The sequence below is a fragment of the Salmo salar genome, chromosome ssa22 (assembly GCF_905237065.1).
Source record: "Salmo salar chromosome ssa22, Ssal_v3.1, whole genome shotgun sequence".
Classification (NCBI taxonomy): domain Eukaryota; kingdom Metazoa; phylum Chordata; class Actinopteri; order Salmoniformes; family Salmonidae; genus Salmo; species Salmo salar.
The window spans coordinates 47,283,688-47,390,222 of NC_059463.1; the positions used below are offsets into that span (position 1 = coordinate 47,283,688).

Consider the following 106,535-nt stretch of genomic DNA (forward strand, 5'->3'; position numbering starts at 1 on the left):
AATATATCTCATTATTACATCATAGAGGAGGAGCTGAAACCAGAATATATCTCATTATTACATCATAGAGGAGGAGCTGAAACCAGAATATATCTCATTATTACATCATAGAGGAGGAGCTGAAACCAGAATATATCTCATTATTACATCCTAGAGGAGGAGCTGAAACCAGAATATATCTCATTACTACAGGTAAGAAGCAATAGCTCTGTGACAACGAGATATTATTTGAGATACATTTACTGATGAACTGATTTCACCTCATGATTTATTATTGGTCTTCAGTGAAATTTGTAAGTCGCTCTGGATAAGAGCGTCTGCTAAATGACTTAAATGTAAATGTAAAAGGCCACAGTGAAAAGGTAAGCTTCTTGTATCCCTCTCTTCTTGCTGGTTCTTAACCTAGGGTGCTAAGATTATTCTTAACCCAACCCCACAGTAGAACTGATTCCTGAATATTCTTCCAGTGCACACTGTCGGATCCAGAGGGTTTCAGGAGCACTGAGCCATGTGGCCAAGCACCTTGACAACCTGCATATATTTTGTGGGAAGATGCAGGAAATTGGTTAAGTGTTTGCTGATTAAGCAAGCAGCATACCACCCTTCATCCCACTGCTGGCTTGCTTCTGAAGCTAAAGCAGGGTTGGTCCAGGTTGGTTCCTAGATGGGAGACCAGATGCTGCTGGAAGTGGTGTTGGAGGGCCAGAAGGAGGCACTCTTTCCTCAGGTCTAAAGAATATCCCAATACCCCAGGGAGGACACTGGAAGAAGCCACTGCTGTCCAAAAAAACATTGCTGCATGTCTGAAGTTTGTAAAGGTGCGCCTGGATGTGCTACTGGTAAAATATTCTGTGGACAGATGGAACTACAGTTGAGTTGTTTGGAAGGAACACACAACACTATGTGTGGAGAAAAAAAAGGCACACCAACCTCATCCCAACTGTAAAGTATGATGGATGGAGCATCATGGTTTGGGGCTGCCTCAGGGCCTGGACAGCTTGCTCTCATTGATGTAAAAATGAATTCCCAAGTTTATCAAGACATTTTGCAGAAGAATGTTAGGCTATCTTTCCGCCAATTGAAGCTCAACAGAAGTTAGGTGATGCAACAGGACAATGACCCAAAACACTGAAGTAAATCAACAATAGAATGGCTTCAACAAAAATATTATGCCTTCTGGAGTGGCCCAGTCAGAGTCCTGATCTCAACCCGATTTGAGATGCTGTGGCATGACCTCAAGACAGCATTAAAAATGAAAAGCTGAAATGAGTCAATAAGTATTCAACCCCTTTGTTATGTCAAGCCTAAATAAGTTCAGGAGTAAAAATGTGTTTAACAAGTCACATAATAATTTGTATGGACTCACTCTGTGTGCAATAATAGTGTTTAATATGATTTTTGAATGACTACCTCATCTCTGTACCCCACACATACAATTATCTTTAAGGTCCCTCAGTCGACCAGGGGGACACAGATTCAATCACAAAGAACAGTGAGGTTTTCCAATGCAGGAAGGTCACTTATTCGTAGAAATGTAAAAATAGAAAAGCAGACATTGAATACCCATTTCAGCATGGTGAAGTTATGAATTGCACTTTGGATGGTGTATCAATACAAAGATACAGGTGTCTTTCCTAACTCGGTTGCCGGAGAGGAAGGAAATTGCTCAGGGATTTCACAATGAGGCCAATGGTGACTTTAAAACAGTTACAGAGTTTAATGGCTGTGATAGGAGAAAAGTGAGGATGGATCAACAACATTGTACTTACTTCACAATACTAATCTAATTGACAGAGTGGTGAAGACAGGGTTAAGGTGGCGAAGACAGGGTTCATCGAGCCATCCAACAGCCCTTAGTAGTCATTGTCAAGAAGAAGGACGGCTCATGGCGCTTCTTGGCGGACTACAGACAGCTGACCTATGTGGGGCAAGGTGGTTCAGTTCCCTCGACCTCCGCAGCAGTTATTGGCAATTGGAGCTTGCCCCTGATGGACTGTGGCAGTTCACCATGATGCCTTTTGGGGTCTGCAACGCTCTGCCAACCTTAGAGCGTCTTATGGAGCAACGTTGGCAACTGTTCGGTGCTGGTTGGAGACCGGCCAGCAACCTGCCTGGAACAGAGTCTCACCCCTGTGCCCCAAAGCCAAGGCCTACTACTCCCAGTGGAACAACCTTGCCATTCACAATGGGGTGCTGTTTCGAAGATGGAGGGAACCAACACACAACCCAGTGGCAGCGGCTGGCGCCTCGTTCCATGTGTGCCCATGGAACGAGCTGTCCATGGGTCGGTGGGGGCAGACCACCAGGGTACCACAGCCAATGCCATCAAGCTGGTGGAAGAACTCCAGAGCGATCAGGGGAGAAATGTTGATGCTAAGGTGTTCAACAAAGTCTGTGAGAAGCTGGGTGTGTGCAATAAAGGGACCACCCCCCTGCATCCCCCAAAGCAATGGGCTCATCAAACGGTTTAGTCAGACTTTGACGATACATCTGGCCACTCTCACCTCCAACCACCAGAAGGACTGGGACTGACATCTGCCATTGGGCTTGTGGGCCTATTGGTCAGCAGTGCAGGAGTTCACAGTCTGCACCCCAGCAGCGCTGATATTTGGCCGAGAACTATGAACTCCAGTGGACTTGTCCTTTGGAAGACCTCCGGAGCCCGAGGTTCCAGGAGCCGCAGGCTTGGAGTACCTCCACCACTTTCAGCAACACCTGGACACAGCCCACGACTTTGCACGGCATCGCTTGATGGAAGCAGGGGTAAAGAAGAGGGCACATTACACCCGCTGTCAAGGTCAGCCTTTCCAGCCTGGCCAAGAAGTGTGGATGTACAGAGCCCGGTGCAAGCATGGTCTGAGGCCGAAACTAACGAGTCACTGGGAAAGCCCATGAATGGTTATTGAACGACTTTCAGACGAGTTTTGGTCCTCCATCAAGATCAGCTGGCGCCTTACCAACCTCATATATCTTGTTACTCCTCCTCACAGCCCTGGACCATCGGACAATGCCACCAGGGCACCACTGACGCAGGCTCACATCTCGAGGTCAGGATTGCACCCTTTCACAGCAATCACGCCGCCGATTACCCCCGTCCAGGTTTCAGGGCTTTGTGTTGGATTTAGGGGTTGTCGGTGACAACTGACCCCTCAGGTGGGGGCTATGTAGCGGCAGCAGCCTATTAGAGGATCTGGAGGTGTGGCTTGTTGGAGGCGTGGCCTTAGGTTAGCTCTGTTGTGAAAACCGTGGGTGAAAGTGTCAGTTTAGTTAATCTATTATGTTGTAAATGTCAAGCTTGTACACTTCCAGTTCTGCATTCTTAATGAGACTGAAATAATTGCATGTGATACCAAAGTGCCTATGAGTGTTCCATTGTTAAGACAGTCACCATTTTGTTACAATATGATTATTGTATAGTAGTCAGAATAATATGACTTTGATTTAAACGTCTACATGCTTTGCAATTACAATGATTTTCCTGACATCTGAAATCCGGTTACCTGATGGGATTTTGATAATGCACAAAATTGCCAATCAAAATAAACATTCTACCACACAGGCCATGTTATTTTGGGGTAGACTATTTGATTTTGAGTTCAGACATATAAAGTGTGTATGTGTAAACTTTGCATACTTTCAGTTTTTTCGAACTCACTTCACTCGTGCATAAGTATAAAGAGAGGCCTGCGCTGCGGGCACATGCGCAGATCATTTACATTACATTTACATTTAAGTCATTTAGCAGACGCTCTTATCCAGAGCGACTTACAAAATGGTGCATTCACCTTATGATATCCAGTGGAGGTAGGGGGGCCAGCAGGCCAGTGGTGGATGAACGCAGTGCCCTTGTTTGGCTGTAGGGCCTGATCAGAGCCTGAAGGTATGGAGGTGCCGTTCCCTTCACAGCTCCGTAGGCAATCACCATGGTCTTGTAGCGGATGCGAGCTTCAACTGGAAGCCAGTGGAGAGAGCGGAGGAGCGGGGTGACGTGAGAGAACTTGGGAAGGTTGAACACCAGACGGGCTGCGGCGTTCTGGATGAGTTGTAGGGGTTTAATGGCACAGGCAGGGAGCCCAGCCAACAGCGAGTTGCAGTAATCCAGACGGGAGATGACAAGTGCCTGGATTAGGACCTGCGCCGCTTCCTGTGTGAGGCAGGGTCGTACTCTGCGAATGTTGTAGAGCATGAACCTACAGGATCGGGTCACCGCCTTGATGTTAGTGGAGAACGACAGGGTGTTGTCCAGGGTCACGACAAGGTTCTTAGCACTCTGGGAGGAGGACACAATGGAGTTGTCAACCGTGATGGCGAGATCATGGAACGGGCAGTCCTTCCCCGGGAGGAAGAGCAGCTCCGTCTTGCCGAGGTTCAGCTTGAGCTGGTGATCCGTCATCCACACTGATATGTCTGACAGACATGCAGAGATGCGATTCACCGCCTGGTTATCAGAAGGGGGAAAGGAGAAGATTAATTGTGTGTCGTCTGCATAGCAATGATAGGAGAGACCACATACACTGCCTGTAGTTGACGTAGCTTCTCAACTCAATCGCAGAATGTGACGATAGAACTGAAGCAAATCGTACAATCTGTCCAGGTTGACATCAAGATTTTAATTTGGTAACATCGCACAGTATGACGTATCATCGTAAAAGACTGAATCGATATTGCTTGTCCATCTGCTGCTAAATCTAGCAGGTTTGCAACTGCGCGTGCATGTCGCATGTGGCTAGTCGAAGGCCGAACTCTTCATTGAGGCAATGTTGAAACATCAATCCATTGGCAAGTCAGTGTCACATTTTCATTTTTGCCAAAATCAACATGAAATAAAAGTTATCTTGCAAATTCAGCAGACTATGACGTGAATTAGGCTTGTTGAAGTGCCGTACATTACGCCCTATCGTTAAGGCCGTCTTTGATGTGCTTTGGTGGGCTTATCAATATACACAGCACTTTTTCCACACTCCTATGATAATGTCTTACAAATTTTTACTGTGCATGAGCTTTCAAATGCATCATGTTATTACTAAATGTATGTGATAGGTATTTTAAAATGACTGTTTTTATTACACAAAAAAAACATTTGATTAATAAAATATTTAATCGGTCATCTTCCTCAAATGAAGGGGATGATAATGCAATCTTTGCTAGAGGGAGGGAATCTGTTTGAATTGGTCCTCAACTCATGGCTCAGACTCTTCATTCAGGATAAATGGAGTTAGCAATGAGTTAGCGTGCCCCGGAGCAGGTTCCCACTGGGCAAAAACTAACGTTGAGTCAACGTAGGCAAAAAGTAATCAACGTATTAAAGGGCTTTTTGTCTTTTTTTTATTCAACTTTTAACCTTAATACAATGATTTCACATTGAATTCAAGTTGGTTGACAACTCAACAAAATGTAAATCGAAATTAGATGTTGAACTGACGTCTGTGCCCAGTGGATTAGTTCTTAAGCATCCGTTGACATTTTTACATACAAGGATTTACCATGACATTACAAATGATTCATTTAATAAAACAACAAACTTTTCTATGTAGTTTTTATGACTTGCGTCCCATAAAAAGCTGGTAGCTGACCGGTAGCCTTCATGTGTGTAGCTTGTTGTTTATGTTGGCCAATCAAAGCGGCAAACAGGCTCAATGTCTAGCAAGTGGAGTGAGAGTTCACTAATGCAATGCAAAATGGAACAAAGTTACAGAATTAAAAGTTAGCGAAATGAGAAGGAGTAGGCTACAACAAGCAACCAACAGGTAGGCTGATGTTTTATCTAAATGGGGTTGGGGACAAAGCGCAGCATGTTGCCTCAATTAGCCTAGCTAGCTTCTCGAGGCTACTCCAGTCAAGACAGGCACTGTTATATGGGATTATAAATAACATTGTGGCTGTTACAAGTTAGCTAGTCTTGGCTCTAGCCAAGTTTCTCTCTCTCTACCTCCGATCGCTCCTATCTGATCACACACCGTGTCACGCCCTGACCTTAGAGAGACGTTTATTTTCTTCTAGTTTAGTTAGGTCAGTGTGTGATGTGGGGTGGGCAATCTAGTTTGTCTATTTCTTTGTGTTGAGCCGAGTATGGTTCCTAATCAGAGGCAGCTGTCTATCGTTGTCTCTGATTAGGAATCATACTTAGGCAGCCCTTTTTCCCACCTTTAGTTGTGGGATCTTGTTTTTGTGTAGCTGCCTTTGAGCAGCCCCAGAACGTCACGTTTGCCTCCTGTTTGTTGTTTTGGTGAGTTTCATTTTCATTAGAAAGATGTGGAATTCCATGCGCGCTGCGCCTTGGTTTATTTATAATTGGGAGTTCGAAGATAGCGAGCGTGACAGAAGATCCCACCACAAGAAAGCCAAGCAGCGTGCGCTTACTGGGAAGACAAGCTGGACCGGGGAGAACCAACATCAACGGAAGCACAAGAGGCAGCCCCCCCAAAAAATTGGTGGGGGGGGGCACACGGAGAGATTGGCAGAGTCAGGGTGGAGACCTGAGCCAACTCCCCGTGCTTACCGTGGGGAGCGAGTGACTGAGCAAGCACCATGTTATGCGGGGATGTGCACTGTGTCGCCAGTGCACAGCTACAGCCCGGTGCGCTCAGTGCAAGCTTCCCACAGTTGCCATGCTAGAGTTGGCATTCAGCCAGGAAGAATTGTGCCGGCTCAGCGTTCCTGGTCTCCAGTGCGTCTCTTCGGCCCAGGTTATCCTGCGCCAGCTCTACGAACGGTACCCCCCGTTCACCAGCACAAACCAGTGCGGCCTGTTCCAACTCCCTGCGCTTGCCGGGCTAAGGGCGGGATCCAGCCAGGACGGGTTGTGCCAGCCATACGCCCCAGACCTCCAGTGTGCCTCCACGGCCCAGTATATCCTGTGCCAGTTCTACGCACTGTGTCGCCAGTGCACCTGCACAGCCCAGTTCGTCCTGTGCCAGTGCTCCGCCCTTGCCGGGCTAAAGTAAGCATCCAGCCAGGACGGGTTGTGCCAGCCCTAAGCTCCAGACCTCCAGTGCGCCTCCACGGCCCAGTATACCCTGTGCCAGCTCTGCGCACCCGGTCTCCAGTGTGTCTCCCCAGTCCGGTGAGACGTTTCCAGCTCCACGTAAGAAGCCACCAGTGATGATCCATGGTCTGACGCCTCCAGTGATGATCCATAGCACGAAGCCTGTAGAGATGATCCATGGCACGAAGCCTCCAGTGATAATCCATGGCCCGGAGCCTCCAGTGATGATCCATGGCGCGGAGCCTGCAGTGATAATCCATGGCATGGAGCCTGCAGCGACGGTCCCCAGTCCGGAACCTCCTGAGACGGCCTACGGTCCGGAACCTCCTGAGACGGCCTACGGTCCGGAGCCTCCTGAGACGGCCTACGGTCCGGAGCCTCCTGAGACGGCCTACGGTCCGGAGCCTCCTGAGACGGCCTACGGTCCGGAGCCTCCTGAGACGGCCTACGGTCCGGAGCCTCCTGAGACGGCCTACGGTCCGGAGCCTCCTGAGACGGCCTACGGTCCGGAGCCTCCTGAGACGTTCCCAAGTCCGGAGCCTCCAGCGACGGTCTGCAGTGCAGAGCCTCCAGCGGCGGCCTGCAGTCCAGAGTCTTCAGCGGCGGTCGGCAGTTCAGAGCCTCCGGCGATGATCCACGGTCTGGTTCCTCCGGCAACACAGAAGTGGGGGGATCAGTGGGCAGTGTGGGGGCTACGCCCCAAACCAGAGCCGCCGCCAAGAGTAGATGCCCACCTGGACCCTCCCCTATAGGTTCAGGTTTGCGGCCGGGAGTCCGCACCTTTTGGGGGGTTTGGTTAGGTCAGTGTGTGATGTGGGGTGGGCAATCTAGTTAGTCTATTTCTTTGTGCTGAGCCGAGTATGGTTCCTAATCAGAGGCAGCTGTCTATCGTTGTCTCTGATTAGGAATCATACTTAGGCAGCCCTTTTTTCCACCTTTAGTTGTGGGATCTTGTTTTTGTGTAGCTGCCTGTGAGCAGCCCCAGAACGTCACGTTTTCGTTTTTCTCCTGTTTGTTGTTTTGGTGAGTTTCATTTTCATTAAAAAGATGTGGAATTCCATGCACGCTGCGCCTTGGTTTATTTATGATCGGGACTTTGAAGATAGCGATCGTGACACACCGGCCCCTCCACAGCTGCAGCAATAGAGCACCAGTCTCTCTCCCGTGTGCAGCAGTCCTCAGGTTAAAACGTACGTTTAAAAAAATATATATCCAGATATCCAACAAAAATGTTTGATACTATTTGAATAGTGAAGTTATTTAAAATTTCCATCCCTAATCAATGTGTAGTTCATACATGCAGAATTACTGTTTTACCCCAATTAGCCACAAAATCCCTAGTTTGAAAGCGACTGTTTTTCTAGAAGTGGTGCTGTGCCATTTTCCTTGCATTTTCCCCCACTTGGGCCAGCCCCCTAACAATTCGAGTTATATCCAATGAGCTATCTGAGTGATAGCTAGCAAGATGCACACACAGCAGAACGAGAGAGAGCAATGATGTGGTGCACATATCTGCACATATGTGACGTAGTACCACTTTTGGCTTGTGAGCCGCTATTTTCTGAACTACTGGCTAAAATGTATACAAGAGTACAGGAGAATCTCTTTAAGGATGTTTTCCCTGAAAAGACAGATATATCCATATATAGATACCTAAGTAAATGTGTCATGTGGCCATGTTTTCGCAGACCAATGCATGTCTACATATTGGTGCTTATAGGGGTATACAGATCTTTAATTCATACAGTTCATTAATGTAATATCATTCCCCTCTCCTGAGGTTTTGATGATGTCCAATGCAAGACAGAGATTGTACTGTAGCATCCCAATTTTGTATGATTGATAAACCTAGAGTTAAGACTCAACATACAGAGCTATATATTTTCATACTCATTTATTTGAATAGGGACAGATACAATTAAAACGCTGACACACATAAACATAAGATGCATAACACCATAATGCTTTTGTAGTAATTCCCAGAGCCAGACCCTACATGAAAATGACTTTGAAAATAAATTGATGGTACCCTAGATGGGATTTAAAATATTTTTATTTAACCTTTATTTAAACAGGGAGTCACATTGAGATGAAAATCTTTTTTTCAAGAGAGCACTGACCACATGACAATAAAAACATAATATTAAAACATACACATGTGTATAAAACAATAAAATTGAGCACCACAAAACAATGTTTTTAATAAAAGCAATCACATTCAACTACATACACAATCAATAATTTAAACTGCCTAAGTGGCACCAGCACATCTAATTGCAGTGAATTTTGCAGATTGTTCCACAGATTTGGGGCAGAAGAAGAAAACAAAACAGCATGATATCAAATGGTTCACAGGGGCACATATGCTTGCCATTCTTTAAAACCAGTTTTTTTTCCCACTTTCTGTGAAAAATGTATCTAACTCTCGTAGAAGTTTGAAGTGATCTGGAAGTGATTTCCAGAAACAGACTCGATTTATATTTCCTTTCACACGTGTCCCAGCATTAGCCCCACCCACTCAACTCTGGCCAGCTAGAGCTTATTTCGTCACTCCATGCCACGTTTGGTTACTCCCTACCAACCAGCTTAACGGCCAACCTGGCTACTGGGTATTTGAGGACACAAAATGGCTGTGCCAGAAAATATGTCTGACTGAGGTGTCATGGAGCTAAATAAATCCCCATTAACAGAAAAGCTTGATCCTGAGCTGGTGCCAGTTTGAAGGCGACCCAAGCCTCAGGACAAGGATCAACTCTCCACTACACACTTTCCAAGGCTTCTAAGATAAATGTATTAACACACTCACTCAATGCCAGATCCAGTATTTCTAAAGTTTAGGATGAGATTAAAAATAATGAATTAATAGATAAGTCTAAACATGTTGCCTACATGTAGGCCTAGCAGGTTGGCGTTGCACGTCGCATACGGTCAATTATATCTATGGATGAAGTGATTCCATTTTATGATTTGAATTGACGTGATGCCCCTTCACTTTAAACCACACAGATGTCGGGCTGAGATTGTGGAATCGAATTGAATTTGTTATGTTGCAGAAAATGGCCCAGGTTCCAGATGCAAGTGGAACCTTCGGTCAGTGGTGCCGAAGCAGCAGGGGGGACATAGAGCCCCCAGCATTGTGCTGATGATCAATGCTATCTGGGGTCCTTGGGACGTGCCTGCCCTTAAACCCTTACCCTAACCTTAACCAAAACCCATACCTAACCCTAACCTTAACCCTTACCTTAATCATTTTACATTTCAACTTCAATGGATTAGTAATGTCCCTAGGATAGCACGGACCTTGTGCTGATGGTTGGATCGATCCTGAGATAAGTGGGAAGGTGATGAGGCTGCAATATATCTGATGGGTGTTGGAGAAACACAATATGGCACAAGTAGATTTGAAAGAAGATATCACTGCATTTGGTCCTCTTTGGAGTACATGGTGTATATTGCATTAATAAACACACAATATGAAGACACTATCTTATTTGATTAGGTGAATAGGTCATCAAAATAGACCCCAGAATAAAAATATTAACCAGTTTGATTAGGCCATGGAAGCTTCAATGTATTACTGTATTGTTACATTGACCAGACATTTAAATGTAATCACATTTCATTGAAAGTCACAATTCCCAACATTTCTTAAATATGTAGCCCACTATTCCTTAACAAATCATACCTTCTAGTAGCACCTATTCCGTGCCCTGCCTTTAATTCCGTTGACTTTGTAGGGACTAGGGAGTTCAGATTCGAAGGGTATGTATGGGCCGATGGGGCCCCTCTCTCCTTTCTTTATGTCGCATTTGCTGTGTTTACACAGTCGACACACCCCAGACCTTCAACCGAACCCGCTTCCCACAATCCTGTCACACACAACGTGTATGTCACTGACACAATAAATCAATAAACTCTACAATCAATCATGACGATGCAGGTGAACCGAACTGAAACCACCTAAAAATATAAATTGCAGGATTTTAGTCCTTACCCTCCTTCCGTGGGTATCCTGGTTTGTCCGAAAGGAGAGGGAGAGAATATCAAGGTAAACTATAGTTTGAAGCATTTACATAACAATCTTGGCATCAAAGCATGTTTCTGCTACTTTAGGCAGCTGACACGATATCCGCAGCACACTGCAGACACACCCCTCTCTTGCTCTCATGCGCACACGCTTCTGCATACGCACAATGCTGAGTAAGATTAAAATAATAATACAATCACAGAGACAATGAAATGATCGGTGTCATGTATCCCTACACTACTATGTTCAATTCCTAGCCTGTAACGCAATACTTTATTACGATGCTGCCACCTCAAAAAACCTCTGGCCACGTAACAAAGGATAGTGCATAGCACATATTTGTGGCAGATAATCATATCGTTTCCTTTTCAGTGCATATATTATCATATTGTTGCAATGTTATAGTAGCATAATAGCGGATCAGTGCTTGCGGTGAAACAATGTCGCTTTAAAGCTCACGCGGTCAAAGTTGTTTACCTCTTCGTTACCTCTGACGTCATGACACACCCCTGTGTTTGGGGGAAGGGGACTAGCTCGCACACGTTACGAACATTTGGCTCGACCAAGCATAGCAGGGCTGGTGTAAAATGCCACCAACCAAAACACGGGATTAACGCAGATTGTACCTTTGATTGGCTATTGGAGAGGTTTATGGAACATATTATATACTGTGGACGTCCAGGGGCGGGGCATAACAAAAAGTAATGGCCATTTATGTAGGGTCTGGCAAGACAGTGGATTTCAGTTATTCTATAGAATTCGCCTTTTGTAGAGCATGACAAAAAAGGTAAATACCGTAACCTTTATTACTAGGCGTTTTCGTTCATAGCAGTCGCGTTCGGTCTGAATACAATTGATACATCGCCTGAACTCGATTGCGCGATTAGGGTTAACCAGCCAGCTACACGGTAACGATCAGTATCAGCTCTCCGAGCCAGCGTTCAGAGCCTTCGTTTGGGCGTGATAGTTCTGACATTTCGAGTCGATCACATACGGGTCTTTGTAATACGCAGTTATTACACAGTATCGAACATATTTACTACAGGTCAACATGGAGAGGATTTTTTTTCTCTAGATATTGACGACGAAAAACGGATTAAGGGCAACTTGGTCTCGGGAAAAGTTGGACACAGGTATGAAACTCGCATGCAGAGAAAGAATGTGAAAGCTAAAACTATTCTGCTGCTCGAGCTCCAAATTAACGCAGTGTTACAAGGATGTCAGTGTACCAAAATAATCTTTACAATCCAACCACGCATGTTGCTCAAATAATTGTCTTACATTTTCTTTACAGAGATACAAATTGTATTATTCAAGCAACCAAACTGTCTGAAACAAAGTCATTTTCTACTTTTTCAGGATTAGAGATATATTAATGGTTAAGAGAGTTGTCAAGTCTTTATCCGCCATCTACAAACAAGGGCATGCCAAAATCTCAGGTAAGGTACTTTGATCTGATTTAAATCCATGCATTCATATACATTCATGCAATACATCAATCCATTCATGCAATACATCTATCCATTCATGCAATACATCTATCCATTCATGCAATTAAGCTCAGCTCGACATTCCGGAAATATTTATTATCTGTCAAAGCTTTAAAAGAAATGAGCTAGATAAGCTCTTTAAAAGCTTGAGTGTATTGCAGACACCCTTGCCCCAAATTGCCAGACTACTACTATATGACATAACGTGAGTTACATTTTAGGCTTCTGTTACTAGACCTTCAAAATGGGCCTCTCGTGTCTCACACTGGCAACTTTTTTCTCTGATTTAACGTCTACCATGTTCTTAATGGGTTCAATATGTAGGTTAAATCAAGTCCACTGGGGTCCAGAATTATTGAATCCCTAGATAGAGATGATCAAATACTGTATAAAATAAATAATACAAATACTGAGCTATATTGTGTGCTCCAAAAGAGAAAACAATGATATTATTTTATACTAATACAATTGTGCTGAAAAATAGGTGTTGTTTAACAATTAATACAAAAAAACCCTCAGAAGGTAGGGGTCAAAATTATTGGATCCCCTGTTTCCACGGTCCGCTTGCGAGGATAACAACATTGAGCCTTTTTCTAAAATGTTTTATGAGATTGGAGAACACTTTGGGAGGGATCTTAGACCATTCCTCCATACAGAATCTTTCCAGATCCTTGATATCATTTGTCTGCGCTTATGGACGGCCCTCTTCAATTCAAACCACAGGTTTTCAATGGGGTTCAAGTCCAGAGACTGAGATGACAATTGCAAAATGGAACGAAACAGGGATAAACCTACCTGAATTTGTCCAATAGAAACTCTCATTTGCAACTGTTTGGACATCCTACATCAGCTAGATGCAGGCAAGAGTGTTCAAGGCAATATTGAATGTGTCACTATCTGTCACCTTGATTAATCCAATTTGTCTCTCGATTTGTTTCTACCTTAAAAACCTTCATTCGTAGGCTAGGTTGTAGCAACCTCATGATGGGTATAGGGAAACATTGAGTATCATGTAGTAGCCTAAACCTATTGATGTTACATTGAACTGGGTGAATGGAATATGAATGACAGTCATTCAATATGCTTTAATAGAAATAAGGCCATGCTGATTAAAAAAAAAACTTTTCCTCCCAGATTAGAATATGCACATTCTGACTGAGAGACAGCAAACTTGGCTGCCTGCTGCAAGTTGAAAGCACACAGACCCACCCCTCTGCACGCTGCTCCAAATCTGCAGGTTTTTTTGCAGTGAGAATGTGCAGTGAGTTATTTTGCCAACATCTAGTTAGGCATATTAAAACACTTATGTGTCATCCGATTATCAACTGTCAACTTGCGGATACGAGTATGGCCATGTCGGCAGACCCAGAGGTTGAATCCTAAGCGCCTGCCTACACATAGTCTGAAGTACAATACCAACATAGCTACTGTAGTAAGTCATCGCTGTGTGCTGGAAAACCTTGGTACAGCATGGGTGGAATAGTTATTGTGGTGCTCGTGAATTTCCTTTTTCGACCAATGCCTGCTTCTCACTTTAAATATATATTTTTGTTTTTAATAGTGTTTATGTTTTATACAGCAGTACTGTGTGTCCAAGACAATTTCTCCCTCGGGGACAATAACGTTTTATCCTATCCTATGTAACCCATTTTGGAGGTGGAAATTGCCATAATGTAATGGTTCTTCTGCCAGTGCCATCGGCTGCCATCACTATCACCTCATAATGCACTCGAGAGCATTTCTAAGTGCATGATAACGCACTGACAAGAAGCACCGTACACTGCGGCACGCCCCTAATTAAGTCGGTGGCACACAGCAACACTTGGAACCGCCACTGTTGTTGTAGAACGTGCAGTTCCTGGTTGCTCTGTACAATTTGTCAAATATGCCAAATTTCTCCCCAACACACTCCCTCTCACTCCCTCGCTCAGTCACATTTCCCCTGCCAAAGAGGTGATGATGAGGGAAGTAGAGAAGTCAAGTCGCCTAGCGGACATGTTTGTAGGCCTGTAGAATCAATGTATGGTACATGCAGCTCCAGTCTAGAGAATGGGAGATCTTGGATAAACATGATATGATCGAAAGAAAGCAGGATGAACAAAACAACTCCTTGGCCTATTCCCTTCCCCTAGCCCCCACGTCTTCAGTTTTTTCAGATCTGACTGAGTGGATAGGTGTAAAGGCATCCGGTTGCTTTCCAGTCAAAACAGTTCGGAAGAGTTTGCATATATAATGTAGACATTTTGTGATGTTTTTGTTCGTTATGGACTTTAGTAAGGATTTTTTTGGCTCTTCAGGCACACAACATTTTTTCTTGAGGCAAGCCTAAGTCGCTAGCCAAAGTCTATGGCCCTTCGTTGGTGATTGGTCAATAGATGGATTTTTCAATAAAGACTTGTTGTCATTCAATGAGAAACAAGTAATTTCCATGCACATTTTTTCATTGAGAAATACTACACCAAACTAAGATCTTCTCTGCAAAAACTTCAAAATTAATGACAGATTTCTTGAGTTATCTTATATTAAATATGACTGTTTTGAGGAAGTGGCTATGGCGTCTCAAAATGGACAAACAGTACTATTGCAGCTTTTTTATAATTTGTCAAGTGAAGGTATTTTAAAGGCGTTGTCACACCCTGACCATAGAGAGCCATTGTTTCTCTATGGTGAAGTGGTTCAGGGCGTGACTGGGGGTGATCTAGTTTATTTATTTCTATGTGGGGTTCTAGGTTTGATTTTCTATGTTGGTGATTTGTATGATTCCCAATTAGAGGCAGCTGGTAATCGTTGTCTCTAATTGGGGATCATATTTAAGTAGCTGTTTTTCCCACCTGTGTTTATGGGATATTGTTTTGAGTTAGTGCACGTAGCATCTCTGTAGTCACGGTTTGTTGTTAGTTTATTTGTTTTTGTCTTTGCTTAGTTTCACTTTCTAATAAATAATGTGGAACTCAACATTCGCTGCGCCTTGGTCTGACATTTATTCCAGCGAACGTGACAGGTGTATGCGAGCACACTCGTTTGGAACTCAGCTAGGGGCCAGCCGAATTGAAGCATGCTGACGCCTTAAGTCAGCAATGTGATGGTGGCGGTTCCCTTTAGTCTTTTGCAATGGTCTTATGGGAGCTTCGACCATATTGCTTACCTCATCTTACACCTATCCAGTTCCTTCCGGTCTGAAACACCAAAGGTGTAGTGGGTTGTTTTCATTTCAGACAGGGCTTTTCTTTAGGCCATTTATTAGAAAGCATTTAGGGGGAGCTGACACAGTGGTAACATTGTACTAGGCTTGGGCGGTATACCGTGTATACCGAATACCGGGGTATGAACAACTCTGAACAGTTAATTTTGAGATGTGTCTGTTACTTGAGCTCTATGAAGCATTTATTTGAGCTGCAATTTCTGAGGCTGGTAACTAATGAACGTATCCTCTGCAGCAGAGGCAACTCTGGGTCTTCCTTTCCTGTGGCGGTCCTCATGAGAGCCAGTTTCATCATAGCGCTTGATGGTTTTTGCGACTGCACTTGAGGAAACTGACAAAGTAATGATGGACTGTCGTTTCTCTTTGCATTTTTGAGCTGTTCTTGGACTTTTACCAAATAGGGCTATCTTCTGTCACCTTCTACCATGTCACAACACAACTGATTGGCTCAAACACATTAAGAGGGAAATAAATTCCACAAATTAACTTTTAACAAGGTACACCTGTTAATTGAAATGCATTCCAGGTGACTACCGCATGAAGCTGGTTGAGAGAATGCCAAGAGTGTGCAAAACTGTCATTAAGGCAAAGGGTGGCTACTTTGAAGAATCTCAAATAGAAAATATATTTTGATATGTTTAACACTTTTTTTGGTTACTACATGATTCCATATGTGTTATTTCATATTTTTGATGTCTTCACTAATATTCTACAATGTAGAAAATAGTCAAAATAAATAAAAACCCTTGAATGAGCAGGTGTGTCCAAACTTTTGACTGGTACTGTAAGTAAGTGGCTGAATGAATAAGGTCACGGCGCATCATATTGTTTTAGCTTTCTGCCGTGTTTGAGTGGTCAAAGACCTTTGGATGAGTTATCTGTACAGCTGCCACTGCAGCTTGATTTCCTTGTGTTTTTTTCTCCTCTAAGTTCTGGGCCCATATGCTCCTCCCCATCTTCTCCGAGCAGAGCAGGCAGACCCTTTGTCCTAGCGACTCCCAGACTCCAAACAGAAACAGTGTGTACCCAGTACTGTTCTTCCTTCAGACATACTTGCCTCAAAATGTTGTTAATTTTCACAATGTATCTCATTCACACTCACCAAAAATGACATTAGGTAGCTCCTACCTATATATGTATAACCTACCTATAATGTATAGCTGGATATCCTGTCTTTGCAATTTGTTTATTTTCGTTTACGCTCGTTAACATATTTAGCTAGCAGCCTCCATGGAAATTCCCCATTACTTGTGCACATTTTGTTAGCATTCTTGTAGTAGACTGCCAATGGGATTTTTTGCGGGGGGTTTTGGCGCCCCTTGTGTACTAAGCCGGTAATACCGTAAATCCCGGTGTGAGAGAAGGATGGTATGAGGATTTACCGCCCAACCCTACTTTGGGACCTACTTCCCAATCCATTTGACTGTGATCCTGGCTCAGTTGAACATGCCGGCAAGTGAAATCAAACAGCTGGTCGAGCGGTCATGTGACCGAACGCATTTGCATGTCACTACGGAGTTTTGGTTCCTGACTCAAAGGGAATATACGCTGGCGTCTCCCTCTGAGCATTAATGCCACGTTCAAGACAACTGGGAACTCTGAAAAAAACAGACTAAGACTGGGAAAAATTATTTTTTGAACGGTCATCCAACTCTGAATTCTCTTTCTGGAGCCCCGACTTTCTGACCTGAAGACCACTGATGTCATGATTTGATCTCGTATTTTTCAGAGTATCCAGTTGTTTTGAAAGCACCATCAGTGCTCTCGTCTGCATTAAAACCAAATATCGAACCAGGTTGGATGTGACTGCAGAGATGAGGTGCGCACGGTTGACCATGCACGCCCCTTGACTTTTAGAAGCTCCGACGTGACATGCATCAAGCACACCCATCTCATTAGTGGTAGTGAGATAAGATACATTATGTCAGATTCATTTGTAATTGACTGTCGTAGCCCCACATTAAAAGTATGTGATGGTGAGTTGAGAAGACAATCGGAAATACTGTTAGAATGTTTTTCAATTGACTGCCCTAGCCCCAAATATAAAAGTAAAAACATTTTTTTCACACGGTTGGGGTCGCAAGAATTTTCAGATGTCAAAATGGGGTCGTAGGCCAAAAAGCTGGACAACCAGAGCTGAACCTAGAACAGTAGCCGAGGGCATTGTAATGCAGGCTCACGTTCCAGCCAGTCACAGCCACAACAATGGCAGCTTGTGTACGAGGGTTGAGCAGTCGTGTTGGTACAGTCTATTAGCCTTCTGTCCACCCTGCGACAGCAGTACAGTGATCCAACCCACCCCCTCCATGACCACTGTAATTGGTTGCTTCCTCCTCTCCCATATGTAACAGTTTAGGCCTCCTATAGAGCTACCCTTTATTTGACACAGAAAGCTGGGCTTTTGTGTGGGTGTTTACCGTATGCTGTATATAGTGCACGTGTTAAGTTGTTGTTGGGAGTAATGACGCGTTAAATTCCACCTATTAGTGTTGGGCACACGTTGAAATGTCCAGTGATTGATGGTTCGAACACTCGACACGTCACAGGTAAAGCATACTGTGTGTAAGTATAGCCGGGTTAGTCATGTAGAATAATGCGACTTCTTGGAAACGTGTTGCATGCAGGGCCCACCAGTGGGTTGAGAAAAGGAGAAACCCACCTGGCTTGGTTTGGTCCCTGTATGAGTTAGAATGAGTGAGTTAGAATGAGTGAGTTAGTATGAGTTGTTAGTATGAGTGAGTTAGTATGAGTTAGTTACATTGTAAATAGTATGAGTGAGTAGGTATGAGTTAGTGGAAATAGAATGCTTTAGTATCCGGCCATAATGATGATACAAACAAGGTGTTACGACATCATTACCTGCGGGTGATTGAGGCATAGTACACGTTGCCCAGGTTTGTACTTTTTGGGTTTTGGTTATGTAACCGGGACCAGAGCTAAGTGCTTACACACCCACGTCACCCACATGTCTGTTGTCTGGTCGGTCCTGTCCTTGCTAGTTCAGAGTGTGTGTGTGTGTGTGTGTGTGTGTGTGTGTGTGTGTGTGTGTGTGTGTGTGTGTGTGTGTGTGTGTGTGTGTGTGTGTGTGTGTGTGTGTGTGTGTGTGTGTGTGTGTGTGTGTGTGTGAGAGAGAGCGATAGCACTTAATCGCTGTCGAGCTCTGGAGAGACAGGGCTGTGTGTGGGGGGTTGTGTGTGTGTGTGTGAGTCCAAGCGGGCCTCTCCTTGCCTCTTCGTCTTTCCCCTTTCCAGAGTCCAGCGAGGGACCCAGCAAAAGGGCAGGCCGCCCCTGCCTCTCGCTTCGCAGTGGGGCCCCTGCCTCTCTCGCTTCGCGGTGGGGCCTGGAGAGGGGTGTGTGTGTGGAGACCAAGGTTATTATAGTAAATGTAAACTGAAACAAATAAAAACTAAAATTGGAAAAACAGTTTAGTAAAATAATTAAGAAAAACTATTGAAAACTATTATCTTCGAAAACGAAATAAAATAAAAAACATAATAAATTCTGTTTAGTTGTGCAGAAATCTAATAGGGTTTAAAAAAAATAAAATATTATGGGGTTTTTGATCTTCTAAATCTGGCAGGTAAATGCTGCCAGTAGATGGTGATGTTTCAAGTAGGCCTAGCTTGTGTATCACTATCACTAGCTAGTAGTAATTAATTGGGTGAGCGAGGAGCATGAGCGTGAACCATAGGCCTGAACAATGGCGGTAGCAGCAAATTTTTTCCTCGCTCGTTGGAATAATGTGTAGAATTGCAGGATTTTAGCTGTAAAACTGCTCAATTTTCTCCTCACTTGATGGAACAATGGTAGAATTGCAGGAAATTAGTATTTAAAACGGCAAAATATGACACGGGAGTTTGTATGACAGAGGGAAATGAAGGAGGGAAAGAGAGAGGGAGAGGGGAATTGAGAGTGAAATCATTGGACAGGACTGGACAGGTGTGCTCTGACAGTTACTCACTCACCAAGTACTCTTTTATTCCGAATGCAATTCTGCAACTTAACAAATGTTGGACTAATTGCAATTAGCACTTGTACTATGAAATTGTGCTTACCCTGCCTATTTTTTTATAAATATCCTTTGCTATTTATTTGACATTTTTCAATGTTATATGTTTTATGACTGCTGCAAGATGAATTGCGGACATTTGAGGACATTCACATTTTCTGAATCACTGGTGTCTATCCAGGCCTATTCTGTTGTTCCAGGTTCTCTCTTTCTATTGTTCTTTCTCTCTCTTTTCCCCCATCAGTCGATCACTGTCTTTTTAGGGTTTCTTTACTGCATCCCCTATCCCTCTTTCTGACACTTCTATTCCTGTTTTTATGTATTCCTTTCTTATTTTCTCTCTGTTTGCTTCTGTTTCTGACTCTTTCTTTCTCCCTCTCCTCCCCCCACTTCTCTTCGCCTTGTAAAGTTTCTCATTTCTTTCTCCCTCTCTCTCCCCCTCTCTCTTTCCATGGAGAGGGTCATTCCAGGTCTGATTTGTTTTATGTCTGTTCTGTACTTGTAGTGACCCAGCCAGATTATGCAGTAAAACACATCGCCTTGTGTTTTTTCTTGCTCTGTCTCTCGCTCTCTCTCTTTCCGTTTGGGAATATCTTGGCAGTCGGGAGCCATTTCTGAGCCATTTCTGGTATTGCGTCATGTGATGTGATAGGGAGCCAGCCGCTCATTGGGCTCCGTCATTTCGGAGAAGGCCCCGTTCTCTCTCACTCCACCAGCATTCCGTCCCCTCTCATTTTTCCAGCTTTGTTATAGGTCTGGATGTGATTCCGGCTCCGACTCTTGTGTGTCGGGATGTGGTCCGTAAACTCATTGCTGACATTCTTGAGACATGATGCCGTGTTTTTTATTCCTTCTCTTTCCTGCTTGTCTGTGAGCAGTTAAGGCAAATGATCACTTTTAGAATATCCTGTTTGCATCCTTCTCCCCTACTTCCCCTTCTCATTAAGTTAGGGCAAATGATCACTTTTAGAAAATCCTGTTTGCATCCTTCTCCCCTACTTCCCCTTCTCATTAAGTTAGGGCAAATGATCACTTTTAGAAAATCCTGTTTGCATCCTTCTCCCCTACTTCCCCTTCTCATTAAGTTAGGGCAAATGATCACTTTTAGAAAATCCTCTCTGCATCCTTTTCCTCTTCCCCTTCTTCTTTAGTTAAAGGAAAGGCTGCACAATATATATGTCACAAATTATATTCCATCTAAAAAATGTCAAAAGTTTCAGATTTTTAAAATAATTATACTTCTATTTTCGCTTTTTGAATTAGATTTATCAAAAACTCATATACAGTACCAACAATACATTGTGGCTTTGACATGAAGAAAGAAACAGCCTGCTGGTGGCTTCGGTGATGGAGTGAATCGGATAAGTAGGTACTAAAGTACCCAAAAGGTTTTGTCATGTTATGTTGCTAGTAGATGATAAAAATCAAAGATAGCCAGCTATCTAAGTGCACCGGTCCATGCAAAATGAACTGGCCCACTCGGATCTAGCGTGCAATAAGCTAGCAAGCTACAACAACTCCATCAACATTGCACGTTTTGCAGAAATGAATGGTAAAATACAAATGATTAATGTAATTGTTTATTTCAAGGTATGTCTTTATTTTAGTTGAACTGCCTGATCTTCATTGGCCAATATAACTTGTAGGATATCATGGTAGCCAATGTTTGTGTTAGCCGTTTTACCTGGATTTACTATTACTGCTGCTAGTAACGTTAGCACTCAGGTTAGCATGTGGGTAGCTATAGCTACCATCAGCTAACAACAGAGTTTTAGCCAGTTTGGTCATAAGCGTTCGATGTCTACTATGATGGTAAAGGTTTATCTTGATTTTGTGTAACAGTAGGAGAAATGCTGATGTGCTGAACTGCTAATAAGTGATGTGTTTCAAGGCTTCTAGGGGTAAGCCAGCAGGGGTGTAAAAAGGACCATGCTAAAAGCCTGTGCGCTGTATAAGTGATACAAATATTTTTAGCAGATACAGAATAAAGAAATCCCAGGATACGGTCATTCAGAGTGCCCCTTCCTTGCCTCCTTGTCTCTTTTATTGCTTGACCACAAGCCTGAAATGACTGGATAGGTGAAACCAATGGCTAGTTTCCCTTTACCTGTCCATTTCTATATGCTCAGTAACAATAAAGAAACAAGGAAATTAGGTATTTTGTGAGGGTTGGAACACTGCCATGGTCAGTTTTGAGCCTGCCCACAACTACACCACTCTCCTCTTTGCAATAGGAGCCTGCAACAGTGCCAATGGCTAGAAGATACAGCGAACAGCCACAATGTTTGGAAATGTATACACTTCCATACAAGATTCAAACCACCATGCACTCCTGATTTATTGACCGTGTTAAATCGGTTGGAATTGTGAGAGGGCATCTGCCGTTTTCATTGAATGTCTTCAGGTGTTTGATATGCTACTTTTCAGTTTCAGCATAAATCCAGCACCTAGACTAAAGCCTATTAGTTGACCATTTTAAAGGGATTGCATGAGTTTTAAAGGGAAAGTTCATCCGTTAGTCAAAGTTTGTCAGATGTTTACAAAAGTGGTCCTAGGTGTAGCTGAAAGCTTAACCTGTTATTGCCATCTGTTGTGTAGGCCTATATGACCCTGCTATTTGTATTAGGAGACATGGAAACTAAAGAAATGATAAAGGTTGGCCTAGTTTCATCTAATTTCATCTAATTAGATGGTGTCAAACTTTCTCATTCATTTTGTAATGAGACATGCATGTTGCAGGACCTACACAACTGATGGTGCAACAAACATACTTTCCTGGACCTTTTCTTGAGGTATGAAAACATCAAAGATTTCACATTTTTGGATGAACAATCCCTTTACTTCCTCCAAGAGTAGAATTCTTGCCTAAAAACACTACCACTGCCTGGTGTTGTTCAATAATGTAGTGCGCAGTTGTTCAATAATTCAGTATGATAGTTAGGCTCTATAGTAATATGGTTTACATAATGTAATAAATGATTGGTTCTCACAATCCCAGTTGCTGGTAATGAACAGCGTTTAAGTGCTGGTCTAGGTTCAGCTGTCCCGTGAGTCCCATGTTTTCCAGAGCTCAAAGTATCAGAGCAGAGTGCTTATCTAGGATCAGTCTTTTAGAACATAATTCATTAAATTAGGCTATAGGGACAGGGAGGACCTGATCCTAGATCAGCACTTTTACTCTGTCACTGTTTTTCAATACCAGCCCAGATCATCTTTGAAAACATCCAACTGATCCGGATACAGTTCCTAATATGCTTCCCGGATACCATTCCTTAGTCTTGGCCATAGATAATTATGCATCATTATGGTTGTGACGCATGCATGTTATTTCAGTAATCTGAATGAAGAAATCAGAAGCGGAGAGGATTGACTAAAATGATGACTAAAATGTAAATGTAAAATGTACAGGTGGACTCCAATCTAGTTGTAGAAACATGATCAGAGGAAACAGGATGCATCTGAGCTCAATTTCGAGTCTCATAGCAAAGTGTCTGAATACTTATGCAAATAAGGTATATGTTTTTTATTTTTAATAAATTAGCAAAAATGTCCAAAAAACTGTTTTGCTTGTGTATAGATTGCAGAAGATTTGTATTTATTTAACCGATTTTAGAATAAGGCTGTAACGTAACAAAATGTGGAAAAACTCAAGGGGTCTGAATACTTTCCAAAGGCACAGTATAGCCCTAGGCGATGCTCTTGGTTCATTTAATGTGCAGGGCGGCATACAGTTAGCCTACAATGATAGTGAATTTGTATTTGATTTTGCATAGCGTAGTAATAGGGCTTTTAAAAAAATATTATCATAATTAATAGGCTAAAACATTACCTTTAGCTATACAGAATATCTCACCACTGTGCATTTCAACCTCCACTCACCTTTATTCCTTTCTGGAGCAGGCAGAGGGGCTGTCAACAGTTTAGTGAAATAGGTTTCTTTTTGAAAACATGTTACTATCGATGTTCCCGAATGGATTTCACAAGGAATGTTTTGCAGGACCAGGGTTGGAGAACCCATTGCATACAACATTTGGGCGTAATATCACGTGTTGCGCAATGAGAGCATGCTCCTCAAACAGTGGTTGATGTGTGGAGTAAAATAAGTGTCTTATTTCTTTCTCAGTTGCTCATGTTAAACAAATGTTCTGCTATAAAACCCAAGTAGCTTGGTTGGAAAGTGCACAGCACCTATTCTCACCTATTCCTGCCCATTTCATAATGGACCACTCTAAATCAAAACTCTTTTGTCATATTAGTAAAGACAAGATTACATTGAAAAAGTCTGATGGGTGAAAATATGATCACTTGATGAGAGAACAGGGTGGAAGAAGAGGCAAGGAACAGAACCCAAGCTTTTGTTGCTACTTTCTCAAACCATCAATAGCCTATAGTCGCACCCTGCAGCCCATACATGTTCTGATTTCTAAAACATTCTTAGGTTTTTATCATTCACAACTAAAGTTTCCAAATAAGTCTAAATCTAGCATATAGGACCTGTTTCAAATGATCACGTATGCTTAACATAGCGACTCATATGCTTACTTACTGCGGAATGGGAAAAATATCCTTTCTATTTTATTCAGCTAAGTTCAATTCTAATCTTCTTACTATAAAATCATATAATATAAAATAATGGCACGGCACTAAATAATCAAGCCTACAGCCTATGGCAGAAGCATAGTCAGATAACATACAGTATCTAGTCTACTAAATGAACAAGCCTACAGCCTATGGCAGGAGCATCGCCAGATAACATACAGTAAGCCAACTCATATTATGTTTTTCTGAAATACTTTTTCTTCATATCATAATGTTTCTTTAGACCTGACTACAATAAATAAGGGATTTATTGTGATGGTATATATTAAATGTATTTATTAGACTTTTTAAAATGTAGATGTTCCAAAGGCCCGTATCAGCAGCTTGTGCCTGGAGATGCTAAACATGTTTATGTTAATTAATGGTCAATTACCATGAGACCAGAAGTATTTTGCATGACAGTAACCGACTGACAACATTTCATGACCGCCACAGCCCTACCTGAGACCCTATAGTGACACTGTACAGTGAGTGACCTTTGACTCCCTGACCCATGGCATGAAGGGGCGTGTCGGACACTGCCCTGTCGGTCTGTAACATGTCGTCCCGGCTCCCTTCGTGGCCCCTGTGTGCCCTAGATCAGCCAGCTCCTTCCTGTACAGTCAATGTACACAATGGCCGGATTGGCCAGGGTGTGGGAAAAAAAAGGCCTGTGTCTGCATCGCATTCCGTCAACTCACATCGCACACATTAGACACACACCACAAGACCAGTCCCATCACATCACACACACATCACACACACCGCAAGACAAGTCCCATCACATCACACACACTGCAAGACAAGTCCGATCACATCACACACACATCACACACACTGCAAGACCAGTCCCATCACATCACACACACATCACACACACTGCAAGACCAGTCCCATCACATCACACACACATCACACACACTGCAAGACAAGTCCGATCACATCACACACACATCACACACACCGCAAGACAAGTCTCATCACATCACACACACATCACACACACTGCAAGACAAGTCCCATCACATCACACACATCACACACACCGCAAGCCAAGTCCCATCACATCACACACATCACACACACCATCAGCTATTGGACAATTTCAGGAAATAAGAGGAATCAGATAAGTAAAAGCCTCCCTTTCCATCACTTTTCATTCTGGAATACAAACACAGGCTGCAGCGTTTTCATTGTGTCGCTGATAGATCTAAAGAAGATGAATAGTTGTCGAGAGATGAGTCGTGTGTTATTTTTAGCCCACAATTTTACCCGGCCCACAGGCTGTGTGTAGCTAGTTATATTTTTAGCCGCTGTTTAATAAATAACTCAAAAACAGTCTGTTAGTCCTCTTCACTACTCTGTTCCCTCATGCTGTTGTCCCACAGGTCCTTTTCCTGGGCTGCATCTAGTTCCCTCTGTATCTGACCTCTCTATCTGTATCTGACCTCTCTCTAGTTCCCTCTGTATCTGACCTCTCTCTAGTTCCCTCTGTATCTGACCTCTCTATCTGTATCTGACCTCTCTATCTGTATCTGACCTCTCTATCTGTATCTGACCTCTCTATCTGTATCTGACCTCGCTCTAGTTCCCTCTGTATCTGACCTCTCTATCTGTATCTGACCTCGCTCTAGTTCTCTCTGTATCTGACCTCTCTATCTGTATCTGACCTCGCTCTAGTTCCCTCTGTATCTGACCTCTCTATCTGTATCTGACCTCTCTATCTGTATCTGACCTCGCTCTAGTTCCCTCTGTATCTGACCTCTCTATCTGTATCTGACCTCGCTCTAGTTCTCTCTGTATCTGACCTCTCTATCTGTATCTGACCTCTCTAACTGTATCTGACCTCTCTATCTGTATCTGACCTCTCTATCTGTATCTGACCTCTCTATCTGTATCTGACCTCTCTATCTGTATCTGACCTCGCTCTAGTTCCCTCTGTATCTGACCTCTCTATCTGTATCTGACCTCTCTATCTGTATCTGACCTCTCTATCTGTATCTGACCTCTCTATCTGTATCTGACCTCGCTCTAGTTCCCTCTGTATCTGACCTCTCTATCTGTATCTGACCTCTCTATCTGTATCTGACCTCTCTATCTGTATCTGACCTCTCTATCTGTATCTGACCTCGCTCTAGTTCCCTCTGTATCTGACCTCTCTATCTGTATCTGACCTCTCTATCTGTATCTGACCTCTCTATCTGTATCTGACCTCGCTCTAGTTCCCTCTGTAGCGGACCTCTCTATCTGTATCTGACCTCGCTCTAGTTCCCTCTGTATCTGACCTCTCTATCTGTATCTGACCTCTCTATCTGTATCTGACCTCGCTCTAGTTCCCTCTGTATCTGACCTCTCTATCTGTATCTGACCTCTCTATCTGTATCTGACCTCTCTATCTGTATCTGACCTCTCTATCTGTATCTGACCTCGCTCTAGTTCTCTCTGTATCTGACCTCTCTATCTGTATCTGACCTCTCTATCTGTATCTGACCTCTCTATCAGTATCTGACCTCGCTCTAGTTCCCTCTGTATCTGACCTCTCTCTCTGTATCTGACCTCGCTCTAGTTCCCTCTGTATCTGACCTCTCTATCTGTATCTGACCTCGCTCTAGTTCCCTCTGTATCTGACCTCTCTATCTGTATCTGACCTCGCTCTAGTTCCCTCTGTATCTGACCTCTCTATCTGTATCTGACCTCGCTCTAGTTCCCTCTGTATCTGACCTCGCTCTAGTTCCCTCTGTATCTGACCTCTCTATCTGTATCTGACCTCGCTCTAGTTCCCTCTGTATCTGACCTCTCTATCTGTATCTGACCTCGCTCTAGTTCCCTCTGTATCTGACCTCGCTCTAGTTCCCTCTGTATCTGACCTCTCTATCTGTATCTGACCTCGCTCTAGTTCCCTCTGTATCTGACCTCTCTATCTGTATCTGACCTCGCTCTAGTTCCCTCTGTATCTGACCTCGCTCTAGTTCCCTCTGTATCTGACCTCGCTCTAGTTCCCTTTGTATCTGACCTCTCTATCTGTATCTGACCTCGCTCTAGTTCCCTCTGTATCTGACCTCTCTATCTGTATCTGACCTCGCTCTAGTTCCCTCTGTATCTGACCTCTCTATCTGTATCTGACCTCTCTATCTGTATCTGACCTCGCTCTAGTTCCCTCTGTATCTGACCTCTCTATCTGTATCTGACCTCTCTATCTGTATCTGACCTCTCTCTCTGTATCTGACCTCTCTCTCTGTATCTGACCTCTCTATCTGTATCTGACTTCTCTATCTGTATCTGACCTCTCTCTCTGTATCTGACCTCTCTCTCTGTATCTGACCTCGCTCTAGTTCCCTCTGTATCTGACCTCTCTCTCTGTATCTGACCTCGCTCTAGTTCCCTCTGTGTCTGACCTCTCTCTCTGTATCTGACCTCTCTCTCTGTATCTGACCTCTCTATCTGTATCTGACCTCGCTCTAGTTCCCTCTGTATCTGACCTCTCTATCTGTATCTGACCTCTCTATCTGTATCTGACCTCGCTCTAGTTCTCTCTGTATCTGACCTCTCTATCTGTATCTGACCTCTCTATCTGTATCTGACCTCGCTCTAGTTCTCTCTGTATCTGACCTCTCTATCTGTATCTGATCTCGCTCTAGTTCCCTCTGTATCTGACATCGCTCTAGTTCCCTCTGTATCTGACCTCTCTATCTGTATCTGACCTCTCTATCTGTATCTGACCTCGCTCTAGTTCTCTCTGTATCTGACCTCTCTATCTGTATCTGACCTCTCTATCTGTATCTGACCTCGCTCTAGTTCTCTCTGTATCTGACCTCTCTATCTGTATCTGACCTCTCTATCTGTATCTGACCTCTGTATCTGATCTCGCTCTAGTTCCCTCTGTATCTGACCTCTCTATCTGTATCTGACCTCGCTCTAGTTCCCTCTGTATCTGACCTCTCTATCTGTTTCTGACCTCGCTCTAGTTCTCTCTGTATCTGACCTCTCTATCTGTATCTGACCTCTCTAACTGTATCTGACCTCTCTATCTGTATCTGACCTCTCTATCTGTATCTGACCTCTCTATCTGTATCTGATCTCTCTATCTGTATCTGACCTCGCTCTAGTTCCCTCTGTATCTGACCTCTCTATCTGTATCTGACCTCTCTATCTGTATCTGACCTCTCTATCTGTATCTGACCTCTCTATCTGTATCTGACCTCGCTCTAGTTCCCTCTGTATCTGACCTCTCTATCTGTATCTGACCTCTCTATCTGTATCTGCCCTCTCTATCTGTATCTGACCTCTCTATCTGTATCTGACCTCTCTATCTGTATCTGACCTCGCTCTAGTTCCCTCTGTATCCGACCTCTCTATCTGTATCTGACCTCTCTATCTGTATCTGACCTCGCTCTAGTTCCCTCTGTATCTGACCTCTCTATCTGTATCTGACCTCTCTATCTGTATCTGACCTCTCTCTCTGTATCTGACCTCTCTCTCTGTATCTGACCTCTCTATCTGTATCTGACTTCTCTATCTGTATCTGACCTCTCTCTCTGTATCTGACCTCTCTCTCTGTATCTGACCTCGCTCTAGTTCCCTCTGTATCTGACCTCTCTCTCTGTATCTGACCTCGCTCTAGTTCCCTCTGTGTCTGACCTCTCTCTCTGTATCTGACCTCTCTCTCTGTATCTGACCTCTCTATCTGTATCTGACCTCGCTCTAGTTCCCTCTGTATCTGACCTCTCTATCTGTATCTGACCTCTCTATCTGTATCTGACCTCGCTCTAGTTCTCTCTGTATCTGACCTCTCTATCTGTATCTGACCTCTCTATCTGTATCTGACCTCGCTCTAGTTCTCTCTGTATCTGACCTCTCTATCTGTATCTGATCTCGCTCTAGTTCCCTCTGTATCTGACATCGCTCTAGTTCCCTCTGTATCTGACCTCTCTATCTGTATCTGACCTCTCTATCTGTATCTGACCTCTCTATCTGTATCTGACCTCTCTATCTGTATCTGACCTCGCTCTAGTTCCCTCTGTATCCGACCTCTCTATCTGTATCTGACCTCTCTATCTGTATCTGACCTCGCTCTAGTTCCCTCTGTAGCTGACCTCTCTATCTGTATCTGACCTCGCTCTAGTTCCCTCTGTATCTGACCTCTCTATCTGTATCTGACCTCTCTATCTGTATCTGACCTCACTCTAGTTCCCTCTGTATCTGACCTCTCTATCTGTATCTGACCTCTCTATCTGTATCTGACCTCTCTATCTGTATCTGACCTCGCTCTAGTTCCCTCTGTATCTGACCTCTCTCTCTGTATCTGACCTCGCTCTAGTTCCCTCTGTATCTGACCTCTTTATCTGTATCTGACCTCGCTCTAGTTCCCTCTGTATCTGACCCCTCTATCTGTATCTGACCTCGCTCTAGTTCCCTCTGTATCTGACCTCTCTATCTGTATCTGACCTCTCTATCTGTGTCTGACCTCGCTCTAGTTCCCTCTGTATCTGACCTCGCTCTAGTTCCCTCTGTATCTGACCTCTCTATCTGTATCTGACCTCGCTCTAGTTCCCTCTGTATCTGACCTCTCTATCTGTATCTGACCTCGCTCTAGTTCCCTCTGTATCTGACCTCGCTCTAGTTCCCTCTGTATCTGACCTCTCTATCTGTATCTGACCTCGCTCTAGTTCCCTCTGTATCTGACCTCTCTATCTGTATCTGACCTCGCTCTAGTTCCCTCTGTATCTGACCTCGCTCTAGTTCCCTCTGTATCTGACCTCGCTCTAGTTCCCTCTGTATCTGACCTCGCTCTAGTTCCCTCTGTATCTGACCTCTCTATCTGTATCTGACCTCGCTCTAGTTCCCTCTGTATCTGACCTCTCTATCTGTATCTGACCTCGCTCTAGTTCCCTCTGTATCTGACCTCGCTCTAGTTCCCTCTGTATCTGACCTCACTCTAGTTCCCTCTGTATCTGACCTCTCTATCTGTATCTGACCTCGCTCTAGTTCCCTCTGTATCTGACCTCGCTCTAGTTCCCTCTGTATCTGACCTCTCTATCTGTATCTGACCTCGCTCTAGTTCCCTCTGTATCTGACCTCTCTATCTGTATCTGACCTCGCTCTAGTTCCCTCTGTATCTGACCTCGCTCTAGTTCCCTCTGTATCTGACCTCGCTCTAGTTCCCTTTGTATCTGACCTCTCTATCTGTATCTGATCTCGCTCTAGTTCCCTCTGTATCTGACCTCTCTATCTGTATCTGACCTCGCTCTAGTTCCCTCTGTATCTGACCTCTCTATCTGTATCTGACCTCTCTATCTGTATCTGACCTCGCTCTAGTTCCCTCTGTATCTGACCTCTCTATCTGTTTCTGACCTCGCTCTAGTTCTCTCTGTATCTGACCTCTCTATCTGTATCTGACCTCTCTAACTGTATCTGACCTCTCTATCTGTATCTGACCTCTCTATCTGTATCTGACCTCTCTATCTGTATCTGATCTCTCTATCTGTATCTGACCTCGCTCTAGTTCCCTCTGTATCTGACCTCTCTATCTGTATCTGACCTCTCTATCTGTATCTGACCTCTCTATCTGTATCTGACCTCGCTCTAGTTCCCTCTGTATCTGACCTCTCTATCTGTATCTGACCTCTCTATCTGTATCTGAACTCTCTATCTGTATCTGACCTCTCTATCTGTATCTGACCTCTCTATCTGTATCTGACCTCGCTCTAGTTCCCTCTGTATCTGATCTCTCTATCTGTATCTGACCTCTCTATCTGTATCTGACCTCGCTCTAGTTCCCTCTGTATCCGACCTCTCTATCTGTATCTGACCTCTCTATCTGTATCTGACCTCTCTATCTGTATCTGACCTCGCTCTAGTTCCCTCTGTAGCTGATCTCTCTATCTGTATCTGACCTCGCTCTAGTTCCCTCTGTATCTGACCTCTCTATCTGTATCTGACCTCTCTATCTGTATCTGACCTCGCTCTAGTTCCCTCTGTATCTGACCTCTCTATCTGTATCTGACCTCTCTATCTGTATCTGACCCCTCTATCTGTATCTGACCTCTCTATCTGTATCTGACCTCACTCTAGTTCTCTCTGTATCTGACCTCTCTATCTGTATCTGACCTCTCTATCTGTATCTGACCTCTCTATCTGTATCTGACCTCGCTCTAGTTCCCTCTGTATCTGACCTCTCTATCTGTATCTGACCTCTCTATCTGTATCTGAACTCGCTCTAGTTCCCTCTGTATCTGACCTCTCTCTCTGTATCTGACCTCGCTCTAGTTCCCTCTGTATCTGACCTCTCTATCTGTATCTGACCTCGCTCTAGTTCCCTCTGTATCTGACCCCTCTATCTGTATCTGACCTCGCTCTAGTTCCCTCTGTATCTGACCTCTCTATCTGTATCTGACCTCTCTATCTGTGTCTGACCTCGCTCTAGTTCCCTCTGTATCTGACCTCGCTCTAGTTCCCTCTGTATCTGACCTCTCTATCTGTATCTGACCTCGCTCTAGTTCCCTCTGTATCTGACCTCTCTATCTGTATCTGACCTCGCTCTAGTTCCCTCTGTATCTGACCTCGCTCTAGTTCCCTCTGTATCTGACCTCTCTATCTGTATCTGACCTCGCTCTAGTTCCCTCTGTATCTGACCTCTCTATCTGTATCTGACCTCGCTCTAGTTCCCTCTGTATCTGACCTCGCTCTAGTTCCCTCTGTATCTGACCTCGCTCTAGTTCCCTCTGTATCTGACCTCGCTCTAGTTCCCTCTGTATCTGACCTCTCTATCTGTATCTGACCTCGCTCTAGTTCCCTCTGTATCTGACCTCTCTATCTGTATCTGACCTCGCTCTAGTTCCCTCTGTATCTGACCTCGCTCTAGTTCCCTCTGTATCTGACCTCGCTCTAGTTCCCTCTGTATCTGACCTCTCTATCTGTATCTGACCTCGCTCTAGTTCCCTCTGTATCTGACCTCGCTCTAGTTCCCTCTGTATCTGACCTCTCTATCTGTATCTGACCTCGCTCTAGTTCCCTCTGTATCTGACCTCTCTATCTGTATCTGACCTCGCTCTAGTTCCCTCTGTATCTGACCTCGCTCTAGTTCCCTCTGTATCTGACCTCGCTCTAGTTCCCTTTGTATCTGACCTCTCTATCTGTATCTGATCTCGCTCTAGTTCCCTCTGTATCTGACCTCTCTATCTGTATCTGACCTCGCTCTAGTTCCCTCTGTATCTGACCTCTCTATCTGTATCTGACCTCTCTATCTGTATCTGACCTCGCTCTAGTTCCCTCTGTATCTGACCTCTCTATCTGTTTCTGACCTCGCTCTAGTTCTCTCTGTATCTGACCTCTCTATCTGTATCTGACCTCTCTAACTGTATCTGACCTCGCTATCTGTATCTGACCTCTCTATCTGTATCTGACCTCTCTATCTGTATTTGATCTCTCTATCTGTATCTGACCTCGCTCTAGTTCCCTCTGTATCTGACCTCTCTATCTGTATCTGACCCCTCTATCTGTATCTGACCTCTCTATCTGTATCTGACCTCTCTATCTGTATCTGACCTCTCTATCTGTATCTGACCTCTCTATCTGTATCTGACCTCGCTCTAGTTCCCTCTGTATCTGACCTCTCTATCTGTATCTGACCTCTCTATGTGTATCTGACCTCTCTATCTGTATCCGAACTCTCTATCTGTATCTGACCTCTCTATCTGTATCTGACCTCTCTATCTGTATCTGACCTCGCTCTAGTTCCCTCTGTATCTGATCTCTCTATCTGTATCTGACCTCTCTATCTGTATCTGACCTCTCTATCTGTATGTGACCTTTCTATCTGTATCTGACCTCGCTCTAGTTCCCTCTGTATCCGACCTCTCTATCTGTATCTGACCTCTCTATCTGTATCTGACCTCTCTATCTGTATCTGACCTCTCTATCTGTATCTGACCTCGCTCTAGTTCCCTCTGTATCTGACCTCTCTCTCTGTATCTGACCTCGCTCTAGTTCCCTCTGTATCTGACCTCTCTATCTGTATCTGACCTCGCTCTAGTTCCCTCTGTATCTGACCTCTCTATCTGTATCTGACCTCGCTCTAGTTCCCTCTGTATCTGACCTCTCTATCTGTATCTGACCTCGCTCTAGTTCCCTCTGTATCTGACCTCGCTCTAGTTCCCTCTGTATCTGACCTCTCTATCTGTATCTGACCTCGCTCTAGTTCCCTCTGTATGTGACCTCTCTATCTGTATCTGACCTCGCTCTAGTTCCCTCTGTATCTGACCTCGCTCTAGTTCCCTCTGTATCTGACCTCGCTCTAGTTCCCTCTGTATCTGACCTCTCTATCTGTATCTGACCTCGCTCTAGTTCCCTCTGTATCTGACCTCGCTCTAGTTCCCTCTGTATCTGACCTCGCTCTAGTTCCCTCTGTATCTGACCTCTCTATCTGTATCTGACCTCGCTCTAGTTCCCTCTGTATCTGACCTCTCTATCTGTATCTGACCTCTCTATCTGTATCTGACCTCGCTCTAGTTCCCTCTGTATCTGACCTCTCTATCTGTATCTGACCTCTCTATCTGTATCTGACCTCTCTCTCTCTGTATCTGACCTCTCTCTCTGTATCTGACCTCTCTATCTGTATCTGACCTCTCTATCTGTATCTGACCTCTCTCTCTGTATCTGACCTCTCTCTCTGTATCTGACCTCTCTCTCTGTATCTGACCTCGCTCTAGTTCCCTCTGTATCTGACCTCTCTCTCTGTATCTGACCTCGCTCTAGTTCCCTCTGTATCTGACCTCTCTCTCTGTATCTGACCTCTCTCTCTGTATCTGACCTCTCTATCTGTATCTGACCTCGCTCTAGTTCCCTCTGTATCTGACCTCGCTCTAGTTCCCTCTGTATCTGACATCGCTCTAGTTCCCTCTGTATCTGACCTCTCTATCTGTATCTGACCTCTCTATCTGTATCTGACCTCGCTCTAGTTCTCTCTGTATCTGACCTCTCTATCTGTATCTGACCTCTCTATCTGTATCTGACCTCGCTCTAGTTCTCTCTGTATCTGACCTCTCTATCTGTATCTGACCTCTCTATCTGTATCTGACCTCGCTCTAGTTCTCTCTGTATCTGACCTCTCTTTCTGTATCTGACCTCTCTATCTGTATCTGACCTCTCTATCTGTATCTGATCTCGCTCTAGTTCCCTCTGTATCTGACCTCTCTATCTGTATCTGACCTCGTTCTAGTTCCCTCTGTATCTGATCTCTCTATCTGTTTCTGACCTTGCTCTAGTTCCCTCTGTATCTGACCTCTCTATTTGTATCTGACCTCGCTCTAGTTCCCTCTGTATCTGACCTCTCTATCTGTATCTGACCTCTCTATTTGTATCTGACCTCGCTCTAGTTCCCTCTGTATCTGACCTCTCTATCTGTATCTGACCTCTCTATCTGTATCTGACCTCTCTATCTGTATCTGACCTCTCTATCTGTATCTGACCTCGCTCTAGTTCCCTCTGTATCTGACCTCGCTCTAGTTCCCTCTGTATCTGACATCGCTCTAGTTCCCTCTGTATCTGACCTCTCTATCTGTATCTGACCTCTCTATCTGTATCTGACCTCGCTCTAGTTCTCTCTGTATCTGACCTCTCTTTCTGTATCTGACCTCTCTATCTGTATCTGACCTCTCTATCTGTATCTGATCTCGCTCTAGTTCCCTCTGTATCTGACCTCTCTATCTGTATCTGACCTCGTTCTAGTTCCCTCTGTATCTGATCTCTCTATCTGTATCTGACCTCGTTCTAGTTCCCTCTGTATCTGATCTCTCTATCTGTTTCTGACCTTGCTCTAGTTCCCTCTGTATCTGACCTCTCTATTTGTATCTGACCTCGCTCTAGTTCCCTCTGTATCTGACCTCTCTATCTGTATCTGACCTCTCTATTTGTATCTGACCTCGCTCTAGTTCCCTCTGTATCTGACCTCTCTATCTGTATCTGACCTCTCTATCTGTATCTGACCTCTCTATCTGTATCTGACCTCTCTATCTGTATCTGACCTCGCTCTAGTTCCCTCTGTATCTGACCTCTCTATCTGTATCTGACCTCTCTATCTGTATCTGACCTCGCTCTAGTTCCCTCTGTATCTGACCTCTCTATCTGTATCTGACCTCTCTATCTGTATCTGACCTCTCTATCTGTATCTGACCTCTCTATCTGTATCTGACCTCTCTATCTGTATCTGATCTCTCTATCTGTATCTGACCTCTCTATCTGTATCTGATCTCGCTCTAGTTCCCTCTGTATCTGACCTCGTATCTGACCTCTCTATCTGTATCTGACCTCGCTCTAGTTCCCTCTGTATCTGACCTCGTATCTGACCTCTCTATCTGTATCTGACCTCGCTCTAGTTCCCTCTGTATCTGACCTCTCTATCTGTATCTGACCTCTCTATCTGTATCTGACCTCGCTCTAGTTCTCTCTGTATCTGACCTCTCTATCTGTATCTGACCTCTCTATCTGTATCTGACCTCTCTATCTGTATCTGACCCATCTATCTGTCTCTGATCTCTCTATCTGTATCTGACCTCTCTATCTGTATCTGACCTCGCTCTAGTTCTCTCTGTATCTGACCTCTCTATCTGTATCTGACCTCTCTATCTGTATCTGATCTCTCTATCTGTATCTGACCTCTCTATCTGTATCTGACCTCGCTCTAGTTCCCTCTGTATCTGCTTTTTGGCACACTGGGGCTTTGTGACACACAGTGTCACTGAGACAAGGAGCTCACCACCGCTCCCTCACCCTCGCCGTTTCTCTTTGATTTGGATTTTCTCGCTTTCTTTTCCCTCTCTATCTATCCTACTCAATCTCTGTTTCACTATGTTTGCCTCCAACACCTGTCTTTCTCTGTTAGTCTTTGTTTCTAAATCTGATTTGTTTTAGGCCCTTCACTCTCTCTCACTCTGTGATTCTGACTATCTTTTGTTCTCCCTCTAGTTCCCTTCTCTCCTGTTTCCTTTGTCTTACTCCGTTTCTGACCTCTCTCTAGCTTTTTCAGTCTTACTCTGTTTCTGACCTCTCTCTAGTTCCCTCTGTATCTGACCTCTCTCTAGTCCCCTCTGTATCTGACCTCTCTCTAGTCCTCTCTGTATCTGACCTCTCTCTAGTCCCCTCTGTATCTGACTTCTCTCTAGTTCCCTCTGTATCTGACCTCTCTCTAGTTCCCTCTGTATCTGACCTCTCTCTAGTTTCCTCTGTATCTGACCTCTCTCTAGTCCTCTCTGTATCTGACCTCTCTCTAGTCCCCTCTGTATCTGACCTCTCTCTAGTTTCCTCTGTATCTGACCTCTCTCTAGTCCTCTCTGTATCTGACCTCTCTCTAGTCCCCTCTGTATCTGACCTCTCTCTAGTTCCCTCTGTATCTGACCTCTCTCTAGTTCCCTCTGTATCTGACCTCTCTCTAGTTCCCTCTGTATCTGACCTCTCTCTAGTTCCCTCTGTATCTGACCTCTCTCTAGTTTCCTCTGTATCTGACCTCTCTCTAGTTCCCTCTGTATCTGACCTCTCTCTAGTTCCCTCTGTATCTGAACTCTCTCTAGTCCCCTCTGTATCTGACCTCTCTCTAGTTCCCTCTGTATCTGACCTCTCTATCTGTATCTGACCTCGCTCTAGTTCCCTCTGTATCTGACCTCGCTCTAGTTCCCTCTGTATCTGACCTCTCTATCTGTATCTGACCTCGCTCTAGTTCCCTCTGTATCTGACCTCTCTATCTGTATCTGACCTCGCTCTAGTTCCCTCTGTATCTGACCTCGCTCTAGTTCCCTCTGTATCTGACCTCGCTCTAGTTCCCTTTGTATCTGACCTCTCTATCTGTATCTGATCTCGCTCTAGTTCCCTCTGTATCTGACCTCTCTATCTGTATCTGACCTCGCTCTAGTTCCCTCTGTATCTGACCTCTCTATCTGTATCTGACCTCTCTATCTGTATCTGACCTCGCTCTAGTTCCCTCTGTATCTGACCTCTCTATCTGTTTCTGACCTCGCTCTAGTTCTCTCTGTATCTGACCTCTCTATCTGTATCTGACCTCTCTAACTGTATCTGACCTCGCTATCTGTATCTGACCTCTCTATCTGTATCTGACCTCTCTATCTGTATTTGATCTCTCTATCTGTATCTGACCTCGCTCTAGTTCCCTCTGTATCTGACCTCTCTATCTGTATCTGACCCCTCTATCTGTATCTGACCTCTCTATCTGTATCTGACCTCTCTATCTGTATCTGACCTCTCTATCTGTATCTGACCTCTCTATCTGTATCTGACCTCGCTCTAGTTCCCTCTGTATCTGACCTCTCTATCTGTATCTGACCTCTCTATGTGTATCTGACCACTCTATCTGTATCCGAACTCTCTATCTGTATCTGACCTCTCTATCTGTATCTGACCTCTCTATCTGTATCTGACCTCGCTCTAGTTCCCTCTGTATCTGATCTCTCTATCTGTATCTGACCTCTCTATCTGTATCTGACCTCTCTATCTGTATGTGACCTTTCTATCTGTATCTGACCTCGCTCTAGTTCCCTCTGTATCTGACCTCTCTATCTGTATCTGACCTCTCTATCTGTATCTGACCTCTCTATCTGTATCTGACCTCTCTATCTGTATCTGACCTCGCTCTAGTTCCCTCTGTATCTGACCTCTCTCTCTGTATCTGACCTCGCTCTAGTTCCCTCTGTATCTGACCTCTCTATCTGTATCTGACCTCGCTCTAGTTCCCTCTGTATCTGACCTCTCTATCTGTATCTGACCTCGCTCTAGTTCCCTCTGTATCTGACCTCTCTATCTGTATCTGACCTCGCTCTAGTTCCCTCTGTATCTGACCTCGCTCTAGTTCCCTCTGTATCTGACCTCTCTATCTGTATCTGACCTCGCTCTAGTTCCCTCTGTATCTGACCTCTCTATCTGTATCTGACCTCGCTCTAGTTCCCTCTGTATCTGACCTCGCTCTAGTTCCCTCTGTATCTGACCTCGCTCTAGTTCCCTCTGTATCTGACCTCTCTATCTGTATCTGACCTCGCTCTAGTTCCCTCTGTATCTGACCTCGCTCTAGTTCCCTCTGTATCTGACCTCGCTCTAGTTCCCTCTGTATCTGACCTCTCTATCTGTATCTGACCTCGCTCTAGTTCCCTCTGTATCTGACCTCTCTATCTGTATCTGACCTCTCTATCTGTATCTGACCTCGCTCTAGTTCCCTCTGTATCTGACCTCTCTATCTGTATCTGACCTCTCTATCTGTATCTGACCTCTCTCTCTCTGTATCTGACCTCTCTCTCTGTATCTGACCTCTCTATCTGTATCTGACCTCTCTATCTGTATCTGACCTCTCTCTCTGTATCTGACCTCTCTCTCTGTATCTGACCTCTCTCTCTGTATCTGACCTCGCTCTAGTTCCCTCTGTATCTGACCTCTCTCTCTGTATCTGACCTCGCTCTAGTTCCCTCTGTATCTGACCTCTCTCTCTGTATCTGACCTCTCTCTCTGTATCTGACCTCTCTATCTGTATCTGACCTCGCTCTAGTTCCCTCTGTATCTGACCTCGCTCTAGTTCCCTCTGTATCTGACATCGCTCTAGTTCCCTCTGTATCTGACCTCTCTATCTGTATCTGACCTCTCTATCTGTATCTGACCTCGCTCTAGTTCTCTCTGTATCTGACCTCTCTATCTGTATCTGACCTCTCTATCTGTATCTGACCTCGCTCTAGTTCTCTCTGTATCTGACCTCTCTATCTGTATCTGACCTCTCTATCTGTATCTGACCTCGCTCTAGTTCTCTCTGTATCTGACCTCTCTTTCTGTATCTGACCTCTCTATCTGTATCTGACCTCTCTATCTGTATCTGATCTCGCTCTAGTTCCCTCTGTATCTGACCTCTCTATCTGTATCTGACCTCGTTCTAGTTCCCTCTGTATCTGATCTCTCTATCTGTTTCTGACCTTGCTCTAGTTCCCTCTGTATCTGACCTCTCTATTTGTATCTGACCTCGCTCTAGTTCCCTCTGTATCTGACCTCTCTATCTGTATCTGACCTCTCTATTTGTATCTGACCTCGCTCTAGTTCCCTCTGTATCTGACCTCTCTATCTGTATCTGACCTCTCTATCTGTATCTGACCTCTCTATCTGTATCTGACCTCTCTATCTGTATCTGACCTCGCTCTAGTTCCCTCTGTATCTGACCTCGCTCTAGTTCCCTCTGTATCTGACATCGCTCTAGTTCCCTCTGTATCTGACCTCTCTATCTGTATCTGACCTCTCTATCTGTATCTGACCTCGCTCTAGTTCTCTCTGTATCTGACCTCTCTATCTGTATCTGACCTCTCTATCTGTATCTGACCTCGCTCTAGTTCTCTCTGTATCTGACCTCTCTTTCTGTATCTGACCTCTCTATCTGTATCTGACCTCTCTATCTGTATCTGATCTCGCTCTAGTTCCCTCTGTATCTGACCTCTCTATCTGTATCTGACCTCGTTCTAGTTCCCTCTGTATCTGATCTCTCTATCTGTATCTGACCTCGTTCTAGTTCCCTCTGTATCTGATCTCTCTATCTGTTTCTGACCTTGCTCTAGTTCCCTCTGTATCTGACCTCTCTATTTGTATCTGACCTCGCTCTAGTTCCCTCTGTATCTGACCTCTCTATCTGTATCTGACCTCTCTATTTGTATCTGACCTCGCTCTAGTTCCCTCTGTATCTGACCTCTCTATCTGTATCTGACCTCTCTATCTGTATCTGACCTCTCTATCTGTATCTGACCTCTCTATCTGTATCTGACCTCGCTCTAGTTCCCTCTGTATCTGACCTCTCTATCTGTATCTGACCTCTCTATCTGTATCTGACCTCGCTCTAGTTCCCTCTGTATCTGACCTCTCTATCTGTATCTGACCTCTCTATCTGTATCTGACCTCTCTATCTGTATCTGACCTCTCTATCTGTATCTGACCTCTCTATCTGTATCTGATCTCTCTATCTGTATCTGACCTCTCTATCTGTATCTGATCTCGCTCTAGTTCCCTCTGTATCTGACCTCGTATCTGACCTCTCTATCTGTATCTGACCTCGCTCTAGTTCCCTCTGTATCTGACCTCGTATCTGACCTCTCTATCTGTATCTGACCTCGCTCTAGTTCCCTCTGTATCTGACCTCTCTATCTGTATCTGACCTCTCTATCTGTATCTGACCTCGCTCTAGTTCTCTCTGTATCTGACCTCTCTATCTGTATCTGACCTCTCTATCTGTATCTGACCTCTCTATCTGTATCTGACCCATCTATCTGTCTCTGATCTCTCTATCTGTATCTGACCTCTCTATCTGTATCTGACCTCGCTCTAGTTCTCTCTGTATCTGACCTCTCTATCTGTATCTGACCTCTCTATCTGTATCTGATCTCTCTATCTGTATCTGACCTCTCTATCTGTATCTGACCTCGCTCTAGTTCCCTCTGTATCTGCTTTTGGCACACTGGGGCTTTGTGACACACAGTGTCACTGAGACAAGGAGCTCACCACCGCTCCCTCACCCTCGCCGTTTCTCTTTGATTTGGATTTTCTCGCTTTCTTTTTTCCCTCTCTATCTATCCTACTCAATCTCTGTTTCACTATGTTTGCCTCCAACACCTGTCTTTCTCTGTTAGTCTTTGTTTCTAAATCTGATTTGTTTTAGGCCCTTCACTCTCTCTCACTCTGTGATTCTGACTATCTTTTGTTCTCCCTCTAGTTCCCTTCTCTCCTGTTTCCTTTGTCTTACTCCGTTTCTGACCTCTCTCTAGCTTTTTCAGTCTTACTCTGTTTCTGACCTCTCTCTAGTTCCCTCTGTATCTGACCTCTCTCTAGTCCCCTCTGTATCTGACCTCTCTCTAGTCCTCTCTGTATCTGACCTCTCTCTAGTCCCCTCTGTATCTGACTTCTCTCTAGTTCCCTCTGTATCTGACCTCTCTCTAGTTCCCTCTGTATCTGACCTCTCTCTAGTTTCCTCTGTATCTGACCTCTCTCTAGTCCTCTCTGTATCTGACCTCTCTCTAGTCCCCTCTGTATCTGACCTCTCTCTAGTTTCCTCTGTATCTGACCTCTCTCTAGTCCTCTCTGTATCTGACCTCTCTCTAGTCCCCTCTGTATCTGACCTCTCTCTAGTTCCCTCTGTATCTGACCTCTCTCTAGTTCCCTCTGTATCTGACCTCTCTCTAGTTCCCTCTGTATCTGACCTCTCTCTAGTTCCCTCTGTATCTGACCTCTCTCTAGTTTCCTCTGTATCTGACCTCTCTCTAGTCCCCTCTGTATCTGACCTCTCTCTAGTTCCCTCTGTATCTGAACTCTCTCTAGTCCCCTCTGTATCTGACCTCTCTCTAGTTCCCTCTGTATCTGACCTCTCTCTAGCTCCCTCTGTATCTGACCTCTCTGTAGTTCCCTCTGTATCTGACCTCTCTCTAGTTTCCTCTGTATCTGACCTCTCTCTAGTTCCCTCTGTATATGACCTCTCTCTAGCTCCCTCTGTATCTGACCTCTCTGTAGTTCCCTCTGTATCTGACCTCTTTCTAGCTCCCTCTGTATCTCACCTGATTCCTAGTTCCCTCTGTCCTACTCTGTATCTGACCTCTCTCTAGTCCCCTCTGTATCTGACCTCTTTCTTGTTCTCTCTGTCCTACTCTGTATATGACCTCTCTCTAGTTCCCTCTGTATCTGACCTCTCTCTAGTCCCCTCTGTATCTGACCTCTTTCTTGTTCTCTCTGTCCTACTCTGTATCTGACCTCTCTCTAGTCCCCTCTGTATCTGACCTCTTTCTTGTTCTCTCTGTCCTACTCTGTATATGACCTCTCTCTAGTTCCCTCTGTATCTGACCTCTCTCTAGTTCCCTCTGTATATGACCTCTCTCTAGTTCCCTCTGTATCTGACCTCTTTCTTGTTCTCTCTGTCCTACTCTGTATCTGACCTCTCTCTAGTCCCCTCTGTATCTGACCTCTCTCTAGTCCCTTCTGTATCTGACCTCTTTCTTGTTCTCTCTGTCCTACTCTGTATATGACCTCTCTCTAGTTCCCTCTGTATCTGACCTCTCTCTAGTCCCCTCTGTATCTGACCTCTTTCTTGTTCTCTCTGTCCTACTCTGTATCTGACCTCTCTCTAGTTCCCTCTGTATCTGACCTCTCTCTAGGTCCCTCTGTATCTGACCTCTCTCTAGTTCCCTCTGTATCTGACCTCTCTCTAGTTCCCTCTGTATCTGACCTCTCTCTAGTCCCCTCTGTATCTGACCTCTCTCTAGTTCCCTCTGTATCTGACCTCTCTCTAGTTCCCTCTGTATCTGACCTCTCTCTAGTTCCCTCTGTATCTGACCTCTCTCTAGTTCCCTCTGTATATGACCTCTCTCTAGTTCCCTCTGTATCTGACCTCTCTCTAGTTTCCTCTGTATCTGACCTCTCTCTAGTCCCCTCTGTATCTGACCTCTTTCTTGTTCTCTCTGTCCTACTCTGTATATGACCTCTCTCTAGTTCCCTCTGTATCTGACCTCTCTCTAGTCCCCTCTGTATCTGACCTCTTTCTTGTTCTCTCTGTCCTACTCTGTATCTGACCTCTCTCTAGTTCCCTCTGTATCTGACCTCTCTCTATTTCCCTCTGTATCTGACCTCTCTCTAGTTCCCTCTGTATCTGACCTCTCTCTAGTTCCCTCTGTATCTGACCTCTCTCTAGTCCCCTCTGTATCTGACCTCTCTCTAGTTCCCTCTGTATCTGACCTCTCTCTAGTTCCCTCTGTATCTGACCTCTCTCTAGTTTCCTCTGTATCTGACCTCTCTCTAGTCCCCTCTGTATCTGACCTCTTTCTTGTTCTCTCTGTCCTACTCTGTATATGACCTCTCTCTAGTTCCCTCTGTATCTGACCTCTCTCTAGTCCCCTCTGTATCTGACCTCTTTCTTGTTCTCTCTGTCCTACTCTGTATCTGACCTCTCTCTAGTTCCCTCTGTATCTGACCTCTCTCTAGTTCCCTCTGTATCTGACCTCTCTCTAGTTCCCTCTGTATCTGACCTCTCTCTAGTCCCCTCTGTATCTGACCTCTCTCTAGTTCCCTCTGTATCTGACCTCTCTCTAGTTTCCTCTGTATCTGACCTCTCTCTTGTTCCCTCTGTATCTGACCTCTCTCTAGTCCCCTCTGTATCTGACCTCTCTCTAGTTCCCTCTGTATCTGACCTCTCTCTAGTCCCCTCTGTATCTGACCTCTCTCTAGTTCCCTCTGTATCTGATCTCTCTCTAGTTCCCTCTGTATCTGACCTCTCTCTAGTTCCCTCTGTATCTGACCTCTCTCTAGTTCCCTCTGTATCTGACCTCTCTCTAGTTCCCTCTGTATCTGACCTCTCTCTAGTCCCCTCTGTATCTGACCTCTCTCTAGTTCCCTCTGTATCTGACCTCTCTCTAGTTTCCTCTGTATCTGACCTCTCTCTAGTTCCCTCTGTATCTGACCTCTCTCTAGTCCCCTCTGTATCTGACCTCTCTCTAGTTCCCTCTGTATCTGACCTCTCTCTAGTCCCCTCTGTATCTGACCTCTCTCTAGTTCCCTCTGTATCTGACCTCTCTCTAGTTCCCTCTGTATCTGACCTCTCTCTAGTTCCCTCTGTATCTGACCTCTCTCTAGTTCCCTCTGTATCTGACCTCTCTCTAGTTCCCTCTGTATATGACCTCTCTCTAGTTCCCTCTGTATCTGACCTCTCTCTAGTTCCCTCTGTATCTGACCTCTCTCTAGTCCCTTCTGTATCTGACCTCTTTCTTGTTCTCTCTGTCCTACTCTGTATATGACCTCTCTCTAGTTCCCTCTGTATCTGACCTCTCTCTAGTCCCCTCTGTATCTGACCTCTTTCTTGTTCTCTCTGTCCTACTCTGTATCTGACCTCTCTCTAGTTCCCTCTGTATCTGACCTCTCTCTAGTTTCCTCTGTATCTGACCTCTCTCTAGTCCTCTCAGTATCTGACCTCTCTCTAGTCCCCTCTGTATCTGACCTCTCTCTAGTTTCCTCTGTATCTGACCTCTCTCTAGTCCTCTCTGTATCTGACCTCTCTCTAGTCCCCTCTGTTTCTGACCTCTCTCTAGTTCCCTCTGTATCTGACCTCTCTCTAGTTCCCTCTGTATCTGACCTCTCTCTAGTTCCCTCTGTATCTGACCTCTCTCTAGTTCCCTCTGTATCTGACCTCTCTCTAGTTCCCTCTGTATCTGACCTCTCTCTAGTTTCCTCTGTATCTGACCTCTCTCTAGTCCCCTATGTATCTGACCTCTCTCTAGTCCCCTCTGTATCTGAACTCTCTCTAGTCCCCTCTGTATCTGACCTCTTTCTTGTTCTCTCTGTCCTACTCTGTATATGACCTCTCTCTAGTTCCCTCTGTATCTGAACTCTCTCTAGTCCCCTCTGTATCTGACCTCTTTCTTGTTCTCTCTGTCCTACTCTGTATCTGACCTCTCTCTAGTCCCCTCTGTATCTGACCTCTCTCTAGTCCCTTCTGTATCTGACCTCTTTCTTGTTCTCTCTGTCCTACTCTGTATATGACCTCTCTCTAGTTCCCTCTGTATCTGACCTCTCTCTAGTCCCCTCTGTATCTGACCTCTTTCTTGTTCTCTCTGTCCTACTCTGTATCTGACCTCTCTCTAGTTCCCTCTGTATCTGACCTCTCTCTAGTTCCCTCTGTATCTGACCTCTCTATCTGTATCTGACCTCTCTCTAGTTCCCTCTGTATCTGACCTCTCTCTAGTTTCCTCTGTATCTGACCTCTCTCTAGTCCTCTCTGTATCTGACCTCTCTCTAGTCCCCTCTGTATCTGACCTCTCTCTAGTCCCCTCTGTATCTGACCTCTCTCTAGTTCCCTCTGTATCTGACCTCTCTCTAGTTCCCTCTGTATCTGAACTCTCTCTAGTCCCCTCTGTATCTGACATCTCTCTAGTTCCTCTGTATCTCACCTGATTCTAGTTCCCTCTGTATCTGACCTCTCTCTAGTTTCCTCTGTATCTGACCTCTCTGTAGTTCCCTCTGTATCTGACCTCTTTCTAGTCCCCTCTGTATCTGACCTCTCTCTAGTTCCCTCTGTATCTGACCTCTCTCTAGTCCCCTCTGTATCTGACCTCTCTCTAGCTCCCTCTGTATCTGACCTCTCTCTAGTCCCCTCTGTATCTGACCTCTTTCTTGTTCTCTCTGTATCTGACCTCTCTCTAGTCCCCTCTGTATCTGACCTCTTTCTTGTTCTCTCTGTATCTGACCTCTCTCTAGCTCCCTCTGTATCTGACCTCTCTCTAGTCCCCTCTGTATATGACCTCTCTCTAGTTCCCTCTGTATCTGACCTCTCTCTAGTCCCCTCTGTATCTGACCTCTTTCTTGTTCTCTCTGTCCTACTCTGTATCTGACCTCTCTCTAGTCCCCTCTGTATCTGACCTCTTTCTTGTTCTCTCTGTCCTACTCTGTATCTGACCTCTCTCTAGTCCCCTCTGTATCTGACCTCTTTCTTGTTCTCTCTGTCCTACTCTGTATCTGAACTCTCTCTAGTTTTCTCCGTATCTGACCTCTCTCTAGTCCCCTCTGTATCTGACCTCTTTCTTGTTCTCTCTGTCCTACTCTGTATCTGACCTCTCTCTAGTTTCCTCTGTATCTGACCTCTCTCTAGTTCCCTCTGTATCTGAACTCTCTCTAGTTCCCTCTGTATCTGATCGCTCTGTAGTCCCTCTGTATATGACCTCTCTCTAGTTTCCTCTGTATCTGACCTCTCTGTAGGTCCTCTGTATATGACTTCTCTCTAGTTCCTTCTGTATCTGACCTCTCTGTAGTTCCTCCGTATCTGACCTCTCTCTAGTCCTCTCTGTATCTGACCTCTCTGTAGTTCCTCCGTATCTGACCTCTCTCTAGTTCCCTCTGTATCTGACCTCTCTCTAGTTTCCTCTGTATCTGACCTCGCTGTAGTTCCCTCTGTATCTGACCTCTCTGTAGTTCCCTCTGTATCTGACCTCTCTCTAGTTCCCTCTGTATCTCACCTCTCTCTAGTTCCCTCTGTATCTGACCTCTCTCTAGTTCTCTCTGTCCTACTCTGTATCTGACCTCTCTCTAGTCCCCTCTGTATCTGACCTCTCTCTAGTTCCCTCTGTATCTGACCTCTCTCTAGTTCCCTCTGTATCTGACCTCTTTCTTGTTCTCTCTGTCCTACTCTGTATCTGACCTCTCTCTAGTCCCCTCTGTATCTGACCTCTCTCTAGTCCCTTCTGTATCTGACCTCTCTCTAGTTCCCTCTGTATCTGACCTCTCTCTAGTTCCCTCTGTATCTGACCTCTCTATCTGTATCTGACCTCTCTCTAGTTCCCTCTGTATCTGACCTCTCTCTAGTTTCCTCTGTATCTGACCTCTCTCTAGTCCTCTCTGTATCTGACCTCTCTCTAGTTCTCTCTGTCCTACTCTGTATCTGACTTCTCTCTAGTCCCCTCTGTATCTGACCTCTCTCTAGTTCCCTCTGTATCTGACCTCTCTCTAGTCCCCTCTGTATCTGACCTCTTTCTTGTTCTCTCTGTCCTACTCTGTATCTGACCTCTCTCTAGTTTCCTCTGTATCTGACCTCTCTCTAGTTCCCTCTGTATCTGACCTCTCTCTAGTCCCCTCTGTATCTGACCTCTTTCTTGTTCTCTCTGTCCTACTCTGTATCTGACCTCTCTCTAGTTTCCTCTGTATCTGACCTCTCTCTAGTTCCCTCTGTATCTGACCTCTCTCTAGTTCTCTCTGTCCTACTCTGTATCTGACCTCTCTCTAGTCCCCTCTGTATCTGACATCTCTCTAGTTCCCTCTGTATCTGACCTCTCTCTAGTTCCCTCTGTATCTGACCTCTTTCTTGTTCTCTCTGTCCTACTCTGTATCTGACCTCTCTCTAGTCCCCTCTGTATCTGACCTCTCTCTAGTCCCTTCTGTATCTGACCTCTTTCTTGTTCTCTCTGTCCTACTCTGTATATGACCTCTCTCTAGTTCCCTCTGTATCTGACCTCTCTCTAGTCCCCTCTGTATCTGACCTCTTTCTTGTTCTCTCTGTCCTACTCTGTATCTGACCTCTCTCTAGTTCCCTCTGTATCTGACCTCTCTCTAGTTCCCTCTGTATCTGACCTCTCTATCTGTATCTGACCTCTCTCTAGTTCCCTCTGTATCTGACCTCTTTCTTGTTCTCTCTGTCCTACTCTGTATCTGACCTCTCTCTAGTTTCCTCTGTATCTGACCTCTCTCTAGTTCCCTCTGTATCTGACCTCTCTCTAGTCCCCTCTGTATCTGACCTCTTTCTTGTTCTCTCTGTCCTACTCTGTATCTGACCTCTCTCTAGTTTCCTCTGTATCTGACCTCTCTCTAGTTCCCTCTGTCTTACTCTGTATCTGACCTCTCTCTAGTTCCCTCTGTATCTGACCTCTCTCTAGTTCCCTCTGTATCTGACCTCTCTCTAGTTCCCTCTGTATCTGACCTCTCTCTAGTCCCCTCTGTATCTGACCTCTCTCGAGTTCCCTCTGTATCTGAACTTTCTCTACTTCCCTCTGTCTTAATCTGTTACTGGCGCTCTCCCTCTCAAGTCAATTCAATGGGCTTTATTAGTATGTTAACATTGCCAAAGCAAGTGAAATAGATTATAAACAAAAGTGAAATAAACAAATAATAATGAACAGTAAACAATACACTCACAAAAGTTTCAAAAGAATAGAGACATGTTATATTATGGCTATGTACAGTATTGTACCAATGCCAAGATGGCGCCGACGAATACGGTAGCCTCGCCTCAAACTCATACAAAACGTTATAGGCTTCTTTTTATAGTGTTTTTTCCAGTGTTTTTCTCTAATTGTCTTACTCAGTTTGTTTTTGTGCATTACTTCATAAATCCGTGTAGAACTATTGGTATATGAATCGCTGTGTACTCACCGTCCACCCGACCTTCCCAAATTCCCGGAGACGGCGGAACAATGGTCTAGCCTCTTCGGTAAGGCACCGTGTAGCCTGGGAGTCCTACCTGAGAGAAGGAAACGAAGTCGCCAACACTGAGCATGCTATTTGCCAATGTTCAATCATTAGTGAATAAACTTGACAAACTCAGAGTGAGGATCTCCTTCCAGAGGGACATCAGATTCTGCAACATACTCTGTTTTTCTGAGACTTGGCTTTCCTCCAACATCCAAACAGATTATATACAACCAATGGGTTTTATAGTTCATCGAGTGGATAGGAAGCAGGCACTCTGGCAAGAACAACGGCGTAGGGCTTTGCTTTATGACCAATAGGTGGTGTGATGGGGGAAATTTACAGGAACTTGCAAGCTTATGCTCTTCCGACTTGGAATACTTTGTCATCAAATGTCACCCTTTTTACCTTCCGAGAGAGTTCTCAGAGATTATCACCACGGTTGTGTATATCCTGCCCCAAGCTGACACCAAAAATGCTCTCATGGATCTTCATTGGATCTATCAACACATTGACTGTCCAACTTTCGGAAATTCTACTCATGAGCCATTCTACACGCCTTTTTTTCGACATAGTATAAGGCCCTCTCCCGTCATTCTTTTGGCAAATCGAACCACGACTATTTTGCTCCTCCTGCAAATAAAGACTCAAGAGGAAAGTTCCGGTGCCAAAGAAAGGGAATGTAACTGAACTGGGCGGCAGGTTGGACTAATAACTGAAAGGTTGCAAGATCGAATCCCTAAGCTGACAAGGTGAAAATCTGTCGTTCTGCCCCTGAACTAGGCAGTTAACCCACTGTTCCTAGGCCATCATTGAAAATAAGAATTTGTTCTTAACTGACTTGCCTAGTTAAATAAAGGTAAAATAAAAAATAAAATTATCGACCTGTAGCACTCACTTACGTCATCATAAAGTGCTTTAAGAGGCTAGTCAAAGACCACATCACCTCCTCCCTCCCCGACACACTCGACCCTCTCCAATTTGCTCACCGCCCCGACAGATCCACAGATGACGCAATCGACACTGACCTGCACACTGTCCTCACCCACCTGGACAAGAGGAATGCATATGAGAGGATGCTGTTCATCGACTACAGCTCGTCCTTCAATACAATAGTGCGCTCTAAGCTCACGGCCCTGGGACTGAACTCCTCCCTATGCAACTGGGTCCTGGACCTCCTGATGGGCCGCCCCCAGGTGGTGAAGGTAAGCGACATCACTTCCTCCACACTGGTCCTCAACACGGGGGCCCCACAAGGGTGCATCCTCAGCCCCCTCCTGTACTCCCTGTATACTCACAACTGTGTGGCCTTACACAGGCATTACACATAGGCCTGATTACCAACAGAGTGTATGGAAATGTCAGGAAAACAAAGGAGCTGAATGTGGACTTCAGGAGGAACCAGGCTGGGCACACCCCCATCCTCATCAACGGCCATAATGGAGACGGTCAAAAAGCTCCCCCCTCCTTCAATGGACATTTATTTACCCTGCCTCCACCCCCCAATGGGCATTTATTTACCCTGCCTCCATCCCCTAATTGACATTTATTTACCCTGCCACCACCCACCAATGGACATTTATTTACCCTGCCACCACCCACCAATGGACATTTATTTACCCTGCCACCACCCCCCAATGGACATTTATTTACCCTGCCTCCACCCCCCAATGGACATTTATTTACCCTGCCTCCATCCCCCAATTGACATTTATTTACCCTGCCACCACCCACCAATGGACATTTATTTACCCTGCCACCACCCACCAATGGACATTTATTTACCCTGCCACCACCCACCAATGGACATTTATTTACCCTGCCACCACCCACCAATGGACATTTATTTACCCTGCCACCACCCCCAATGGACATTGTACATTGTAAACAACATTAAGAACACCTGCTCTTTTCATGACATAGACTGACCAGGTGAATCCAGGTGAAAGCTATGATCCCTTATTGATGTCACCTGTTAACAATTCAATCAGTATAGATGAAGGGGAGGAGACAGGTTAAAGAAGGATTTTTAACCCACAGACAATTGATACATGGATTGTGTGTGTGCCATTCAGAGGGTGAATGGACAAGACAAAAGATTTTAGTGCCTTTGAACAGGGTATGGTAGTAGGTGTCAGGAGCACCGGTTTGTGTCAAGAACTGCAACGCTGCTGGGTTTTTCACGCTCAACAGTTTCCCGTTTGTATCAACAATGGTCCACCACCCAAAGGACATCCTGCCAACTTAACACAACTGTGGGAAGCATTGGAGTCAACATGGGCCAGCATCCCTGTGGAACAGTTTCGACACCTTGTAGAGTCCATGCCCCGACGAATTGAGGCTGTTCTGAGGGCAAAAGGAGGAGGGGGTAACTCTATATTAGGAAGGTGTTCATATATTATTATTATTATTATTTTGTATTATTGTTTCATCCACTTCCCTTCCCTTTGACCTGCACTGCTTCAGAATGTCATTGTACCATGCTATTACATCTCAGACCCTGTGACTAATAAACTCTAATCTAAATAGTTGAAGTACAAAAGAGAAAATAAATACATAGATGAATATTAGTTTTGTTTGTGCTTCACTGGTTGCCCTATGCTTGTGGCAATCTTGATGCTGTGATGACACACTGTGGGATTTCTCTTTCCCCCCTCTCTCTTTCTTTCACTCTCTCTCTCATTCTCTCCTTCCTATGCTAGCTTGCTGCAGCCCGTGGGCCGCCACTTCCTCTCCCTGGCTGTCAACAGTGAGAGGCCATTTAGAGGGCAGCAGCTTAGGTGGAGGGCTAAGGCCAATAGTCCCTGTAGAGAGGCAACGGTCCCTGGCTGGTCAAAAGTAGTACACTATACATGAAAAAGGGTGCCATTTGGGATGGAGACCCTGAAGTCCTGACTCGTTCAGTACCTTTGAACAGAACCCTATGGGCCGTGGTCAAAAGTAGTGCACTATAAAGGGAATGCGATGTCATTTGGGACACAACTATGTTATCTTGGATTCTCCACTAGGCTGTGAAATGATGGAGGCCACATTCACCGCTCCACTTTGACCACACCAGTGAGATGCAGAGGTATTCATGAGAGTGAATATTCACAGCAATGGAAGTGATTGATTCCAAGATGTGGTCTACATTTGTTGCTTAACATAAAACTATCACAGCTGTTTTTCAAATTGGGTTCTTCTAGTATGTTCAGAGATCCAACCAGCCACGTACTGCAAGTCTATCAGGCAGAAATGAGACAGATTTTTGTTGTTATTACGAATGCATCTTGGAATATTGTTCCATTGTTTATGTTTTTGTTGGTGGAATCTGGCCCAATTCTTCTGTGGTAATCAAATCCTACAGAGTGTATCTTTAACACTGTTATCACACTGTGTTAGTGTCAGTCCAGTCTCCAACAGACCAAGTATCCACCTATTGTAGAGCTGTAGAGATACCTGAGCTAACCCAGAGTAGCTCGCCAATCAAATAGAAAATGTGTAACACTAAGTGACCGTGACACACTTTATATAGAAGACCGTAAGGCTGCATTATCTTTCGTAGCTCTTTGGCCTAGATTCAAGCCAAGATCCCAGGCAGTCGCTCTAAGTGTGTCACTTTATGTGCACCTCTGCAATGTGTGGCTCAGTTGGTAGAGCATGGTGTTTGCAACACCAGGGTTGTGGGTTCGATTCCCACGGGGGACCAGTTCGGGAAGAAAAAAAAAACATGTATGAAATGTATACGTTCACTACTGTAAGTGGCTCTGGAGAAGAGCGTCTGCTAAATGACTAACATGTCAATGTAAATGTAACGTTCAAGAGCACAATTACGCAATGCTTCGCTAACTCAAACCAAAGACACATTCTCATCTCCATCCTTGGACGGTGGACCTCCACGTCGTGTAGTTGTATATTTTCATCGCTATCCCTGAGCTGGATTAGCTCTGCTTATGATGGTCAATTAGCTGTAGGTATCATACAATTACATGTGATAACGCAGTAGAAACCAGTAGGGACTTTCCACCAGGCAGCACTAAGTAGCATCACCACTCTATTCCATGATAAAACGCTACATATCAATATTTATGCAGACAGTAGCACATCAACATCCTGACCAAGATTCCAACAGATTTGTAGTGAATTTTCTATGAATAAATAAAAACAGAACAGTCTCAACAGTCAAATATTGCAGGATGTCCGCGGATATGCAGTAACAACAACCAGTATTTCAGTTCTCAATCGTCTACATCTTATACGCCTCATTTATAAATCAGTTGGGACTGGGAGCATAACAGAGTTAAAGCCATAGGCTCCATTCCCTTATCTGTCCCGAATCGGATCCAGTGAGATTTGCTGTTTCATTGACATAAACATACCCGTTCTTCTTCCAAGGGAAATCCCAGAAGGCTTTGTATTGTAAACAGAGCAGGTAGACTCCTATTACAGTTAGACTACATGGCATACAGTAGTACTACAACCTGTTTGTGAGTTGGCAGTAGTTGTTTAAGCAAAGCCCCTGCAGAAACATACACTGAGTACACAAAACATTAAGGACACCGAGTACACAAAACATTAAGGACACTGAGTACACAAAACATTAAGGACACTGAGTTCACAAAACATTAAAGAAACCTGCACTTTCCATTACATAGACTGACCAGATGAATCCAGGTGAAAGTTGTTATCCCTTATTGATGTCACTTGTTAAATCCACTTCAATCAGTGTAGATGTAGAGGAGAAGACAGGTTAAAGAAGCCTTGAAGACAATAGAGACATGGATTGTGTATGTGTGCCATTCAGAAAATGTCCATATGCACAAAAACTTATTTCTCTGAAATGTTATGCACAGATTTTTTTACATTTATGTTAGTGAGCATTTTTCCTTTGCCAACATAATCCATCCACCTGACAGGTGTGGCATATCAAGAAGCTGATTAAACAGCATGATCAATACACAGGTGCACCTTGTGCTGGGGACAATAAAAGGCCTCTCTAAAATAGTGCTGGGTGATATGGCCAAAATATTATATCACGGTATTTAAGAAATATATGTATATTTATTTTTTGAATAATAAAAGTTGTACATTTGCTTTTTGAGTAGTGAGTGATCCTGGGGTGGCAACACACACATTCTAAGTGATTTCAATGAGTCTTTCTTCATTCGGATTGTTTTATACTGTTCAATTCAACCCAAAATTATATTTAGCAATCTAGGCCTTATTTTTTACCAAATGTTGCAATTGCGATTTGACTTGCGCTTTAGAGCAAAACACTTGGGAGAACTTTCAGAATCATGGAAATAGATTGTTTATTCCAATAGTTAGAATATAATAGTGGGCACTTTGAATACAGTGTTGTTTGACATGACAACGAATGAAAATGCCAGGGAGGAGTTATTGTGACAGGGTAGGAATGAAAGTGTTGATAAGTGTTCCCTAGGGGACACTATAATCTTTGGCTACATTGTAGTGATGGGCATTCCGGCTCTTTTCCGTGAGCTGGCTCTTTTGGCTCCCAAACGGCTCTTTAAAAAAATATGTTTTGTATTTTTTCAAGTCAAACAGTTTGCGATAGTTTGACTATGACTGGTGTTAAAACAATTCTAATTAAATTATTAAATGAAATCATATTCTACCTTAACCACAATGTATTTAAAAATGTATTGGTTTGTTATGAAAAAGAATGCTATTAAACATTTGCATTTACAGTATAACGTTTTTAATGTGTATAAACAAAGTGCATATATATGTAACAATTCAAAACGAATACAATCTGCAGCATAATAGAATATTGCACCATATCAAAGAAAAATAAATAACAATGTGCAAAACTGCAGCACCCCACTTAAAACATTAAACTGGTCCCTCTTTTCTCTCTCTTCTTTATTGCCATGTTATAACCAGCAGCACACAGCAATACTGACCATATTTTGCTTTTATGAGAGATTTGCATTCAGAAATGCAAGCTGTCTCCCTTTCGAGGGGCTGATGCGGTTTCTTCACTCAGTAGTTATTTGTCTCGTTTTTGAGAAGACCCTCTCAGAGGGAACGGATGTGGACACTATGCAGAGTCTCCCTGTCATGACTTTAGTAAGCCGTGGGTAGACAGAGGCCTTGTTCTTCCACCAGCTCAGAGGATCTGCAGATCTTTGGAGGATCTGCTCCTCCAAATAGGATCGGACCTCCATTATGGCATCTGCTGAGGGATTCCTTCGTGCTGCATCCCCAGTTGCTCTTTCGTCAAACAGCATCCAAACAGCAGATGTTTGTGGCACTACTGCTGATGCTTCTGATCCCTCTTCTTCCTGTTGCCCTGGTGCCTGAACCAGCTGACTGCTGGGGCTGTCCCTCCCTGCTACTGAGGTTATTCTTTGAAGAGCCTCATCAATCGCTCTGGCATCACTGAAGGCTAACTTCATAAACCTGGGGTCAAGTGCAGCGGTTTCTGATAGCACGTTCCATTCTGTGGAACTTTCTGTCCATTGATGAACATAGGGTGTCCATCAACTCCGTCACATGTGCTATAGTTACATTTGCTTTTCTCTGGCAGCTGGCTGTGATTCGCTGCAGATCCTTACACAGGAGTATCATTTTTGAGGCTGTCACATAGCTGAAAAGAGAGAACAGTAACTTATTAGTTCAGCTTCATGTTTTGTCTACTGTTACTACATTCTCATCTACTGCTCATATACATATATAATACTGGATTAAATAATGATGTAGTAATAACTGCTTACTGTACCTCTCTCCACTGATCTCCACAGTGACCTGCTCAAAGGGTTCCAGGACTCTGCACACCTCCTCCACCACCTCCCATTCCTGTTGGGTCAGAGCATAAACAGGTGCATTGACAATGGCCAGGGTAGAGATGATGGCATCCTTTGACTCAAGAAACCACTTCAACATATAAAATGTTGAATTCCACCTTGTAGTGCAGTCTTGTTCAGGCCTCAGCTCAGGCATTCCCATCTGGCGTTGTGTAGACTTTAGTTTTTCAGCACCTACTGTGCTCCTGTGGAAGTATTCCACAGCTGCTTTCACTTTGTCCACAGTGGGCTTCATCACCTTCAGAGCATCTCTTACAATCAGGTTGATTGTGTGGGAAAAACATGGATGATGGGTCCATTTTAAAATGTTCATGGCTTTGGTTATGTTAGCAGCATTGTCGCTAACACAACAGACCACTTTTCCATCTACTTGCCATTCTCTGGCCACTCTCAACAGTTCCTCTGCCAAGTTCACTGAGGTGTGTCTTTCGCTGAACTCAAAGCAGTCCAGAAAACAGCTAGACATCGAAAAATCTTCAATGAAGTGACATGTAACTGACATGTAAGAAGTGGTTACCCTTGATGTCCAGCAGTTAGTGGTAAGGCAAACTGCAGTAGCTTTTTGGACTCTTTCCCGCACTGAAGCCTGTGTGCTCTGGTACAGTTGTGGAATAAGTGATTTTGAAAGGGTTTTCCTGCTTGGTATTGTGTACATTGGATTTAGACCATTGCTCTAATTTCTAAAACCTCTGTCCTCCACGATTGAAAATGGCTGGAAATCGGTGGCAATCATTTTAGCCAATGCAATATCAATATGGCCTTGTTTTGCTACAGACATAGACTTTGGCATAAACTGGTCCATAGAAGAGTGCGTTGCTGTGGGTTGCGGAGTAGGCCTACTTGACGCTGGCTCCACCACTATCACTAGCAGGCCCGCTAGTTTCTGGAAGCTCCGCTACAGCTAGCTTCACAGTTGGGTGCAAAGTTTGCATATGCCAGTGTAGGTTGTGCGTAGAACCGGCTTTATATGAGATTTTGTTTTGGCAAATTCTACACCGTGCTCTAACATTGTCTACATTATTTAAATGCATCCAAATGCTACTGTGTTTCCAACTCATTTTCCAGCTGTTGTTTTCACCGCTGTCCTTCCTCTCTCTCCTCCGCTGCTAAGTGTGTGACTGTGAGTGAGTTGGCTCAGCCCTCCCTCATGCATCTTTGGTTCATTGGTTGACACAGCGTGTCTGATTGACAGGAACAACAGGTGAGGCTGTTAGTCTGAGCAGACAGTCAGAACAAATGTGTGCGCGCTTGATCATTTAGGCCTATATTATTTTATTTATTAGAATTAGTTAATTCTATTCATTTAAATCTTTTGATTATTCAAATCTTATTTTTTTAAATATTTTTATAAATAGATAAGGCTCTTCTGATATGCGAGCCGGCTCCCAACGTTCACCTACAAGAGCCGACTCTTAGAGCCATCACTACTACATTGAATGTTTCGCTTAGCTACTTCATGGAGCTAACATATTCTTGCTTCGCGTGTGCCTCTTTGATTTAGAAGATACTGTTGCACAAACAGCATGCTGATTCAGGTCTACACCATCACTGGTATTATCAGGCTGTATAGTTTGCTCTGACTCAATATATTTATTAGCTAGTTAGCGATTAGCATTAGCAGCTAACCAAATTTAGGCACAACTTGCTAAGAAAAGACAAACTAGCTGTTTGCCGAAGTAAGAAACACTAATAGTGTAATTGTAGAACGCTAGTGGATTTATATTAAGAAGCAAAGTGAAAACAGCATTGTTGTAATCAACATTGACCATGCAGACTGAAGGCAAGTGTCTCGTGGTTGAGCAGCAATAAATGCTCTCCTTGAGTCACAGGAGGCAGAGCGAGGTCTGTGTGGAAAGGTCTGTGTGGAAAGGTCTGTGTGGAAAGGTCTGTGTGGAAAGCGGCATGGAGAGAGAGTGGAGAGAGATGACTCAAGTAGTGAAGTGAACTATAAAAATGGACGTTACACACAACATATCACATTTAACAAACCAAACATTCAAATACCGGTATAGAAGGTAAAGTCAAAACCCAAACCGGTCCCTGCATCAATACCAGTATATTCTAAAATACGGTATACCGCCCAGCCCTACTTTAAAATGTGTAATTTTGTCACACAACACTCGGCCATAGTTCAATTGGCATGCTGACTGCATGAATGTCCATCAGAGCTGTTGCCAGAGAACTGAATGTTCATTTCTTTAGCAACATCGCTTTAGAGAATTTGGTAGTACGTCCAACCAGCCTCAGAACCACAGACCACGTGTAACCACGCCAGCCCAGGACCTCCACATCCGGCTTCTTCACCTGCTGGATCATCTGAGATCAGCCACCCGTACAGCTGATGAAACTGTGGGTTTGCACAAATCGGAGAATTTCTGCACGAACGGTCAGAAACCGTCTCAGGGAAGCTCATTTGCGAGCTCGTCGTCCTCACCAGGGTCTTGACCTGACTGCAGTTCTGTTTCATAACCAACTTCATTGGGAAAATGCTCACCTTCGATGTCCACTGCCACGCTGGAGAAGTGTGCACTTCTAGGATGAATCCCGGTTTCAACTGTACCGTGTATGGCGTGGTGTGGGCGAGCTGTTTGCTGATGGCCCATTGTCATGCCATTTATCCGCCGCCATCACCTCACGTGATCACCCCATGATAATGCACGGCCACATGTTGCAAGGATCTGTACACAATTCCTGGAAGCTGAAAATGTCCCAGTTCTTCCATGGCCTGCATACTCACTGGACATGTCACCCATTGAGCATGTTTGGGATGCTCTGGATCAATGTGTACGACAGCGTGTACCAGTTGCTGCCAATATCCAGAAACTTCACACAGCCATTGAAGAGGAGTATTCCACAGGCCACAATCAACAGCCTGTTCAATTCTATGTGAAGGAGATGTGTCGTGCTGCATGAGGCAAATGGTGGTCACACCAGATACAGACTGATCTTACTGATCCAGTAAAAAGACATTTGAAAATAAGAGTAGCAAGGATATATACAGACACCGGTTAGTCAGGCTTATTGAGGTAGTATGTACATGTGGGCATGGTTAAAGTGACTATGCATATATGATGAACAGAGAGTAGCAGTAGCGTAAAAGAGGGGTTGGCAGGTGGTGGGACACAATGCAGATAGCCCGGTTAGCCAATGTGCGGGAGCACTGGTTGGTCGGGCCAATTGAGGTAGTATGTAGGAACTTTGATTGATACTGCTCCAATGTCTGGCCAGACCATACATCATATGCATAATAATTCATCTATACTGGGAAAGTTACGATGGGGGCAGCGGTTTTTCTTCATATTATTCACAGTTTCCTGTGTTCCGTGTGTCCACTCAAATGGCAGTGGATTCACTCTAACAGTGCACTCATTCATTATTTAGAGCTCCTCTGTTTGCTATTGTGAGTTTAGTGTAATAGGTTGTCAAAGCCGAATGGAATCGCAATTGAATGACTTTCTCTGATAGAGTAGAATGATATTTAAGAAGTAAATAATATTTTCATAATAGGTGTCTGTTCACTGATTTGGGGGTCAGTCAGAAAGTTAGACCTAAGTATGTGCTGTGTGTATGTGTGGTTGTTGCCTACGTGTTGTTAACCTAATGTTAGTTAAGTTGTGGTTGTGCAGGTATATAGGATATGTTCAAATGGCGAACCATTCAAAACCTCAGCAGGACTCCGGATGACCTCCCGCTTTGCACTGTACGTGAGACAGTCTCTGATGTCAACTTTTTATTGTCCTAAAAAGAAGCCATTTTCCCCATGAAATCAGTGTTAAGGAACTCCTGACCTGGAAAGCTGAGACTATTTTCGTTGTGTAATCCTGTTTGCATTGGGAATGTCCTGTTTTGGAGGTTATATATAGGTTTAACAGAGCCTTCATCTGAACTACACATAGTGCATCGGTAATATCATTTTTGTAACTAGATAAAGACCTAAGTCTTTAAACTATTTTGTTATAGGTCTAAACACTAGGCTACACTTGACTATATTACTGTGTACTTTTCCATGATTTGGTTTGATTGTTGTTCTTTCGTAACATCCATGGAAATGATCATATTGTAGACTAAATATATTTGGTCACAGATAAGCCATATTATAAAGTTACCATATAGACCTAGTGCTCTTTAAACATATTAATGTATGATTGATAGGCTTTGATCCCACTATTTGCCAATTAGTCACCTGCCCTAAAATGGCCTCCCGGATGCTTGGTGCACCCAGCGTGTTGTTGTTCTCTGTGACCATTAACCCTTTGTGTGTACTTTTACCTCTGCACTCGTGGAAGGTGAGGGTTACGTGGGAGTTGAACTGGGGTGGGGGCAAGCAACAGATGACGAGAGTCACAATATCTGTACGGTAAAATAATCTGGGGAAAATGGAAGATATAACCTTGACTTTTCCACCATAAGGCCCAGTCCTGTCACCACCGTAACACAACCTTGCGCAGCAACACCACCCGTCTGGGGAGCTGCGCGCTGTGAGTGGAGTGCTGAAAGATTTGTTTTTAGAAGCAATGAGCACAGGTATGAAAGTTGGTCAAATTTACTCAAGTCTTCTAAAGTAAAACTTTGTCTTCGTGTTTCTTGGCTATTTACATTGTTTTGTTGACAAGGTAGGTTGATTTTCAAAGTTTGAGTTTGCTTCTCACCCCTTACAAACGCACCAAAGTACGTTTGTAAGGGGTGTTTAACTGGTGGCAGAGAAGTCAGACTCAGGAGAGAAATAACTGTTTCCAACGGCACAGTTTATTACAAAAAAAACCCACCGGAAAACATAATAATACAAATCAATGGGTAACATAACCCGCCGCACACCAGTACAGACATACAATTAACAATCTCCGACAAGGACATGAGGGGAAACAGAGGGTTAAATACACAACATGTAATTGATGGGATTGGAACCAGGTGTGAAGGAAGACAAGACAAAACCAATGGAAAATGAAAAATGGATCAGTGATGGCTTGAAGGTCGGTGACTTCGACCGCCGAACGCCGTCTGAACAAGGAGAGGGACCGACTTCGGCGGAAGTCGTGACAACGTTCATCTCTAGGAGACAGAACGCGTCTCCTTCCTGAGCGGTATGACGGCTGTGTGGTCCCATGGTGTTTATACTTGCATACTATTATATATATATATATATATATATATATACCTGAGGCGTACAATGTATTAGCACAGCCTATGTGTATGTTACGTTTGCTATGACATGCTGTGGCTGTGGTTTTTGAGTGTCTTATTGCCTATTGGTCCACATATTTCATTATAGTGATTGTGTTCCCCATACTCTATATAATATATATGTGTGTATATAATATATATGTGTGTATGTAAACTTCCGACTTCAACTGTATATAGGTAGGAGCTACCGAATGTGATTTTGGACTAAACGGTTCTGGGGAACTATGGTAAGCTTCATAATGTAAAATAATGAGACCGGTCAAATAAAGAACGCAATCTGCTTCATCTTCTAACATATTGCACAAGTTGACTCCAGGTATTTACTTAAAGAGTTGCTACAAATTTTAAAATGTATTTAAAAACTTCAAATAAATAGTTTCAACGGTATTGATGGTATTGTAAAACCATCCTGTGGCTTTTTCCAAATTCCCCGGTATACAGTATATACGGGATAGCGCCCAAGTCTAACACTTATGCCACCAAACATACCACCAGGGGTCTTTTCACAGTCCCCAGTAAGACTAGCTGTTGCCATTGGCGTTGGCTAATGGGGATCCTAATAAATCTAAGCTTCAATGGATGTTTCTGAAATATCTTTATCAAACACATATTATCACGCTTTCCATTTGTATGTATAGAGCATCCATGTAATCTTAATGATTGTGATCAAAAAGGCAAAACTGATCCTACTCTGTCATGCTTGATACATATAGCCCCATATGTGTTTTGGAGGAGTTTAGCACCCAGGCTTTCAGACACCTCTGGTGATGGAGAGCTCTGTCAAAACAGCTTACATTATTCAGCTTGCCTCCTTAACTCATTGCTCGTGATTTGTAAGTGTGTTTATATTCACATCAGTACAGTATTGCGATTGTCACCCTTCTTTGTCTCCCCTCCTTTCTCCATCCCTTTATCTCTCCCCTGGTTTATTTTCACTAAGAGGTGGTGGTGGAGGGAACACTACCCTTGCATTGAGGATGCTACCCCTGCATTAGGGATTCTACCCCTGCGGTGGAGATGCTACCCTTGCGGTGGAGATGCTACCCTTGCGGTGGAGATGCTACCCTTGCGGTGGGGATGCTACCCTTGCGGTGGGGATGCTACCCCTGCGGTGGGGATGCTACCCCTGCGGTGGGGATGCTACCCCTGCGGTGGGGATGCTACCCCTGCGGTGGGGATGCTACCCCTGCGGTGGGGATTCTACCCTTGCGGTGGAAATGCTACTCTTGCGGTGACATGCTTTTTTTCCCCCCTCACGGAGATTCTTAAGTGAAGTAGATACTTTGTGCACTATGTAATCAAATGTAACTCTTTGTTGTGTAATATTCTAAGCCCCCAGGCAGACGAAGACACTGGAGTTCACCTCTCCACTGTGTCAATCGAAGACTCCATGATAATGGCAGTATAGATACAGGCCGTTTTACTGACAAAATGTCAACACAGCCTACATAAAGTGGCCTCTTACCTTCTTACCCTGTTTTTAGTCTTTATTTGGAGGACGAAGATTTGGCCTTTTAAAAATGTTTGCATCATGTCCCTCTACACACATAGTTAAGCTGGAAATGACATTTGTTCAGAAATGTGAGTGGAGGTCCATGGTATTGAGGGTTAGGCCATCAGAAACATGTTTACAAAATGTGGATCTGGGTTTTGTCACCTCGGCCTAACAAGTCAATTACTGCGTTCTGAAGGTATTGAACCACCTCAGAGGTCTAAATTCAATTCCATTTTTGTTCCTGTAGTCTTTGATTTAATCAGGAGAAAGACAACTATTGCACTGTTGCTGAAAAGGTTTCTGGCAAACATGACTTGCCTGTGGGATATTGGCAACTGGTGGCCTGTGACACTGTTCTGCGTTGACTATAAGATTTTGGGCAAGAAATAAGACTCGTTACGTCAAACAATTTGCACCTGGAAATGTACTACCTTCTTCTCTGACACACACACAAACACCAGTGGCATAGCCAGAAATATAGGTAAAGCAGCGAACTTGCTGCAATTTTACACATTTTGCCATGGGGCAATGACAAAAAATGTGTAGTTTTATAGCTAATCTCATGCTATTCTACACATTCTGCTATTAGGCTGATGGAACATTTTGCTGTTTTAAAGCTAATTGAAGCTAAAAATATACGTCTGTTGACTGATAAAAGCTCTGGATTATGAGCTATCTTGTTTGCTAAATGAACAAATGAAATATGCAGTGGCATGGTGCATATAGCCATAGAAGCACAGTGACATATGCCTCAATGGAGTCATATTCGTGACTTATTGGTGGTGTGGCTTTCAGTTAGTTATTTTTGGAAACCCATCTCATGAGAGTGAATGTTATTCCAGTTCACCTGTTCTGATATATTTCATAAAATATGACAAACCCAGTGCACTGCTTGCTATGCATTCTATCCTATGGTGTTTGCATGTTTAGTTAAAAATACAAATAATGTCCCCTTTGGAACACAGACAAATAAAGAGCATAAAAAAATATAGCTCCCATTGCCAACACCCCTGACACACACACACAACCTTTGATATTCTTGTCTGTTTGTGCTACAAGCTTGGCACACCTGATTTGGGGCGTTTCTCCCATTATTTTCTGCAGATCCTCTCAAGCTCTATCAGGTTGACTGGGTAGTGTTGCTGCACATCTATTTTCAGGTCTCTCCAGAGATGTTCGATTGGGTTCAAGTCCGGGATCTGGCTGGGCCACTCAAGGACATTCAGAGACTTGTCCCGAAGCCACTCCAGTGTTGTCTTGGCTGTGTGCTTAGGGTCATTGTCCTGCTTAGGGTCATTGTCCTGTTGGAAGGTGAACCTTCGCCCCAGTCTGAGGTCCTGAGAGCTCTGGAGCAGGTTTTCATCAAGGATCTCTCTGTACTTTGCTCCGTTCATCTTTCCCTCAATCCTGACTAGTGTCCAATTCCCTGCCGCTGAAAAACATCCCCACAGCATGATGCTGCCACCACCATGCTTCACAGTAGGGATGATGCCAGGTTTCCTCCAGACATTACGCTTGGCAGTCAGGCCGAAGAATTCAATCTTGGTTTCATCAGACCAGAGAATCTTGTTTCTCATGGTCTGAGAGTCTTTAGGTGCCTTTTGGCAAACTCTAAGCGGGCTGTCATGTGCCTTTTACTGAGGAGTGGCTTTCGTCTGGCCACTCTACCATAAAGGCCAGATTGGTGGAGTGCTGAAGATGGGAGGACCTTCCAGAAGGACAACTATCTCCACAGAGGAACTCTAGAGCTCAGTCAGAGTGACCATTGGGTTCTTGGTCACCTCCCTGACCAAGACCCTTCTACCCCGATTGCTCAGTTTGGCCAGGCAGCCAGCTCTAGGAAGAGTCTTGGTGGTTTCAAACTTCTTCCATTTAAGAATGTTGGAAGCAACTGTGTTCTTGGGGACCTTCAAAGCTGCAGAAATGTACCCTTCCCCATATCTGTGCCTCGATACAATCCTGTCTCGGAGCTCTACGGACAATTCCTTCGACCTCATGCGTTGGTTTTAGCTCTATGTGTGTGCCTTTCCAAATCATGTCCAATCAAGTTGTAGAAACATCTCAAGGATTATCAAAGGAAACAGGATGCACCTGAACACAATTTCGAGTCTCATAGCAATACATTTGCAAACATTTCTGAATGTTTTTGCTTTTGTCATTATGGGGTTTTGCGTGTAGATTTCGGAGGATTTTTTATTCATTTAATATATTTTAGAATAAGGCTGTAACGTAACAAAATGTGAGAAAAGTCAAGGGGTCTGAATACTTCCCGAAGGCACTGTATATACAGGAGCCACAATGTAGCCATCGGAGGTCATAGGACAGGTCACATTCTGTCTAATCCACCTGAGGTCATAGGACAGGTCACATTCTGTCTAATCCACCTGAGGTCATAGGACAGGTCACATTCTGTCTAATCCACCTGAGGTCATAGGACAGATCACATTCTGACTAATCCACCTGAGGTCATAGGACAGATCACATTCTGACTAATCCACCTGAGGTCATAGGACAGATCACATTCTGTCTAATCCACCTGAGGTCATAGGACAGATCACATTCTGACTAATCCACCTGAGGTCATAGGACAGATCACATTCTGTCTAATCCACCTGAGGTCATAGGACAGATCACATTCTCTCTAATCCACCTGAGGTCATAGGACAGATCACATTCTGACTAATCCCACTGTGTGCTTTTCAGGTCAATGGTCACAAATGTTCCTTTTTCTCTCTTTCCCTCTCTCTCTCTCTCTCTCTCTCTCTCTCTCTCTCTCTCTCTCTCTCTCTCTCTCTCTCTCTCTCTCTCTCTCTTGTAGTGATGGAAAATACGGCTGTGATTACCTCCACTCTGGCCAATGAGGAGTTTGACAGAAACGTACCACGGATCTGCGGTGTGTGCGGGGACAAGGCCACCGGTTTCCACTTCAATGCCATGACCTGCGAGGGCTGCAAGGGTTTCTTCAGGTACGGACACACACACACACACACACACACACACACACACACACACACACACACACACACACACACACACACACACACACACACACACACACACACACACACACACACTCCTGGCAACAACAAGCCCTTTTGTTGTGGGTATACACAGCCTTATCTTGCTCTCGCTTTTTCTTTCCCTACCCCTCCCGCACACACACACACACACACACACACACACACACACACACACACACAGAAAGCTACTTTACGCCCAGTCGTCCACGCTTACATAAGAGCACGCACAAACGTACTGTGTCATACTATGCATGCTTGTTCAAGCGCCCAGACATGCATACATTTACAGTTCATCACACACTGAAGCACACACACTCAAGTACATACACGTACTGTACACTCAACTATTTAAAGTAAGATGCACCAAATGACCTCACCTTTATGTGTGTGAATGTGTGCATGTCTGTTTTCCTGCATGGGTACATTTTGCCACAGCTCATGTGTAACACCTCTTCTCAGAGTAGAGCAGGCAGGCCCGTTGCCCTAGCGACTTCAGACTCCACACAGACACAGCTTGTAAACATGCTGCTGGAGAGCCAGTACTGTTCTTCCTTCAGACAAGCCTGCGTCAACACAGTTCATGTATAAAGACAAAGAGTAAAAAATAAGTATTCTTTCCATACTTATGTCCCAGCCGCCCTTGGCTTACACTTTGTTTTCAGGCAGGTGTGTGCAAGCGCGTGTTTACAGATGTAGGATCTTAATTTGATCACCCTACTGTAGGTGAATGTTCCTACAATGCAGGAAATGTAAAACATGTGTTGTATTTGAGATTTAAAAAGGCTTCTGAACTTTTTAATTTCGACTTGATTTTCCCTTACAAGAAATGTATCAACCCCGACAAAAATGTCCATTAATTATAATCCACATTTCTTCATGCTGCAGGATTATTTTCCTGCTGTAGCGAACTGGCTCAAATTAAGATCCTACATCTGAATGTGTGTCAGCGAAGGAGGAAGCAGATATTTCTTAACCTATTTACAGTAATTACATGTGTGGGTGTTTGTGTGTGTGTGCGGGGGATATATGCGGGGGGTGCGTGTGCACGTCCGTGTGTTTGTGAGCGCACGCGTTTTACTTTTTTCACATGTGGTGTTACAGCCTGAATTGAAAATGTATTACATTTAGATTTTTGGGTCGCTGGCCTCCACACCATACCCTATAATGCCAAAGTGAAATTACGTTTTTTCGACATTTTTACAAATTAATAAAAAATGTAAAGCTAAAAAGTCTTCAGTCAATAAATATTCAACCCCTTTGTTATTTCAAGCCTAGATAAGTTCAGGAGTAAAAATGTGCTTAAGTTACATAATAAGTTGCATGGCATCACTGTGTGCAATAATAGTGTTTAACATGATTTTTGAATGACTACCTCATCTCTGTACCCCACAAATACAATTATCTGTAAGGTCCCTCAGTCAAGCAGTGAATTTCAAACACAGATTCAACCACAAATGCCTCGCAAAAAAGGGCACCTATTGGTACATGGGTAAAACATTGAATATCCCTTTGAGCATTGGGAAGTTATTCATTACACTTTGGATGGTGTATCAATACACCCAGTCACTACAAAGATACAGGCGTCCTTCCTAACTCAGTTGCAGGAGAGGAAGGAAACCGCTCAGGGATTTCACCATGAGGCCAATGGTGACTGTAAAACAGTTACAGAATGTAATGGCTGTGATAGGAGGAAACTGAGAATGGATCAACAACATTGTAGTTACTCCACAGTACTAACCTAAATGACAGAGTGAAAAGAAGGAATCTTGTACAGAATACAATTTTTCCGAAACAAGCATCCGTTTGCAACAAGGCACTAAAGTAATACTGCAAAAAATGGGGCAATGCACTTTAACATTTTGTCCTGAATACAAAGTGTTATGTTTGGGACAAATCCAATAAAACACATTACTGAGTATCACTCACCATATTTGTAAGCATATTGGTGGCTGCATCATGTTTTGGGTATTTGTATGTATTAGGGATTCCCATTAGCTGTTGCCAAGGCAGCAGCTACTCTTCCTGGGATCCAAACACATTAAGTCACTTACACTACATATATAGAAAAAAAGATAAAACAGTATCATATAACAGTATTACACATCTACATACAGTTGAAGTCGGAAGTTTACATACACTTAGGTTGGAGTCATTTAAAACTTGTTTTTCAACCACTCCACAAATTTCTTGTTAACAAACTATAGTTTTGGCAAGTCGGTTAGGACATCTACTTTGTGCATGACACAAGTAATTTTTCCAACAATTGTTTACAAACACATTATTTCACTTATCTTCACTTTATCACAATTCCAGTGGGTCAGAGGTTTACATACACTAAGTTGACTGTGCCTTTAAACAGCTTGGAAAATTCCAGAAAATGATGTCATGGCTTTAGAAGCTTCTGATAAGCTAATTGACATAATTTGAGTGAATTGGAGGTGTACCTGTGGATGTATTTCAAGGCCTACCTTCAAACTCAGTGCCTCTGACCTCAGAAAAAAAATTGTAGACCTCCACAAGTCTGGTTCATCCTTGGGAGCAATTTCCAAACGCCTGAAGGTACCACGTTCATTTGTACAAATAATAGTACGCAAGTATAAACACCATGGGACCACGCAGCCGTCATACCGCTAAGGAAGGAGACGCGTTCTGTCTCCTAGAGATGAACGTACTTTGGTGCGAAAAGTGCAAATCAGTCCCAGAACAACCGCAAAGGACCTTGTGGAGATGCTGGAGGAAACGGGTGCAAAAGTATCTATATCCACAGTAAAACGAGTCATATATCAACATAACCTGAAAGGCCGCTCAGCAAGGAAGAAGCCACTGCTCCAAAACCACCATAAAAAAGCCAGACCACGGTTTGCATCTGCACATGGGGACAAAGATCGTTCTTTTTGGAGAAATGTCCTCTGGTCTGATGAAACAAAAATAGAGCTGTTGGCAATAATGACCATCGTTATGTTTGGAGGAAAAAGGGGGATGCTTGTAAGCCGAAGAACACCATCCCAACCGTGAAGCACGAGGTGGCAGCATCATGTTGTGTGGGTGCTTTGCTGCAGGAGGGACTGGTGCACTTCACAGAATAGATGGCATCATGAGGCAGGAAAATGATATGGATATATTGAAGCAACATCTCAAGACATCAGTCAGGAAGTTAAAGCTTGGTCGCAAATGGTTCTTCCAAATGGACAATGACCCCAAGCATACTTTCAAAGTTGTGGCAAAATGGCTTAAGGACGTCAAAGTCAAGGTATTGGAGTAGCCATCACAAAGCCCTGACCTCAATCATATAGAACATTTGTGGGCAGAACTGAACAAGTGTGTGCGAGCAAGGAGGCCTACAAACCTGACTCAGTTACACCAGCTCTGTCAGGAGGAATGGGCCAAAATTCACCCAACTTATTGTGGGAAGCTTGTGGAAGGCTACCCAAAACGTTGACTCAAGTTAAACAATTTAAAGGCAATGCTACCAAATACTAATTGAGTGTATGTAAACTTCTGACCCAGTGGGAATGTGATGAAAGAAATAAAAGCTGAAATAAATCAAAGCTGAAATAAATCATTCTCTCTACTATTATTCTGACATTACACATTCTTAAAATAAAGTGGTGATCCTAACTGACCTAAGACAGGGAATTTTTACGGGGATTAAATGTCAGGAATTATGAAAAACTGAATTTAAATGTATTTGGCTAAGGTGTATGTAAACTTCCGAAGTTCAACTGTATCTACAATACAAAATGTAAAATACCACCATACAACCATATTACAATAGACTAGACAGCTGCCCTGGGGAATTCCTGATTCTACCTGGATTATGTTGGAGAGGCTTCCATTGAAGAACACCCTCTGGGTTCTGTTAGACAGGTAACTCTTTATCCACATTATAGCAGGGGTTCTAAAGCCATAATCTGTTTTTCCAGCAGCAAACTATGATCGATAATGTCAAAAGCCGCACTGAAGTCTAACAAATCAGCCCCCACAATCGTTTTATCAATCTCTCGGCCAATCATTACACATTTGTGTAAGTGCTGTGCTTGTTGGATGTCCTTCCCTATAAGGATGCTGAAAGTCTGTTGTCAATTTGTTTACTGTAAAATAGCATTGTATGTGGTCAAACACATTTTTTCCCCAATAGTTTACTAAGGGTTGGTAACAGACTGATTGGTCAGCTATTTGAGCCAGTAAAGGGGGCTTTACTATTCTTGGGTAGCGGAATGACTTTTGCTTCCCTCCAGGCCTGAGGTCACACACTTTAAAGTAGGCTTAAATTGAAGATATGGCAAATAGGAGTGGCAATATCGTCTGCTATTATCCTCAGTAATTTTCTGTCCAAGTTGTCAGACCCCGTGGCTTGTCATTGTTGATAGACGACAATAATTTTTTCACCTCTTCCACACTCACTTTACAAAATTCAAAAGTACAATGCTTGTCTTTCATAATTTGGTCAGATATACTTGGATATGTAGTGTCGGTGTTTGTTGCCAATGAAAAAAATCATTAAAACATTGAACATTCAATAAATGTGCAAAAATGTCAAAAATGTATTCACTTTGTCGTTAAGGGTTATTGTGTGTGGATGGGAGGGGAAAAAGTATATTTAATTGAATTCAGGCTGTAGCACCACAAAATGTAGAATAAGTCAAGGGTTATGAATACTGTCTGAAGGCACTGTATGTCCTAACATATTTACAGTAGTGTGTGTGTGTGTGTGTGTTGCACTGATCATTGTAATGCCTTGCATATCTTTGTAGCATGCCCCTCTCTCTCTCTCTTTTTCCCTCTACTGGCATGTGTGGATGTTTGTGCGTCTTTAAGTAGGAACCAGAGAAGAGGTGAAGGACATCAATATTTATGGCATGACACCGTGATTACACATTTCGGTCACTACTAACTGATTGATAGTAGAGCCGGGACGATAAAACGGAAATAACCAACACCAACCGAACAGACCACTTATCGAGCACCTTATGCTGATATTGTTAAATATACTGCTCAAAAAAATAAAGGGAACACTTAAACGACACATCCTAGATCTGAATGAAAGATATAATCTTATTAAATACTTTTTTCTTTACATAGTTGAATGTGCTGACAACAAAATCACACAAAAATAATCAATGGAAATCCAATTTATCAACCCATGGAGGTCTGGATTTGGAGTCACACTCAAAGTTAAAGTGGAAAACCACACTACAGGCTGATCCAACTTTGATGTAATGTCCTTAAATCAAGTCAAAATGAGGCTCAGTATTGTGTGTGGCCTCCACGTGCCTGTATGACCTCCTTACAACGCCTGGGCATGCTCCTGATGAGGTGGCGGATGGTCTCCTGAAGGATCTCCTCCCAGACCTGGACTAAAGCATCCGCCAACTCCTGGACAGTCTGTGGTGCAACGTGGCATTGGTGGATGGAGCGAGACATGTTGTCCCAGATGTGCTCAATTGGATTCAGGTCTGGGGAACGGGCGGGCCAGTCCATAGCATCAATGCCTTCCTCTTGCAGGAACTGCTGACACACTCCAGCCACATGAGGTCTAGCATTGTCTTGCATTAGGAGGAACCCAGGGCCAACCGCACCAGCATATGGTCTCACAAGGGGTCTGAGGATCTCATCTTGGTACCTAATGGCAGTCAGGCTACCTCTGGCGAGCACATGGAGGGCAGTGCGGCCCCCCAAAGAAATGTCACCCCACACCATGACTGACCCACCGCCAAACCGGTCATGCTGGAGGATGTTGCAGGCAGCAGAACGTTCTCCACGGCGTCTCCAGACTCTGTCACGTCTGTCACGTGCTCAGTGTGAACTTGCTTTCATCTGTGAAGAGCACTGGGCACCAGTGGCGAATTTGTCAATCTTGGTGTTCTCTGGCAAATGCTAAACGTCCTGCACGGTGTTGAGCTGTAAGCACAACCCCCACCTGTGGACGTCGGGCCCTCATACCACCCTCATGGAGTCTGTTTCTGACCGTTTGAGCAGACACATGCACATTTGTGGCCTGCTGGAGGTCATTTTGCAGGGCTCTGACAGTGCTTCTCCTGCTCCTCCTTGCACAAAGGCGGAGGTAGCGGTCCTGCTGCTGGGTTGTTGCCCTCCTATGGCCTCCTCCACGTCTCCTGATGTACTGGCCTGTCTTCTGGTAGCGCCTCCATGCTCTGGACACTACGCTGACAGACACAGCAAACCTTCTTGCCACAGCTCGCATTGATGTGTCATCCTGGATGAGCTGCACTACCTGAGCCACTTGTGTGGGTTGTAGACTCCGTCTCATGCTACCACTAGAGTGAAAGCACCGCCAGCATTCAAAAGTGACCAAAACATCAGCCAGGAAGCATAGGAACTGAGAAGTGGTCTGTGGTCCCCACCTGCCGAACCACTCCTTTATTGGGGGTGTCTTGCTAATTGCCTATAATTTCCACCTGTTGTCTATTCCATTTGCACAACAGCATGTGATATTTATTGTCAATCAGTGTTTCTTCTTAAGTGGACAGTTTGATTTCACAGAAGTGTGATTGACTTGGAGTTACATTGTGTTGTTTAAGTGTTCCCTTTATTTTTTTTGAGCAGTGTATAAGTAGCCTATACTTGAGGAATGTGAAGTTAAATGAATTGTGTCTGCTAATACAGTGGCTTGTGAAAGTATTCCCCCCCTTGGCATTTTTCCTATTTTGTTGCCTTACAACCTGGAATTAAAATAGATTTTTGGGGGGTTTGTATCATTTGATTTACACAACATGCCTACCACTTTGAAGATTAAAAAATATTTTTTATTGTGAAACAAGAAATAAGACAAAAAAACAGAACTTAAGTGTGCATAACTATTCACCCCCAAGTCAATACTTTGTAGAGCCACCTTTTGCAGAAAATACAGCTACAAGTCTCTTGGGGTATGTCTCTATAAGCTTGGCACGTCTACCCACTGGGATTTTTGCCCAATCTTCAAGGCAAAACTGCTCCAGCTACTTCAAGTTGGATGGGTTTCACTGGTGTACAACAATCTTTAAGTCATACCACAGATTCTCAATTAGATTGAGGTCTGGGCTTTGACTAGGCCATTCCAAGGCTTTTAAATGTTTCCCCTTACACCACTCAAGTGTTGCTTTAGCAGTATGCTTAGGGTCATTTGTCCTGCTGGAAGTTGAACCTCCATCCCAGTCTCAAATCTCTGGAAGACTGAAACAGGTTTCCCTCAAGAATTTCCCTTGTATTTAGCGCTATCCATCATTCCTTCAATTCTGACCAGTTTCCCAGTCCCTGCCGTTGAAAAACATCCCTACACTGTGGAGATGGTGTTCTCAGGGGTGATGAGAGGTGTTGGGTTTGCTCCAGACATAGCTATTTTCTTTGATGGACAAAAAGCTATATTTTAGTCTCATCTGACCAGAGTACCTTCTTCCATATGTTTGGGGAGTCTCCCACATGACTTTTGGCGAACACCAAATATGTTTGCTTATTTTTTCTTAAGCAATGGCTTTTTTCTGGCCACTCTTCCGTAAAGCCCAGCTCTGTGGAGTGTACGGCTTAAAGTGGTCCTATGGACAGATACTCCAATCTCCGCTGTGGAGCTTTGCAGCTCCTTCAGGGTTATCTTTGGTCTCTTTGTTGCCTCTCTGATTAATGCCCTCCTTGCCCTCCGTGAGTTTAGGTTGGCAGCCCTCTCTTGGCAGGTTTGTTGCAGTGCCATATTCTTTACATTTTTTTAATAATGGATTTAATGGTGCTCTGTGGGATGTTCAAAATTTCTGATATTTTTTTATAACTCAACCCTGATCTGTACTTCTCCACAACTTTGTCCCTGACCTGTTTGGAGAGCTCCTTGGTCTTCATGGTGCCACTTGCTTGGTGGTACCCCTTGCTTAGTGGTGTTGCAGACTCTGGGGTCTTTCAGAACAGGTATGTGTGTATATATATATACTGAGATCATGTGACAGATCATGTGACACTTAGATTGCACACAGGTGGACTTTATTTAACTAATTATGTGAATTCTGAAGGTAATTGGTTGCAACATCATATTTAGTGCCTTCATAGCAGAAGGGGTGAATACATATGCACGCAGCACTTTTCAAATTGTTTTAATTTTTGGAAACAAGCGATTTTTTTTTTCATTCTACTTCACCAATTTGGACAATTTTGTGTATGTCCATTACATGTAATCCAAATAAAAATACAGGTTGTAATGCAACAAAATAGGAAATACGCCAAGCGGGATGAATACTTTTGCAAGGCACTGTATGTGCTTACTTACTGTCAATTGATAGGTATAACATTTGAAGTAGTAGTTTGAGTTTTAAGTAACTGTGATGCACATGAATGTTATAAACGTATTGTTCTATTGGTCATTATTGTAATAATTCAGCTCAGATCGTCACAAGGAAGGTCATAGGTCATCCAGTATTCATCACATTCCTCCATCTCTCTCTTTCTACTTCTCTCCCCCCGCCCCACTCTCTCTCTTTCCTCTCCCCCTCTACAGACGCAGTATGAAGCGTAAGGCTAGCTTCACATGCCCCTTCAACGGCAGTTGCACCATCACCAAGGATAACCGCCGCCACTGCCAGGCCTGCCGGCTCAAACGCTGCGTGGACATCGGCATGATGAAGGAGTGTGAGTGTCCGTTCTGCACAGATGTAGGATTAGGTTCCCCTTCCCCAAATCCTAATGTCAGCAACTAAGGGGGAACAATGCAAAACTGACCTTAAATCAGTACCTAGAGGCAACGTCGTCCCACTCATCCTTCCTGCTCAACTCTTCTGTCAGAAATGCTCTTTCATTTTGCTGTCAGAGGATAGCCTTGCAGGCTAGATCAGTGTTTCTTTAAGCCTGGTCCTGGGGACCCAAATGGGTGCACATTTCATTTTTTGCCATAGCACTACACCCCTAATTTAAACAATCAACTCATCATTAAACCTTTGACTAGTTGAATCAGGTGTTTAGTACTAATCTGGTGTGCAGAGTCCTTGGTTCTAGGACCAGGATTAAGAAACACAAGATTAGAGGTGTAAGATCACACATTATATGATCATGCACACACAAAGGAAAATATCATTTGACTCTGAAGAGGGCAACTGTTTTTAATAAGAAATACACTCATTTCTCTCCCATGAGTGTCTGAATGATCTCTTGAATTTTGAATGATGTTTTGAACCATGAAGATGTGTGTGTTGAAAAGAGCAGAGAGAGCACTAAAAGAGAGAAATTATCTTCTATCAGTCTGCTGTTAGGTAACTGTTAATGGGGTGTAATGGCACACTGATAATAACAGGAGATAATTCATCTCATGGAGGAAAATGGAATTTCAGTCAAAATAACTTCGTTATTAAAAGTCAGTACGTGTCAGCTTTAAAACACAAATTAGCCTTCCAATAGCAATGACAAACACCCACACAAACACACGCACGCATGCACACACACATAGAAAAAACCCACTGACCTTTGAACAAACAGGACTCGTATCACAGCACTGTCTAACCCAGGGGTCAAACATCCGGCCTGCGGGAGGGTCCAATCCGGACTGCGGGGGAGTCTAATCCGGCTTGCGGGAGGGTCCAATCCGGACTGCGGGGGGGATCTAATCCCGCCCCCCAGTTGGTTTGAGTAAAAAACTAAACGCAGAGGAAACCTAACCAATCATTTGTGCGGCCCCACGGATCTCATTGAAGACCGAATGGGGCACCTGGTGCAAAATGAGTTTGACACCCCTGATCTAACCCCTGACCCCTTCTTTTGTATCCATAGAGAGCAAGGCACACATCATATTTACCAATAGAAGCATTTGGACCCGGTCAAGACCTTCTAGGTCATTTCCGTCATAAGAATGTTTATAATATCCACCAGGAGTACTAGAGCATTCTGGGAGAGCCTGTACATTATGCTCCCTTTTGAACTTTAGACACCTGCGGATGTTTTTGCCACACTTCAAATGGACTCTGTTTTCAGAGTCTGTAAATACAAGGTTTGGTTGTTGTTTTGTTTTCCCCATGAAATGCGGATATGGTCCAGGTGGGTGTTTGAATTTGTATTTGAAGCAGTGAATTCCCAGAGAGTGAATTCACAGTGCTTCCAACACCGTACATGAATAGGAGCCAGTGCACTTATGCTGCTGCTGCTATGACAACAATCTGTTTTAGTGCGGAGCAGAGTGTGAGCTAATTCAGTGGCTGGAACAACAACAGGGGGAACGGAGTGGAGATAATGCTTTGTGTGTTGACGACAGGACGATGCATGCGCTGCGCAACCTAGTCACGTTGTAGAACACACGCTGGCTCGCGCTTGTGCACACACACTGACACACACACATTGAAATACGCTCACTTTCTCAAACACACACACAACTTAAATATGCACATTTTCTTAAACATACACACACACACACACACACACACTTACATATGCTAGTTCAAACACACACACAGCATCAGCATTAACATCTCTATTTTGCTTATGTCCCAATCAGTTCAGTCTCAAATAGTCAGAGTGTGGTATCTGCATTTCTCTCTGTCGCACCACTTCTTTCTTTAGCGTTCCTCCCTCTTCTGAAGCCTTCTTTCTGCTCATTCAATAAAACATTTTCTCTTTCTTTAACCCCTCTCTCTTCCTCTCTCTCTTTCTACTCCTTTTTCTGACCCTGATATTTTTCTTTCCGTATCTCTTTCTCTGACCTCTGATCTCTTCCCGCTCAATCCCCCTCTTCATCACTCTCTTTCTAAACCTCTCTCTCTGTCTCTGTCTATCTCCCAGTCATTCTGACAGATGAGGAGGTGCAGCGGAAGAAAGATCTGATCCAGCGGAGGAAGGATGAGGAGGCGCAGCGGGAGGCGCAGAGGGAGGCGCAGCGACCCCGGCTGAGCGAGGACCAGAGCCAGGTCATCGCCACGCTGGTGGAGGCACACCACAAGACCTACGACGACTCCTACTCCGACTTCAACCGCTTCAGGGTCTGTGTCCACTCCGTTACACCAGCATTCACTCAGTAACACCAGCATTCACCCTGTAACACCAGCATTCACCCTGTAACACCAGCATTCACCCTGTAACACCAGCATTCACCCTGTAACACCAGCATTCACCCTGTAACACCAGTCTCCACTCCGTTACACCAGTCTCCACTCCGTTACACCAGTCTCCACTCCATTACACCAGTCTCCACTCCGTTACACCAGGTTAAACTCTGTAACACCAGCATTCACCCTGTTACACCAGTCTCCACTCCGTTACACCAGTCTCCACTCCATTACACCAGTCTCCACTCCGTTACACCAGTCTCCACTCCGTTACACCAGTCTCCACTCCGTTATACCAGTCTCCACTCCGTTACACCAGGTTAAACTCTATAATACCAGCGTTCACTCTGTAACACCAGTATTCACTCTGTAACACCAGTATTCACTCTGTAACACCCGTATTCAACCAGTAACACCAGCATTCACCCAGTAACACCAGCATTCACCCAGTAACACCAGCATTCACCCTGTAACACCAGCATTCACCCTGTAACACCAGCATTCACCCTGTAACACCAGCATTCACCCTGTAACACCAGCATTCACCCTGTAACACCAGCATTCACCCTGTAACACCAGCATTCCCTCTGTAACACCAGCATTCCCTCTCTAACACCAGCATTCCCTCTGTAACACCAGCATTCCCTCTGTAACACCAGCATTCACTCGGTAACACCAGCATTCACTCGGTAACACCAGTCTCCACTCGGTAACACCAGTCTCCACTCCGTTACACCAGGTTAAACTCTATAATACCAGCATTCACTCTGTAACACCAGTGTTCACCCTGTAACACCAGTCTCCACTCCGTTACACCAGTCTCCACTCTATAATACCAGCGTTCACTCTGTAACACCAGCATTCACCCTGTAACACCAGCATTCCCTCTGTAACACCAGCATTCCCTCTGTAACACCAGCATTCCCTCGGTAACACCAGCATTCACTCGGTAACACCAGTCTCCACTCAGTAACACCAGGTTAAACTCTATAATACCAGTGTTCACTCTGTAACACCAGTCTCTAATATGTAACACCAGTTTCCACTCCGTTACACAAGACTCGACTCTATAATACCTGTCTTCACTCCGTAACACCAACCTCCAATTTGTAACACCAGTCTCCAATCCGTTATACCAGTATTCACTCCGTAACACCAACCTCTAATTTCTAACACCAGTCTCTACTCCATTACACTAGTATTCACTCTGTAACACCAGTGCCAACTCCGTAACATACTCACTCCGTAACACTAATCTCTAATATTGTATGTAACACCAGGCTCCACCCTGTAACACCAGTCTCCACCCTGTAACACCAGTCTCCACCCTGTAACACCAGTCTCCACCCTGTAACACCAGTGCCAAGCCCGTAACATACTCCACTCAATCCAACTGGGCAAAGGCATCAGTTCAACTTTTAGTTTCAATTTAGACTGGATTGCGTTGTCAACTAACGTGTGTGCCCTTTGTCCAATGGGATATCTGAACTTGAAATGAAAGTATGCACTGTACATAAAGTTAGATTTAAGTTTATTGTCCTAGAACAGGAACATCTTAGCACACCTCATACATTACATACACAAACCACAAGGCAAACAACAGTAAGAGTCAGACATGAATAGTTCCCCACACCGACACCTAAAGGAGGACGCTACATACAGTTGTTCCTAATGGTGATAGGCCCTGATGTGACACTCCTCCCAAAGTGCGAAGCGCTGCATTTAATTGTCTGATGGTCATGATGTAGACTATATTGAGTACACGTAGTCCTGTATGGCTCAGTAGGTATAGCATGGCGCTTGCAACACCAGGATTCTTTTTGTAGGGGTTGATACAATTTCATTAGGGCAAATCAAGTCTGACATTTCAAGCTTCAGAAGCCTTTTTAGTACTCAAATGCACTACAAGTTTGCATTTCCGCTGTGCAGGACAATTCTCACCAACAAACAAATTAAGATCCCACATCTGTAAATTGCATATATTACTATATATTATATTACATGTGTGTTTTCCTTTAGCCTCCGGTCCGTGAAGGCCCAGTGACACGCAGTGCAAGCAGAGCTGCTTCTCTCCACTCTCTGTCTGATGCCTCATCTGACTCCTTCAGCCACTCTCCAGGTAAACCACGCTTACAAGTGAAACCGACGTCAGTGTGCTGCTAACAGCTCCGCTTCCTCCAATGTCCCTGTCCCCTTACTAGGCTCGAAACCGGTGGTCCTCTGATCGCAAACACAGGTGACCGCCCTCCTTGACAACATACCGATAGTTGTACTATAGGAAAGGATCCAATTCGATAGCGCCATTTCAAGCTAGCTGTGGAGCGAGTTTTATGGCACATTCTTACCTCTGTTACACACGCACGCACACAGACAGACAGAAAAATTAGCAAAATGTGAGAAATTAAGAATCAAAGGGTAAAGCTGACACACATAGAGGTGGTGTAGGAGATCTCACAGAGCGGGGATGAAGGAGATCTCACAGAGGGGGGGATGAAGGAGATCTCACAGAGGGGGGATGAAGGAGATCTCACAGAGGGGGGGGATGAAGGAGATCTCACAGAGGGGGGGATGAAGGAGATCTCACAGAGGGGGGGATGAAGGAGATCTCACAGAGGGGGATGAAGGAGATCTCACAGGGGGGGATGAAGGCGATCTCACAGGGGGGGGATGAAGGCGATCTCACAGAGGGGGGGATGAAGGAGATCTCACAGAGGGGGGATGAAGGAGCTCTCACAGAGGGGGGGATGAAGGAGCTCTCACAGGGGGGGGATGAAGGCGATCTCACAGAGGGGGGGATGAAGGAGATCTCACAGAGGGGGGATGAAGGAGCTCTCACAGAGGGGGGGATGAAGGAGCTCTCACAGAGGGGGGGATGAAGGAGCTCTCACAGAGGGGGGGATGAAGGAGATCTCATAGAGAGGAGAGGGAATCAAGGTGATCTCACAGAGAGGGGATGAAGGTGATCTCGCAGAGAGAGAATAAAGGAGATCTCATATAGAGGAGAGGGAATGAAGGTGATCTGACAGAGGGGGGATGAAGGAGATCTGACAGAGGGGGGATGAAGGAGATCTGACAGAGGGGGGATGAAGGAGATCTGACAGAGGGGGGGATGAAGGAGATCTCACAGAGGGGGGGATGAAGGAGATCTCACAGAGGGGGGATGAAGGAGATCTGACAGAGGGGGGATGAAGGAGATCTGACAGAGGGGGGGATGAAGGAGATCTGACAGAGGGGGGATGAAGGAGATCTGACAGAGGGGGGGATGAAGGAGATCTGACAGAGGGGGGATGAAGGAGATCTGACAGAGGGGGGATGAAGGAGATCTGACAGAGGGGGGGATGAAGGAGATCTGACAGAGGGGGGGGGTGAAGGAGATCTGACAGAGGGGGGGGTGAAGGAGATCTGACAGAGGGGGGGGATGAAGGAGATCTGACAGAGGGGGGGGATGAAGGAGATCTGACAGAGGGGGGGATGAAGGAGATCTGACAGAGGGGGGGATGAAGGAGATCTCACAGAGGGGGGATGAAGGCGATCTCACAGAGGGGGGATGAAGGAGATCTCACAGAGGGGGGATGAAGGAGCTCACACAGAGATGGGATGAAGGAGATCTCGCACACGTATTGGTGTTATTTGCCATCAGTGACTGCTTCCTGTGTACTCGTATGTGTGATTGTGTGTGCGTGTGTCAATCCTTCATGCTGTTTTACTCAGAATCCCCAGAGGTTTCTCTGGACCACTGTCTGCCAGGAGTTAACAAGATATCATTAAGACAACCACTCATAATGGAGCCAACACACAGAGAGGCACGGCCCTCCCAGCCTGCGTCATGTCTTTTTCTACCGTTTTCCCCCCCTTTCTCTCTCTCTATCATTCTTTCTCTCCCTCTCTTTCTCTCACTATTTATTTCTCTCTCTCATCTAAGTTGTTTTCGACGGTCATCGTGATCTCTTCCTCTATGAACAAACCTTGCTGATTCATTAGATTTAAGTGTGTGGGTGTGTGTTTGGATGTGTTTGTTGTGTGTGTGTGTGTGTGTGTGTGTGTGTGTGTGTGTGTGTGTGTGTGTGTGTGTGTGTGGTTTACCACATGTAAGTTTGTCTCTGACCGACAGGGATGTCTTTCTTGTGTTTTCATGTTTTCACTCCCTAGCCTTCTCTCTCTCCATGTTTTCACTCCCTAGCCTTCTCTCTCCGTGTTCCATTCCCTTTCCCCTTTTTCAGAAGAATCAATGGATACTAATCTGACGGGAATGTTGTTTTTCTCCTATGAGTTTCCAACTCTCTCTCTCTCGCTCTCGCTCTCTCTCTCTCTCTCTCTCTCTCTCTCTCTCTCTCTCTCTCTCTCCATATAGAGTCTGTGGACACTAAGCTGATGAACTTCAGTAACCTGCTGATGATGTACCAGGACCAGGGTGGCAGCCCGGACTCTAACGACGACGACGGCTCCAAGCTCTCCATGTTGCCCCACCTGGCCGACCTGGTCAGCTACAGCATCCAGAAGGTCATTGGTTTCGCTAAGATGATCCCCGGTTTCAGGTGAGTGTGTGTTGGGTAATGGGTGGTTTGTGTGGATTGGTGGGGTGAGGGGGGTAAAGGGGCTGTGTGTGTGTGTTTAGTTACAGTATGTGATTTTTTTTAAATGTGTTGAAATCTAAATTTACAGCACATTTAAATACCAAAAATGTAATATATATTAATGTGTTTGTGCGTGCATGCGTGTGTGTTTGTAGGTTTGCGTGGGCCTGTGTGTGTGTGTGTGTGTGTTTGTGTGTGCCTGCGCGTGTGTGTGTGGGTTTGTGTGTGCCTGCGCGTGTGTGTGTGGGTTTGTGCGGGCCTGCATGTGTTTGTGCGGGCCTGCATGTGTTTGTGCATGCCTGCGTCTGTGTTTGTGCGGGCCTGCATGTGTGTGTTTGTGCGGGCCTGCATGTGTGTGTGTTTGTGCGGGCCTGCATGTGTTTGTGTGTGCCTGTGTGTGTGTGTGTGTGTGTGTGTGTGTGTGTGTGTGTGTGTGTGTGTGTGTGTGTGTGTGTGTGTGTGTGTGTGTGTGTGTGTGTGTGTGTGTGTGCGTGCCTGCATGTGTGTGTTTGTGCGGGCCTGCATGTTTGTGTGTGTGTGTGTGTGTGTGTTAGTGCGTGCCTGTGTGTGTGTGTGTTAGTGCGTGCCTGTGTGTGTGCATGCCTGTGTGTGTGTATGTTAGTGCATGCCTGTGTGTGTTAGTGTGTGTATGAACAGTTTCCCTGAATTACAGGATTTCCAATAATGGATTCATGAAGTCTATTTGTCACAAATATAAACAAGGCCTTATTTGTGGGTTTACTCGTTTAACACTAGAAGTGCCGAGGCAGTCATTTTGACTGCATTTGCAGGTTCAAATTGAAATATCTCAGCAATTTTTTAAGTCATGCCCCCCTCCGTTCTTGACATTTCCTGAATAAGTCTATTTAACAGAGGTATGCTGTTAGAATTTTGGTATCACAAATATAATTTGTGTTACAGTTGAAGTTGGAAGTTTACATACACTTAGGTTAGAGTCATTAAAACTCGTTTTTCAACCACTCCACAAATTTCTTGTTAACAAACTATAGTTTTGGCAAGTCGGTTAGGACATCTACTTTGTGCATGACACAAGTAATTTTTCCAACAACTGTTTACAGACAGATTATTTCACTTATAATTCACTGTATCACAATTCCAGTGGGTCAGAAGTTTACATACACTAAGTTGACTGTGCCTTTAAACAGCTTGGAAAATTCCAGAAAAAATGTTTAGAAGCTTCTGATAAGCTAATTGACATCATTTGAGTCAATTGGAGGTGTACCTGTGGATGTATTTCAAGGCCTACCTTCAAACTCAGTGCCTCTTTGCTTGACATCATGGGAAAATCCAAAGAAATCAGCTAAGACCTCAGAAAAAAAATTGTAGACCTCCACAAGTCTGGTACATCCTTGGGAGCAATTTCCAAACTCCTGAAGGTACCACGTTCATCTGTACAAACAATAGTACGCAAGTATAAACACCATGGGACCACGCAGCCGTCATACCACTCAGGAAGGAGATACGTTCTGTCTCCTAGAGATAAACGTACTTTGGCGTGAAAAGTGCAAATCAAACCCAGAACATCAGCAAAGGACCTTGTGAAGATGCTGGAGGAAACAGGTACAAAAGTATGTACACTGCTCAAAAAAATAAAGGGAACACTTAAACAACACAATGTAACTCCAAGTCAATCACACTTCTGTGAAATCAAACTGTCCACTTAGGAAGCAACACTGATTGACAATACATTTCACATGCTGTTGTGCAAATGGAATAGACAACAGGTGGAAATTATAGGCAATTAGCAAGACACCCCCAATAAAGGAGTGGTTCTGCAGGTGGGGACCACAGACCACTTCTCAGTTCCTATGCTTCCTGGCTGATGTTTTGGTCACTTTTGAATGCTGGCGGTGCTTTCACTCTAGTGGTAGCATGAGACGGAGTCTACAACCCACGCAAGTGGCTCAGGTAGTGCAGCTCATCCAGGATGCACATCAATGCGAACTGTGGCAAGAAGGTTTGCTGTGTCTATCAGCGTAGTGTCCAGAGCATGGAGGCGCTACCAGGAGACAGGCCAGTACATCAGGAGACGTGGAGGAGGCCGTAGGAGGGCAACAACCCAGCAGCAGGACCGCTACCTCCGCCTTTGTGCAAGGAGGAGCAGGAGGAGCACTGCCAGAGCCCTGCAAAATGACCTCCAGCAGGCCACAAATGTGCATGTGTCTGCTCAAACGGTCAGAAACAGACTCCATGAGGGTGGTATGAGGGCCCGACGTCCACAGGTGGGGGTTGTGCTTACAGCTCAACACCGTGCAGGACGTTTGGCATTTGCCAGAGAACACCAAGATTGGCAAATTCGCCACTGGCGCCCTGTGCTCTTCACAGATGAAAGCAGGTCCACACTGAGCACATGTGACAGACGTGACAGAGTCTGGAGACGCTGTGGAGAACGTTCTGCTGCCTGCAACATCCTCCAGCATGACCGGTTTGGCGGTGGGTCAGTCATGGTGTGGGGTGGCATTTCTTTGGGGGGCCGCACAGCCCTCCATGTGCTCGCCAGAGGTAGCCTGACTGCCATTAGGTACCGAGATGAGATCCTCAGACCCCTTGTGAGAACATATGCTGGTGCGGTTGGCCCTGGGTTCCTCTTAATGCAAGACAATGCTAGACCTCATGTGGCTGGAGTGTGTCAGCAGTTCCTGCAAGAGGAAGGCATTGATGCTATGGACTGGCCCGCCCGTTCCCCAGACCTGAATCCAATTGAGCACATCTGGGACATCATGTCTCGCTCCATCCACCAACGCCACATTGCACCACAGACTGTCCAGGAGTTGGCGGATGCTTTAGTCCAGGTCTAGGAGGAGATCCCTCAGGAGACCATCCGCCACCTCTTCAGGAGCATGCCCAGGCATTGTAGGGAGGTCATACAGGCACGTGGAGGCCACACACACTACTGAGCCTCATTTTGACTTGTTTTAAGGACATTACATTAAAGTTGGATCAGCCTGTAGTGTGGTTTTCCACTTTAATTTTGAGTGTGACTCCAAATCCAGACCTCCATGGGTTGATAAATTAGATTTCCATTGATTATTTTTGTGTGATTTTGTTGTCAGTACATTCAACTATGTAAAGAAAAAAGTATTTAATAAGATTATTTATTTCATTCAGATCTAGGATGTGTTGTTTAAGTGTTCCCTTTATTTTTTTGAGCAGTATATATCCACAGTAAAATCCTATATCGCCATAACCTGAAAGGCCACTCAGCAAGGAAGAAGCCACTGCTCCAAAACCGCCATAAAAAAAGCCAGACTACGGTTTGCAACTGCACATGGGGACGAAGAACGTACTTTTTGGAGAAATGTCCTCTGGTCTGATGAAACAAAAATAGAACTGTTTGGCCATAATGACCATCATTATGTTTGGAGGAAAAGGGGGAGGCTTGCAAGCCGAAGAACACCACCCCAACCGTGAAGCACAGGGGTGGTAGCATCATGTTGTGGGGGTGCTTTGCTGTAGAAGGGACTGGTGCACTTTACAGAATAGATGGCATCATGATGCAGGAAAATTATGTGGATATATTGAAGCAACTTCTCAAGACGTCAGAAAATTAAAGCTTGGTTGCAAATGGGTCTTCGAAATGGACAATGACCTCAAGAATACTTCCAAAGTTTGGGCCCAAATTGGTTTAAGGACGTCAAAGTCAAGGTATTGGAGCAGCCATCACAAAGCCCTGACCTCAATTCTATAGAAATTCTGTGGGTAGATCTGAAAAAGTGTGTGCGAGCAAGGAGGCCTACAAACCTGACTCAGTTACACCAGCTCTGTCAGGAGGAATGGTCCAAAATTCACCCAACTTATTGTGGGAAGCATGTGGAAGGCTACACGAAACGTTTGACGCAAGGTAAACAATTTAAAGGCAATTCTACCAAATACTAATTGAGTGTATGTAAACTTCTGACCCAGTGGGAATGTGATGAAAGAAATAGAAGATGAAATAAATCATTCTCTCTACTACTATTCTGACATTTCACATTCTTAAAATAAAGTGGTGATCCTAACTCACCTAAAACAGGGAATTTTTACTAGGATTAAATGTATTTGGCTAAGGTGTATGTAAACTTCCGACTTCAACTGTATATGCAGATTTAGGAGGATGTCATTTTTTTCTCAGTGCTCCAAAAAGTGACTTTTTCAAATAATCTTGCAGAGTGACATGCAGGTACGATGTTTTGATTTCTATATAGTTTCAGAAAGAGCAGATTCTGAGGTCTCCAAAACACTTACCTTTACCAAATAACTTTCAAAATACACTTTTTCCAAGAATAACCTTTGCACTACACACGTGAGCACACGGCAGCAGATGGATTACAGCAACATAAACTAATGAAAATGCTATTGTGTTCTTTGAAATACATTTATGTTGCCGTCAAAATGGCTGCTCCTTGATGGAGTGCAGGGGGGTTGCGAGGCCCAGCAGTTTAAGTGTTAAGAGTCTGAGTGTTCCTTCACAGAAGGACAAGTGGGCCTACACATGCAATTATTTCTGTTATCTTTTGTTATCAGCAGATGATATGTCATAAACATTGATATTTGACAGAGTAAAGTGGCAAAGTAAGGTTGAGGATACGGTCAGGCATTGTTAGTAATGTTCATGTAGGTCTTCTGATCGAAGAATAGCATTGAGGCTTGTCAGTGCTGCACAATTATATAGCCATTATATAGTCATTGTTTTTCGCAGAATAAATGTACATAATGAATGCCTTACTACAACTGATTCTTCGGTTGTATTACTTCATTGTTTATGTTTTTGCTGTCTTTGTCGTGCTTCAAAATATGTTTAAAACTAGTCGTTGCAGCCAAAGCTACGTTTATGCATTTGAGAGTGTTTCTCCAGTACCAATTGGTAGAAGCAGTCTGTCACAATTAAAGCTTGTGCCTTTAACGTCACACCGAATATGTGATTGGTTGATGAGGTCAAAGGTCATCATCGTATGTCAGTAAAGAATTACGTTTACCCTGAAGTAATACAACAAAATGTTTCAATTCAATGTAGTCAAAACAACTGTATTTTATCCCTTGAGGGGCTATAATATCTCTTCAGAAGGGAAGGCCACTGAACACATGGCATCAGCCGTAACCGGTATGGCATGTCAATCCTGCCATGGGGATATGACAGAGTTTCTTGGAAACTCGTAACTCTTGCCGTGCTGGATATGTCATAAGTTTCTTGGGAAACTTCTTTGATTGCTTTCTTTTGCCCCACGACGTAAGGGCTCTGTTGTTGTACGGTGTTTACTCTGGTGGAGTTTGTCGACGGGGGCCATCACTCAGTGTCAGAGGCCAGGGATAGGGCACGTCCAGACTAGCTATGGCCTGTTTTTCCAGACCATCACCATTCCCTTCTCTCCTCTCTCTTGGGATGACGATGATGATGATGATGATGATGGATGCTACCGGATTAACTCTGGAATGTTTACACATGTATGATCTGATATCTAAGCTTCAAAACCACCCAAAGTGTGTGTGTGTGTGTGTGTGTGTGTGTGTGTGTGTGTGTGTGTGTGTGTGTGTGTGTGTGTGTGTGTGTGTGTGTGTGTGTGTGTGTGTGTGTGTGCATAATATTGTATGTGTGTGTGAGGGTGTATATGCGTGAGATACAGTGCCTTACAAAGTCCAGACAACTATTTATCTCGATTGCACAACACAAGCGCTCAAACCAATCGATATGCACTCAGTATCCAGTTTATAAGGTACAACCATCTAGTAGCAGGTCGGACCCCCCTTTGCCTTCAGAACAGCCTGAATTCTTCGGGGCATGGATTCTACAAGGTGTGGCATTCAAACATTGCTCAATTGGGATCAAGGGACCTAACTTGTGCCAGGAACACACTCCCCACTCCATTACACCACCACCAGCTTGTACTGTTGACACCAGGCAGGATAGCGTCATGGACTCATGCTGCTTGCGCCAAATCCTGACTCTGCCATCAGCATGACGCAACAGGTACCGGGATTCGTCAGACTAGGCAATGTGTTTCCACTCCTCAATGTGCCCACTGGAGCCGCTTCTTCTTGTTTTTAGCTGACAGGAGTGGAACCCGGTGTGGTCGTCTGCTGCAATAGCCCATCCCTGACAAGGACCGACAAGTTGTGTGTTCCGAGATGCAATTCTGCACACCATTCTTGTACTGCTCCTTTATTTGTCTGTTTGGGGCCCGCCTGTTAGCTTGCACGATTCTTGCCCTTCTCCTTCGACCCCTTTCATCAACCAGCTGTTTTCACCCCCAGGACTGCCGCTGACTGGATGTTTTTTGTTTGTCGCACCATTCTCGGTAAATCCTAGACACCGTTGTGCGTGAAAATCCCAGGAGGCTCGACGTTTCTGAGATACTGGAACAGGGGCGCTTGGCACCTACGATCATACCACACTCAAAGTTTGTTAAAGTCACTAGTTTTGCCCATTCTAACGCTCAATCAAACAGTAACTGAACAGTCTCCTAAATTAAAAAATCTACAACCCCATCCTTTAAACCTTTGTCTGACCATAAGCGGACCGTAAGCCCACTGTTTATGGCCACTGTCAAACGGAATATCTTTCTTTTCACAGAGGCCATCTTTCTGGGCCACGTTCATTAAGTACCAAACAGAAGAAACGGAGGGAGGGGGACTACCTGAACTTGTCCAATGAGAAACATTTGTTTAGCTTTTTTTGCTACGGTGTACACTAATGAATACACCCCTGGTTGTAATCCTTCCAGGGAGCTGACGGCTGAGGACCAGATTGCCCTGCTCAAGTCAAGCGCCATCGAGGTGATCATGCTGCGCTCAAACCAGTCCTTCAACCTGGAGGATATGTCCTGGAGCTGTGGTGGGCCCGACTTCAAGTACTGCGTCAACGACGTCACTAAAGGTAAGACTGAGGCAGGCTATCACACACACCCTTTCCAACAATCGATGTTGCTGAAGGTGAGTGAAAAAGGATAACACAAACACATACAGGTGCGTACACACACAGATACACATTTTCCAACTAGGAGTACGTACTCTAAGACGTTAAGACACTTGAGCAGCAGAGCCAGTCGGACCCATCCACAGACCCCCAAGGCTTTCATTTGCTTTTCAAACAAGCCCAGGGTATTTTTACAGATCAACCAAAGAATTTCACTCCTGACCTAGACTCTCTCACAAAGCATCTCGTGCAGCGTTCCCCAATCTCGGTCCTGGGGACACCAAGGTGTGCGAGTTTAGTTTTTTGCCCTAACACTACACAGCTGATTCAAATGATCAAAGCTTGATGATTAGTTGATTATGTGAAATCAATATTAATCATTATTATTTTATTATCTTTTGGTATTTGTTTCGTTAGTTCATTGTTGATCTATTCCCAAAATGTTTTGTATGTCAGCAATCAAGTTTTCATGATATATAACTTTCAGAATAAAGAAATACAGCTGCTGCATTTTGCATCATATGATGCAAAAACACTCCAATCTCTTTCATAAGTTCTTTAAACAATAACAGCTCATTTGCCAACATTTCAGAAAAAAAAAAAAAATATATATATATATATATATATATATATATATATATATATATATAGCGTTTTGGAAATAAACTCTTCAAATAGAGATGATCAATAATTACCAATTAAACAATTGATAACTCATAAGTATACCTTTTGGTTGTGAAGTTGACAGCCTCCTTTCTAGTTTCTGGATCATAACAAATGTAAAAAGGAGTTTATGATCCAGAAATGACAAACAGGAGGCCTGTATCTTTATCTATCAATTACCACCTAACTAAAGTGAACTATGTTTCCATCCAAAACGCTATATCATGTATGATTTACTGATAATACGTTTCTCATCTCATGAAACCACTCAAATGCTTAGTTAGGGAAACCATATATCAACAGTGATTAATTAGCTGGGCCCTTGTTATATTCACATTCGCATTATCCAAAGAGACTTACAGGAGCAATTAGGGTTACTGGCCCAATCTCTTAACCGCTAGCCTACCTGCCATTATCTAGGAGTGTTGATTTAGGATCAGTTTAAATCATAATGAATGAGAGAGCTGATCCTGGATCCTACTCTGAGATAACAATCACTGTTTGCTGAAAATAATCACAGTTAGCTGAAAATAATCACAGTTAGCTGAAAATAATCACAGTTAGCTGATAACAATCACAGTTAGCTGATAACAATCACAGTTAGCTGATAACAATCACTGTTAGCTGATAACAATCACAGTTAGCTGATAACAATCACAGTTAGCTGATAACAATCACTGTTAGCTGATAACAATCACTGTTAGCTGATAACAATCACTGTTCGTATACATAGACATATGATATATCACACACATGATATACAGTGCCTTCGGAAAGTATTCAGATCCCTTGCCTTATCCACATGTTACGTTAAAATGGATGAAATCGTTTTTTCAATCTACACACAATACCCCATAATGACAAAGCAAAAACAGGTTTTTAGAATTTTTGTTCGAATTTATGAACCCCCTGCTGCAAATATCACATTTACATAAGTATTCAGACCCTTTACTCAGTACTTTGTTGAAGCACCTTTGGCAGCGACTACAGACTAGTCTTCTTGGGTATGAGGCTACAAGTTTGGACACCTGTATTTGGGGAGTTTCTCCCGTTTCTCTCCTCTCAAGCTCTGTCAGTTTGTATGGGGAGCGTTGATGCACAGCTATTTTCAGGTCTCTCCAGAGATGTTCAATCGGGTTCAAGTCCAGGCTCTGGCTGGCCCACTCGAGGACATTCAGAGTCTTGTCCCGAAGCCACTCCTCATTTGTCTTGGCTGTGTGCTTAGGTTCGTTGTCCTGTTGGAAGGTGAACCTTCGCCCCAGTATGAGGTCCTGAGCACTCTGGAGCAGATTTTCATCAAGGATCTCTCTGTACTTTGCTCCATTAATCTTTGCCTCGATCCTGACTAGTCTCCCAGTCCCTGCCGCTGGAAAACATCTCCACAGCATGATGCTGCTACCACCATGCTTCACAGTAGGGAGGGTGCCAGGTTTCCTCCAGACGTGATGCTTGGCATTCAGGCCAGAGAATCTTATATCTCATGGTCTGAGGTGCCTTTTGGCAAATTCCAAGAGGGCTGTCTTGAGCCTTTTACTGGGGAGTGGCTTCCGTCTGACCACTCTACCATAAAAGCCTGATTGGTGGAGTGCTGCAGAGATGGTTTTTCGTCTGGAAGGTTCTCCCATCTCCACAGAGGAACTCTAGAGCTCTGTTAGTGACCATCGGGTTCTTGGTCACCTCCCTGACCAAGGCCCTTCTCCCCCGATTGCTCAGTTTGGCCGGGCGGCCAGCTCTAGGAAGAGTCTTGGTGGTTCCTAACTTCTTCCATTTAAGAATGTTGGAGGCCACTGTGTTCTTGGGGACCTTCAATGCTGCAGAAATGTTTTTCTGTCTCGGAGCTCTACTGACAATTCCTTCGACCTCATGGCTTGGTTTTTGCTCTGACATGCACTGTACTGTACAGCACATGGTGACATGCAGTGACATGTACGGCACTGTACAGTACATGGTATAATATGAATACATGTCTCATCTCGTGAAACCACACATCCTTAGGTTTAGACAAGTATATAAAGATATATTGTGATTGCTATCTGATCAACGTGTGTGTGTGTGTGTGTGTGTGTGTGTGTGTGTGTGTGTGTGTGTGTGTGTGTGTGTGTGTGTGTGTGTGTGTGTGTGTGTGTGTGTGTGTGTGTGTGTGTGTGTGTGTGTGTGTGTGTGTGTGTGTGTGTGTGTGTGTGTGGGTTGCCTCCTGCAGCGGGCCACACTCTGGAGCTGCTGGAGCCCCTGGTTAAATTCCAGGTGGGACTTAAGAAACTCAACCTCCACGAGGAGGAACATGTGCTACTCATGGCCATCTGCCTCCTCTCCCCAGGTAAACACTGTGTGTGTGTGTCATGAATTGTTTATGTGAGTCTGCTTTTTTTGTGAGGATCAGTTCTCTTGTGAGTGTTTTTGTGTGTCTGTGCTGAAGTCAACACCTTCCAGTCTCTGTGGCTGCTGACGCATGTGAGTGTGTATCTTGTCCATTTATTTTCCTCAGTGGGGTTGATGATAACGTGTGTGTACACATGCATGGCGTGCCTGTGTTTGTACATGACATGGTATGAATCGATTTTGATCATTTGTGTGTATGTAGATTTCCCATGTCTACTCTCTTCCTTCAAATGTAAACACGGTCTGGTATGGTGCTGGAGATGATGAATATGACGTTCAAAAGTGGTGAAGTGTCCCTTTGAAGTCTTACCGCCTATGTCCTCCCTCCATTCACATAACAGACACTGTGGTGCTGGAGATGAGAAGTAACGTTTTAACATCTGTGTCTCCCTCCCTGCAGACCGTCCTGGCGTGCAGGACCACGGGCGCATCGAGGCACTGCAGGACCGTCTGTCGGAGACGCTGCAGGCCTACATCCGGCTGCACCACCCAGGCGGCCGCCTGGTGTATGCTAGGATGATCCAGAAGCTGGCGGACCTGCGCAGCCTGAACGAGGAGCACTCTAAGCAGTACCGCTCGCTGTCCTTCCAGCCAGAGCACAGCATGCAGCTCACCCCGCTGGTGCTGGAGGTGTTCGGCAGCGAGGTCTCCTAAATTAACACATTTTGGTGATCTTTGACCTTTCATGGAGATGGAGAGGTGGACGAAAGGCCATAGGAGGGGTGGGAGGAGAGTATGAGGTGGGAGCTATAGGAACGTGGTTAGATGTGTTATGGATGGTGTGAGTGTTAGTTTGTGAGGAGAGATTGAGGGAGGGAGATGGTGTGGGGGGAGGGGGTTGGGGGGGGTCAGTGGGTGGGTGCAAGGGGGGATATGGAAGTGTGTGTGTTAGGAATTCCCCTGCCGTGTGTGTGTGTGTGTGTGTGTGTGTGTGTCTTTGGTAGGTCAGACGCAGCGACCTGAGACTGGGTACATGTTCCAGCTGTTGACTGGAACATGCAAAGTGATGGCGATTGAATGATACAAACAGCAGAATTTACTTCAGAACCATACATACATGGAAATTCTGCTTATATTTGACATGTACGCTTACCTTCTTATTGAAGGGACAGTATATTGAAAAACAGTATTGCATCTTGTATACCGGTATATACAGTGCATTGTGTGCTTTTTGTGCGTGTCATGCAAGTGCTGCTTTATGCATGGCAGTGTATGATTACACACAGTCACACAAGCCTACTCACTCCCTAATACAGTCAGTCATTACGTTGGAGCTACCTCTGATTTTGTTTTATTTTTGTATTCACAAATACCTTTCTGTTCACAATTACACAGCATAGAACCTTAAAAATGCATGAGGACATTTCAGTCCAGGATAGCTATTTGATGCTAGAGCGTCACTAGGGCAAGAACAGTGCCAGCAAAGCATTTCCATGTGTTTCTCTCATCCTCTAGTTATTATGCTCAATCGCTTTCCTCAAGGGCAAGTGTGTGTGGGTACGTATACGCCACAACAACACACGCCCTTCACCTCTGCCAAAGGTATTGGCCGTGTTCGAGAGCATCAAAACAGTGAACCTGGGTAAATTGTGACTGACTGATCTACAAATAATATTGAGTAGTTATTTATGACGCAAGGTGATTTGTAGATCAGTCAGTCACGACTTCATTTGAAGACGGCTGCAATGTTGAACGCGCCCATTGTCTATGTTCTCAAAGCTTCCGGTCTTCTACGAGTGTCGCCTTGTGACGCCTTCTATGAGCACACTTTTCACCATTTGTGCTATCATCTACGAATTGATGAAGGAAAAGTATACACTATACAGCATACAGAATATTTTCTGTAACCCGGAAGTAGTTTGGTTGTGGAGTAGTGTGTGTGAGGGGCTGTGGTTGTTTAGCCACTAAAGCAAGCTGTCAATCAAACCAAGCCAGAGCTCTGGTTGGTTAGTTTCTTTGTTTCTTTGAGAAGGGGCGGGGGAAGAATTATGATAGCTGCAAATAAATGTAGCTGCAAATTCTATGTATCCCAAACACTACTAGACCACCTGTACTCAAGTGTATCTATTAAAGTATGTCTATGTTTAAGTTTTTTCACCATTTTCAAAGGGCTACAATGCTAAAATGTGATTGGAAATGCATAGTTAGGCCGGTTACTCTACTGTCCACATCTTTTTGTATTATAGCCACAAACCCTGCGAGTAATCTGGACAGCATCTTAAAACAATTAGTGTTTCAAAGCTGCTTGTTCTTAATCTCTCCACAGATTTCACTCCTTTCATTTCCGACTGGGATGTGGAATTGTTTGAAAAGAATGTCTTGAGGACTCGGATGGACCGTTTTCTGTTTTGTTTTTTGACATGTCAGAGTCCTCCGGTTTGATGTTGTATGCTGCGCAGCCCTTCAGTGGCTGCATCCTGTAAATACTATGTATCGATACAATAACCGCAGCTGTACATAGGGCTACATACACAGTTTATTAGGTACACCCATCTAGTACTGGGTCGGTCCCCTCTTTGCCTCCAGAACAGTTTGAATTCTTTGGGGCATTCTACAAGTTGTCGGAAACGTTCCACAGGGATGTTGGTCCATGCTGACGCGATGGAATCATGCAGTTGCTGCAGATTAGTGGGAGCAGCCCGTTCCAAAGATGCTCTATTGGGTTGAGGTCTGGGGACTGTGCAGGCCAACTCGCTGTCATGTTCCTGGCCATCTTTTTCCACTCTTCAATTCTCCAGTGTTGGTGACCGCGTGCCCACTGTTCTTAGCTGATAGGACTGGAACCCGGTGTGGTCGACTGCTGCAATAGCCCATCTGTGACAAGGATGGACGAGTTGTGCTTTCCGAGATACCATTCTACACACCACTGTTGTACTGCACTGTTATTTGTCTGTTTGTGGCCCGCCTGTTAGCTTGCATGATTCTTGCCATTCTCTTTCGACCTCTCTTTTGACCGAGCTGTTTTTGCCCACGGGACTGCTGATGACTGGATGTTTTATGTTTGTCACACCATTCTCTGTAAAACCTAGGCACTGTTGTGCATGAAAAGCCCAGGAGGGTGGCCATTTCTGAGATACTGGGTCCGGCGTGCCTGGCTCCGACGATCATACCACGCTCAAAGTCGCTTAGGTCACTCGTTTTGCCCATTTTAACATTCAATGGAACAGTAAATGAATGCCTCGATGCCTGTCTGCCAGCTTTATATAGCAAGCCACGGCCATGTGACCACTGTCTGTAGGAGCTAGGTGGTGTACCTAATAAATTAGCCGGTGAGTGTAGATATTACTACTACTAACTCTTAGTAAGGAAATTCTTAGATTATATATGCAAACAACATGATATTGATGACCGTGTTTTATGACTTATTTTCACTTTCTCTCTCTGAAACACTGCTTTCTCAACTTTCTATATATACTGAACAAAAATATAAACACATGCAACAATTTCCAAGATTTTACTGAGTTGCGTATAAGGAAATCAGTCAATTTAAATAAATAAATTAGGCCCTAATCTATGGATTTCACATGACTAGGCCTGGGTGCAGCCATGGGTGGGCCTGGGAGGGCATAGGCCCGCCCACTTGGAAGACAAGCCCACACACTAGGGAGCCAGGCCCAGCCAATCAGAGTTTTTCCCCACAAAATGGCTTTATTACAGACAGAAATACTCCCCATCATGCTGTTTAATTAGCTTCTTCATATGCCACACCGGTCAGGTGGATGGATTATCTTGGCAAGGGAGAAATGCTCCCGAACAGGGATGTAAACAAATTTGTGCACAACATTTGGGAGAAATAAGCTTTTTCTGCGTATGGAACATTTCTGGGATTATTTATTTTACTCATAAAACATGGGACCAACACTTTACATGTTGTTTTTATATTTTTGTTAAGTATATAAAGATGGATCTATATATGTTTAGGTGGGGATGAGTGAGTGTTTGGCAATGCCTAGTGGCCTAATCTCCAAATCAAATGAATTAACGTATTGACTAAGGTTGTGTCGTTGATGGACGTTTGACGTCTTTGGTTAATCATTTGGGAGAATGAGGATTTTCTACAAGCTAAATATACAGTGCTGCTCTCTAATATAAGCCATATGGAGGGAGAGAAAAATAAACAAAGCTAGTTTAAAGAAATGTCCCTCGTATTGATTACATGGGGCTGGAGATACACAGTTTATATATTTAGAATGTGTATTTGTATGGCTCAGATATTCTATTGTACATGCTATGCTTTCAATCATCTCATTCCGTTGTCCATACAAGAGCCTTGTGTGATAAGGACACTGAAGTGGGTGCAACATGTTGGCTGCGCTTAAATCCAGTCCATTATTATTAACTATTTAGGCTACTCTACAGAGTACTTAAAGGCCGTCATGGATACAATAGTCTTTAGGGGGCACCTGTTGACCACAATGGATGTCCTATCACCCGTTCCAGTGTTCTAAACGGGTTACTTTCTAAATGTAATCCTAATCCGTTACAGTTACTAGTTACCTGTCCAAAATTGTAATCAGTAACGTCACTTTTGGATTACCCAAACTCAGTAACCTAATCTGATTACATTCCTTTACTTTTAGATTACTTTTCCCTTAAGAGGCATTAGAAGAAGACAAATATGTACAGTATGTTACCAATTGAATGACACCTATTGCTGGATAAATCAATGTTAAAGTTTACATAGCTGACCATATATACAGTGGGGGGGAAAAGTATTTGATCCCCTGCTGATTTTGTACGTTTGCCCACTTACAAAGAAATGATCAGTCGATCATTTTAATGGTAGGTTTATATGAACAGTGAGAGACAGAATAACAACAAAAAAATCAAGAAAAACGCATGTCAAAAATGTTATAAATTGATTTGCATTTTAATGAGGGAAATAAATATTTGACCCCTCTGCAAAACATGACTTAGTACTTGGTGGCAAAACCCTTGTTGGAAATCACAGAGGTCAGATGTTTCTTGTAGTTGGCTACCAGGTTTGCACACATCTCAGGAGGGATTTTGTCCCACTCCTCTTTGCAGATCTTCTCCAAGTCATTAAGGTTTCGAGGCTGATGTTTGGCAACTCGAACGTTCAGCTCCCTCCACAGATTTTCTATGGGATTAAGGTCTGGAGACTGGCTAGGCCACTCCAGGACCTTAATGTGCTTCTTCTTGAGCCACTCCTTTGTTGCCTTGGCCATGTGTTTTGGGTCATTGTCATGCTGGAATACCCATCCACGACCCATTTTCAATGCCCTGGCTGAGGGAAGGAGGTTCTCACCCAAGATTTGACAGTACATGGCCCCGTCAAATGATGCGGTGAAGTTGTCCTGTCCCCTTACCAGAAAAACACCCCCAAAGCATAATGTTTCCACCTCCATGTTTGACGGTGGAGATGGTGTTCTTGGGGTCATAGGCAGCATTCATCCTCCTCCAAACACGGCGAGTTGAGTTGATGCCAAAGAGCTCCATTTTGGTCTCATCTGACCACAACACTTTCACCCAGTTGTCCTCTGAATCATTCAGATGTTCATTTGCAAACTTCAGACGGGCATGTATATGTGCTTTCTTGAGCAGGGGGACCTTGCGGTTTTCAGTCCTTCATGTCGTAGTGTGTTACCAATTATTTTCTTGGTGACTATGGTCCCAGCTGCCTTGAGATCATTGACAAGATCCTCCCGTGTAGTTCTGGGCTGATTCCTCACCGTTCTCATGATCATTGCAACTCCACGAGGTGAGATCTTGCATGGAGCTCCAGGACGAGGGAGATTGACACTTCTTTTGTGTTTCTTCCATTTGCAAATAATGGCACCAACTGTTGTCACCTTCTCACCAAGCTGCTTGTCTTGTAGCCCATTCCAGCCTTGTGTAGGTCTACAATCTTGTCCCTGACATCCTTGGAGAGCTCTTTGGTCTTGGCCACGGTGGAGAGATTGGAATCTGATTGATTGATTGCTTCTGTGGACAGGTGTCTTTTATACAGGTAACAAACTGAGATTAGGAGCACTCCCTTTTAAGAGTGTGCTCCTAATCTCAGCTCGTTACCTGTATAAAAGACACCTGGGTGTCACGGGTGTCGTAGGGATTGGACCAAAACGCAGCGGGAATATGTATACTCATCATCTTTTTTATTGAAGAAGGAAAACAAAAATAAACACGTATACAAAAACAACGACGAAACAGTCCTGTAAGGCTACTAGGCTATACAAAGAACATTAACCACAAACCCCGAAACACATAAAACAAACGCCCCTCTTAAATAAGAACATAGCCCAACAAACCCCGAAACACTCTAAACTAACACCCCCTGCCACGCCCTGACCAAACTACAATAACAAACAACCTCTTTTACTGGTCAGGGCGTGACACTGGGAGCCAGACATTTTTCTGATTGAGAGGGGGTGAAATACTTATTTCCCTCATTAAAATGCAAATCAATTTATAACATTTTTGACATGCGTTTTTCTCAATATTTTTGTTGTTATTCTGTCTCTCACTGTTCAAATAAACCTACCATTAAAATGATAGACTGATCATTTCTTTGTCAGTGGGCAAACATACAAAATCAGCAGGGGATCAAATACTTTTTTCCCCCACTGTGTATATATATGTTAAATATTACTTTATAGGTTGGTTATATAGGCTTCTACTAACCCATCGTTTTCTACTTCATATAATAATACGATTAAATGATATCTTTACATTAAAAACTAAAGTCTGTCAGAATTCCAGTCATTCCAATAAATGTTATACCCCTTTGATCTTCAAGAATAGGACTTGGAAATATGGAAGTATAGATTAGCCTAATTGTTTTACCTGAGCGTAACCCCAAAGCTAAAGACTTATTTGCCAGCCCTACTCTGTTCTTTATAATTTGTGGCCATGTAGGACTGATTGGGCTCATTGATTTGAGTTGAAAAATAAATGCTGCACTCATGGAATGGCATGCTTTGAGCGCTACTGAAAAGTGCTATTTACATGTGAAAAATTAATGACATATGCTGCATTTGCTATAGGCTTATTGTTTACCTTTTTGTTGGTGACATTTTTATATCTTGACAATATGCAGCTGTTTAAAGGGCAAATCCACAGATGAAACAATAACAAAACGGTCGCCCCGCCACTGTTTTGGTAAAAAGCTGAGGGATGGGCCTGGAGAAATGTAACCACTCTCAGATTAATAGACAGAGCTATGGATGCAAGGACTGATCATCCATGATATCAAATGTATTGTTTAAACCATGTCATGAGGCTACACAGTGTTTCTTTACATTGAACTAAGCTCATGAGACATTTTATAAATTATATTCTTCAAGAATCAATATATATATATATATATATAAGTCAAAAAAATTGATGTAGCAATTACAGATTGGCCCTTTTAAGTCTACCAAAAGTGTGTGAGTTTGAGCATGTGTCCATTAGGCCTATGGATTTTTATTTTATCAGCATGAATTAGATTGAGCAATAAAAGCCCCACTTTTATTCCATAGGCTGGGATCCGCACTATGCAGCTGTTTCAAGAGTGCGTTTTTCACTGGTTGTCCACTGGTTTCAAAAACAATGATTGATAGTCAACTTACATTTCTTGAATTCAACCGTTTTTGGGTTCAAATACACGTTTCGATTTGTTTAGATTAATGAACAGCCATCCACATCAACAACAAGGCGCAAATAGCTAAATGAGAGAGCAACAGTGTGATTCACATCAATATGCTATGTACATATCAATAATAAGTGACATCCTTATTGCCGTAGACTACACCACTGCTGTCATCCTTACCTCCAAGCATTTATTCAATTTGGATAATCTTTGGATGCCGACAGCAGTCACACCATTGGAAGACATAGCTTGGACTGTAGCCTACAAAAGCCTATTCCTGCTCTTTTCCTGCGATCGATCAAACACATTTATTGTGTCATCATAGTGGTCTCTGACTTGTGGTCAGACTTGCTCAGCTGGAACAAACTTAAACTTGGGCCTTTTTTCTAAGATGATTTGAATGTCATTGAGAGAACAGAGAAGTTCTTTCTGAATATAAAAGTAATCCTTGAAGTAATCATCTAGTTTTTCAAAAGTATCTGTAATCTGATTACAATATTTTAGCTGGTAATTTAACGGATTACAGTTACCGTTTTTTTGTAATCCTTTACATGTAATCCGTTACTCCATTACTCCCCAACCCTGTGTATTCACTTGTAAAGCAAGTGAATTGAAACTGAGGACTGCTTTTCTGGACACAGATTATTAAACCTAGTTGGAAAATGGAGATTGTCCATACATTTTTGTCAAACCTAGGGGCTAGATTCAATCTGGATTGCGGAAGATCCGCGTTATTGTGTGACTGAAATGTAAAGATAATTTACGATTGAGCGGTCTATATGCAGCGTTTACCGTGAAAGCAGTCTCCGCAAACACAGGAACATTGCCTTTAAATTCAGGCTATAGCGCGGATCTTCAGCGGTGCGGATTAAATTGAGGTTTAGCCTAATCTGTGTCCAGGAAACTGACCCTAAGAGGCTATAGCGAGATAGATCTCTGTGTAGGGTGAAGTTGACCTTAGATGCTGATCTTAGGTCAGTTTATCTTTTTCCCTGCTGATGTGGAAATGATTGTGTGAGACTGCGGTCTCTTGTACATTCTGTCCTTCAGTCTCTGTGTGCAATTTGCCAAGGCTCGCTGCCGAGTGCTACTTCTGCTTCAACTAACCTTGTGATTGGCTAAACAGAAACTACCGGGGCATTTAGTTGTGCTGCTTCATCACTATAGGCTACAGAGAACACTGTTATGTGGTACTCTTGCAGATAGTGGGGGAGAACGAAGGACTATGGGTCTTGCTAATGTTGAAGGAACTTTATCAGAACATTGTGTTCTTAGCAGTAAACCTTGTCATTGCTTTAAAACATCACCATCAAGGCTTTGTCGGTAAACGGAGTACCTACCCCCTAAGACATCAGATAGTACTGCGAACAAATGGACCACAGCCCACTCAATCACACTCACCCTTATTAACAGTCTTTCATTCTTTTGTTAAGTCCCCTCCTAGCCGACATAACACATTTTCCATTGGCTGACTGCAGAAAAATAGGCTATATAAGTTGTATAAAATCAAATTGTTCTGCAAATCACACTTTATATCTAGTGTGAGGGATTCACTTACATAGGCACCTGATGATTGGTGGAATCATTTTTAGTTCTTACGAATGATTGACAAGTTCCTGGAAGAGATACTCTCCCAGGATGTGTAAGGTGATAGGCTGCATGATTATTTCTACTCAGTACCACTCGTGTTCAAGTCGGTTAGGTGAAGGTTATCGTGTGTTGTTTTGAGGTCACGGATGTAAGATGACTTGTGAATTTTGGGCGGTATTGGTTTTTGATTTCCTTCATGCATATCTCTTTGTGTAGATACAGAGAGTTGATTGTTTTCATTTGATGAGATATAAATATACAGTATTGATTTTCATTATGTACAGTGCCTTCGGAAAGTATTCAGACCCCTTGCCTTTTTCCACATTTTGTTAGGTTACAGCCTTATTCTAAATTAATGAATGAAACCATTTTTTTGTGTCAAATCGCCTATTGGCAACCCATCCCTTATGAGATTAATTGACACATAAACAAACATTACAGTAATTCACTGTGGTAATTAAATGCTAATTCTTCTTCCGGTGTTCTCTGCATTGCGCATCGCATAAAGAATGAAAAAATGTAAGGTACAAATCAATACATACATACATACATACATACATACATACATACATACATACATACATACATACATACATACATACATATAGTTGAAGTCGTAAGTTTTCATACACCTTAGCCAAATACATTTAAACCCAGTTTTTCACAATTCCTGACATTTAATCCTAGTAAAAATTCCTTGTCTTAGGTCGGTTAAGATCACCACTTTATTTTAAGAATGTGAAATGTCAGAATAATAGTAGAGAGAATAATTTATTTCAGCTTTTATTTCTTTCATCACATTCCCACTGGGTCAGAAGTTTACATACACTCAATTAGTATTTGGTAGCTTTGCCTTTAAATTGTTTAACTTGAGTCAAACGTTTTGTGTAGCCTTCCACAAGCTTCCCACAATAAGTTGGGTGAATTTTGGCCCATTCCTCCTGACAGAGCTGGCGTAACTGAGTCAGGTTTGTAGGCCTCCTTGCTCGCACACACTTTTTAAGTTCTGCCCACAAATGTTCTATAGGATTGAGGTCAGAGCTTTGTGATGGTCACTCCAATGGCTTGCCTTTTTTGTCCTTAAGCCATTTTGCCACAACTTTGGAAGTATGCTTGGGGTCATTGTTCATTTGGAAGACCCATTTATGACCAAGCTTGAACTTCCTGACAGATGTCTTGAGATGTTGCTTCAATATATCCACATAATTTTTGCGCCTCATGATGCCATCTATTTTTTGAAGTGCACCAGTCCCTCCTGCAGCAAAGCACCCCCACAACATGATGCTGCCACCCCCGTGCTTCACGGTTGGGATGGTGTTCTTCGGCTTGCAAGCATCCCCCTTTTTCCTCCAAACATAACGATGGTCATTATGGCCCAACAGTTCTATTTTTGTTTCATCAGACCAGAGGACATTTCTCCAAATAGTACGATCTTCGTCCCCATGTGCAATTGCAAAAAGTAGTCTGGCTTTTTTATGCCGGTTTTGGAGCAGTGGCTTCTTCCTTTCAGGTTATGTTGATATAGGACTCGTTTTACTGTGGATATAGATACTTTTGCACCTGTTTCCTCCAGCATCTTCACAAGGTCCTTTGCTGTTGTTCTTGGATTGATTTGCACTTTTCGCACCAAAGTACGTTCATCTCTAGGAGACAGAAGACGTCTCATTCCTGAGCGGTATGATGGCTCCGTGGTCCCATGGTGTTTGTGCTTGCGTACTATTGTTTGTACAGATGAACATGGTACCTTCAGGTGGAAATTGCTCCCAAGGACGAACCAGACTTGTGGAGGTCTACACATTTTTTTCTGAGGTCTTATCTGATTTATTTTGATTTTTCCATGATGCCAAGGAAAGAGGCACTGAGTTTGAAGGTAGGCCTTGAAATACATCCACAGGTACACCTCCAATTGACTCAGATGATGTCAATTAGCCTATCAGAAGCTTCTACAGCCATGACATCATTTTCTGGAATTTTCCAAGCTGTTTAAAGGCACAGTCAACTTAGTGTATGTAAACTTCTGACCCACTGGAATTGTGATACAGTGAATTATAAGTGAAATAATCTGTCTGTAAACAATTGTTGGAAAAATTACTTGTGTCATGCACAAAGTAGATGTCCTAACCGACTTGCCAAAACTATAGTTTGTTAACAAGAAATTTGTGGAATGGTTGAAAAACGAGTTTTAATGACTCCAACCTAAGTGTATGTAAACGTCCGACTTCAACTGTACGTACACACACACACACACACGCGCATACATAACGTGTACAGATCAATGAATACAGAAAAAAAGAAACAGAAGGCATTGGAACCCAGTCTGGCACAGAGAGAAGATTCATGTGGGAGACAAGCCTATACACAATCTATACACACACGTGCCATTTACCACATAGAATTGATTAAATCGTTTTTTCGCCTCATCAATTTACACACAATACCCCATAATGACAAAGCAAAAACAGGTTTTTAGAAATGTTAACAAATTTCTTAAAAATAAATAACTGAAATATAACATTTACATAAGTATTCAGACCCTTTACTCAGTACTTTGTTGGAGCACCTTTGGCAGCGATTACAGTCTTGTGTCTTCTTGGGTATGACGCTACAAACTTGGCACACATGTATTTGGGGAGTTTCTCCCATTCTTCTCTGCAGATCCTCTCAAGCTCTGTCAGGTTGGAAAGGGGAGCGTTGTTTTCAGGTTTCTCCAGAGATGTTCGATCGGGTTCAAGTCTGGGCTCTGGCTGGGCCACTCAAGGACATTCAGAGACTTGTCCCGAAGCTCCATTCATCTTTGCCTCGATCCTGACTTGTCTCCCAGTCTCTGCCTCTGAAAAACATCCCCAGAGCATGATGCTGCCACCCCCATGCTTCACAGTTTCCTCCAGACGTCACGCTTGGCATTCAGGCCAAAGAGTTCAATCTTGGTGGTTGGTGGTGCTCTTTGTGGTTCCAAACTTCTTCCATTTAAGAATGTTGGAGGCCACTGTGTTTTTAGGGACCTTCAATGCTGCAGAAATGTTTTGGTACCCTTCCCCAGATCTGTGCCTCAACACAATCCTGTCTCGGAGCTCTACGAACAATTCCTTCGACCTCATGGCTTGGTTTTTGCTCTTACGTACACTGTCAACTGTGGGACCTTATATAGACAGGCATGTGCCTTTTCTAAATCATGTCCAATCAATTGAATTTACCACAGGTGGACTCCAATCAAGTTGTAGAAACATCTCAAGTATGATCAATGGGAACAGGATGCACCTGAGCTCAATTTCATTCCTCATAGCAAAGGTTCTGAATATGTATGTGAATAAGGTATGTCTGTTTCTTATTTTTAATACATTTGCACACATTTCTAAAAACCTGTTTTCACTTTGTCATTATGGTGTATTGTGTGTAGATTGCTGAGGATTTTCTTTTATTTAATGAATTTTAGAATAAGGCTGTAACAAAATGTAGAAAAAGTCAAGGGATCTGAATTCTTTCCCTAAGGCACTGTATGTATAAGACTTGGTTATCATGTAAATGCCACAGGGCAGGATGTTGTCACAAATCTCCCCTTAGAGAAGTACAGGGTAAGGAGAGGTCTCTCTCACTCTCAGGTCTGGTTTTGCACAGTTATAGCTGCTCAATATTCAGTCAAATGTAGTGGATTTTCCAAAACGCTTTATGAAGAAAAGGCCTAATGTGGCTTCATGACCTACAGTCAGTTGATTTCAACTCCAGACATTTCAAAAGCTGTTCAATAGCATTAACTATGAGTTGAAGAACGAAAGCAAAATCAGAATTTTATTTCAATCCATTTTTTGTCATTAATCTTGGTTAAGCATTTTTTTCTTTTCATTCATCGGTTTAGAACGCCTACATTTTTGTGACATTTTGATCAAACTCCAAACTGGAACGTAGGAACCATTTAATGAAATTAAATTCAACTAGAACTTGCATCATTTTGAGTTTTTACAGTTGGCTATGTCTTTTCCTTACTTGTTTATTCATCTATATCAAACGGGGCGAATACATAGAATACAGGGTGTGGTGCACTAGCATCAGCTAGCATAACAGTCTCATTTTTTTGTTTTAGAGTGTGTTCTTTTATAAAAGGTTGTACAAAGCAATTACAAATCCAGTTTGAAAATGAATTGAAATGTAACTCACAAAAAAGAATATGAATTGTTTTGATCGAGTGAGATTTGCCTTTCAATACATTTTCAGAATGTGAAAGGGATCGATATACTGTACAGTACCGTTGATATTGACGTGTAGTTTTTTTTTCTTCAAACAAAAGGAGTGCCCACAATGGATGTACACAACAATGATCTACCTCTTTTAGCTACAGATTATGCTTTAGCATTAAAGGAGTTTCCTCTGTTTTTACTTTTGTAATATGTGTTGGTATTTATTGCTGTCTAATGAATCAATGATTACCTCAAAGATGTCTCATCATGCAGACTGGGAGACTATACAGCTAATGAAGTCATTGGTAGTTTTTTTTGTACAATATTTTTTTACGAAAAGCATTGCCTTTTTTCTTAAAGTAACGAACAAACACCCACCAGAGGTTGTGTTTTAATTGTGCCTGCATTCTGACCAATGGGGGTCCAGGCTGGGTTCTGGTCGACCGGGGTTGTGTTTCATTCTAATACGTGGTTTCCTCCCTTTTTCTCTTAGTTCACTCGCGTTTCGCCCATCTGATACAACTGGGTAGTTGTATGTAAGGAATACCTCCACCTGGTTTACGCCATATTCAGCTTACAGTGAACAAGGACAGAAGGGAGGGAGCAACTTCCTGGAATGAAACGCAGCGAGAGACTTAATTGTGACCTCTGTATAGAGGGGTCATGAGTCGTATGGTTTCGGTCGGAGAGTTGGTGCGTCTGCTCCTCTTGGTACAGTTGGCATGGTCTTTGCCCTTACTAGATGTTTCTCACTCTGTCCCCTATCCATCTCTCTCTCCTTCTTTCCCTCTATCAGCTAGTAAGTTTTCTCCACTCTCATATCCCCCAACCCACCTTTTTAGAGTAAACTCTTCTCTGTAGATCTTCATATTTTCAGGGCAGAAGCTCTGACAGGACAAAGATCAGTATCCATTTAATGCTGCTTTTATCAAGAGCATCATAGATCGATCAGTGTGTTGTTATTCTTACTAACATTGGCACGGTTGGGTATCGCCCAGCAGATATATGCTAACCAGGACATGTGAGGCCACAGTGTCTGTCATGCTATGTAGTTTTTTAAAGCCAAGTAGTTTGGGTTGGTATAAAGCTATAGGAAGCTGGTTCTAGAAAAGCACGCATGGGCAAGTTCCTATTTGAACAATGTAGACTTGAGGAGGTTGATGCCCATTTATTGACTTTGATTAAACCACTTTAATCTATCAATGAGGCGGCAAGTATTGTGTAATATTAATCACCAGCTAATCCACCTTCCAACATGAAGGCAGTTTTCTTCTTTTTTTTTGACCAGATATTCTAAGTCTTTGACTCTAATCCTTTGAGCATACTCCCTCTGGTGAACTGTATGTGCACCATTTGGTTGACATTGCTCAATAAGTACCAATTCAAGATGTTGGTTTAACTGCTACTAATATCTTTGAATACAGTTTTTGAATACTTTTTGACAATGCTTCCTACCATCTTTCCAACTGTCTCGATTTTGATGGTTTGTATTCAAACAGAACTTTTAAAAAAGAAAAATGTGTCCAGCAAAAGCAGTCAGATTGATAATCAGTTGTCGTGCTAGCTATTGGAGGTATGTAGACCTCGCTAGACATCAAATCGATATAAACTAATGCAAATAACAGTACCTTAAAGTGACCTGCATGCACAAATAATTCATTTTTCACAATGAAAATGGGGGAATTGGCTCCCATGTACTCCTCACGCTACACTTTGGAGTACAAGGCAGGGAGTGAAAGGAGTTCAGAATTAGTAGTGATTAGCTAGCTTTGTGTTACCTATGTATTAGCTATAGATATTGACAGCCAGCAGACACTGTGGTCCCTCGGGGCCTGAGTTGAGTGCCTATATGAACCTTTTAAGGACTGGAGAGTGTTTTGCAAAGCAGAAATTTAAAGTTAGCAATCTAGCTTTTCCAAGTATCTTTTCCAAGTATCGTAAAACAACTCAAATTAGTTCTTGATTCTCGAGACAGCTAATTTCAAAGATTGGTCAATAGTATTTCCTTACCTATTATTCTAGCAGCTAACTGCGATTCTACTTTACCGGTCTTTGTGGGCAAGAAAATCTAGTTTAAGAAGAATTGTTAAGCTAAAATGTTAGATTGTTAAATGAATAATCATGTTTCTAACACACTGCACCACTTCACATTCGATGGAAAGCCAGAAACAACAGAAGCACTTAAGGTATTGTTTGTAACACAATGCATACATTTGGATGAATATGCTCTACATAAATGCCTGTCCATTTCAGCATTATATGGCTGCAATTATCAAAGTAATTCATCTAATTTCTTGCAATGTATATTTTTGTTTTTATTTCATTTAAGATGTTTTTTTCTTTCAATTACAACAGACATTATAAATTGGTGTTTATGTAATGTTATTTTTGTCAGATGTTTTTTTCTTTCTATTACAACAGACATTATAAATTGGTGTTTATGTAATGTTATTTTTGTCAGATGTTTTGCAAATCAAATAATAAACAACTGTGTAGTGTTGTGTGTCTGTTTGATGTTTACTGTATGCATAACATATTTGATGGATTTAATATAAATTAAAGACCCATGTTTAATTGTTTCAACACTTGGACAGTGCTACATAAGTGAATAGTTCGGTCAGTATAACTAAAATACAAATACAGTAGAAACACAGAGTTAACTATCATCTGAATGGTTGGTATCGAAACATGATTTATCAAACACAAAAAAGTTGTATGAAAAAACAGATCTCATGTCGTGAAATACCATACAAGCAGTGTACCAAACTATTGTGGTGGCAACTTTGTCCGGTGTTTTAGTGATATCACACCAATGTGGGGAACTCCTATTTAATAGTCTACATACACATTTCAGTTGAGAACCATACTGTAAAGTATTATTGGAATAGATGAAAAGTGTGTTTGATTTAGTGAA

At 43.7% G+C, this 106,535-nt stretch overlaps 1 protein-coding gene across 2 annotated transcripts; it reads left to right on the forward strand.

Moving 5' to 3' along the window:
• The first annotated feature begins 11,562 nt into the window (after nt 1–11,562).
• LOC100136371 (vitamin D3 receptor B) lies at nt 11,563–106,121 on the forward strand. 2 transcript variants are annotated; one of them, XM_014167996.2, is made up of 11 exons: nt 11,563–12,145; nt 12,372–12,451; nt 64,538–64,685; nt 73,216–73,346; nt 75,480–75,676; nt 77,762–77,861; nt 80,094–80,277; nt 87,036–87,187; nt 90,090–90,206; nt 90,669–90,913; nt 104,115–106,121. In XM_014167996.2, exons 2-11 carry the CDS (start codon nt 12,388–12,390, stop codon nt 104,136–104,138), a joined length of 1,362 nt encoding a protein of 453 aa, XP_014023471.1. In that variant the 5' UTR covers nt 11,563–12,145; nt 12,372–12,387; the 3' UTR covers nt 104,139–106,121. The 2 variants fall into 2 exon arrangements, with proteins under 2 accessions (XP_014023471.1, XP_045561761.1); XM_045705805.1 differs by lacking the exon at nt 104,115–106,121 and having other exon boundaries at nt 90,669–90,922.
• The last annotated feature ends 414 nt before the right edge of the window (nt 106,122–106,535 follow it).

Excerpts from the sequence above, each read along its gene's own strand:
- LOC100136371 (XM_014167996.2), top strand. The coding sequence starts at position 12,388 with ATGGTTAAGAGAGTTGTCAAGTCTTTATCCGCCATCTACAAACAAGGG. Across the intron at positions 90,207-90,668 it reads CATCTGCCTCCTCTCCCCAG|ACCGTCCTGGCGTGCAGGAC; the intron begins GTAAACACTGTG and ends CCCTCCCTGCAG. Across the intron at positions 90,914-104,114 it reads TGGAGGTGTTCGGCAGCGAG|TTCACTCGCGTTTCGCCCAT; the intron begins GTCTCCTAAATT and ends TTTTTCTCTTAG.